The sequence below is a fragment of the Bufo bufo genome, chromosome 1 (genome assembly GCF_905171765.1).
Source record: "Bufo bufo chromosome 1, aBufBuf1.1, whole genome shotgun sequence".
Taxonomy (NCBI): Eukaryota; Metazoa; Chordata; class Amphibia; order Anura; family Bufonidae; genus Bufo; species Bufo bufo.
Window position 1 is genome coordinate 584271637 of NC_053389.1, and position 130052 is coordinate 584401688.

General features: G+C 43.4%; 1 protein-coding gene across 2 annotated transcripts; it reads left to right on the forward strand.

Annotated features, from left to right (window-relative positions):
* Nucleotides 1–57142: 57142 nt before the first annotated feature.
* Nucleotides 57143–121615, forward strand: MKLN1 (muskelin 1). Of its 2 annotated transcripts, XM_040413389.1 has the most exons (18): nucleotides 57143–57245; nucleotides 72132–72201; nucleotides 73643–73785; nucleotides 78118–78206; nucleotides 78796–78905; nucleotides 88445–88637; nucleotides 91672–91749; nucleotides 92482–92547; nucleotides 98885–98997; nucleotides 100291–100503; nucleotides 107742–107963; nucleotides 108079–108208; nucleotides 111749–111896; nucleotides 113791–113905; nucleotides 114955–115094; nucleotides 115619–115721; nucleotides 116210–116264; nucleotides 119455–121615. In XM_040413389.1, the coding sequence occupies exons 1-18, from the start codon at nucleotides 57172–57174 to the stop codon at nucleotides 119574–119576; spliced, it is 2184 nt and encodes a 727-aa protein (XP_040269323.1). In that variant the 5' UTR covers nucleotides 57143–57171; the 3' UTR covers nucleotides 119577–121615. The 2 variants fall into 2 exon arrangements, with proteins under 2 accessions (XP_040269323.1, XP_040269325.1); XM_040413391.1 differs by lacking the exons at nucleotides 57143–57245; nucleotides 72132–72201; nucleotides 73643–73785; nucleotides 78118–78206 and having other exon boundaries at nucleotides 88442–88637.
* Nucleotides 121616–130052: the final 8437 nt, after the last annotated feature.

Consider the following 130052-nt stretch of genomic DNA (forward strand, 5'->3'; position numbering starts at 1 on the left):
TATGGGATAAAAGTGCAATACCCCTGGGTCTCACCCTATTCCCCAGCCCCCTGACCCCACTTCTTGATAAATAACCCTGCTTTCCCTTTGGGCGTGGGACGTAAATCGCTTTTGGGTATTGATCGTAAAGACAACCCTACTATATCCCTAGTTATAGAGAAAGGCTCCTTGCGTCCGCTGTCTTCCTTCCCAGAGGGGTCATCTAGAGGGGCATGGCTTTGTTACGGCAGTTTAAAGACTTTCTTGACCTCTTTAGGCCCCAAGGAAAAACTTTCTAGCGACCTCACTACCTTTGAAGCGCTTTGCCTCTAATCAACCCCCCCCCCCCCCCCCCCCCCACACACACACTTAGTGTCTCTGATCTACGGGCTGCTCCAGAGGAGGGACGACTCTGTTTCGACCCTGCCCTTTGTAAGAGTATGGGAAAAGGAACTAGGGAAGTCATTTTCTTCAGAGTAATGGGAGAAGGCATTCGAGTTATCACATAAGTCGTCTGTAAGTTGCAGACTCCAGGAAAAGAATTTTAAGATCTTGTCCAGATGGTACAGGACACCAGACCTGTTACATTCTTTTCTCCCTTCATGCCCTAGCACATGTTGGCGATGTGGCCAGGAGGTGGGCAATATGACACACATCTGGTGGTACTGCAGTAGACTAACACCCTTCTGGAAGTCCCTTAACGACCTATATGCACAACTAGGTGGTCACCGGAGGCAGCGTTGCTCTCTATGTTCCCTGGTTCTACCTCCACGCTGAAAAAAGGCCTCCTGAGATTCTTTGTGCAAGCCGCTCGCCTGGTCATACCTAGATTTTGGAAATCCACTACTGCCCCTTATCTTAAGGACTGGCTCATCACCTTTGAGAAAATTCACAGAATGGAGGAGCTCCTGGCGGAGGACACGGGCAATTCCAATAAATACTTAGAAATTTGGACCCCTTGGATTTTGTTCAAGGGTTCTAGTGATTTTCAAAATTGGTTGAGCAGGGTTGATGCCAGTTCTTAAGAGGACCATACCCTCCTACAGTGTTTTTAGGACTCTCGGGAGTTTGTGTATGAGTTCTTGTGTATTCTAACCGTGAATGGGCAGGTTTGGAGTTATTTTTGTTTGGTTCTGCTCTTCACTACAATACTTGCCAGGAACCATCTGTACTCCCCCCTCCCTTCTTCCCCCTTATGTGTCTCATGTCTAACGTCTTGTAATTCTATGTCATGTTGTCCCCATCAGGGATCCATTGCACATATATGCCTGATGTTAATTTTATTGACTTGTCTTATAACTTGACAGTGTTCACCATCTACTAAATATGTGGTCCTCTGATTGTACGTTCATGTATGTACACAGCCTCGACCTGCAATCGAGGTCTGTTTTTGTTGTATCGCATCATTTCTTGGCTTTTTCTAATAAAATAAATTGAACAACAGAATGCATCAGTTTGCCTCCGATCAGTCTCCATTCCGCTCAGGAGGCGGACACCAAAATGCTGCCTGCAGCGTTTTGCTGTCCATTTGACGAAACTGACACAATCTAACACAATAGAAAACAGATCCGTCTCCCATTGACTTTTAATGGAGTTCATGACGGATCCGTCTTGGCTATGTTACAGATAATACAAACGGATCCGTTCGTTCATTTCTATGGGGCCGACGGAAATAGCCGAGTCAGCGCTCGGCTATTTTTGGCAGCTCCATAGAGATGAATGTAGGGCGGCTGCGCATGAGCAGTGCGCCCTCCTCAACTTTCTCCGCTCCGTTCTCCTTGTAGGTGCGGGTCCCAGAGGTTGGACCCGCACCTATCAGACAATGGGGGCATATCCTAGCGATATGCCCCCATTGTCTAAGATGGGATAACCACTTTAAGCTAAACCATTTAGACTGGAGCTACACCTAGACATTTTGTACCACTTTTGATTGATTTTAACTAAATGAGTGGCAGCTGTAGTCAGTAACAGTTAATTGACTTGTATGTAATCTTGTGCCTACAGCTGTCATTTGACAATTAAAATCAATCAAAAGTGCTTTTAGTTTTTGTATGCGGTTTTTGAAGCAAAAAAAAGGAGTGGATTGAAAATAGTAGAGAAGTTGTATCTGCCCTTAATACTTTCTATTTTGTTATGATCCACACCTGATTTTGGCTTCAAAAACTGCATCAACAAGCCTGAACATGTGGCAGCACCATGAGTGCAGCCCAAGCCTAATAAGTCTGCTGCCCTCTGTAGTATATTAGGTATAACTACTGCCACTTGTTTTATAGTCTGTATGTACAAAGACCTGCCTTTATTTTTAGATCTTAAACATACTTTTATTATGGGATGAAATACTTACCAGGTGTTTGTAGCTTTATTTATTATTTTTATTTTATGCACTCATATAGCGCTTTTATATTCCGCAGCGCTTTACAGACATTAGCATCAAGCTGTCCCTATCAGTATGTGTTTATGTGTGGGAGGAAACCGGAGTATCCGGAGTAAACCCACGCAAACACAGAGAGAACATACAAACTCCATGCAGATGTTGTCCTTGGTTGGATCCGAACAGTGCTAACCACTGAGTCACTGTGCTGCCCATGATTCCTGAGACAACAATTCAAACTATAAAATCAGAAACAAATCAAACAGCAACAACAGTAAAACCACTGAGTGGTAAATAACATACTTGTTATCATGGCAGCTGTCAGGGGTGGATTATATATGGGATCTTTCACACGAGTGAGTTTTCCATCTGGAAGCAATCCATGTAGAGAACGCATAGCACCCGGACTGAATACTGACCCATTTATTTCAATGAGTCTGTGTACATGAGCGTAGTTTTTCACGTATCATCTCTGCGTTCCGGAAAAACTGCAGCATTCTATATTGTGCATTTTTCAAGTAGCCCTGGCTACTTAGGCATGACAGGGGCTTGTGTGAAAAACGGAAGGTATCCGGATGGTTACTAGGAGATTTAGATAGGTATTCTTTAGTTTTTCAAGCATGTGAGAAACGCATGCAATCTGGACGGAACAAACGGAAAGACTAAACACAATCGCAGACGAAACTGATTTAAATTGTGCACAAAACCATCTTTTTTTCCTGAACAGATCCTGGTACAAACCGCATCACTCATGTGAAAGAGGCCTTAGGCAGCAAGTGAACAGTCAGTTCTAAAAGTGGAAGTGTTGGAAGCAGGGATAATGAGCTAGCCTAAGTATCTGAGCGACTTTGACAAGAGTCAAATTGTGATGACTAGACAACTGGGTCAGAACAACTCTGATATCCAAGATCCTGTGGCCTGTTACTGGTATGTAGCGGTTATCAAGGGGTAGTAAAGGCTAACCTATCTGGTCTAATCCCACACATCTACTGTAGCACAGTACACCACAGGTTGCTGCTTATGGAGCTGCATTCCTTAATACTGTCAATGCTGACCATGTCCATAACCAAAAACACCTCCAACAGGATTTTGAGCTTTAGAAATGGACAATGGAAGAAATGAGTTTTGGGATTTTGACATGGTGGTCCTGTTTGTTGGGTATAATGACACAACTGGGTTGGTACAAATTTTTAGAATCCTGATTTGTAAAAATGCATGGGATTTCTTTTAGCTGTTTTTTATGCCTATTTACTTTTCTCTATTTGAAACAGTATTGCTCCTCGCTTGGAAATATTAATTTCCTCACTTGATTGCAAGTTGTTTATTGTGTATTATATTATGTACCTTTGAGCACTATCTTGGCTCTTGGCTGTTTTTAGGTTGTAATGGCTGACTTTTCGAAAATGTTTAACCCCTTAAGGACTCAGCCCTATTTCACCTTAAGGACTTGGCCATTTTTTGCAAATCTGACCAGTGTCACTTTAAGTGCTGATAACTTTAAAACGCTTTGACTTATCCAGGCCGTTCTGAGATTGTTTTTTCATCACATATTGTACTTCATGACACTGCTAAAATTGGGTCAAAAAAGTTAATTTTTTTGCATAAAAAAATACCATATTTACCAAACATTTAGAAAAATTTGCAAATTTCAAAGTTTCAGTTTCTCTACTTCTGTAATACATAGTAATACCCCCAAAAATTGTGATGACTTTACATTCCCCATATGTCTACTTCATGTTTGTAGCATTTTGGGAATGATATTTTATTTTTTGAGGATGTTACAAGGCTTAGAAGTTTAGAAGCAAATCTTGAAATTTTTCTGAAATTTACAAAAACCCAATTTTTAGGGACCAGTACAGGTCTGAAGTCACTTTGCGAATGACCACATTCTATAAACTACACCCCTCAAGGTATTCAAAACTGATTTTACAAACTTCGTTAACCCTTTAGGTGTTGCACAAGAGTTATTGGCAAATGGGGATGAAATTTGAGAATTTCCTTTTTTTCCCTAATTTTCCATTTTAACCCATTTTTTCCACTAACAAAGCAAGGGTTAACAGCCAAACAAGACTGTATCTTTATTGCCCTTACTCTGCCGTTTACAGAAACACCCCATATGTGGCTGTAAACTACTGTACGGGCACACAGTAGGGCGTAGAGTGAAAGGTGCGCCGTATGGTTTTTGGAAGCCAGATTTTGCTGGACTGGTTTTTTGACACCATGTCCCATTTGAAGCCCCCCTGATGCACCCCTAGAGTAGAAACTCCATAAAAGTGACCCCCATCTAAGAAACTACACCCCTCAAGGTATTCAAAACTGATTTTACAAACTTTGTTAACCCTTTAGGTGTTGCACAAGACTTAATGGAAAATAGAGATACAATTTCAAAATTTCACTTTTTTGGCAGATTTTCCATTTTAATATTTTTTTTCCAGTTACAAAACAAGGGTTAACAGCCAAACAAAACTCATTATTTATGGCCCTGATTCTGTAGTTTACAGAAACACCCCATATGTGGTCGTAAACCGCTGTACGGGCACACGACAGGGCGCAGAATGAAAGGAATGCCATACGGTTTTTGGAAGGCAGGTTTTGCTGGACTGTTTTTTTTTACACCATGTCCCATTTGAAGCCCCCCTGATGCACCCCTAGAGTAGAAACTCCAAAAAAGTGGCCCCATTTTAGAAACTATGGGATAGGGTGGCAGTATTGTTGGTACTAGTTTAGGGTACATATGATTTTTGGTTGCTCTATATTACACTTTTTGTGAGGCAAGATAAAAAGAAATAGCTGTTTTGTCACCGTTTTTATTTTTTGTTATTTACAACATTCATCTGCAAAAAAAATTATGTTTTAGTGTTTCCATAATCTGAGAGCCATAATTTTTTTTTGTTTTTGGGCGATTACCTTGGGTAGGGTATGATTTTTGCGGGATGAGATGACGGTTTTATTGCCACTATTTTGGGGTGCGTGTGACTTTTTGATCGCTTGCTATTACACTTTTTGTGATGTAAGGTGACAAAAAATGGTTTATTTAGCACAGTTTTTATTTTAATTTTTTACGGTGTTCATCTGAGGGGTTAGGTCATGTGATATTTTTATAGAGCCGGTCGATACGGACGCGGCGATACCCAATATGTATACTTTTTTTTTATTTATGTAAGTTTTACACAATAATATAATTTTTGAAACAAAAAAAAAATCATGTTTTAGTGTCTCCATATTCTGAGCCATATTTTTTTTTATTTTTTGCGTGATTGTCTCAGGTAGGGGCTCATTTTTTGCAGGATGAGGTGACGGTTATATTGGTACTATTTTGGTGGGCAATCGCCTTTTTGATCGCTTGCTGTTGTACTTTTTGTGATGTAAGGTGACAAAAAGATTGTTTATTTAGCACAGTTTTTATTTTTTATTTTTTACGGTGTTCATCTGAGGGGTTAGGTCTTGTGATATGTTTATAGAGCCGGTTGATACGAACGCGGCGATACCTAATATGTATACTTTTTTTTTCCCCCTATTTTTTACCAATTTTTTTTAACTTTATTTGGTGAAAATGACGTTACTGTTTATTTTTACTTGAAACTTAAATTTTTTGGGGGGGAAAACTTTATTTTTGAAACTGTTTTTTTCACTTTATTCCTTGTCCCACTTTGGGACTTGAACTTTGGGGGGTATATTCCTTTACAATGCATTCCAATACTTCTGTATTGGAATGCATTGGCTGTATGAGTAATACTGTGTGTATTACTCATACAGCTTCCTGCCTGTGAGATCCAGGGGGCTGGATCTCACAGGCTCGTCACTGGAAGGCAGCGCGATGCCTTCCTTAGACATCGCGCTGCCTTTCATGCCATCGGGTCCCCCCCACAGCCGCATGGGGACCCGATGGTACCGCCGACACCCGCCGCAACCGCAGGTAAAAGCCGCAAACCGCAGGTCTGAATTGACCTGCGGTTTGCGGCGATCGCCGACACGGGGGGGTCACATGACCCCCCCGGGCGTTGTGACAGGATGCCCGCTGAATGATTTCAGAGGACATCCTGTTCGGATTAACCCCCGCGGCTCCTCAATCGCGATTTAAACTTAGGACGTACCGGTACGCCCTGAGTCCTTAAGGACTCAGGAAATCTTTATTTTTTCTTATTTTAGGTTAACATTTTTGGGACTTTGGAACATTTACCAGTTTTCTATAGCATTAGTTACAATGGTAGTTTCTGGAAAATTTTAGGGGTTGTCCGGTCAGACAAAAGAGTATTGCAATGCCTTTAATGTTGAAAGCGATTGTACTTAATAATATACTTTGAGCACCAGAGCTGCTCTAATGTCCTGTTACCTGTGCCAGACTCGCAGCATTTCCAGGTTGATTGCAACACAGAGAGGGAGCATGTAACCACCCTTTCCATTTTGGAACCAACCTGCAAGTGCAGCAGGTCCAGCACAGGTAGAAGGACTCAAATTACTCAAAACTGATGTTACAGACTTTGTGTAACCCTTGAGATGTTCTACAAAAATTAAAGGAAAATGGAGGTGAAATGTCAAACATTTTCTTATGTTAATTATTTTTTTCTTGCAACACAGCAAGGGTTAACAGCAAAATAAACCTTAATATGTATTACTCTGATTCTGCAGTTTACAGAAATACCCCATATGTGGTGGTAAACTGTTGTAGGGGCACATGGTAGTGGTCAGAAGAAAGGAGTGCCATATGGGTTTTGGAGGGCAGATTTTGCTAGAATGGTTTTGGGCACCATTTTCTATTTGAAGAGACCATGAGTTACCCCTCCAGTTGAAAAACCCACAAAAAGTGATCCCATTTTGGAAACTTCACCCCTGAAGGAATTTAGTAAGAGGTGTACTGAGCACTTTGACCCCACAGGTGTTTTATGGAATTTAGAAACACTTGGTTGTGAAAATGGGAAATGCTATTTCTTCCAATAAAATGTTGGTTTAGAAAAAATGTTATATAGTAGACACACCCAAATATGAATACAATTCTCAGTCACAAAAATTATTAAATAAATTGTTTACTGAACAATGACAAAATACATAAACACTAATATCGTAGCAGGGCCCTTGTTATTTTAAAATATGTTGTATCCTAGAAATAAAAATGATATAGAATAGACACAAGTCTTGTAATCCTTTATAGTAACTCTGTTGTCATAATAGATATACCAAGAGGTTAATCCAATATTGGTAGTAGATCGATAATTAGTTGTTGGTGAATCCAAATGTGTTACTCTATTTAATATATATATCCGTTACTGGTGAGCTCATAGGATATTCAAACATAAAATGTGCTCAAATATATATACTGTATATAGATTTATATATATAAATATATATATATATATCAGTTCAAATAAGTCGCTCTGCAGAGCATCTTACCACCTCCCTTGCGGTGCGCTCCCATTGCCTGTCAGTGTATTACAAGAGCAATACACTGACAGCCTGCCTGTGAGACCCAGCAAGGGTGCTGGGTCACAGGCTTCTGTAGAAGGCTAGCCCCAATGCCTATGGAAGGCATCGTGCTGCCTTCTCAGCCAATGGGTCCCCGTCACTGGAGAGCAGGGACCAGTACCCTCCACAAACCATTCCTATGCTGTGGTCAGCGGTTACCGCGGCATATAAGGGGGGTTAAATCTGCCGGCATCGGCTCTTACAGTCAGTCACAGCTCCGGTGCCTGCCCAATCAACATGACATACTATTACGTCAAATTGCGGGAAGTCACTAATCACTGTAACGTAATACTACATCATATGTTGGGAGGGGGTTAATGCTTTCTAAGTTATTGTTTTCCTTTATTGTATTGCTCTACTTCAAATGTGTTTATAAAATTATCTTTATGTAAATTTATGAAAACCCATATGTCATTTTCTGAAAGTGACATCCAATAAATTTTTTACCATCTTCATTGAAGGAAACCCGCCAGCAAAAACAACAATTCCTACAAAGGTGACCAATGGAGGCTTTCTTGAGTCATACAGCAGAATAAAGAACTTTGTGACACTTTAGATGCTATATTTTTTTTACATTGGAAAATAACTTTTATACATGGGCGATTACAAGACAGCTCAGTTCTGCCACTAGTGGAAATAAAGCCAGTGACCCTTTCTCTTTTTTCAACTTCTCATAACTTTACAGCCCATATTATAGGGTGCACTGTAACTTATATAAGGTACTCTTGCGGCCTATGCTGCTACAGTTCACTTAGCCAGGCTTTGACTGGAAACCTGTCTAACAGCTGTAATCTAAGTGTTTTGCAGCCAAAATCGTCACGTAGACATACTCTAAAAGCTACTTACAGAGCCGAAATTACAGGCCACAATTTATACTGTACATACTGAACTCAGCAAGCATGTGAGGCTGTGTCACTTAGAAGTAAAAGCAGGAAAAATATATAAAATAGAAAGTTCACTCAGGGATATATGACACATCAAAACAGCATAGAGATCTAAATTATAAAACCAACAACATGAGGGTGATTTTGTGTTCAGATGAAAAGTTTAAAGGACTGCAGTACAAACAAGTATGGATGCACCTCAGGTGAGGTTAAAGAGGTTGTCCAAGATAATAACCAGTTTTTGCAAAGACAGGCAATGCAACAAAAGCCCCCCCACCCCCAGAAAAACCAATACTCACATGTTAGATCCTCTGCTGATGTTACATGGCAGTTTGTGGCTGCCGCTGCCCCACACTCCGAGGTGCAGTTCCACTCAACCTGTGTCTGTCGCAGTTCCAATCCTCAGGCAGTGGTCCCAGGTACTGGTTTTCTGTTTATATTTTAGTGATATAATTCATTGAACCTCACCCTGCAGTATTGCAAGGGTTAATTCCCTTTTGCTCTGTGTGCAGCTGCTCGACTAATGTGCTAATCAATTTTGCTATATATGCTGTTTGTCCCACCATTTTCCTGAGCAATAGGTTTTACTAGTTCGCTAGATCCTGCAAAAGTGCTATAATCTGCTTGTTTGTCTGTGTACTGACCTCTGCCACCTGACCTGTTCACTATAGTGACCCTGTGCCACCTCTCTTAAGGGATTTGCACAAACTCTGCCTGCTTAAACCTCTGCCTGTTACTGGCTATGAGTTTTGCCTGAGCCCTCTGTGCTTCTCACTGATGTTTGTGACCGCTGTTTGTCAGCAGCCAACCACATGGAGAGTACTTCAAGAGGTAGCAGCCTGGTGCATTCCCTGCAGTAAAGACCATATTCCTGTATAGTGGTTAAAGGGTGAAAAACAGGAATCTACCAGAATAACGCACTTAGGTTTAGCCAAAAGCCAAATCTATTGGTTGCCATGGTAGTTCCACAACTACTGTCTGTAACAATTGGTCTGATGCATATTGGTTCTCTTTTGTTATTTTTTCATATTACCTGCTTTTTCCCAAATGGTTTATGATCTCAGACAAGCCTGAAAGAACTAGTAAGATGCTAAAAAATAAGTATTCATTTACACTGCCTGACAATAGCATCAAGGCAGGGATGGGCTACTCCGGGATCTAACATGACAATAAGAATTTCCATGGCCAGCAATAAAGAACAATTCAAAATGTAGGCAGTATGCACAATGATTTTATTTAGACATCTGCACTATATACTCTCCTCTATTAGTTTACAAATGCACTTCTCAAAAAATTTAGGGAACACTTAAAAGAGTTTTCCAAGATTTTTTTTTTTTTACTGATGACCTATTCACTGGATTCCAAATCATCCAAACTCATAATGCAACTTGGTAGTATGTATGGCTCCCAGGTACCTATATGTACTCCAAATATTGTCTGGGCATGCTTCTAATGAGATAGAATGATGTCCTGGTAGCGTCAGATGCACTAATAAAAAATGCTCCCAAAATTCATGTCTGAGGAATGTGAGGGCCATTAATGGCATCAATAACTTCACCAGCCAGGAACTGCCTATGCATTTTGGCCACCAGGAGTGACCCAGGGCCCACTGCACCAGGGTAAGGCTCGACAATGGCTCTGAGGATTTAATCCTCACACCTAACAGCAGTCAGGATACCACTGGTTATCAAGTAGAGGTTTATGCACACTCTCAAAGGAAATGCCTCCCTAGGCGATCACTGACCCACTACTAAACAGGTCATGCTGGATGATGTTGCAGGCAGCATAACGTTCATCATGGCATCTCCAGACTCTTTCACGTCTATCCTGTGCTCAGTTGGAAGGTGCTCTCAATTGTGAAGAGAACAGGGTGCCAGGGGCAGACCTGCCAATTCTGGTGTTCTCTGGCAAATGACAATCAAGCTACACAGTTCCGAGGTGTGAGAAAAGATCCAACTACAGGATGTCAGGCTCTCATGGAGTCTCCAGCACTGGAGGTGGTCCTGAACAACTGATTGGTGGGGGTGCGGGGTGTTGGATCCTTGACGCTCTGATGTTGATGGACTATTGTGAGGATAGGCTACCAGTATCAAAATGCAGGAAAACCCTTTAATGGTTCCCAATCATCTAAATTCAATTTAATTGATAGCTCAGTGATTGGCCTACATAGGTCTATGCTACCAGTATCAAAATGCAGGAAAACCCTTTAATGGTTCCCAATCATCTAAATTCAATTTAATTGATAGCTCAGTGATTGGCCTACATAGGTTATTAGTATAATTTTCAGTCTACATGCTTGGTAATCTCATCTTTTTATTCAGTCTCCAATACCACTGGTATGCTGGTGACATCAGATTTACCTGTCTACTTCACACTTCTCTAAATAAGACCTCTAAAGAGAAGACCAGATAGCATGGCTGGCTGCATGCCCAGCCCACCCATGGCAGCCAATGACACCATCATTTTTCAGAAAAATCATGCACCCTATGTCTGCCACGGGTTATGTGGTTTTATCTGATCTCACTCTGATTCCCTCCTAAATGTCAGAGATACTTAAAAGTTAAAGGCTACGGCACCTTTAGGGCTATTTTTTTATTATTGCATTATACCTTTTTTAGGCTAAAAATCTTTTTTGAATGGCACATCACTAGCAGTCATGTGCCATTCAAGCATGTAACCACTAAGGTCAGTGTTCTTAGAAGCACCTGGGAACAGGGCAGCAATGTTGGAATGGTAGGAGGCGTATTTTTTTAATGGGTTACACCTTCTGACCACTGGGGTTGTCAGATCCTAGGCTGGACAAGAACTTTGTCTGAGTGGCAGGGGTCCGACCACTTGGCATCCTGTCGATCATGAGAATGGGGTCCAATGTTCCCCATTTGAATGGAGCAACAGTTACTCATGCGAAATGCCCCTTCATTTAGATATATGGGCCAGCCAGAAATATCAGAGTACAAGCGCTTTGCTATCTTGAGCAGTCGCACAGAGATCAATGGAGCGACATAGTGCATGTGTGACTGCCTTTCCATTCAAACAGAAAACACTGGATCTCTGTTCTTGTTACCAGTGGGGGCCACAACCGTTGGATCCTCCCGAGCAGACACTTATTCCCTATCCTGTGAATAGGGAATAATTTACTGGTAATTGGTTTTCCTCAAGCCTTTGACAGCACCTATGGAGAGACCGTCTCCTTCTCCTCTGGACAGGAAACAGGAACCAGAATCGCTTTAGAGGGAATGTGCTCTCTACCCCCAGTCCTTTTCCAACAACTAAGAAACACTTTCCAATACATATCTATAATTACCCATCTTTTATCTCCTTTTTATATTTTAAGATTTTATTATTTATATATATATATATATACACACACACACACACACACACAGCCAGGTCCATAAATATTGGGACATTGACACAATTTTAACATTTTTGGCTCTATACGCCACCACAATGGATTAGAAATAAAACAAACAAGATGTGCTTTAACTGCAGACTGTCAGCTTTAATTTGAGGGTATTTACATACAAATCAGGTGAACGGTGTAGAAATTACAACAGTTTGCATATGTGCCTCCCACTTGTTAAGGGACCAAAAGTAATGGGATATAGAAATAATAATCATAAATCAAACTTTCACTTTTTAATACTTGGTTGCAAATGCTTTGCAGTCAATTTCAGCCTGAAGTCTGGAACCCATAGACATCACCAGACGCTGGGTTTCATCCGTGGTGGTGTTCTGCCAGGCCTCTACTGCAACTGTCTTCAGTTCCTGCTTGTTCTTGGGGCATTTTCCCTTCAGTTTTGTCTTCAGCAAGTGAAATGCATGCTCAATCGGATTCAGGTCAGGTGATTGACTTTGCATTGCATAACATTCCACTTCTTTCCCTTAAAAAAACTCTTTAGTTGCTTGTGCAGTATGCTTTGGGTCATTGTCCATCTGCACTGTGAAGCGCCGTCCAATGAGTTCTGAAGCATTTGGCTAAATATGAGCAGATAATATTGCCCAAAACACTTCAGAATTCATCCTGCTGCTTTTGTCAGCAGTCACATCATCAATAAATACAAGAGAACCAGTTCCATTGGCAGCCATACATGCCCGCGCCATGACACTACCACCACCATGCTTCACTGATGAGGTGGTATGCTTAGGATCATGAGCAGTTCCTTCCTTCTCCATACTGTCCATAGGATGTTGTTCCAGAACTGTGAAGGCTTTTTTAGATGTCGTTTGGCAAACTCTAATCTGGCCTTGCTGTTTTTGAGGATCACCAATTGTTTACATCTTGTGGTGAACCCTCTGTATTCACTCTGGTGAAGTCTTCTCTTGATTGTTGACTTTGACACACATACACCTACCTCCTGGAGAGTGTTCTTGATCTGGCCAACTGTTGTGAAGGTGTCACGGCTGAGGATGGGGGAAACCCTCAGCCATGTGCCGGAAGGAAGATGGTCGCTGCTTGACCAGGATAAACAGGATTAGGGAGCAGGTCACCTTCTACAGCGTCCCTAACTCCTACCTGCATGGGCCGACCTTGAAGGTAGAAGGACCCATGCGCAGGAACCTCGGATCCCTACTCGCCCTCCGCCGGTCCCTAGGCTAGGAGTCAGAGTAAGACATCCTGTTCCTTCTGGATACGGAGGAACAGGAGTCTCACTGGCCAAGCTGCAAGGAAGGGAAAACCAGTGCAACCTATGGCAGTGGCAGGTACTTGCCACAAACATCACACTGACCTGCCACAGACAACCAAGCCTGGAACCCATGTGGGTGTACTGCCCACAGACAGCAGGACTCAGCACACAAACACACAACACACGGGAACCCAGGACCACAGGTGCAATAAAGAAACATAAAAGCAAACAACATCTTCCAGACACCAAAGGACATAAATAATTGCTTATGACCAGAAGGTTGGCCCCCACTGGCAGTTGGTAAGTAACCAGGAGGATGTCTACAGCCAGCATGGCTGAAACACCCTCTCTGGCTACTGCCTACAACTGAGGCTATATAGGGCCAAGAGGCCACACCCAACAATCAGACACACCCTGTGACTCACACACACTGAAAGGGAGTTAACCCTTCCAAAACCACAGAAGGGAAAACATAACTAAAAGGGGAAGTGTCCAAACAATAAACACACTGTGGCTGTTGCCGCAGGCAACGACATGGGTGGCAAGCGTGTCCTGGGAGTCAGCCCGAAGGCCGGGACACTGCCACCACATGTACATCATACAACCAAACGTTGCCACGGACAGCCACAGTGCAGGGAAAATGTCAGTGCACACCAAACATAAACAAAGTGCACACAGACATACAAAAGTGCTACAAACGTGCACATAACTCCAAGGGAACCGCACACATAGCTGTTGTCCGCGGCAACCGCACCTGAGGCCAACTACATTATGCCTCAAGCTGCGGTTGACACTACAACCTAAAACCGCGGGCAACAGTATGCGGCTCCCAAGGAGTCACGGCCATAACCGTGGCCGTGACAGAAGGGTGTTTTCTTCACCAGGGAAAGAATTCTTCGGTCATCCACCACAGTTTTCCGTTCCTTCTTTTTAAGAATGTTTCAAACAGTTGTTTTGGCCACGCCTAATGTTTTTGCTACCTCTCTGATGGGTTTGTCTTGTTTCTTCAGCCTAATGATGGCTTGCTTCACTGTTAGTGATAGCTCTTTGGATCTCATCTTGAGAGTTGACAGCAACAGATTCCAAATGCAAATAGCACACTTGAAATGAACTCTGGACCTTTTATCTGCTCATTGTAATTGGGATAATGAGAGAATAACACACACCTGGCCATGGAACAGCTGAGAAGCCAATTGTCCCATTACTTTTGGTCCCTCAACAAGTGGGAGGCACATATGCAAACTGTTGTAATTCCTACACTGTTCACCTGATTTGTATGTAAATACCGTCAAATTAAAGCTGACAGTCTGCAGTTAAAGCACATCTTGTTTGTTTCATTTCAAATACATTGTGGTGGGGTATAGAGCCAAAAATGTTAGAATTGTGTCAATGTCCCAATATTTATAGACCTGGCTGTATATACATAGACACTACTCACAACAAGTTAGGGATATAGGGATATTTGGCTTTCAGGTGAAATTTATGGAAAACATAAAAAGTTTACACAACAATGATATTATATCATGAAAGTAGGGCATTTAAGGAGTAGCGTGCAATGGTGATTTCCTCATCTCAAACTATTTATTGAAACAAAAGCTGACAAAAGTGGTGGGTATAACCCACAAAAAATTTCACTGTCTCAATAACTTGTCATATGGCCTTGAAGGGTGGCCCTCAGGTCATTGAGGTTCTGAGGTACAGTTACGAGCCTCTACACAGCAACTCAGCTGATCCCATACGTTTTCAATGGGATTCAGGTCTGGAGAAAGTGCCTGCTTCTACATTTGAAGTACCCCAGTCTCCAGCAGCCATTCCCTAATGAGGCGACCTTGATTAGCTGGCGCATTGTCATTTATAAAGATGAAATTAGGCCTGTGTTGCTCATGCAGAGGCACAATGACTGGATTAATGATGTTATTCAGGTAGTATGGGCTTGTCACTGTATCATTCACAAGTAGGGCAGTTCTGTATTGACTAGACACACCTGCCCACACTGTATCACCACCACCATCAAAGGCTAGTCTAGTGACAACAGTTAGCGCTCTCCTTGATGTTGCCAACATCGTTGGCGGACATAATTCCTGATCAGCGTGAATCGACTTTCTTTAGTGAACAGCACTGAGGCCCACTGGTCCCTTGTCCTGCTGAGATGCTCCATGGCCCATGCAAAACAATGACGTGTGTGGTCAGGTACCCTTGCAGATCGTCTAGCACGCTGATGTAAACTGTTTCAAATGGTCGTACGTGACACTTGGGTGCCTCTCACCTCCCTTAAATGTGTCTGCATTTGTGTGGCATTCATCACCCGATTCCTGAGGGCATTGTTCACAATGAAGCGTTCATTAGTGTGGGATGTGGCCAAAGGACATCTACTATGCCTTTCTGTGACTCTTCCAGTTTATCTGTATCTGTGTTGCAACCTGCTGATGACACTCTGTAATACTCTAAGCTCAGTGGCCACTTCCATCTGAAAAATCCTGCTTGAAGCCTCGCAATGGCGAGGTACTGTTGATTAGTTGTTTGGTGTCGTCTTGGTCTCATGATGTCAAAATGTGAACAGCATGATGAGGAGGACTGTTTAAATACCAATTCTAATTGAACCAGGAAATTTATTGGGCGATTCATGGACCAAACATCTGTTGTGAATTTTGCTATTAAGCCCCTTGTTAGAGAACAGCAAGTTGTGCAAAAAGTACTGAAACATTGAACAGTTTAGAGACGGTTACATTAAGTTCACCTGTAAAAGTTAGCGTGCATTTTTATCCTCAAATTTCACCCACAAGCCAAATATCACTAACTGTTTTTATTTGTATATATTTTTATTTTATAAATGTACCTATTTCCCCTTATGACAGCTACCCAAGGAGATTAGGCAAGTAGAAGATAAAATTAGGGTGGGAGTACTGCCTGAAAAACTTTACTTCTGAAAGGCTAGAGCTTCATCAGAAGGAAACTGTAGTCTAGAATGCCTGCAAAAAGTTATAGGGAGAACTCCAAATAGTTTCCTTACAAACCTGCTCTATAGAAGAAGAATCCCTCTCTGTCCGTGAGGTATATACCGACCTAGTTTAATGGGCCTCAAATCCTGAGAGACACCCTCAGAAGAGTAAGGCTCCTTTCACATCACCGTTTCTCCTTTCCGTTCTCCAGCTCCTTTGAGGAGAAACGGTGATGTGAAAGGAGCCTAAGCTAAAGTAATTGCTCTCCCTTTCCTAGCCTCCGGATACTATAACAAAAGCTGAGGCGACATTGACTACTGCTGTGTGGCCTGTAAATATTGAATACGACACCTACTTACATTTAAACAGTGAAATTCTGACTCTCATTTCTTGGGAAGGAGCAAAACGGTGCTAAAACTACTTCCTGGAAACAATGAAACTTAGCTGACACCTTAGATAAAAAAAGAGGGATCGCCAAATTGGGATGGTCTATAGAAAAGACTTGCTGAAGTAACAACTAAGCGTAAAGTTAACTTAAAGGGAATGTGTCTTCAGAAAATGACCGATTATTTAAATCATGTTTTTATGTTTTACATATTTTTTAAGAATTCTTGATGAAATTTTTAATTTTTCATGTCACTATCTATATTTAAACAATCATAAAATCCTGCCACTATGCCAAATTAATGGCGCCAATTCTTGCTCTGTACAGATCACTTTACTGCAGGTACCTGCATCTCTATACAGAAAGGTGATATAATTCCAGGCATAATTAGAATGATAGATCCACCAGACAGGATCCACCATTCACAACAGGCGATTGTCAACACTTATCTATTCTTTTCTTATACAATGACCTTTGCACAGGTCACAGAGCATGGCTAGAAATCTCTTCCACAGAAGTCAATGAGGTCCCCTCCTGACCTACACTCACCTAAAGAATTATTAGGAACACCTGTTCTATTTCTCATTAATGCAATGATCTAGTCAACCAATCACATGGCAGTTGCTTCAAAGCATTTAGGGGTGTGGTCCTGGTCAAGACAATCTCCTGAACTCCAAACTGAATGTCAGAATGGGAAAGAAAGGTGATTTAAGCAATTTTGAGCGTGGCATGGTTGTTGGTGCCAGACGGGCCGGTCTGAGTATTTCACAATCTGCTCAGTTACTGGGATTTTCACGCACAACCATTTCTAGGGTTTACAAAGAATGGTGTGAAAAGGGAAAAACATCCAGTATGCGGCAGTCCTGTGGGCAAAAATGCCTTGTGGATGCTAGAGGTCAGAGGAGAATGGGCCGACTGATTCAAGCTGATAGAAGAGCAACGTTGACTGAAATAACCACTCGTTACAACCGAGGTATACAGCAAAGCATTTGTGAAGACATTCAAATGGTAGAGTCTGAATTTGGCGTAAACAGAATGAGAACTTGTATCCATCCTCTGATGGCTACTTCCAGCAGGATAATGCACCATGTCACAAAGCTCGAATCATTTCAAATTGGTTTCTTGAACATGACAATGAGTTCACTTTACTAAAATGGCCCCCACAGTCACCAGATATCAACCCAATAGAGCATCTTTCGGATGTGGTGGAACGGGAGCGTCGTACCCTGGATGTGCATCCCTTAAATCTCCATCAACTGCAAGATGCTATCCTATCAATATGGGCCAACATTTCTAAAGAATGCTATCAGCACCTTGTTGAATCAATGCCACGTAGAATTAAGGCAGTTCTGAAGGCAAAAGGGGGTCCAACACCGTATTAGTATGGTGTTCCTAATAATTCTTTAGGTGAGTGTATGTGTCTATGGACCATGGGGCTGCTGTAAAGCAATTTTTTAATGCTGTGTAAATGTTGTTAAGAACAGAATAAATAAATCTGCAATCTGAAAGTAAAAACAGATTATAAAAAAGAATAAGTGTTACTATCTGGTTTTAACTGGCAGAAAACATTTTTGGTAACACAAAGACATTTTAGCTATTCCAATTCCTCCTGTCTCCTAAGGACAGCAAACAGAACTGGGGGTAGAGAGGGCAATCCCTCTTTTAAGCGATTCTGATTCCTGTTCAGAGGAGAAGGAGGCGGTTTCTCCATGGGTGCTGTCATAAGGAGAAGAAACCAACTGTGCACTATAGGCAGCACCTTTTCAAATATAGAGTAGGCTGCCTTGCTTCCTTCACTATGAAATTGGTCTGTGACCCTTACATTTCCACAACTGACAGCTACTAAACCATCGTGGTGAATTCTTATCAAAATAATAGACATTTAGGTTAACCATTTCATTACCAGAATATTTATCCCTTCCTTACCAGGCCAAATTTTCCACTTTAGCAATGGACTTATCTAACTGCAAATAACTAATTTCTGAGCCACCCTACATGTATTTGAAATTATGTTTCCCCGGATTCATTAGATTTTTTTTTGTGCCATTAGATGATAAAAAAACCATCTTTAAAAAATATATATTAAAAGAAAAACTGAAAAGATAAAAAGTTTTCCTTGTTCCCTTTGTTACAGAAGAAGACAAAACATTCTAATACCATTACCATACATTTGTACTGTGAAAATAGATGCTACTTGTGTAATTACCTACTGGCTGCATTAACTGCAAGACCTGAAATGACTGGAGTACATTATAGATTTTGGAGGCCTATTTTTCTATTGCTTGTTTTTTTTTTTTTTTTTTTTATTCAGGAAAACATTAATTAGCAGGATACATATGAAAAAAGACACTTAGCAGATACACATGCCATTTCCAGATACACGTACAATAGAGTGTCATATATTGCATAAGATAATAATATTACCCAATTTTCCATTTTCACCCACCCACCTCATGAACTTTTATCACCCCAACTGTGTGCCCCAACCTTCGGTCAAGTAAAAGAACTCTCCATCAAAGATGTCTGCCTCACGGTCGCTTGCTGGCCCCTATATCTATAACCTAAAGGAATCATGTCTACACCTCTAGTTAGCGAAAGCTACCATCACGGGGTATCTATCTCTAGTGCACCTAACGTCCCCTTTATCTGTTCTTCCAGATACCATTTAGTGTGGCGAAAAGGCTTCAAACCTCCTAAATCTCCATAGGAGTTAGAACATGGCTGATAAATTTCCTCCACTTACTGAAGAAGGATTTAGTCGATTTATCTTTATTGTTCTCTGCCTCCAGCCTATCCATATAGAGAATACGGCTCATAATGCCCACTGTTTCATCCAAAGTGGGAATGGTGGGGAATATCCAGTGTCTCAATATCGTTTTCTTTACTGCTAGTAAAAACAGATGAATACCTTTGATATGTGTGGAGTGAGTTATTTCCCCCTTAGCATCCCAAGGTATATAGAGAAAAATACAATGTAGTGGATTCAATTGTACTTCCACTCCCCAGATCTGTTTCATGAGTTCTAGCGCACCCTTCCACAGGGGAATTAAAGACGGGCAGCTCCACAGCCCATGCAACAGATTGGCTTTCTGGAGTTGACATTTTGGGCACCATCTAAGATAGTGTGCTGGAGCATCTCTATAAGATAAGTCAAACGCATATGTTGCTTTGTGCATTTCCCTCCAAGTCTCATTTCCTGTCGCCTGCCTCACACGTTCCATGCCTTCCCTTAGCTTTGGGGTCAACTCATCTTCCCCCAGCTCAACTTCCCATTTCTGGAAAACTTTTGCTTCTATAGGAATCGAATAAGTATTTTGAATTTTCCTGTATAGATCTGAAAGAGAATTATTTTGAGTTCCCATTAGGGCATCGAACCAGACTCTCCTTTCTTGGTCACCCATGTCCAGTGACTGAGACCGGCAATAGGAATTAATTTGACTATATGGGAGAAAGTGCGAGGGAGGCAACCGGAACTGGGATCTGATATTTTGCCAAGACAATAACTCACTTCCCATAGGGTTAAGCAACTGTTTCAAGGTAATAATTCCCTTCCCTTTCCAGAGTGTAAACATTACTGATTGTCTCCCTGCTGGGAAGGCTGGGAGGGTCCATAGTGGCATGTATGGGGATAGATACATAGGTAATCTAAAAAGTTTACGAACCCCTCTCCACGTAGCTAAAGTGTCCTTCAGAAGTGTATATTTCCTCAAAGCCAGAGGAATGTCTCGGATTCTGGTGTGTAAAATAGCTCTCAAATCCCATGGAGCGGCTAATTCCTTCTCCAAGGGGGTATTAGAAAAATTTGAGGAACCAGATATCCAATCTTTAATATGTCTCCAGAGGGAAGCTAGGTTGTAATTCCTGATATTAGGCATCTGTATGCTCCCCTCCCATTTCAATAGACATAGCTTCGCGTATGCAATCCTCGGTCTCCTACCTCGCCATAAAAAGCGTGAGAAAGCCTTTTGGATCTTGGCAACATCCATATGTGTTATCAGGAGAGGAATTGTTTGCATGGGATAAAGTAGTCTAGCAAAGCTGACCATCTTCACTAGATGGGCTCTCCCGAATAAAGACAATGGCAAATTCAGCCACTTATCAAGTTCTTCCTCTATTTTTCTGATTAGTGGGTTATAGTTTAATTTATAAAGAGACAGCGGACTTCTACCTATTTTAATCCCCAGATAGGTCAAATATTGGGGGACTACTTCTACCTCCTGGAGTATAATTGGTGCGGTGCGATCTCTAGTATATCCTTTTAAATATAGCAATTTACTTTTGCTCATGTTCACCCGATAGCCTGTCACCTCCCCAAAATATTGTAGAGAATCTAATACTTTATTAAGATCTGTTTCTGGGGAGTTAAGGAAGATAAGTATGTCATCAGCGAAACATATAAGTTTAGTTTCTTTAGTTCCCACCTTAATCCCTTGATACACATCAGAATGTATCAGGAATCTAACTAAAGGTTCCAGGGCTAAGTTAAAGGGTTTCTATCACTTGGTATCACATATTTAGCTGTCAGACACTAGCGATCCGCTAGTGTCTGCTCTAACAAACCATCCTAATATGATAGCTTTTGGGGCAGCCGTTTCGCTAAAATAAGAACTTATATCTATATGCTAATGAGCCTCTAGGTGCTATGGGGGCGTCATTAGCACCTAGAGGCTCCGTCTACCTTCACAAACTGCCGCCGCCCAGCGCGTCCCTCCAGCCCGCCCATCTCCTGCTGAATGCGATCCTCCCCGTGCGCGTCTCTGTTCGGCGCATGCGCAGTGAATGTCTGACCGCTTTCCCTGCACAGACATCTCCACTGCGCCTGTTCCTCGGAGCACTATGATGTCATCGGCGCAGGCGCAGTGGAGATGTCTGAGCAGGGAAGCGGTCAGACATTCACTGCGCATGCGCCGAACAGAGACGCGCACGGGGAGGATCGCATTCAGCAGGAGATGGGCGGGCTGGAGGGACGCGCTGGGCGGCGGCAGTTTGTGAAGGTAGACGGAGCCTCTAGGTGCTAATGACGCCCCCATAGCACCTAGAGGCTCATTAGCATATAGATATAAGTTCTTATTTTAGCGAAACGGCTGCCCCAAAACCTATCATATTAGGATGGTTTGTTAGAGCAGAAACTAGCGGATCGCTAGTGTCTAACAGCTAAATATGTGATACCAAGTGATAGAAACCCTTTACGGTTCAATCATTATTTTATTAAATCGTATAATTGAATAATGTATAAATACATCCAATGAGTATACAAAACAGTAAAGTACACGGTCAAAAACTGAACATACCAATAAGTCTGAGGTAGTATTACATTCAATAATTAGTCTTATGGAACAAAATTTCAATTATTAGTGCCGTTGGGGCTTCCATAAATGAATCTAAGAGCATACACGGCATTTATTCTCTAACTTCCAGACTAATAACCACATAAGACCGGGAAGACATCACAAGACATGACAGACCAAAACCAAGACATATACACAAGGGAAGGGGAGGGGGAGAGGTGTATAGGACAGGATAGGAGATTCTACTTAGTTTAGTATTTAGGAGCTATCACCGGGTACAATACCTGTTGTCAACCAATCATGGAAAGATGTGGAGGTACGAAATTGATTCCATGGGTCCCAAGTCCCCCTAAAGGCTGTAGCAGATCCTAAATCCCTAGCGCTTAATTCTTCCATATGAACTAGTGAGTCCAGGGCGTTAGACCAGGTCACTCTCAAAAGACTCTCTGTAGACCTCCATTGACGGGGAATTATCTGTCTCATAGCTAGGATAAATACTCGGAGGGCTCCCTTCTTAATCTGTGAGATCCGCCCTGAGAACATGGATAGAAGAGCTAACGCAGGTGAGGGTGTAATAGTAGCTTTGTATAAGAAATTATATAAGTCAAAGATCTCCTGCCACAGTGGGGCTACACCCGGGCAGTCCCACCAAATATGAGTCATGGATCCCCTTGCATTAAGACATCTCCAACATGCATCAGATACCTGAGGATAAAATTGGTGTAATCGCACTGGGGTCCTATACCATCTGCTAAGAATTTTATAGTTGAGTTCCTGTAAATTACAAGACACCGTTAATTTGTGAGTGAAGAGGAGAGATCTGGACCATTGGTCTACAGAGAAGGTGGCTCCCAGTTCCGATTCCCAATCAGACATGAATTTGAGTTTAGTTCCCTGGGTATCTGTGGAAGAGTCCTCTTTCTCCCCAGAGTTCAACATGGCATATAAATGAGAAATAGCATGATCAGGAGCTGACCTTGCTGTGCACATCTTTTCAAATTCAGTTAAGGGGGGACATGACCGCGATCCAGGTATCAGGGCTTTAATGAAGCTTCGCAACTGAAAGTAGAGGAGCCAACGCCCAGGGCTTGCAGGAATAATGTGGGAAAGATCCTCCAAAGGGAGTAAGCCATTCTGTTTATATATGTCTATTAATTTGATTGGTTGTCTATTATGGTCTCCTAAAGCTGGGAGTTGACTCAAGCCTGTGGGGAGATCTGTATGACCCGTGAGTGTCGTGAGAGGACCAGGAGAATGTATAAGGCCAAGTTTACCCGCAAATTTAGCCCAGGACCTAGCCAAGGAATATAGAAGCATCGGGGATTGCGAATTAGATAATGAATTCAAGGAGGTAGGGGACAACCAAAAGATTCCAGTGGCTAAATGTGGAGCCATTTCATGCTCAATTTCTACCCATAGTTTAGTAGAGCGGTTGTGACATAGATCAAGCACACAATTCATGATTGTCGCTTTATAGTATGAGCTAAAATTTGGTAGTCCCGTACCCCCCCGGGCTTTAGAACGAGATATTAAGCTATAACTTAGTCTAGCTCTGGGTGCTTTCCATACAAAAACCGATACCATTCTCCTGATCTTAGCGAAATAGGTTAAAGGGATTTTGCATGGGATCGTCTGAAACAAGTATAAAAGACGCGGTAAAATGTCCATTTTCACCACATTAATCCTCCCAAACCAAGAAATCTGGAGTGAAGTCCATTTATGGAAACTGGATTCAATAGCTCTAAGCAAAGGTAGATAGTTAAGTTTAAAAACATGTGTCAAGTTGGCTGGGATATGTACTCCTAGATATTTAATATGTTGGGAGGTCCACTTAAAGGAGAAAGAGTCCCTTAAGGAATCTGCTTCCCGTTGGGGCATGTTTATGTTCAAAATCTCTGATTTCTGCACATTGACTTTGAAGTTACTAAGGCGCCCAAAAAGATCAAATTCGCGAAGAATCGAGGGCAGGCTAATCCTGGGAGAGGTTAAGTAGATAAGCAGGTCATCTGCGAACAGGGACAGTTTGTGCTCTTTATTGCCCAGCTTGAGACCCGCGATGGAGGGATTTGCCCGAAGAGCATTAGCCAGGGATTCCATCACAAGGGTGTATAAAAAGGGGGACAAGGGGCACCCTTGACGTGTTCCATTCCGGATCTCAAAAGGGGCAGAAAGAAGTCCATTAACACGGACACAGGCTGAAGGGGAGGAATAAAGAGCTAATATCCTATAGATCATTTTGTCTCCTAGGCCAACGTGGCGTAGGGTCTCCTCTAAGAACCGCCAGCTCACCCTATCAAACGCCTTCTCAGCGTCTACAGCGAGAAGGCATAGTGGAATTTTGGTTTGTTGTGCTCTCGCTATTAATCCTAGCGTTTTAAGTGTATTATCTCGGGCTTCTCGTCTAGGTACAAATCCCACTTGCTCTTTGTGTATGCAACCTGGAATGTGGGGATGGAGCCTCAGAGCCAAAAGCTTGGCATACATTTTGAGATCCACATTGAGCAAGGAGATAGGCCTGTAATTAGAGCATGACGCTGGGTCCCTGCCTGGTTTGGGGATGACTGTGATATGTGCCTGGAGTGCCTGTCGTGTAAATGGACAATCTGGTGCGATGGAATTAAAGGTTTCAACCAATAGGGGTGTAAGGTCTTCTCGGAGAATATTATAGAACCGTGAGGTCAATCCATCAGGGCCTGGGGATTTCCCATTCTTCAGGTTCTTGATCACTGACTCTAGCTCAGGGAGGGTGAAATCATCTTCCAACGTGGCTGTATCCTCGTCAGATATAGGTGTAGGGCCAAATTGGGTTATGTATTCACGAGTTTCATCACTAAGGGGTTCTCGTGAGAGAGCGGATGCTGGTAAATTATATAAGGATGCATAATAGGATTGAAATTCCGCTGTGATATCTACTGGGTTGTGTACAGAGCTTCCAGTACCTGTATTAATTGATGGCACGTGAGTCAGAGCAGTTCGGGGATGTAAGGCCCTAGCTAGCCAGCTTCCACATTTATTACCATACTCAAAGAACCGTGTCTAATTTTATCTCTAAAACATAATGATTTTTGGTCTAGGATCTGCAATATTTGGTGTTGAACTAGAGAAATGTCTGATTTTAGGTTGTCAGTAGGGGAATTTTTGTTTAGGTTTTCTTTTATGGCTAGGTCAGATATAAGAGATTTCAATTTGTGGGACCGTTCCTTCTTCAGTCTGGATCCATGTGAAATAAACACCCCTCTAAGCACGCATTTGAGGGCCTCCCATTTAATAGGGGGGGCGGTCAAATCCGTTAGATGATCATTAGTAAAGTTGGTAATAGCTTTCCTAATGTCTGCTAGGCAGACTACATCTGATAACAGGTTATCATTCAGTCTCCATGAGAAAGGCCGGGTGTAAGAAGGTTGGGAGGAAATAATGCCACACACCGGTGCATGATCAGACCACAGGCGAGTGTCAATAGAGCATTTAGGCCCAGAGTCCAGCAGCTGTTGAGATATAAATATGTGATCGAGTCTACCATAGCTATTATGGATTGGAGAGTGGAAGCTATAATCCCTGACACCTGGATGCAAAATGCGCCATAGGTCCACCAGGCGAAGTGCCATGAGCTCGGATTTAAAACTGCGCAGAGAACTCGGGGAGATCGAGGACTTACCAGATGAGGAATCCAGCAGTGGGTCCATCACCAGGTTGAAATCACCTCCAAGTATGATTGGGGATCCATCTGCAAATTTGGATAGTTTTTTCAGGATCTTGGATCCAAAAGTTGTTTGTCCCTGGTTAGGAAAATAGACATTAGCTATAGTTATGACAGACTGATCCACAGAGAGCTTAATGAAAACAAACCTGCCCTTTAGGTCTATCTCAGAGGATAAAACTGTATAGCTGAATGATTTGTGGAGTCCTATAGAGACTCCCCCTGATCTGTTAGTGGGATTAGGACCATGAAACCAATTCTGATAATAACGGTTGGCATATTTGGGAACGGCGCCTGCTTTAAAGTGAGTCTCCTGTATCATAGCAATCATAACTCTCTTCTTATGGAGGTTGTATAGGATCTGACTCCGTTTCTCGGGTTTATTGAAACCCCTGACATTAAAAGTGCAAAACGATATGGGTGCCATTTTGAGGAATATTAGTGAGAGGGAAGCATAATCTCCCATGTTCTGCCAGTACTATCTGAGATGTAGTAGGAGTATGGGGAAGGACACATGAGGGAAGGAAGACAACAAGGGGAACAATTAAACACAGAGCAGTGCACATATAAAGCAAATAAATCTTATTTGGAAGAACCAACATCGTCGGTTCCAAGGGTGCTAGGTGACAACTGAGGTCTTTCGCAGCGGTGTGTGCTGCGGTCCCTAAGTGGGGTGGGGAGAAAGCAAGGACCAACCGTCTCCTTACTGGACTCCAACTTATAATAACGCAGAAATAACATTTGCTGAATATATAACAGGACAGGTGTGTGTATAGGTCTAGGAGACCCATACATAAGAAAATGATATGCATATAATTTCTATAACAGTATAGAACAATAAAGGCAACAGGAGGGTGTAGATCCCCTCAGGTGGGTGAGCGAGAATGTCCCAACAGTCAGTCGTTAGGGTTAGGCTCACGTCTAGAGGTCCTCTTCTGCTTAGGTGAGGTCGTCTGCCATCTTTCCCTCTGTGGGATGGGAATGGGTTGCTTCAGACTAGGCCAATCCGGCAACTCCAGCAGCGGGATATCAAACGCTGCACAGAGGTTGGCGAGGTCATCAAGGGATCTGAATACAGCTGACCTCCCTTCTTTAGTAGCGGACAATTGAAATGGATATCCCCATCTGTAAGGAATGTCCTTGGCTTTGAGTGCTGTCAGTAACGGTTTCAGTGCTTTGCGTAGCTGCAAGGTACGCCTGGCTAGATCCTGTAGAATGATGACTTCTTTGTCAGCATGCATGATTTTGCTTGCAGATCTGGCAGCTTTCAGGATGGCCTCTTTATCTTTAAAGAAATGTATACGGCATATGACATCTCTGGGGCGATTAGGATCGCTTAGTTTAGGACCAAGGGCTCTGTGGATACGATCTATTTCAAGAGATTGTCCTGGTTCTCTGGACATCAATGTATTGAAGAAGGAAGTGGCCCATTTCTCAAGATCTTGTGGTAAAATATCTTCAGGAAGGCCTCTAATGCGTAGGTTATTCCTCCTATTTCTATTTTCAATATCGTCTAAATGTGTGATGATATCTTGGATCTGCGCAGAGTGTGTCTGGATGACTTGTTGGTGTGACTCCAGGACCCCCAGCACTTGTTCCTGCATGGATTCTGCCTCCTCTACCCTCTGACCCACCTGCTTTAAGTCATGCTGCAGGGCCTCCATATCTCTTTTATGAGAAGTTTCCAGCCTGGAAAATAAGGCATCTATTTCATGCCTGGTGGGGAGGGATTTGAGGTGAACCTTCCAGTCCCAGTCCTCATCCTCTCTCTGTGGGGTTATGGATGCCCCTGACTCCAAGATCGAGGTCTGGGAGCAGCGGCCTCTAGAAGAATGTCCCTGAGGAGCTGCTGAGAACGACCCTGTGTATGGCGGGGATGAAGCCGCCGACGAGCCGGAGCTTGCTGCCGCAGCATAGGATACCGGCGAACCGGTAGGTGTACCCCTCAGCTGTTGTGGTGACCCTGGGGCTTGTGGGCCTGCATCTTCATGGTGCGTGGGGGACGCCGCTCTGACCTGTCTCGCCGCCATCTTGGGAGAGTTGTCTTCCCCTCGGTCAGCGTCTGTCTGGCTGGAGGGGACGAAGAAGCGGGAAATCGCTCCCGTTTTGCGGCGTGTCGGAGCGGGCGTCGATGAGGGTCTTCTCCTGCGACCTGTCATGTGGTCAGCGAGGCGGATGGTGTCCTGTCAGGCTTTAAAGTTGGAGTCGGTCGGGAGCCGAGGTAAAGCACGTCTTACCCGGCCATTGGTTAGCTCCGCCCCCCCGATAGAAACCCTTTAAAGAGGAGCGGGGATAGGGGGCAACCCTGTCTCGTGCCCCTGTGGAGGCGGAAAGACATTGACAGAAAACCAGGTAGATGGACCTGGGCCATTGGGCCAGCATATAGTTTATCTAGGAACGTCCAGAAAGGCCCTGTAAAGCCAAAGGCCTCCAGCGTTTTCCCAAGCCAATTCCAATTAACATTGTCGAAGGCCTTTTCCGCGTCCACAGACAGCAGGGCAGGGCAACCAGCTGGATTCTGATTATAAAAAAGGTGATCTTGTATCGTTAAAACTGTTCTGATATTAGTGACCGCTGCTCTCTCCTTTGTGAACCCGACCTGGTGTGGTCCGATCAGGGATGGCATGAGATCCGCTAGTCTATTGGTCATTAGTTTAGTCATAATTTTTAGGTCCTGGTTAATTAGCGATATCGGGCGGTAAGATCCCATCTGAGCAATATCTTTACCTGGTTTAGGAATCAGTTTGATATGGGTCAGCTTCCCTGTAGACATAATGTCCCCCCCGTGTAAACAGGAGTCAAAAAGCTCCTGCAAAACCGGGGAGACATCCGCCGCAAGGGCCTTGAAGAACTCCGCCGGGAATACATCCGGACCCGGAGCTTTCCCGTTGCCAAGTGACTTAATGGTGCCCTGAACCTCCTCTACTGTAATTGGTTTATTGAGGCTATTTAACATATCTTCTGAAAGTTTGGGGAGAGAGACATTAGCTAGAAGTTCTTCCGCTCGTGACTGGTTAAACTCGTCTTGGGAATAGAGTGCTTCATAATATTTTCTAAAGCATTCAATTATGTCTTTCGGACTAGTGAGCTTTTTCCCCCCTTCATCTAAAATTGACCTAATGGCAGGGTTATAACGTTGTGTGTTAATTAAATTAGCTAGCATTTTACCTGCCTTATTGCCATATTTAAACAACTTGGCCGAGTGATAATCCATATGGAGTTTGACTTGTTGCTCTAACTTGTGATCATAATTGTGCTTTGCTGTCACCCACTTAATCCTGTTTATGTCCGTAGGACTCGCTAAGTAAGAAGTGTAAGCAGAACGGACCTCATCGGTGGCATGCTGGAGCCCTAGCCATATTTTCCTTTTTTTGCTGTTGTATATGAAATGATATTACCGCGAATAACTGCTTTAGCCGTATCCCACAGGAGGCAAGGATTATCACGATGGCCTGAATTATTATCCAGAAATTCCCACCACCAGCCTTTCAGTCTATCTAAAAATCATCGTCGACCATAAGGTAGCTAGGTAAACGCCAAACCCTATCAGTGCCCTTGGGGGCGTTTTCTGCAATAGTGATGCATACCGGAGCGTGGTCAGATATCACCATGTCCGTGATCTCAGCCTGAAGGACTTTTTTCGAAAGTTGTGGCGAGGTCAGGGCATAATCGATCCTGGACCACGACCGGTGGACATGTGAAAAATGGGTGAATTCCCTTTCTACTGGGTTCAGGAATCTCCAAATATCTATCAAACCCGTGGATTTAATAAGAGGTTCTAAAGACAATCTTCCACCCCTGCTAGGCTGCGTAGATTGGAGCGAAGGGTGCGTCTGTTTCCTATCTTCTTCTAGATTATACACTGCGTTAAGATCCCCCATGACTAAAATCTGGTTTCCTGCCTCCTGTAGAATTTGGCTTTCTAAGACCCTAAAAAAAGGGGCCTGACCAGTGTTAGGTCCATAAACATTGAATAGGTCTATAAGACCCGCGTCCATGGACAATTTAAGATGTATAATCCTGCCCTCTTCATCACATTCAGAAGCGATCACATTATGGCTTACTCGCTTATGTATGAGAATTATCACCCCTGCTTTCCTACCGCATGATGAGGATCCCATGACATGCCCTACCCAAAGACGCTTCATGCGCCATAGGTCATCCTCCCCCAGGTGCGTCTCCTGCAGTAATGCAATATCTGCTTTCAATTTCTTGAGATGTTTGAGGACCATCATTCTTTTCTGCGGGGCTCTAAGGCCCTTCACATTCCAAGTGACTACTTTCATAATTGATTCCGAATAAAGGGTTTGCAAGGGGTATTACCTGGGAGAGGCCGCCCCCAGCAGCTTATACTAGAAATAGACAGTGCAGAACATCCATGGAGCATGACCGTAAAAGTGGCTAAAAACATTCCCCCCAACCTGTAAACAACAGCATTAACAATAAACCATTGAGTGAGTATACCCCACATAAATCCGTCATAAGGCACTTTAGACTTCACTCTTTTTGCACTGAACTGGCGAGTACATACGGACTCTGTCCCACCAGATTCCCTCCTGTGAAAATACATTTTACCATCAACTCCACAACCCATAGATGATTAACCAACAAAACCCTCCACTCTGTTCTCCCTTCCCTCCTCCACCTTGCTTTCATTTAAAGGTATTTCTATCAATGACCATCTAGAAGGTAGTGGTATAAGAATAAACATAGTCCCGGCAATATCAGGTTAACAACTCACAAGTTATGTATATTCATGTTCCCGCCATAGCTGTTTGTTACAGCAGATATCAGTCCCAGTCTGATCGGGATACCTGGTTAAAGGCTTCACCAGGCCTATTCTGAGACATGTCACATTTGCGCAATGTCCAGCTGTAGCTGTTTCATAGTCCCAGCAATGGTGGACTCCAACGTAGCCTTAATATCTGGGGCCAGTATTTGCGCCACCGCCAAAGCGATTTCTTTGCTAGGGAGCTTCAGCTCCTGGAGCTGCAGCGACTGCTGCGATTGTGGTGGTGATTCCCCTCTAGATGATTCATCTGCATCGGGGGGTAGGGGGGGCTGTGAAGAGGAGCGGGTTGTTCTCCGCTTACCCTCCGCCATCTTGTCGGATCGCGTCAGCGCCAGTTCTCTCTGCAGGAGTGAAGAGGTCATCAGTGGGGGGCCGTTGCGGACCAGGTATCTGTCCATGAGCCACCCGGTTCAAGATAGGTAGCTGCGATCCCGCTTCTGGTCCCGGCAAACCCCCGATATATAGCAGGGTGTACGGAGCTCCTCCACCGCACGTCCTCACATGTGCGCGCCGGAACCAGAAGTTCTATTGCTTGTTTTATAGCACCATACTGCCAGAACAGATGTTCTCCAGTGCCAATACATTAGAAACAAGTTCAGAGTGGCTATTTTTTAAATGGTAACCCCAAAAGGTATTCATCTTGGGGTCATTTTGGCTTTATTTTTAAGGAAAACTGTATGTAATTGGATGGAGAAAAAAGAACATTACCTTTTCCCAGCATTTTTGGATTCAGTGGCCTTTTTCATATTTACCATGAGGCTTTGAAAAAAACACACTTTACCACACATTAATGTACTTTTGCAATTTGCAATGATAGCCTATATGTAATCTTTAGATCTTGTTTTGGCTCAGCTCAAAACTGCACAGTACTGAAGTGCATTATGGATTTCGGAGGCCAATTTTTCTATTGCTGGCTCTATGACACCATACTGCCAGAAAAAATGTTGTACAGCACCACAAAAAACAAAAAAAAATATCTAGAAACAATCACAAAGTGACTACATTTTAACATTTTAAAATGTTTATCCTCTCAACCTGGGGCAAATTTGAACATTTTTAGTTTTTGGAAAAGTGTAATTGCACTTACTGGTAATTTGGTTTTCTAGGAGTCTCCAAGACGACACCCTTGAGATGACCCCAATCTCTGCCCTGGACATGAGAAACACTTGGAGAGGTTACAGTTTTCCCCTCCCCTATCCACCTTCAGTGATATATCAGGAACCGTAATAGGAGAAACAAAAAACATTTTATTAAACTAAAAATATACAAGATAAGTAAGAAGTATATACATTAAACTCATATATATTGAAAACATCAAGTTAAATTTTAAGCTCAGAAATACAAATATCTGTTATGTATGCAAAACAAAATCATCATAAACTTTTTTTTGGGGGGGAAGTTGGGAAGAGAAACTATGGGTGCTGTTGTGGAGACTTCAAGAAACGAAATTACTGGTGAGTGCATTCTTCCCTGGTCATCTCCACAATGACATCCCTGAGATATAACAAAGAATAGAAATCTACAGTGGGACTACTGTTTGTAAGACTTTACTTCCAAAGACCATATCATTACCAGCCATGACATCTAGTCTGCAGTGCTTACTGAAAGTATGAATCCTCCTCTTCCAAGTTGCTGCTCGACAAAATTGTTCCACTGATGCCGAGGCCGTTTTTGCCTACGATAGTGCAATTTCTCTTGTAGAATGTGCTTTTACATCTTGAAGCACCTCTTTTCACAACACATTTTAAGACACAGAAATAGCTTGTGTTATCTTTCTTGCAATATAATCCATTGCTACTTTCTTTCCCTTATTAGGGCCAAAACATTGAGGAAATAAGTTATTTTCCTTTCTCCAGGACTTGGTTTTCTGTTAATATGTGAGAACCAAGTTTGAGAAACTCCTCTTTCTCATTCCTCGACTTCTGGCAGAATGAAGAAATTACACTAGTCTGGGATCTGTGAAAAAAAATGACACCACTATTGGTAGAAAAAAATGGTCTACTTTAAATAGGATTTTATCATCAAAATATTTAAAATAAGGAAATACTGTGGAAAGGGCCTGAATCCAGAACCCTCAGATCACAGCCTGAAGCCCTATAGACTGAGCTAGACAAGCTCACTTGGAAAGAGGTGGTGAAATAGCTTTCTTATTCCCAGCATACAGTACCCATAGTCGATAGATATAACATGGGAAGTAACCAGCCAGTGAGGCAGAGGGGGGTAGTGGGGCAACTGGTCACATCGGACTGGTGAACTAAGCGATGACGACTTGTGCTATTGAACTTGTTGTGGAGAATGTCCTCTACTGGACTGCATCCTTAGCAACAGGATGCAATGCTCTGTTTCTCCCTGAAGCAGGCATATGCTGGGAGAGATTAGCAGTGAGCTGATTGGTCAGCTGCTCTATTACTGTAGGCTAGTGTTTCTGACTAATGGAGCGCCGAGTCATGGACCCATCAAGTTCTGATCCAGGGATGCTCTATTTAAATCCCTTTCTGGCCATACACCAGTGCCAGTGATAGCCTTTGACTCACCAGCTGTGTTCCTGGTTCTTGCTTCTGTGCTTATTTTAATTGCTCGTGCTTCTGACCTTGGCTTGTCTTCTGACCTCTCGTCTCTTGTTTGGTACTGCGTAGCCCATCTGGTTCTGATCTCGGCTTGTCTTCTAACCACTCTTTGTCTCTCATTTGGTACTGCATAGCTTGACTGGTTTTGACCCATTTACATACTACTCTATATTGTGTTTGTCTCTCTTTGTTTTTAGTCAATTTCTGCAGTTATATAGCGTAAGGACCGTTGACCAGTTGCAGTCTTGCTACCTAGGGCTTGTATTGCAAGAAGGTAGGGAAATCAGGCTGGGTACTAGCCTTAAGGCTCACTGTCCTTGTTTGTCCCTACCTACAGTCGTTACAGTTTTCATTTGAATTTTACCATAGATAATGCCTACATAGATGAAAAATGATGTGTTGACATTTATTTTTCCAGATTTTATTTTATTTTTATTACACTGACTATAAAATACCAGGATAGGTGATGAAAATTTAATAGTAAACATAAAATTAAAAACAAGTGCTTTTTAAATTGTGATTTATTTTCGTCAAATATGAAAAATTTATTTTATTTTAAATTTTGGCATAAATTCTGCAAACGTGAAAATGAAATAGCAAATAGATATTTGAATTAAAATTAAAATTTTGGCCCTTTCAACTCCCATTTTTAAATACCACATTAATATTCCACGGTGGTACAAAAATCTGTAATCTTTGGTTTTAACCTTTTTTATGCTTTTAAAAACTAGCAATAAGGCTCCGTTCCACTACAAACAGTGCACTAAGGACTGAGAACTGCACCGCGAGAGTGCTGGGACTAAGCCTCAAGTCAAGGAGTTTTATTGCCTGATCTTTTTTTTGCATCTTTAACTGTTTGTCCCCTTTGATTAGATTTTCTATCTTTTCCTGTGGAAGAAAGGTCTTTTGAACCATTGAATCCAATATCATTTCTAAAAATCTATTTTTCTGGGATGGAACTAGACTTGACTTCTGTTAATTTACTATACAGCCCAATCTTTGAAGAGTGGACAGTACTAGCTGGGATTGTACCTGGAAATCCCTCTGCTGGGCTTCTACCAGAAGAATATCTAAATAAGGGATCATTATTATTCCTTGAAGCTTCAGAAAAGCCGAGATTTCTGCCATCACCTTTGTAAACAGATGTGGTGCTGATGAAATCCCAAATGGCAGGCAGACGAACTGATAATGAAGAATGTCTTTTCCTGCTTGGACTGCAAATCTGAGATTGAATAAGTCTCAAAGAGAAACTGTGACCGGCTTGCACCCTTACTAACAGCACAGTTTAACACTCCAATAGCACAAAAAAGGTATTGTAGCAGGACTGCAATCCATTTTTGCTGCTCCCACTAGAAAACTCCAACTCTGCAGCCAAAACTGGACCACATGTTCAATTGCACGCCTTCCTGAATGCCTTCTAGCTTCTAATATCGAGTTGCTAGAAATGACATGTCCCCCCTGCATTATCCTGTGATCTGGAAGTGAAGTAAGTGAAAGGGTCACGCCTCCTCCATGCTGCAGTACCACTTCTTTTGTACACTGCTCACCTCCAGGCCTCCAAGCGAATATGAAGAGTCCGGGAGCCATAAGCTATGCCATTTTCCTTTGCTACTATTTTTTCACCGAACAAAAAAAACTGACCTCTCCACGCACCTGTCCTTTCCATGGCAGGGACGGGGTCATGCCAGGGGTGCAGTTGAGATGATGGAAAATTCAATGGAGTTAGGTGAAGAAATTAGAAATAGTATTTTTTTTCTAAAATGCAGTGGCCTATTTTTTCTTTACATTCACCATGTGGCCTTGAAAAACACACTTTACTACATATTCATATATTCCTGCCATTTGCAATGATACCCTATTCGTGCATTTTACATCTTGCATGGGGGGTGAGCAAGACTGGATTTTGGAGGTCTGTTTTTCTTTTGCTGGTTTTATGGCATCATAATGCCACAATAGATGTTGTGAACTTCCAAAACATAAACAAAACCTTTGTATACCAAGGTATTTAGTGGTTACTTCCCCTTTAATTCCTTGTAATGTAATTGGTTAGTGGTGCTTGATACCTGGCGTTCCTGAAGACATTCATACAGCACACTGAAGACTTTTAGGAGGGGCTAGGAGACTAGAAAACATCTAGCTATATAACAAAGACTTCAGCTCCATTGAATACAGCAAGTTAAGGGCGCAACCATAATGTTTTGCGGATCCTCAAAACACGGATACTGGCCGCCACTATGATAGAAAATGCCTATTCTTGTCCGCAACTGCAGACAAGAATAGGACATGCTCTATCATTTTTGCGGGGTTGTGGAATGGAACAACGGATACAGACAGCACACGGTGACCACATGGAATCATTCCATGCTTTGAACAAACCCTGCACCACTTCTGGGGGGCATTTTTGCTTCCACTGTGAGGAATGGTGTCAGGGAAATGTCTTTTACTTAATCTACTAACAGACTTGGACCCAGAACTCATTTCCTCTTAAAAATTGAGGAAAGAACCCAGATAAAATATACAGGAATTGTATACTAACTGAAGCAGATACAGAGACATATTTTTGTATAAGAGCTTGGATTTCCATAACGCCAGGTATGGTTTCATCATTTGGTTGTTGAAAGCTACAGTACTAATTCTATTCAATCACGGAGCATGTGCGTATCTTCGACTAAAAGATACTGGGATTAAAAACAGATTAACACAGTGCAGTTATTGGGTCGATTATTATCAACAAACGTTAGTACAAACGCTTGTTTCTTATAATAGGCCAGTCTAAAGATGCCACACGTCACCTGATGAAGTAGAATGCTCGTTCTTTATCAGAAATCATTGTTTACGCAGAAACCTAAATAGTTATTTCTCGGCAGCAGATTGCGCTGTGTAAATGGCACTTTGCTGCCCAGAAAGATTTAATTTTTAGGAGGATGAGTTCGCTCATCACCATGCAGTGGAGGTGATTACTGCATAAAAAAAACCAACTCTTTACAATCACCAACAAGCGGGCAGTTATTGAGAAGGAAAAGTTCCTTACCAATAATTGCCTGATCACTTGGCATGTGTAAATGCTCCTTAAATGGGTCATCCCATGTTTAACCCTTTGAGCACCATAAGATTACCGTCATCAATATAAAAATAATTATATTTTTTTCCCTTTAAGAATGTATTTGAACAATAAATAAAGCTAGATCCATTTGTTGATAAGAACTAATATTTTGACATAAACAAAAAAAAAAAGTATTTTAAGTTCTTAATCAGATGATACAGGCAATTAAAAACATGGGACAAATACGTCCCTTGGTCGGTCCTCAAAGGGTTAATGCAAAAACTGAAAATCAGACATCATATAGTACATGACAATCTCTTTCTAATAAAGCTAAAACCAGCCCTGTACCTCACATGGAACCAGAGATCTGCCCATTCATTGCTCTGCTACATTTATTTCATGCTGGCAGCTCAGGGGGCGTTTCCAGTCTGCTGCAGCTGTTGACACTGGGCATAGAACTGGGCATGTGCGTCCACCTAAGTGTGATGAACAGAGAAATTTGAAAAAGTGCAAACTGCAGGTTGCGCTTTACAGATAGATTTTATTGAACAACTCAGTGGATATACAAAATTTTAATTACATGCAAATACAAAACTATTCAGATCCAGGTGCTGGTTTCAAAACTCTAGAATATTTTTTGTCTGACAACCACTTTAACCACTTCCAAACTGGGCTATTTTCGCCCTTCCTGACCAGGCCTAATTTTGCAAATCTGACATGTGTCACTTTATGTGGAAAAAACTTTGGAACGCTTTTACTTATCCAAGCCATTCAGAGATTGTTTTCTCGTGACACATTGTACTTCATGTTAATAGTAAATTTGAGTCAATATGTTTTAGCTTTTATTTAGAAAAAAAATCCCAAAGTTAACGAAAAATTTAAAAAAAAATTATGTTCTCTAAATTTACATCTCTCTGCTTTTAAGACAGATAGTGATGCCTCATAAAATATTCATTAACATTCCCCATATGTCTACTTTATGTTGGAATCATTTTAGTAATGTAATTACATTTTTTTAGGACGTTAGAAGGTTTAGAATTTTAGAAGCAATTTTTTAAATTTTTAAGATAATTTCAAAGTTAACTTTTTAAAGGACCAGTTTAGGGCTGCAGCTATCGATTACTAAAATAATCAAGTATTCTGTCGATTAATACAACGATTAATCAAGTACTCTAATAAGAAAAAAAAACGAATTAAAAGAACATTTTCCTTTATAAAAACTCAGCCCCCGTGCCATCAGCCCCTTCCATGCCATCAGCTCCTCCCTGTGCCATAAGTCCTCTGTGCCATCAGCTCACCCCAGTGCCATCTGCCCCTCCATGCCATCATGTCCCCCACTCCCATCAGGCCCTCCATGACATCATGTCCCCCAGTGCCATCAGCCCCTCCATGCCATGTCCCCCAGTGCCATCAGCCCCTCCATGCCATCATGTCCCCCAGTGCCATCAGTTCCTCCATGCCATGTCCCCCATTGCCATCATGTCCCCCACTCCCAACAGCCCCTCCATAACATATCCTCCAGTGCCATCAGCCCCTCCATGCCATCATGTCCCCCACTCCCCCAGTGCCAACAGCACCTCCATACCATATCCCCCAGTGCCATCAGCCCCTCCATGCCATCATGTCCCCCACTCCCCCAGTGCCATCAGCCTCTCCATGTCATGTCCCCCAGTGCCATCAGCGACTCCATGCCATGTTCCCCAGTGCCATCAGACCCTCCATGCCATCAGCCCCTCCAAGTCCCCCCCTCTCCCTTTAATACTTACCTTTCCTGGCAGGGTGCGCGACTGATATGGAGTCCTCAGGAGAAGGACCGCATCTTCTTCTTCCCAACATGCGCTGGGACCTGACGTCACACAGCATCAGACAGCGCACACTGATGATCTGTGCATGCCAGTCCCAGGATAGTGCGGCGCGGTGCCGACGGGAGACCACGGAGCGGTGAGTGATAGGCTTCACTTCACTCACACTCCGTGGTCACATGATCAAAGCGCATCCTTGATGCAGGAAAACTGAATCGAGGATTTTTTTGTGTCGATTACATCGAGTAATCGTTGCAGCCCTAGACCAGTTCAGTTCTGAAGTCACTTTGTGAGGGTTACATAATAGAACCAACCCATATATGACCCCATTTTAGAAATGACACCCCTCAAAGTATTCAAAACTGGTTTTAGAAATGTTAACCCTTTAGGTATTCCACAGGAATTAAAGCAAAATAGAGGTGAGATTTCAAAATGTCACTTTTTTTTGCAGATTTTCCATCTTAATCAATTTTTTCCTAGAACACATCAAGGGTTAACAACAAAACAAACCTTAATATTACCTTGATTCTGCAGTTTGCAGAAACACCCCATATGTAGTCGTATACTGCTGTTTGGACACACGACAGGGCACAAAAGGCAAGAAGCGCCATATGGTTTTTGGAGAGTAGATTTTGCTAGAACTGTCTTTGGGCACCATGTTGCATTTGAAGAGACCCTTAGGTATCCTCACAGTGAAACCCCCCAAAATTGACCACATTTTATAAACTACACCACCCAAGGAATTTTTAAGGGGTGTAGTGAGCACTCAACAGCTGTTTTATAGAATTTTGAATACTTGGGTGTGAAAATGAAAAATACATTTATTTATTTTTACAAGAAAATGGTGCTTTAGGCCCAAACTTTCTTTTTCACAAAAGATAACAGGAGAATATCCCCAACAATTTGCTACCCATTTTCTCCGGAATACAGTAACACCCCAATTGTGGTCATAAACTGTTGTTTGGGGATATGCCAGGGCTCAGAAGGGAAGGAGCGGCATCTGGATTTTCTAACATGGAATTTTCTGTCATGGTTTTTAAGAGTAATAACTTTTTTTTATTTTTTGTTGAATGAGCTGCGTGAGGGCTTATTTTGTGCGAGACAAGCTGTAGTTTTTATTGGCACCATTTTAAGGTACATTTGGCTTTCTGGTTGCTTTTTATCTCATTTTTTGGGAGGTGAAGTCACAAAAAGTCATTTTTCTATTTTTTGTTTTTTTTACACCGTACATTTAATGGGGTAGTTCATGTAATATTTTTATAGATCCGGTCATTACGGACGCAACAATACCAAATATGTCTTTCTTTCTTTTTTTTTCTTTAAATATATCTTTATTGCTTTTCTTAAATAAGAACAATGTAAAAAGGATATCTGGTCACAGAGAGTAAGCACGTATGATAGGTACATTTAAACAGTGTATCACTTCGGTGCTAAACAACATACAAATATATAAAGGCATCTAAATCCAAAGATACCCTAAATTAATATCAATTCTCTGTCCCACATAACAAAACCAAAACCCACCCCCCCCCCAAGGCTCCAAAGATCCCCCCCCCTCTCCATCCCCCCACCCAGCATACCTGGCCTGGTGCGGCCGCCACGAGGGGCGACAGGGTGCTCATGCCCCTCTCTTGGGTATTTCTCAAACCTTCATGATATCGGATCCTATTTGATGTGGACTGTTATAGTAGTATTTATTACTTAAAAATGCTTGACAGTTTATTTGTTTATATTAGGACATATCCGCAGAGAATGGGGTGGTCATCAGTTCCAGTCAGGGTATTTCTTCTTGCCATTTCCCCTCTCTATACGCCCATTTCTGTGGCATAACTCACCCCGCGCCGTTTCATGCCCTCAAAGTCTGTTATTCTTGCCATTAAACTTTGCCATTCATTTACTGTTGGCGATTTATCTTTCACCCATTGTCTCAAGATTATTACCTTGGCCAATAGAAATCTCTTCAACCAATAAACCTGTTCGTTTTTGGTAGTTCTTTTTTTGTACTCGGAGGGGAGGAGTCCAAGCACAACTACTTGGATAGTTAAGGGGGGGCTATTCCCACTTTGTACCGCCAACGCCTGAAATATGCTGCCCCAAAAGATCTTAATAACTGGACAATCCCACAGCATGTGTACAAACCCTGCGGCTACAAGGGAGCATTTCAAGCAGCTAAATTCTTGTCCCTTGTTACTATACATTTTGGATAGGAGACTCGGGGTAACATATAAACGGTGTATTATTTTGAATTGTGTCAACCGGTGTTGTCGTGAAGGGGAAGCCTTCTTGATGTTTTGATATATTTCCCGCCATTGTGAAGGGTTACATTCCCCTATATCCGCCTTCCATTTATCTACACTTTTAAATTCAGTGACCGTGCTTAATTCCTCAATAAATTTCCTATATATTAGTGAGAGCTTAACTTTGTTCCCTACTATATTATAGCAAAATAATAAAAACCTCTGAGTGACTGTTATCAAAGGTATTTTTTTAAGCGAGCATGCTAATGCGTGTTGTACTTGAAAATATCTATAGTGTTCTAATGCAGTTATTGGTGTCTGTTGAAACAGTTCCCCTATTAATTTAATTTTCCCTTTCGTGTATATATGTGAGAATAGCGTGATACCTCTTCGAGTCCAATAATCATTTTCGTTAAGTGTCAAGAGTTCTGTTAACGCAGGGTTATCCCATAACGGGGAGAAGTCCAGAACTTGAGGGGCCTGAATAAGTACCTTAATAAATCACATCCGCAGGTTGAGGAATTAAAAAAAAACCCTCTTATTTGCAATAAAAAGAATCCTAGTTATCGTGACAAAATAGTACAAGCAGATTTAGGTAGTACTAAAGCCATATTGAAACAGCAACGGATATCCACGGATGGGTACTTCCCCCTGCCTGCATTGTCTACAGTGCTCTCATATAATCAAAGGCCCTTCATTTCATCATCCACATACTGGGAAAAGCTTTGGAGTAAAAGGTTTTTTTACCTGTGACTCAGCAAACGTAATATACCTTATTAAATGTCCTTGTGGCCTTTTGTATGTGGGCGAGACAATGCAGGCAGTGAGGGATCGTATTAGTAAGCATAAATCCGACATAAGGACAAAAAAACTTATGTTACCAGTCCCATATCATTTTGAAAAATTTAAACACACAGTTGCACAATTGCAGTTTCAAGTGTTGGAACAAATAAAGAGACCTAGAAGAGGAGGTGATATCAAAAGACTTCTCCTTAGAAGAGAAAAAAATAACTCGGATAACCCCTTTAAGGAATTATCATGAATTGTGCTGGCTAAGAAACCAGTCTTTGTTTATCTCCATATTTCACACTACCCTGATCGCAGACATTAGCTGCGTGTCTGCTGTATGAAACATCTATAAGAACCGACATCCGCCGTACATCTACGGCGGATGTCGTGAAGGCGTTAATGGAAGCGTGTGCTGCAAATGGTGGAATGTTTGGCATATTATTTGAATAGGTGACGCTGGATTTATTATGTCAGATGAGATCATTGTGTTTGACGCCAGCTATGTAAAGCACTGGTAGTTCCATGCAAAGCATCACCACTGCTACAATTAGCACTTTGTATTACGTGGCTTATAGATGGCCTTGACACATCACTGCTGGTACTCACCATGCATTTCCTATTACTGTCATAACTAAATGCTGCTCCTTTCTCAGAATTTTTGTGGTGTGTGGGTTTCATAATCAGAGTCACCAGAGCTTGCAGTTAAAATGTTGCTGCCAAATGGTTAATACAAAGAACCTAACTCTTCCTTTTGAGTGCTGAAATATCTGTGTGCCATTTTATTTTATGCAAATGACCAAAAGTTTATTCAAAAACAGATATTTACAAAAACAGAGGTATGTATAAACTGAGCGTACAAGAGCCTTATGTCCTAATGTATTACACACATGGAATATGCATTATTGTTTAACATTTACTGTTAAATGAAATTACACCTATTTGTATATGTAAAACACACAAAATACAGCCTAATCAACACAAAATACCTGCAAAGGTTTCCTAAGCCTTTAAATGGGCCCACGATCTGGTTCAGTAGGCTACACAATCAAGGGGAAGACTGCTAACTTGACAGCTGTCCAGAAGACATTGACACCCTGTACAGAAGCCACAAAAGATCCGAAGCATATCCAAGCAGATCCATGGAAAGTTGAGTGAAAGGAAAAAGTATGGTAGAAAAAGGTGACAAGTAAGGCTACTTTCACACTTGCGTTCGGGGTTCCGCTTGTGAGATCCGTTTGAAGGCTCTCACAAGCGGCCCCGAACGGATCCGTACAGCCCCAATGCATTCTGAGTGGATGCGGATCCGCTCAGAATGCATCAGTTTGGCACCGTTTGGACTCCGTTCCGCTCAGCAGGCGGATACCCGAACGCAGCTTGCAACGTTTTGGTGTCCGCCTGGCCGTGCGGAGCCAAACGGATCCGTCCTGACTTACAATGCAAGTCAATGGGGACGGATCCGTTTGACGTTGACACAATATGGTGCAATTGCAAACGGATCCGTCCCCCATTGACTTTCTATGTAAAGTCAGGAGTCCCTATTAATATACCATCAGATCGGAGTTTTCTCCAATCCGATGGTATATTTTAACTTGAAGCGTCCCCATCACCATGGGAACGCCTCTATGTTAGAATATACCATCGGATTTGAGTTAGATCGTGAAACTCAGATCCGACAGTATATTCTAACACAGAGGCGTTCCCATGGTATTGGGGACGCTTCAAGTTAGAATATACTAAAAGAACTGTGTACATGACTGCCCCCTGCTGCCTGGCAGGGGCTGCCAGGCAGCAGGGGGCAGACCCCCCCTCCCCTGTATTTAACTCTTTGGTGGCCAGTGCGGCCCCCCTCCCTCCCCTGTATTTAACTCATTGGTGGACAGTGCGGCCGGCCCCCCCTCCCTTGTATTTAACTCATTGGTGGCCAGTGCGGCCGGCCCCCCTCCCTTGTATTTAACTCATTGGTGGCCAGTGCGGCCGGCCCCCCCTCCCTCCCCCCCCCTTAATTAAAATGACCGACCCCCCAACATTGGTGGCAGCTGAGAGTTCCGATCGGAGTCCCAGTTTAATCGCTGGGGCTCCGATCGGTTATTATGGCAGCCAAGACGCTATTGCAGTCCTGGCTGCCATGGTTACTTAGCAATAGAAGCATTATACTTACCTGCGATGTCTGTGACCGGCCGGGCGCTCCTCCTACTGGTAAGGGAAAGGTCTGTGCTATAAGCAATGCGCCGCACAGACCTTTCACTTACCAGTAGGAGGAGCACCCGGCCGGTCACAGACATCGCAGGTAAGTATAATGCTTCTATTGCTAAGTAACCATGGCAGCCAGGACTGCAATAGCGTCTAGGCTGCCATGGTAACCGATCGGAGCCCCAGCGATTAAACTGGGACTCCGATCGGAACTCTCCGCTGCCACCAATAATGGGGGGTCGGTCATTTTAATTAGGAGGGGGGAGGGAGGGGGGGCCGGCCACACTGGCCACCAATGAGTTAAATACAGGGGGGGAGGGAGGGGGGGGCCAGCTGCACTGGCCACCAATGAGTTAAATACAGGGGAGGGAGGGGGGGGGGCGGCCGCACTGGCCACCAATGAGTTAAATACAGGGGAGGGAGGGAGCGGGAGCCGCACTGGCCACCAATGAGTTAAATACAGGGGAGGGAGGGGTACCCGCACTGGCCACCAATCAGTTAAATACAGGGGAGGGAGGGAGGGGGGGCCGCACTGGCCACCAATGAGTTAAATACAGGGGAGGGGGGGGTCTGCCCCCTGCTGCCTGCCAGCACCTGCCAGGCAGCAGGGGGCAGTCAAGTACACAGTTCTTTTAGTATATTCTAACTTGAAGCGTCCCCATCACCATGGGAACGCCTCTGTGTTAGAATATACTGTCGGATCTGAGTTTTCACGAAGTGAAAAATCAGATCTGAAAAAAAACTGTTATGCAGACGGATCCGTTCTGAACGGATGCAAGCATTTGCATTATAGTAGCGGATCCGTCTGTACAGACACCAGACGGATCCGCTTCAAACGCAAGTGTGAAAGTAGCCTTACAGGGATAACCGCAGCCTTGAAAGGATTGTCAAGAAAAGACCATTCAAGAATTTAGGGGAGATTCACAAGGAGAAGACTATGGCTGGAGTCAGTGCTTCAAAAGCCACCACACAGAGGTATCCAGGACATGTGCTACAAGAAATTCCTTGTGTCAAACCACTCATGACCCAGAAACAATGTCAGAAGCGTCTTACCTGGTAAATTTTACATTTCATTTGGAAATTAAGGTCCCACAGTCTGGAGGAAGAATGGAGAGGCACACAGTCCAAGCTGCTTGAGGTCCAGTGTGAAGTTTACACATTCATTAATGGTTTGTGGAGCCATATCATAGGCTAGTGTTGGCCCACTGTGTTATATCAAGTCCAAAGTCAGCGCAGCCGTCTACCAGGAAATGTTGGACACTTCATGCTTCTCTTTTCTACAAGCTTTATGGAGATGCTGATTTCATTTTACAGCAGGACTTGGCACCTGCCCACACTGCCAAATGTACCAATACCTGGTTTAATAACCACGGTATCACTGTACTTTATTGGCTAGCAAACAAAACCCCATAGAGAATCCATGGGGTACTGTCAAGAGCAGGGATGCTCAACCTGTGGCCCTCTAGCTGTTGCAAAACTCCCAGCATGCCATAATAGCTGTAGGCTTTCTATGCATACTGGGAGTTGTAGTTTTGCAACAGCTGAAGGGCCACAGGTTGGGAATCCCAAGAGAAAGATGAGACACCAGACCCATCAATGCAGACGGGCTGAAGACCGCTATCCAACCTGGGCCTCTATAACACCTCAGCAGTGCCACATGCTGATCGCCTCCATGCCACCCCACATTGATGCAGTCATTTATGCAAAAGGAGCCCCGACCAAGTATTGAGTGCATATACTGCACATACCTTTCAGTAGGCCAACATTCCTGTATTATTTTTTTTACTTGGTATTATTAGTGTACTCTGGCCAAACACATCGGGATGCTCGGGTGCTCTACCGAGCACGCGAGTATAATGGAAGTCAATGGGAGAATCCGAGCATTGAACCATGCACCCCCTGCTCCGAAGAGGGGAGGGTGAATGGTTCATAGAAAAAGGTTAGAAATTGATGGAAACACCACTGAAATGGTTCGGGAACAGCATGGGGAAGATGTCTGAATGCATCTTAGACTCCCAGGTCGCTGCTGGGAACCATGTTGTCCGAGTAGTACGCCACTTTTACAGACTGACAATAATACGCACAAAAGGGAGATTTCCACAAGGGGGTGCTCCGTGGAACAGTTGTGGGCCTGTGTGGTGTGGCCCGCCTTTCTCCCTTTTGCCACTCCACTGCCTCTTTCAGCCTGTTGCGGTGCTGCAGATCCCTCCCCCTCTGTACTGCTGTCCTCGCTCTGTTTTCCACCTTCCCAGGTTGGGCCAGTGACCTCATCGTCCACCACCTCCTCTCTCTGATCATCCTCTTGATTTGTTGACCTAACCACAACCTCATTGATTGGCAACTGTGTCTCATCATCATCCACCTCATTAAACACTAATTGCCATTCCCCTTGTGACTCTGGATGCTCAAGAGGTTGGGAATCAGGGCACAAGATCTCATGTCCCTCTTCAAGCGTGCTTGGCGAGAGGGCTGAATCAAATAATGGCGATGAAAAGAGCTCCTCGGACTATCCGAGTGTGGGATCACTTGTTTGGCCAGACTGTCCATAGTGGGAGGAAGAAGGATCAGGGTGAGGATTCTGCTGACCAGACTCTTGGCTACTGAGACTGGACTTGGTGGAAGACGGGGTGGTGCTTAACCGACTGGAAGCATTATCTGCTGCAATCCAACCGACCACCTGGCCGCACTGGTCTGACTTTAAGAGTTTTGTCATGCGACACCCTGCAAACTGGGAAATGAAGCTAGGTATCGTGGATGATTGTTTTTCTTGTGCTCTGGCAGCAGGCACAGTTTCAACGCGCCCAGGGCCACAACCTCTGCGTGAACCATCAGCATCACGGCCACTTTCCCGTCCCTTGATGCTCGCCTTCTTCATATTAAATGTTATATGCACGGTTGACACACAAGATGTGGCACAAATGTCACAGTTCACAGCAAGCACAATATACGGAAAAAGTACACAAAAGTATGAAAAAAGGAAAATAGATTTCACTTATATTTTTTTCTATCTCTGGCCCTGACACATAGGAGGTATTGCACAGATGTCACAAGTCACTGTAGACACCTTCTATAGAAAAAGTATGGAATTTTTTTTTCTTATGGCTATATTATATTTCTGCCACCACACACAATAGTCCTTAAAAGGACTTTTGGGTCTTTGAAACATTTTGCGATCACACTCCCTACATTATCTGTCCCTTCCTAAGAGCAGCTCTCCCTGACTAATAATGAGCTGAACACGCGCCATCAGGTGCTATATAGCACCCGATCACGTGTTCCGGCCAGCCAATCACTGTAATGCCAGTAACCAACAAGGCTACGGCATTACAGTGAAGGGCAGTATTTACCTGCATTTACCAAGTACCGCTCGAGCACATGCGGTACTTGGCCGAGTACTGCCATGTGCCGAGCATAGCGATGCTCGAGCCGAACAGCAGTTCAGCCGAGCATGCTCGCTCAACACTAGGTATTTTATAACATTACTGACTTTTGGGTTTTCATTAGCTGTAAGCCATAATCATCAACTTTAAAAAAAATGAAGGCTTGAAATAGATCCCTCTGTATGTAATGAATCTATAGATAATAGGAGTTACTTTTTTAAATGAATGAAGTTTTCGATGATATTCTAATTGAGATACACCAGTACCTCTTCATAAAAACGGATTAAATTAGTTTGACATGACCGATCCCTCATGAAGCCATGCTGATACGGTGTTATACGCTTGTTTTCATTGAGGCACTTGAGGATAGCATCTCTTAGAAAACCTTCAGTTAAGGCTACTTTCACACTAGCGTTCGGGTGTCCGCTCGTGCGCACCGTTTGAAGGGGCTCACGAGCGGCCCCGAACGCATCCGTCTGGCCCCAATGCATTCTCAGTGGAGGCGGATCCACTGAGAATGCATCCGCCTGCCAGCGTTCAGCCTCCGCTCCGCTCAGTGAGCGGACACCTGAACGCTGCTTGCAGCGTTCGGGTGTCCGCCTGGCCGTGCGGAGGCGAGCGGATCCGTCCAGACTTACAATGTAAGTCAATGGGGACGGATCCGCTTGAAGATGACACAATATGGCTCAATCTTCAAACTGATCCGTTCCCCATTGACTTTCAATGTAAAGTCTGAACGGATCCGTTAAGACAACTTTCACACTTAGAAAATTTTCTAAGTTTTAATGCAGACGCATCCGTTCTGAACGGATGCGAACGTCTGCATTATCGGAGCGGATCCGTCTGATGAAACATCAGACGGATCCGCTCCGAACGCTAGTGTGAAAGTAGCCTTACCCATGACAGATGTTAGACTTATTAGCCTATAGCAAGGTTCAGCAACCTGCCGGCACTCCAGCTGTTCAAAAACTACTACTCCCAGAATCCTCCTTTTACTTCTATGGGAGTTACAAGAACGGGCAAGAAAGTATGCAAGCTGGGAGTTGTAGTTTAACAGCAGCTAAAGTTGCTGATCCCTGGCCTACAGTTTCCAGGCTCTGTTTTTGACCCCTTTTTGAATATTGGCACCACATTTGCTAAGTGACAATCCTGTTGAACTGACCTTATTATTATTATTGAGTCTTTAAAGGGGTTTTCCCATCACAGACAATGGGGGCATATCGCCAGGATATGTCCCCATTGTCTGATAGGTGCAGGTCCCACCTCTGGCTTGGCTAGTTCCGTCGGACCCATAGAAATTAAAGGGAGCAGTGGCCGTGCAAGCGCGGTGCGCTCCCATTCACTACTACAGGGAGAGTGCTAGGTGGTGGCCGGACCACGGAGATCTCCAGCCACCACCTTCCCGGCTCTGTTCTCAGTGTAGGTGCAGGTCCCAGAGGTGGTTCCTGCTCGCTGCTACTTTGCTATAGACAACAGTGGTGAACAGGAAGAGAGATGGCATGCGCGCCCGCCTTTACTTCATAGAGCTGATCGGCGGGGGTGCCGAGTGTCGGACCCCCACCAATCTGATATTGATGACCTATCCAGGATAGGTCATCAATATTAAAAGCCTGGAGAACCCATTTAAATATCAGAAATAAGGGTCTGTCTACTCTATAACATTACTTAATTCTCTTAGGATATGGGGGTGTATGCCATCTGGTCCCAGTGTTTTGTCTATTTTAACTTTTTTGTAAACACTCCTGGGTCAGACAGGCCACTTTTATTAGGAAATTTACTTTTACCTTCTCCATCTGACAGTTTATTTTCCTCAGTGAATACAGTGGAGAAAAAAATATTTAATAGATTCGCTTTCTCCTCATCTGTCTCTCCACTGATGACCTATGCTCAGGACAGGTCAATACTTGCTTGGTTGGGTCCGGCTCCTGGTACTAATGCCAATCATCCGTTTGAAGACTGTGGTGAGCACAGCGCCGTACAACGTACAGTGGCTGTTGTTGGTATTGCACCTCGGGTATATTCACTCCAATAAGACTGAGCTGCACATAGGTCATGTGCAGTGGTCCGCCCCGGGTGCCGGCTCTCAGGGGGGTGCCAGAAGCAATGAGCGCTTCCATCAATACAGCTGGAAGAGCTCATTGCTGGAGCGCTGGGAGCTGCGGTCCTGTCACTCACCTCTCAGCTCCCCGCAATCCTCCCCTCCTTCAGGCTGGTGGCGCTCTGAATGGTGAAACAGGAAGACTTCTCCCTGCTCCATCATTCAGCCTGCAGACACAGATCGCGCGGGTGGCCAGTGTGGGCGGAGCCTGCAGCCCAGAAATCTGTATAAGCTCTTTTTATACAGAGAGGGCACAGAGGACTTTATTACTATGGAGAGGGCACAGAGAGCATTACTACTATGAAGAGGGTTTTATTACTATGGAGAGGGCACAATGGGCATTATTACTGTGAAGGGGGCACAATGGGCATTATTAATATGAATGGGGGCACAGTGGGCATGATTACTATGAAGGGGGCACAATGGGGATTATTACTATGAAGGGGGCACAAAGAAGGCATTACAACTGTTGGCATAGCTACTGTGAGGGGGCACACATCTGTACAAAACTACTATGAAGGTTGTACAGGGAAGGCAATACTACTGTGAGGGGGTACAATTATAATTTTTTTAAGTATTGGGGGGCGGGTGCCAGAGAAAGGACCCGGTACTGGTGCCAAACACCCTAGGCCCGCCACTGGTCATGTGACCGCTGAACTTGACTTCATTGGCCTGGAATAAGGTGGCAGTGCTCTTGGAGACCACAGGATCTTCAAACAGCTGACCCCCAGCTATCAGATACTGACGTCCTATCCTGAGGAGAGGTTATCAGTACTAGGAACCCTAAGGCCTCTTTCACACAAACGATATGGATTGTGTCAGGACGTGTTTTGATGCGTTTTTCATGCGCGTGAAAAAAAACCTTTAGATTTACAAATATCAGTGAAAAATGCATTACGTCCGGACTGCGTTTGGATGCAATGCAGTTTTCACTGAAGCCCCATTCACTTCTATGACGGCTGTGTGAAAAACGCAGAATATAGAACATGCTGCGTTTTTCACACAACGCAGAACTGATGCATGAAAAACACAATGCAAATGAAATGAATAGGTCAGGATTCAGTGCGGGTGCTATGAGTTCACTTCACCCATTGCCAGTGGCGCACTGACAGGGGTGGTCCAGCGGGTGTGGACCCCCTAGAACAACCAGCAAATATTTTTATTTCTTTTTTTATCCCTCAGGGCCGCACCGCCGATCACCACAGGCGGCGCAGCTCTGGTTCTAGTTGCCGGTGGGGGGCAGTTGGAGATAAGCGCTTCCATTGTGGAAGTGCTCATCTCCATATTCATTTGTATCACCGTCCTCAGGACAGCGATACAGATGGCTGTGCTGCGGCGGGGCAGGGAGAGGCGTCTCCCTTCCCTGTTCTTCTGATAGACCGCAGGCATTAGTGCCTGCAACCTATCAGAGGCCGGCTTAGGCGGCGCAGTGACGTCATTATCATCGCACCGCCTGAGCCGGCCAGCACACAGCTGGGACACAGGCCGGAAGAGGCTTGCATCGCTGCTGATGGAGGTAAGTATTAGTGGTTTGGGGCTGGCACTATGGGGGCATCTGGCATTTCTAACTGGCATTTTTTTTTGGGGGGAGCACTATGGGGGCATTTCTTACTGGCATATTATGGGGGAGGGGGCACCATGGGGGAGAGGAGCACTATCTGGGGGCTCTAAAGGGGCATTTATTTTATTGGCGCATTATGGGGGCACTATAGGGGCATTTTTTGGGGGCACTATGGCATAGTGGGGGCTCTAAAGGGGCCTTTTTTTTACTGGCACATTTTGGGGGGCATTATGGCATCTGGTGGCACTAAGGGGGCATTTTTTACTGGCACATTATGGGAGGCACTATAGGGGAGAGCGGCACTATGGGGCATTATTTAGGGGCACTATGGGGAAGTGGAGCACTATTAGGACATCTGATGGCACTAAGAAGGGGCATTTTTTACTGGCACATTATGGGGGAGAGGAGCACTATAGGGGCATCTGCTGGTGGCACTAAGGGCATTTTTTTACTGGCATATTATGGGGGACACTATGAGGAAGGGGGAGAAGAGCACTATGAGGGCATTTACTGGGGCACTATATAGGGGTATTTTATACTGGCATACATTATCGGGACATTAACTCAACTGCGGGCACTAAGTGGGGGTATTTCATGTACTGTCATATTATAGAGATAATTATTACTACTAGGGGGTACTATGGGGAGCTTTACTACTACTGGGGGGCTATGAGGAACATGATTACTAGTATGGGCACTATAGGGGCATTATTACTAAGTGTGCTCTGGAAGATAATTATTTCTATTAGTGGGATATTGGGGAGCACTGTTACTTTGGGGGGCACCCTGCCACAGTATCAGCTTAGCACAATTATTTTTGGGGGACATTATCTTTATACTATTAGTGTCTGGGCGCAGTTATTTTTTAGAGCACTGTGTGCCAATAATTGTTGAAGGGGGCACTATCTGTGTGGTAGCAGTATTTCCAGGGAGACTGTTTCTGCAGTATAGTATTGGGGGTGGCAGGAAAGGGTGTTCAGAAGATGTGAAGATGATGGAAAAGTGGGAAACTAATGTCTGTTTATCAATCTCTGCAGAGGCGGGAGATGGCCGAAAAATCATCATGGCGGTCTGGTCTGAATGGAGAAGATGAGGAAAGAGAACGTCTACAACAAAGGTGACATCACTGGATGTAAGAGGTATGTGGCGCTATGTAGGAGAGGAGATGCTCCTCCCCCTGCCATTTGCAGAAGGAGGATTCAGAGTTGGGTGAGGACGGCCAAAGGGGGCAGCAGGCCACAGGCGGGTGGCAGATGGTAGGGGGAACCACAAGCCTTGAGCAGGATCTGGGGAGGGAAGAGAGCGGAGGAGCTTCCTGGCTGTAGCCTGTTGTTTATTGTATAATGTGAAGCAGGCAGTGCAGCCAGGACAGGCCTTCTCTCTCCGTATGATGTGTAGAGACAGGCTTCAACAATACAGTGTTTGTTGGGAGTGGCCTATTATATGTAGGAGGGGTTATTAAAAATGAAAAAAAAAAGACATTTTTCACTTTCAGTTGTAATTTTTTTTTAAAAAACGACATTCATATATACATTTTTCTCTAAATTTATTATTCTACATGTCTTTGATAAAAAAAAAATGTTTGGGTAAAAAAAAAACTGTTTAGGTAAAAGTTATAGCGTTTACAAACTATGGTACAAAAATGGGAATTTCCGCTTTTTGAAGCAGCTCTGACTTTCTGAGCACCTGTCATGTTTCCTGAGGTTCTACAATGCCCAGACAGTGGAAAAACCCCACAAATGACCCCATTTCGGAAAGTAGACACCCTAAGGTATTCGCTGAAGGGAATAGTGAGTTCATAGAACTTTTATTTTTTTGTCACAAGTTAGCGGAAAATTATGATTTTTTATTTCATTTATTTTTTTCCCTTACAAAGTCTCATATTCCACTAACTTGTGACAAAAAATAAAAACTTCCATGAACTCACTATGCCCATCACGAAATACCTTGGGGTGTCTTCTTTCCAAAATGGGGTCACTTGTGGGGTAGTTATACTGCCCTTGCATTCTAGGGGCCCAAATGTGTGGTAAGTAGTTTGAAATCAAAATGTGTAAAAAATGACCTGTGAAATCCTAAAGGTGCTCTTTGGAATGTGGGCCCCTTTGCCCACCTAGGCTGCAAAAAAGTGTCACACATCTGGTATCACCGTACTCAGGAGAAGTTGGGCAATGTGTTTTGGGGTGTCTTTTTACATATACCCATGCTGGGTGAGAGAAATATCTCGGCAAAAGACAACTTTTCCCATTTTTTTATACAAAGTTGGCATTGGACCGAGATATTTCTCTCACCCAGCATGGGTATATGTAAAATGACACCCCAAAACACATTGCCCAACTTCTCCTGAGTACGGCGATACCAGATGTGTGACACTTTTTTGCAGTCTAGGTGGGCAAAGGGGCCCACATTCCAAAGAGCACCTTTAGGATTTCACAGGTCATTTTTTACACATTTTGATTTCAAACTACTTCTCACACATTAGGGCCCCTAGAATGCCAGGGCAGTATAACTACCCCACAAGTGACCCCATTTTGGAAAGAAGACACCCCAAGGTATTTTGTGATGGGCATAGTGAGTTCATGGAAGTTTTTATTTTTTGTCACAAGTTAGTGGAATATGAGACTTTGTAAGAGAAAAAAAAATAAAAAAATCATCATTTTCCGCTAACTTGTGACAAAAAATAAAAAATTCTATGAACTCGCCATGCCCCTCACGGAATACCTTAGGGTGTCTTCTTTCCAAAATGGGGTCACTTGTTAGGAGTTTCTGCTATTCTCCTTATATTGAGCATACGGGTAATGAGATTTTTTTTTCCCGTTCAGCCTCTGGGCTGAAAGAAAAAATGAACGGCACAGATTTCTTCATTCGCATCGATCAATGTGGATGAAAAAATCTCTGCCAAAAAAGAAAAAGGAGGGGAAAGGCGTCTGCCAGGACATAGGAGCTCCGCCCAACATCCATACCCACTTAGCTCGTATGCCCTGGCAAACCCGATTTCTCCATTCACATCAATCGATGTGGATGAATAAATCATTGCCGGGATTTTTTTTTTTTTATATATATATACAAAGTGTTTGCCAAAGCATATGAACACCGCCGCCTCCTCAGCTCATATGCCTCGGCAAACGTATCTTTTACTGCAGAGGAGAAATCTCGTCTTGCAGCGCCGCATACACCGACTTTTGTGTAATCTGACAGCAGCGCAATGCTTCTGTCAGAATGCACATCAGTGCTGCAGCTAGTCGATCGGTTGGTCCACCTAGAAGGTAAAAAAAACAAAACAAAAAAGAAAAAACCAGGCCGCAACGCAATAAATTTTATTAACTTTATAATAACTTTTGAACAGAACATATAAACTTTATTTAACTTTTTGAACTGAACGTTAACTTTTTTGCTTACTGGTGTTTTTTTTTTTTTTTACCTTTATAGGACAAACCTCTCCTTCCCCATGGGACAATGTGCAAAGTGCAAATCGCCCAAAGATGTGGCGAAGTACATTATGCACTTTGTCCCAGGTGAAAGGAGAGGTTTGCAGCAGCTGTGTGTGTATGGGCCCTAATAGCCCTGTGTGCCTGTCCTGTGAGATGCAATCCCTATGCTAAGCGTACCTGTGTGTGGTACTTCCGGAAACACTCTCCAAAGCATAGGGCAGGGTGGTCAGGACAGTCAGGACAGAAATAGCGGGTGTCACGCCTTATTCCACTCCTGCTACAGACACGACATCTTTTTCGGGGTGGCGGGCGGTTTGAGGTACCGGCAACGACACTGGGGAAATGTCGCTCGTGTAGATGGCTAACTACACTGGTGGTTGGGGCCACGGAACCTCCTGGATACAGGAGGTTCTCGATGATCTCTTCCTGAAATTTGAGGAAGGATCGTGTTCTCCCAGCCTTACTGTAGAGAACAAAACTATTATATGCAGCCAATTGAATTAAATATACAGACACCTTCTTATACCAGCGTCTGGTGCGTCGGGAAACTAAATACGGAGACAACATCTGGTCATTGAAGTCCACCCCTCCCATGAGCAAATTATAGTCGTGGACACAGAGGGGCTTTTCAATGACACGGGTTGCTCGCTCAATTTGTATTGTGGCGGCTGCGTGAATGGAGGAGAGCATGTAAACGTCACGCTTGTCTCTCCATTTCACCGCGAGCAGTTCTTCGTTACACAAGGCAGCCCTCTCCCCCCTTGCAAGACGGGTGGTAACGAGCCGTTGGGGGAAGCCCACGCGACTAGTTCGCGCGGTGCCACAGCAGCCAATCTGTTCTAGGAACAAATGCCTGAAGAGGGGCACACTTGTGTAGAAATTGTCCACATAAAGATGGTACCCCTTGCCAAATAAGGGTGACACCAAGTCCCAGACTGTCTTCCCACTGCTCCCCAGGTAGTCAGGGCAACCGACTGGCTCCAGGGTCTGATCTTTTCCCTCATAGATCCGAAATTTGTGGGTATAGCCTGTGGCCCTTTCACAGAGCTTATACAATTTGACCCCATACCGGGCGCGCTTGCTTGGGATGTATTGTTTGAAGCCAAGGTGCCCGGTAAAATGTATTAGGGACTTGTCTACGCAGATGTTTTGCTCTGGGGTATACAAATCTGCAAATTTCTGGTTGAAGTGGTCTATGAGGGGCCGAATTTTGTGGAGCCGGTCAAAAGCTGGGTGGCCTCTGGGACGGGAGGTGGTGTTGTAGCTAAAGTGCAGGAAACGCAGGATGGCCTCAAATCGTGCCCTGGACATAGCAGCAGAGAACATGGGCATGTGATGAATCGGGTTCGTGGACCAATATGACCGCAATTCATGCTTTTTGGTTAGACCCATGTTGAAGAGAAGGCCCAGAAAAATTTTAATTTCGGAAACTTGGACTGGTTTACACCGGAAAGGCTGGGCATAAAAGCTTCCCGGGTTGGCGGATATAAATTGAGTGGCATACCGATTTGTTTCTGAAACGACTAAGTCCAAGAGCTCCGCAGTCAAGAACAGCTCAAAAAATCCCAGGGCCGAACCGATCTGAGCTGTCTCAACCCGAACTCCAGACTGGGCGGTGAAAGGGGGAACTAATGGTGCGGCTGAAGTTGGTGACTGCCAATCAGGATTTGCCAGCACCTCAGGGACTCTAGGGGGTCTACGGGCCTGTCTGTGCGGTGGCTGCGACGGGGTAACTACTGCACGTGCCACCGTACCAGCTTCAACTGCCCTTCTGGTGCTCGCCACTTCACCATGTTGTACGGCAGTGCTGGTACTAGGTCCAGGGAGGGCTGCGCTGCTGGTGTATGCCTCACCATGTGATCCGACAGCGCCAGCCCCACTCTGCTGCTCTTGAAGCTGATCCTGCGCAACCTGTGGTCTAGCGACACGGGGCCGGGTACGCCTGGTGCTATCAGGGACCTCAACCTCCTCGTCCGAACTTTGGGTCAGACTGCCACTGCTTTCTACAGGTTCATATTCTGACCCGCTAGATTCATTAGATGAGGGTTCCCATTCCTCATCCGACTGGGTCAGAATCCTGTAGGCCTCTTCAGAAGAATACCCCCTGTTTGACATTTGGACTACTAAATTTAGGGGTATTCCCTGAGACTACCCAAGAAAAAAAGCAAGCCTGTCTTACAAAGGGGCCGCTGCGATTGATAAAAAATATCAAAACTGATTTTTTTATCGCCGCAGTGCTTGGAAAGTGATTGTGCAGTGATCAAAAAAAAATTATTTTTTGTCACTGCGGCGGGGCGGGTGAGGGTGAACGCACGTGTGGGCGACCGATCAGGCCTGATCGGGCAAACACTGCGTTTTGGGTGGAGGGCGAGCTAAGGTGACACTAATACTATTATAGATCTGACCGTGATCAGTTTTGATCACTTACAGATACTATAAAAGTACAAATGCTGATTAGCGATACGCTAATCAGCAAATCGGTGACTGCGGTGCAGTGGGCACTAACTGACGCTAAACTACCTAACCAAGGGACCTAAACTATCCTAAAACCTATCAGTCAATACCAGTGAAAAAAAAAGTGACAGTTTACACTGATCACTTTTTTCCTTTCACTAGGTGATTGACAGGGGCAATCAAGGGGTTAATTGGGGTGATGGGGGGTGATCTGGGGCTAAGTGTAGTGTTTGGTGTGTACTCACAGTGATGTCTGCTCCTCTGCTGGAACCAACCGACGAAAAGGACCAGCAGAGGAGCAGACAAGCCATTTAACACATCATATTTACTAATATGATGTGTTATATGGCTTGTGATTTGATTTTTTGAAAATCGCCAGCCTGCCAGCCAATGATCATTGGCTGGCAGGCTGGTGCCGAAATACTTCTTTAACTTTTGCCGGCTCGCGATGCGCAGGCCGGCTTTGAGCGAAATCTTGCGTCTCGCGAGATGACGCATAGATGCGTGACTCTGCGCAGGGCTGCCGCCTCCGGAACGCGATCCTGCGTTAGGCGGTCCGGAGGCGGTTAATAATAGGCGGGGCTAAATACTTGCACAGCGCGCCACAATTTTTCCATGTCTACAGGGCTTTTAGAAATGGCCAGGCAAAAGAATCAGCGCATGAAGAGGGCTTTGAAAAATGGGCGGGCAAAAGAATGCACCCCGACAAAATTCCTGGGTGCTCCCCTGCCCATTGCACCCACACAGGAAAACTTGCTCGTGTGAAAGGGGCCTAAATGTTCTTGTCACCCAAAGATTTCATCAGTCACAACAGTAATTAGCATTACTTATATAGTGCAAACCTATCCCATAGCGCTGTACAAAAGCTGGGGACCCCAGAGTTACCCAAAACCATGAATGTGGTCACCTGAGGTAAACCCTAAAGCCTGTCACAGGCAGCCCTCTCTTGTGGAAGGACATGGCACGGTGTACTACCCGCTCTCAGCATGTGGACAAGGAGAGAAGATAGGAAGCCATGCAGGCGCTGCACCTCGCTAGCCAAGCAGACCCCCGTGTGTCACTGTCTCCCCCTCACAGGGGCGGGTACGAGCCGCTAATGTTTGACCTCATTTGTCAGACCCGCCCACCCGCTGTCTGGACCGTGCGTGTGTCTTTAAGAGCCTAGCCCCGCCCCCTGTCTTCCTGCTGATGCTGACAAGATGGCGGCAGAGAGCGGAGTGTTGTCTTATACCGTGAACAAGTGGAGCTCTTTCTCCTCTAGTTATCTTCCAGAGTGAGTACCCGGGGCTCCCAGCGTGTGCCCAGCGGCGTTGTGGCGGGCACGGTGTGTGGGCGGGCAGCTCAGGCCTGCTGGCTGTGGTGGGGACACAGTATGTCCTCGGCCTGACTGGAGGGTGTAGGTAGCAGACCCCTGTTCCATGTCCTGCAGTGGACGAGACCGGGCAGCACATGGGGTTGTGTTGTTGTCTGAGCAGCTCCTGATTCAGTAAGCTGTGTGATTGGGTGTCTGCTCACCTGGAGACAGTCAGCAAGCTGTTAGAGGACCTTTCATCTGCTTAACCCCAGTCTAATTAGGGTCTCACTTATAGGGCGGCCCCCACTGATGTCATTATAGGGGTTCTCTCACTTCAGCAAGTGTCATTTATTATGTAGAGAAAGTTAATACAAGGCACTTACTAATGTAATGTGATTGTCCATATTGTTTCCTTTTCTGGATGGATTCATTTTTCCATCACATTATACACTGCTCGTTTCCATGGCTACAACCACCCTGCAATCCAGCATCGGTGGCCGTGCTTGCACACTATAGGAAAATGCGCCGGCCTGTCTGGTGGCCAGGGCCACGGGAGCTCAGAGACTCTGATCAGATTGCTTGATGTCCAAGTTTATTCAGTGCAGACTCCAGCAGCACGTGGACGGGAACATTGCCTGTCTGAATGGAGCCTGAGAATGCATTATACCAAAGCACTTCCATAAAATGTCCAGGAGTACGAAAAACGGGCCACCCGCTCCAGCAACCCTGCACATGACATGGAATCTATTTTTCTCCTAGGAGTATAGCATGCTCTTTAACAAAGCTGGCAGTAGCCCAGACTTGACCTTGTCTGAAAGAACTAGAGTTAGGTGAACCGCTGGCCTCCAGGTAAATAGACTTTGCAAACAGGAAAGATTCCAAAGTTCTTGCTTTTGGCTTTATTTCCTCTCGTCACGTTTTGAGTGATCATGAAATCTGCCTACTATTGCAGCGTGCTTCCTATGTACCGCAGTGATGTGCTAGCCTAATTCACAGTTACTGTTGTCAGTTGTAGAGCGGCTCGTGATCGGGAAGCAGTTTTTTGTTACGATTACTAAAGAACCCTGGTATTATTATGTATCAGTTTTTACGATAAGTCTATTTACTGTCTAACCAGATGGAAACTGGCCACCAGACACTAGGCAGTGGGTTATCGCTCTGCTGTATGTGAAACCTTTGTGAATTATAAAATGCCTTCCGGTTTGTTCACACAGCAGAAAATACTGGTCCAAACAATCAGACTTTCAGTTTGCATGCTGAATGGGGCTATTCTGCAATGGGCATGCTTAAAGAGGACCTTTCACTAGTTTAAAAACTAACTATATCAGTGGGCAGAGTGGCGCCCAGGGGTCCCCCTGCACTTACTAGTATGTCTGGGCGCCGCTCCGTTCGCCCGGTATAGGCTCCGATGTCTCAGCTCTCTCTGTTGTACTGGGCGGAGTTTTTGTATTAGGGTTGTGTCCTTTGCTGGCCAATCGTAGCGCACAGCTCATAGCCTGGGAGTCCCTGGCTATGAGCTGTGCGCTACGATTGGCCAGCGCTGCAGCAAGGGACAACCCTAATACAAAAACTCTGCCCCGTACAACAGAGGGAGCTGAGACATCGGAGCCTATACCGGGCGAACGGAGCGGCGCCCAGACATACTAGTAAGTGCAGGGGGACCCCTGGGCGCCGCTCTGCCCACTGATATAGTTAGTTTTTAGTTTTTAAACTAGTGAAAGGTCCTCTTTAACCACCTCAGCCCCCAGTGCTTAAACACCCTTAATGACCAGACCACTTTTTACACTTCTGCACTACACTACTTTCACGGTTTATTGCTCGGTCATACAACTTACCACCCAAATTAATTTTACCTCCTTTTCTTCTCACTAGTAGAGCTTTCGCTTGGTGGTATTTCATTGCTGCTGACATTTTTACTTTTTTGTTAATCGAAATTTACAGAAATTTTTGCAAAAAAATGACATTTTTCACTTTCAGTTGTAATTTAAAAAAAAAAAAAAACTACATTTCTATATAAATTTTTCTCTAAATTTATTGTTCTACATGTCTTTGATTAAAAAAAAAATGCAATAAGTGTATATTTATTGGTTTGGGTAAAAGTTATAGCGTTTACAAACTATGGTACAAAAATGTGAATTTCCGCATTTTAAAGCAGCTCTGACTTTCTGAGCACCTGTCATGTTTCCTGATGTTCTACAATGGCCAGACAGTAGAAAAACCCCACAAATGACCCCATTTCGGAAAGTAGACACGCTAAGGTATTCGCTGATGGGCATAGTGAGCTCATAGAACTTTTTATTTTTTTTCACAAGTTAGTGGAAAATGATGATTTTTTTTTTTCCTTACAAAGTCTCATATTCCACTAACTTGTGACAAAAAATAAAAACTTCCATTAACTCACTATGCCCATCACGAAATACCTTGGGGTGTCTTCTTTCCAAAATGGGGTCACTTGTGGGGTAGTTATACTGCCCTGGCATTTTAGGGGCCCTAATGCGTGAGAAGTAGTTTGAAATTCAAATGTGTAAAAAAAAGTCCTGTGAAATCCTAAAGGTGCTCTTTAGAATTTGGGCCCCTTTGCCCACCTAGGCTGCAAAAAGTGTCACATGTCGTATCGCCGTACTCAGGAGAAGTTGGGCAATGTGTTTTGGGGTGACTTTTTACATATACCCATGCTGGGTGAGAGAAATATTTCTCTAAAAGACAACTTTTCCCACCCAGCATTGGTATATGTATTGGTATATGTAAAAAGACACCCCAAAACACATTGCCCAACTTCTCCTGGCGATACCACATGTGTGACACTTTTTTGCAGCCTAGGTGGGCAAAGGGGCCCACATTCTAAAGAGCACCTTTAGGATTTCACAGGGCATTTTTAACACATTTGGATTTCAAACTACTTCTCACGCTTTAGGGCCCCTAAAATGCCAGGGCAGTATAACTACCCCACAAGTGACCCATTTTGGAAAGAGGACACCCCAAGGTATTTAGTGAGGGGCATGGCGAGTTCCTAGAATTTTTTTTTTTTTGTCACAAGTTAGTGGAAAATGATTTTTTTTAAATCTTTTTTTTTTTTCTTACAAAGTCTTATATTCCACTAACTTGTGACAAAAAATAAAAACTTCCATGAACTCACTATGCCCATCACGAAATACCTTGGGCTCTATTCAGACGTCCGTATGTGTTTTGCGGATCCGCAAAACACATACTGACGTCTGAATGGAGCCTTACAGGGGGGTGATCAGGGAGTCTATATGGGGTGATCGCCCCCCTGTAAGGCTCCATTCAGACATCCGTATGTGTTTTGCGGATCTGTGGATCCGCAAAACACACATACGGACATCTGAATGGAGCCTTACAGGGGGGTGATCAGGGAGTCTATATGGGGTGATCACCCCCCTGTCATTGATCACCCCCCCTGTCAGGCTCCATTCAGACGTCCGTATGTGTTTTGCGGATCTGTGGATCCGCAAAACACATACGGACGTCTGAATGGAGCCTTACCGGGGGGTGATCAGGGGTTAATAAGGGGTTAATAAGTGACGGGGGGGGGGGGGGTGTAGTGTAGTGGTGTTTGGTGCTACAGAGCTGCCTGTGTCCTCTGGTGGTCGATCCAAGCAAAAGGGACCACCAAAGGACCAGGTAGCAGGTATATTAGACGCTGTTATCAGAACAGCGTCTAATATACCTTTTAAGGGGTTAAAAAAAATCGGATCTACAGCCTGCCAGCGAATGATCGCCGCTGGCAGGCTGCAGATCCACTCGATTACCTGCAGTTCCTGTGAACGCGCGTGCCTGTGTGCGCGCGTTCACAGGAAATCTCGCCTCTTGCGAGATGACGCGCCGGCGCGTGTGTGCCTGAGTCGACCGCCTCCGGACCGCAATCCTGCGTTAGGTGGTCCGGAGGCGGTTAAAGGGGTTATCCGTAACGAATTGATGACCAGAGGTCGCACAACATTTTTTCCAGAAGACTAAAAAAAATACTCCTCTTACCATTTTTGAGGAGTATTTTTATCCGAGGAGTACGAAAGTTTCTATAATTCAGATGGATAATACGTAGGCCTACACTTGTTCACATCAGCGTTGGAGGCTGCATTTGGGACCTCTGTTGCAGATTCTGTCAAAAACAGAAGCTTTAGGGCTCTTTCACACGAGCGGATGCAGTGTGGCTAATCCGCTGCGTGAAAGAGAGCCAAGCCCCGCTCTGGACAGCAGAGACACGGAGCAGTAACATGATTGTTAATGCTACGTGCATCTGTGACCTTTTTACTACAAAATCACAGTGAGATAAAGTTATTACAAGAAAATTTAGACTAGCACATTCATATTCATAGTCACAGGTGCATATCCATCAAGCAAACATGGGCTTCTGAGCAGAGTATAAATGTAGCTGGTTCCTGCACTGCCCTGAAATTTGTAGGCTTAGGTAAGTCCAAGAGAGGCGGTATATTAGTGTTAGGTACCAATCTGCGGAAGCCACCTTGCCGCCTGGTAGATGGGCCCGACACGTTTGATCAAAAATGTGCGCAAAGAGCTTCTATTTTTCCATTTATAGTAGGTATAATACCACTTTAATTTAGAATGATCCCCATTTCTAAGCTCTATTGTTTGTGAGATAAAGTTGTCACCGTGATTTTGTAGTAAAAAGATCAGAGAGGCACAGAGCATTATCAATCATGTTTCTGCTCCGTGTCTCTGCTGTCCAGTGCGGGGCTTGGCACTCTTTTACGCAGCTGATTCCGCGCACGGCATCCGCTCGTGTTAAAGAGCCCTTAATTTTAGGTTAATTAGGTATAGTTTTGCCGAGGATTTTACTACAGGAAATGACCCAAAATCTATGGCCAAAACCACTGTGTGAACACAGATGCATCTCAATAAATTAGAATATCATTGAAAAGTTAATTTATTTCAGTAATTCAGTTCAAAAAGTGAAAATCCTATATTCCATAGATTCATTACACACCTGGATCTATTTCAAGCATTTTTTTCTTTTAATGTTGATGATTATGGCTTAGAGTTAATGAAAAGCCAAAAGTCAGTATCTCAGAAAATTCGAATATCGGGAAAAAGTGAAATCTTGTAGTCTCATGGTGTCACACTCTATTCAGCTAACTAACACAAAACTCCTGCAAAGGTTTCCTAAGCCTTTAAGTGGTCCCCGGTCTGGTTCAGTAGGTTTCCCAATCATGGGAAAGACTGACTTCTGGACAACTGTCAAGTCATCAGTTGTTAACACCCTCCACTAAAGGTCATTGCTATAGAACCTGGCCATTCAGATTGCTGTGTCTAAGCATATTAATGGGAAGTTGAGTGGAAGGAAAAAGCGGTAGAAAAAGGTGCACAAGCAACAGGGCTAACTGCAGCTTTTAAAGGATTATGAAGAATAGACCATTCACAAGTAGTGACCTGCGGCTGCAGTCAGTGCTTCAAGAGCCATCACACACAGACGTATCCAGGACATGGGCTGCCACTATTGCATTCCTTGTGTCAAGCCTTTCATGACCCAGTTACAATGTTAGAAGCGTCTTACCTGGGCTAAGGAGAAAAAGGTCTGGACTGTTGCTCAGTGGTCCAAACTCCTGTTTTCAGGTGAAAGTAAATTTTGCATTTCATTTGGAAATGAAGGCCCCAGAGTCTGGAGGAAGAGTGGAGAGGCACACAGTCCAGTGTGAAGTTTCCACAGTCTGTGGTAGTTCGGGGAGCAATGCCATCTGCTGGTGTTGGCCCACTGTGCTATATCAAGTCCAAAGTCAGCGCAGTCATCTAAAAGCTCTTCATGCTTCCCTCTGCTGACAAGCTTTATGGAGATGCTGATTTCATTTTCCAGCAGGACTTGGCACCTGCCCACACTGCGAAATGTACCAACACCTGGTTTAATAACTGCAGTGTCACTGTGCTTGATTGGCCAGAAAACTCGCCTGACCTAAACCCATAGAGAATCTATGGAGTACTGGCAAGAGGAAGATGAGACACCAGACTCAACAATGCAGATGAGCTGAAGACCGCTATCAAAGCAACCTGGGCTTCCGTAACGCCTCAGCAGTGCCTCCCCTGATTGATGCAATCATTCATGCAAAAGGAGCCCTGACCAAGTATGAGTGCATATACTTTGGTGTACATACTTTTCAGTAGGCCAACATTTCTGTATGGAATATTTTTTTTGGTTTCTTTTTATTTATTTTTTATTAAGCAAGTTTTAAAATACAATAACCTAGTGATATAAGCATGAAAACATTGTGTCTCCAGCAGTAAAGCTTGATATAATGCAGTATCAAAGGCAAATGTAACTGCATAATACGATGGAATACCAAGGGCAGACATAATAGAGACAGTAATGTAACCGAAGTAGAAACATAGGTATAAGGCACTATTTGTTGTAAAGTGCAAAAGGTAAGGTATATAGAAACAATAATAGACAAAAAAGAACACAGACTTACAAGGGAGACCTGACAGATACACAAGGTTAGGATTGGGTAAGAGTATATACCCTATTAAAGACACTGACCATCTAGGTGACCTGTGAAGGAACAACGCCATTGATCAGCCAATCCAAGAAAAGCAAGGTCTTGCGGAACTGAAGCCAAGGCGCCCAAGCCCGTGAAAAGGCAGACACTAGGTCGTGATCTACTCTGAGCTCCTCCATGCGAATAAGGATATCGAGTGCAGATACCCAAGTTATGCTCTGAAGGTTCTCAGTTGATCTCCATGTATTACATAAAAAAAAAAAAATTGGCCTTGTATAATATTCTAATTTTCTGAGATACTGACTTTTGGGTTTTCATTACCTATAAGTGTACTTTTACACTTGCGGCAGAGGATTCCGGCAGGCCGTTCCGTCGCTGGAACTGCCTGCCGAATCCATCAAAACGTATGCAAACTGATGGCGTTTGTCAGACGGATCAGGTTCCTGATCTGTCTGACAAATGCATTGAAATGCTGGACCCGTCTCTCCGGTGTCATTCGGAAAAACGGATCCAGCATTTATTTATTTTAAAAAAAATTTTTTTTATCCCTTTTGCCGCAACACTCGGGGCTGGATCTGGCATGAATGCATTTCAATGGGAAAAAATGCCAGATCCGGCAAATGTTTCGAAATTTTGGACGGTATTATCTCCGTCCTGAAAAGTCAAAAAGACTGAACTGAAGACATCCTGATGCATCCTGAACGGATTGCTCTCCATTCAGAATGCATGAGGATAAAACTGATCTGTTCTTTTCCGGCATAGAGCCCCTAGGATGGAACTCGATGCCGGAAAAGAAAAACGCTAGTGTGAAAGTACCCTAAGAAATAATAATAAACATCAAAAGAAATTAATGCTTAACATTGATCGTGTGTAATGAATCTATAGAATTAGTTTCACTTTGTGAATTACTTAACTTTTTGATATTCTCATTTAAGATGCACCTTTTAGGCCCCTTGCAGATGAGCGTGTCTGGATTAGGTCCGGATGCGTCCCGGTGCATTGCGGCAAACCCGCGTGAGTAGGTACTCAATTGCAGTCAGTTTTGACTGTGATTGCGTTCCAATGTTCAGTTTTTATTGCGCGGGTGCAATGTGTTTTGCACGCGCGTGATAAAAAACTGACTGTGGTACCCAGACTCTAACTTCTTCACAGAAGTTCAGGTTTGGGTTAGTTGTAGTGTAGATTGTACTATTTCCCCTTATAACATGGTTATAAGGGAAAATAATAGCATTCTGAATACAGAATGCATAGTAGAATAGGGCTGGAGGGGTTAAAAAAATAAATAAAAATAATTTAACTCTCCTTAATCCACTTGTTCGCGCAGCCGGCATCTCTTCTGTCTTCATCTGTGAGCAATAGGACCTTTGATGACGTCACTGCGTTCATCACATGATCCATCACCATGGTGATGGATCATGTGATGAGCGTAGTGACGTCATCAAAGGTCCTATTGCTCACAGATAAAGACAGAAGAGATGCCGGCTGCGCGAACAAGTGGATTAAGGTGAGTTAAATTTTATATACACTGCTCAAAAAAATAAAGGGAACACATAAATAACACATCCTAGATCTGAATTAATTAAATATTCTTCTGAAATACTTTGTTCTTTACATAGTTGAATGTGCTGACAACAAAATCACACAAAAATAAAAAAATGGAAATCCAATTTTTTAACCCATGGAGGTCTGGATTTGGAGTCACACTCAAAATTTAAGTGGAAAAACACACTACAGGCTGATCCAACTTTGATGTAATGTCCTTAAAACAAGTCAAAATGAGGCTCAGTAGTGTGTGTGGCCTCCACGTGCCTGTATGACCTCCCTACAACGCCTGTGCATGCTCCTGATGAGGTGGCGGACGGTCTCCTGAGGGATCTCCTCCCAGACCTGGACTAAAGCATCTGCCAACTCCTGGACAGTCTGTGGTGCAACGTGACGTTGGTGGATAGAGCGAGACATGATGTCCCAGATGTACTCAATTGGATTCAGGTCTGGGGAACGGGCGGACCAGTCTATAGCATCAATGCCTTCGTCTTGCAGGAACTGCTGACACACTCCAGCCACATGAGGTCTAGCATTGTCTTGCATTAGGAGGAACCCAGGGCCAACCGCACCAGCATATGGTCTCACAAGGGATCTGAGGATCTCATCTCGGTACCTAATGGCAGTCAGGCTACCTCTGGGGACCACATGGAGGGCTGTGCGGCCCTCCAAAGAAATGCCACCCCACACCATTACTGACCCAATGCCAAACCGGTCATGCTGGAGGATGTTGCAGGCAGCAGAACGTTCTCCACGGCGTCTCCAGACTCTGTCATGTCTGTCACATGTGCTCAGTGTGAACCTGCTTTCATCTGTGAAGAGCACAGGGCGCCAGTGGCGAATTTGCCAATCTTGGTGTTCTCTGGCAAATGCCAAACATCCTGCACGGTGTTGGGCTGTAAGCACAACCCCCACCTGTGGACGTCGGACCCTCATATCACCCTCATGGAGTCTGTTTCTGACCGTTTGAGCAGACACATGCACATTTGTGGCCTGCTGGAGGTCATTTTGCAGGGCTCTGGCAGTGCTCCTCCTGTTCCTCCTTGCACAAAGGTGGAGGTAGCGGTCCTTCTGCTGGGTTGTTGCCCTCCTATGGCCTCCTCCACGTCTCCTGATGTACTGGCCTGTTTCCTGGTAGCGCCTCCATGCTCTGGACACTACGCTGACAGACACAGCAAACCTTCTTGCCACAGCTCGCATTGATGTGCCATCCTCAATAAGCTGCACTACCTGAGTCACTTGTGTGGGTTGTAGACTCCGTCTCATGCTACCACTAGAGTGAAAGCACCGCCAGCATTCAAAAGTGACCAAAACATCAGCCAGGAAGCATAGGAACTGAGAAGTGGCCTGTGGTCACCACCTGCAGAACCACTCCTTTATTGGGGGTGTCTTGCTAATTGCCTATAATTTCCACCTGTTGTCTATCCCATTTGCACAACAGCATGTGAAATTGATTGTCACTCAGTGTTGCTTCCTAAGTGGACAGTTTGATTTCACAGAAGTGTGATTGACCTGGAGTTACATTGTGTTGTTTAAGTGTTCCCTTTATTTTTTTGAGCAGTGTATATATAGATAGATAGAAAATGATGGCGGCACTGGAAAAACAAGCACTGATGAGTGCTAGGTCCAGGGATGTAGCTGCTTACCCCGTATGGATAGAGATGAAAAACGGACAGCACTCCAGATAAAAAGCAATGGTGTTTATTCACCCATGTGGAAGGCAACGTTTCAGCTCATACAAGAGCCTTTCTCAAGCTTGAGAAAGGCTCTTGTATGAGCTGAAACATTGCCTTCCACATGGGTGAATAAACACCATTGCTTTTTATCTGGAGTGCTGTCCGTTTTTCATATATATATATATTTTTTTTAACCCCTCCAGCCCTATTGTACTATGCATTCTGTATTCAGAATGCTATTATTTTCCCTTATAACCATGTTATAAGGGAAAATAATAATGATCGGGTCCCCATCCCGATCATCACCTAGCAACCGTGCGTGAAAATCGCACCGCATCCGCACTTGCTTGCGATTTTCACGCAACCCCATTCAGTTCTATGGGGCCTGCGTTACGTGAATAACGCACAAAGAGGAGCATGCGGCGATTTTCATGCTACGCACAAGTGATGCGTGAAAATCACCGCTCGTGTGCACAGCCCCATAGAAATGAATGGATCAGGGTTCAGTGCGGGTGCAATGCGTTCACCTCACGCATTTCACCCGCGCGGAATACTCGCCCGTGTGAAAGGGGCCTTAGTGTTACCTAACTGGTATCAAGTTGCTTTTGGTAGCAGAGGTAATTCCTTAGGGCTTGTTCACATCTGCATTGGAGGTGCCATTCAGGGCCTCACTGTCAGATTCTGTCAAAAAGACCTGACAAAGTCCTGCAGGATCCTGAAAGTTAATTGAACGAACTCCATTGTAGTCAATGTAGTCTGTTCACCTAGTTTAAATTTTGTGCCGAATTTGGCACTTCCGTTATTTCTGTTCTCCTTTTAATGAAGCAGAACAACAGAAATGCAGTATATAGTGGTTGTGTGAACTCACCCTTGCAAGGGTAAATAATTTTTAGGGGTGCTAGAAAGATTAGTGTTTTGCGGATCCGTGGACCGCACATCGCCGGCACTTAATAGAATATGCCTATTCTTGTCCGCATTTGCGGACAAGAATATGACATGTTCTATTTTTTTTGGGAACGGAATTGCGGACCCAGAAGTCCGGATCTGCAATTCCAGATCCGGGCAGCACATTGTGCTGCCCCATAGAAATAAATGGATCCGCAATTGCTGATGTGTGAATGGACCCTTAGGCGTAGAAAAAGGTCTAAATGTAAGACAGCAATGAAGCTGGCTTACATTTAGAACTGGCGCTGGATGCGCTAAAGTTATGTAGAGACCGGCGCCTCTTCATAACTTCGGTGGATCTACTTCTAGATATAGGGGTTATTAAGACTGGCATCTAAAACACCGGTCTTAATAAATGACCCCCTTTGTTTTTATGGTGTTCATCGTGGTGAAAATGAAACATTTCTTTTATTCTGATACTTTATATAATTTGTGTTATGGCTAGCTATTTTTATTTAAAAAAAAACACTTATTTCAGTATTTTCTGGCACCAGTAATTTTGTTTTAATTACTTTTTAATTCCTTTTTATTTTGAGGAAAACAAAATGACTGCATAAACAGCGGCGATTCGGTCATGTTTTCTCCTGTTAGGGCATTCACTGCATGGAATAAATACTTCAATAGAAAGTCTATGGGACTGTCTCCTGCAGCGAGGAGAAGAGGGTATGATATTCTAGCATGTTCTAGTGATCAGTGGGGGTCTCTGCGCTCACATTTGTGTGAATGACCCGCTGCAGAGGGAAAAAGAGCACAAATTGCTGATTGTAGAATATCGCAGCAGGACACTTGTACGGTCACCCTTGCTTTAGGATGCATCAGTGTCTGTCATGGACCTCAGCAGTGTACTGTGCTCTATGGAGGAGATGTGAGCAGTCGTAGATGGTCGTTCAGTGTGGTAATGACGTGTACGTATGTGGTAATGTCATGTCGCTGCTGCTCTGTTGTCTTATGTTAAAATGTAGGCTAGCCCAGTACAAGAACAATGTACTTTGCAGGAATGGCTGAAGTTTTCATACGTTTAAAGGGGCTTTCCGATATTTTAATACTGATGACTACAGATGTTTCATCCGAAGTTGATTCGCTCATCCCAAGTCGATTCACATAAACCTTCGTTATAATACTGTACGAAGCGAGCTCTCCGTACAAGTACCACTTGGAACCGAATCCAAGTTCGGGAAAAAGGTTTTTTACAGTAGAAATCAATTTGAAGTTCGGTTCATCGGAGCCAATACATTATAATACTGCACGGAGCGCTCGGAGCGGACTCCGAAGGGTCTGACACCCGGGATCTCCATGATCAGATGTTTGAGAAGGCACTGGCGCTAAAAGTAGCGACTCGCTTTCTCACACGTTCATCGGTCACATGACCTAGGCGCACCCCATAGAAGTGAGTGGGGCTGAGCTGGGATACTAAGCACAGATGCCATACAATGTACGGTGCTGTGATTGGTAAGCTGCGAGAAGGCACTGGCTCGCAGGAGTGTGCTGATGTCTTTTCAAAGAGCGAAGGTGTACGTGTCGGACTTCCAACGGTTAAGCGGATAGGTCATCAGTATTAAAATATCGCAGGACTCTTAAGTTTCTGCACTCTTTTCTTGCAAAAGAACTCTTCATAGTTGTCAACAGGATTGAGAACTATGCTGTTTTGGAGCTCTGTTCGCTCCTCCCCACCCGTAAACTGCACCATAGCCTTTATAATGTCATTCTACACACTGAATTCACACTGAATAGTAGAGTTGTTGCGATACCAATTTTTTGATTCGGTTTCGATACCATGAAAAAGTATTGCGATATTCGATACCACGCGAAAAAAATAAACAAAAAAAAGCCACGTGCATTCCGCATTTTAAAAAATGGCGAATCGCGCAGTTTTTATTTAGTTTTTTCTGTTCCGGCATTCACCGCATATATTTTTATTTTTATTTTTTAATAGTTTGGACTTTTCTGACGTGGCGATATGTAATATGTTTATTATTTATACATTTTATATGTGAAATTGGGAAAAGGGGGTGATTCACACTTTTTTTTACACTTTTTATTTAATAACTATTTCCCCCCTTAGGGGCTAGAACCTGGGATTTTTTTCATCCCTTGTCCTATTCACCCTGATAGCTCTACCAGGGTGAATAGGACTTCACACTATCCCTGCTGCTCTGTGCACACAGCATCAGTGATGTTACCATGGCAGCCAGGGCTTCAGTAGCGTCCTGGCTGCCATAGTAACCGATCGGAGCCCCAGGATTACACAGCTGGGGCTCCGATCAGAAGCTGCCACTGCACCACCAATGAGGGGGAGGGGTCCCTGTGGCCACTGCCACCAATGAGGGGGAGGGGTCCCTGTGGCCACTGCCACCAATGATTTTAATACTGGGGGGGTTGAGAGGGGCAAGCGCACTGTGCCACCAATGATTTTAATGGGGGGGGGGGCGCACTGCGCCACCAATGATAATTACCCCTTAATACAGGAGGCGGATACTGGCAGATCAGCGGCAGTTAACCCCTCAGGTGCCGCACCTGAGGGGTTAACTGCCGCTGATAGCAGCTCCCTGTCAGGGGCAGGGTGCCGGCAATGCGATTCTGCTGCCGGCACCCGCCTCCTGTATTATGTGTTTAAGTCTGTGTTCGGACTTAGTTAAGTATTAGGCTACACAGAGCGGCGCCCAGTGATGTCCCAGCACTTACTATTAGTCCTGGGTGCCGCTCCGTTTGCCCGCTGTGCCCCATTACTGTCTCCTCTCCAACTCCACATGCTAATTATTATCGGAGCGATGGGGAGGAGACATCAGCTTCTCTAGTGGGCGTTCCTTCTCCCTGGCTGTAGCGCTGTCCAATCGCAGCTCAGGGAGAAGGAACGACCATTAGAGAAGCTGATGTCTCCTCCCAATCGCTCTGATAGTAATTAGCATGTGGAGCAGGAGAGGAGACAGTAATGGGGCACAGCGGGAAAAGTCCTATCATTGGTAGCGCAGTGCACCCGCCCCTCTCTCCCCATTGGCAGCAGCAGCACAGGGGGGGGAGGGAGGGAGGACCGCTTCCTTCTCCCCTGTGCTGCTGAGGGAACATGAGCGCGCCGACAGCAGTGCGCTCATGTTCACAGATACTTGACTGCGCAGAAGCGCAGCCCAGTATCGAAAAAAATTGAAATCCCGGTATCATATCGATACCGGGACAAAAGTATCAATTGGGTATCGAAATTTCGATACCCGCAACAACCCTACTGAATAGAAAGACAAAAACAGCTTGAAGAATTCGGCGGTGTCAGAAAAGTAGTGTGACCTAAAGCATTTGTGCGACTGTGGGCTCTGAGGGGAAAGTCCCTGCGACCAAAAATCCAGTGTTCGATTTTGTGCAACTGTCACATCCCGTAACATGTCGTAACGCAAGATCTTGATCTTTATGTTGTATTACACGTTGCCATGTTGCTTCAGTCTAAAATAGTTCTTGAAAACTTGTCTCCATTGTTTCCATGTTGGTGCACAAAAAACGCATCCAAACCACAATTGCGCCACATGGGATCATATCTGCTCCATACAGAATATTTATTATTGTGCTTGGCACACGGTGCAGTGCCACGCAGAGCACTTCTATAGTGTACAACATCCTTATTCCTTTTCTGGTCCGGCATTGCTTTCTACAATATTAGGGCTCGTTCACACGACCGTATTGCTTTTTCAGTGTTTTGCGGGCCGTTTTTAACGGATCCGTTTTCCATTTTTTTAGTTTCTGTAGTGTTTCCGTATGGCATATACAGTAATTACATATAAAAAATTGGGCTGGGCATAACATTTTCAATAGATCCGCAAAAACGGAACGGATACAGAAGACATACGGAGTACATTCCGTATGTCTTCCTCTATTTTTGCGGACCCCTTGAATGGAGCCACGGAACGTGATTTGCGGGCAATAGAACATCTTTCAACGGAACAGAAACGGAATGCATACGGAGTACATTCAGTTTTTTTTTTCCGGAACCATTGAAATGAATAGACCGTATACGGAACGCAAAAAACGTTCGTTTGAACGAGCCCTTAACAGGAGTTTGCCACATTTGACAGTTTATGGCCCTGTTCACATAAGTTTTTAGTTTTTTTTTTGCATGTGAAATTTGCTGTGGATTTCGTGCCAAAAAGCCACCTCCAGCACCTTGCATTGGTTTCAGTGTATGTTATGACCACTGTGGTGTTTGTAGCGTTTATGCATGTTTTTGTATATTAACAGCATCTATTTATTTTCCATAGGAACATTTTAGTTGACAAACCTAATGATCAATCTTCACGGTGGTCTTCAGAGAGCAACTACCCTCCGCAGGTTAGTGTATGCACAGTAAGAAAAGCGCATAGACTGTGATGGGTTTGTCTTTGTAATGTAACGGTCTCTTCTGGGTTAGGGCCCCTTCAGCAATGGATTCAGTCTGGACTTTTGTCCTTTAGTGGGAAAGCGTAAATTGGCTTATTGCAGATTTCAGGCTGAGCCTGTGCTATTAGAATGAGCTGTGTTGGTTAGAAAACTGTAGTACAGATTAGGGTTTTTTCTATACCAAAATTTAGATTCGGTTTCGATAACATAAAAAAGTATTGCGATACTCGATACCACGCGGAAAAAATGGAACGCCAAAAAAAGCCGTGTGCATTCCGCATTTTATGGAACGTCCAGCCCATAATAGAACAGTCCGATCTTATTTTTTGGGGGGGACAAGGTGACTAAAAAAAATGGCGATTCGCGCAGTTTTTATATATATATTTTTTTCTTTAAAAAAAAATTATATTTTAATAGTTTGGACTTTCTGGACGTGGCAGTATGTTTATTTATTGTTTATTTATTGTTTATTTATTGTTTATTTATTGTTTATTTATTGTTTGTTTATTGTTTATTTATTGTTTATATGTTTTATATGTAATATTGGGAAAGGGTGATTTATACTTAGGACAAGGGATGAAAAGAACCTGGGATCTTTTCATCCCTTGTCCTATTCACCCTAATAGAGCTCTATTGGGGTGAATAGGATCTCACTCTCCCTGCTGCCCTGTGCATAAGTGCACACAGCAGCAGGGAGATTACCATGGATGGCAGCCAGGGCTTCAGTAGCGTCCTGGCTGCCATGGTAACCGATCGGAGCCCCAGGATTACACTGCTGGGGCTCAGATCAGAATCTGCCACTGCACCACCAATGAGGAGGAGGGGCAGAGACCCTGTGGCCACTGCCACCAATGATTTTAATACTGGGTGGTGCGCACTGCGCCACCAATGATTTTAATACTGGGGCGGTTGATGGGAGGGGGCACACTGTGCCACCAATGATTTTCATACTGGGGGGTTGAGGGGAGGGGGCGCACTGTGCCACTAATGATTAACATTTAATACAGTAGGTGGGTGCGGCACCTGAGGGGTCAACTGCCGCTGATCGCAGCTCCCCGCCAGCACCCGCCTCTGGGATTTGTATTAAACATTTACTTTCATTGGTGGAGCAGTGTGCCCACCCCTCTCTCCTCATTGGTGGCAGCAGCGGCACAGGGGGGAGGGACGGCTTCCTTCTCCCCTGTGCTGCTGAGGAGAACATGGAGCGTGCTGAGAGCAGCGCGCTTCATGTTCTCTGATACTGGACTGCGCAATAGCGAAGCCTAGTATCGAAAAAAGGCAAATCCCGGTATCGAGGTCGATACCAGGCAAAAGTATCGAAAATTAAAACAACCCTAGTACAGATACTGTCGTGTCTGCATTTTGTAATAGTTTCTGTTTTTTACTCACACAGTTTCTGATACTGAAAGTTGAAAGGCCAGCAATTGTACAAAGCATCACCTTTGGGAAATACGAGAAGACACATGTCTGTAACTTGAAGAAGTTTAAGGTCTTTGGTGGAATGAATGAAGAAAACATGACCGAACTTCTCTCTAGGTAAAAGAAATGCCAATATATGCCATGGATGTTAAAGGCAATGTCTCTCATATGTCATTAAGGATCCTTGGTTTTGGGTGTAAGAATGTAGACTATATATGTTTTCTTTCAATTATTTTTCAAACCTTCCCTGGGGAGTCTTTATTGGGGACCATAGGTCACACAACATTTTTTATGGAATAATACTCTTATTATTTTTGAAGAGTATTTTTAGCTGTGGAAGAATACGAAAGTTGTAGTTCAAATACATAATACGTAGGCCTAAGTAATGTTTAGGGCTTGTTCACATCTGCGTTAGAAGCTCTGTTCGGGCATCTGTCTCAGATTTTGTCAAAAAGACCGGACAAAAAACCCTTGTGTGAATGATTTATTTATTTATTTTGTTTGGTAAATAGGATCCCAAACAGAAACTAAACAGACTCCATCATAATCAATGGTGTCTGTTCAGCTCCGTTGGGGTCAGTTATGTGCCCGATCCATAACTTGCATTATTTTCGTCGTTCTGCTCCTCTAACGGAGCACAAGAACAGAAATAAATAGCACTGGTGGGAACGTGCCTTAAGAAGTGGGTATTTATGCAGGGAAACCATTACTAATCTAAATAAAATCTCTCCCCTCTGTACATCCCCTTCAACATACAGTCCCAAGTAAAAAGCATCTCTCCTATCAGCTACTACAATGTGCAATCCCATGTAAATAATCTCTTTCCGCCTGTCAGATTCTTCAACGTAAAGTCCCATGCAAATAAAAGCCCACCTTCTCTCCAGCCCCCCCAAAACATAGTCCCATGTAAATAACATTGCTCTGGACGCTCCAGCATAGGGTTAATGAGCTCCTGATAGGGGTTTGGAGTGAATGAACCGCTGGCAATTATAGACAAGTAATAAAGAACAGTCTGATATACTGTATCTTCCCGTACTTTATCACTTGGCTGCTGCACTATGGGCCGTCCCCAAGGGCTCAGCTGGAGTTAGCCACCACTCTGGAATCCACAGCCGCCATGTTCACAGGTGTGCCCAGGTAGAGCTCAACAGCCCAGAATCTGGCCCTTCCTTCAAGTACAGCTATTATTCCCACCAGCTTACCCCTCCTGCAGGGCACAATATCGCCCCCTTTCCAGCAGCCTGCCTAAACCGACCAATAACAAAGCTTCTTGCTGTATGGAGCTTTGTTATTGGCTATTTCAGACACCAGCTAAACTACCTGTTCTGTTCACAGCGCGCCCTGCGCTCATGAATAAGGTGTATTGATAATTGAGACTTTTTTTTATTTTTTTTAAATGGAGTAAAATGGTCTGAACAGGCATCTGATGCTTGTACAGGCATTATTGTGATCTCTGTTGGGGATATATGCTTGAATTCTGTTTTGACTGGGTAGCCAATACAACTGAGTGTTTTGCATCAAGCATGCTGTTTTCTAGCAGTGGCATTGTGACATCGCATGCACCAACATTAATGATACAGCACTGAATGTGCTGTAAATGTTATTTGTTAGTGCATGGATTGTACACTGCTCAAAAAAATAAAGGGAACACAAAAATAACACATCCTAGATCTGAGTTAATTAAATATTCTTCTGAAATACTTTGTTCTTTACATAGTTGAATGTGCTGACAACAAAATCACACAAAAATTAAAAAATGGAAATCAAATTTTTCAACCCATGGAGGTCTGGATTTGGAGTCACACTCAAAATTAAAGTGGAAAAACACACTACAGGCTGATCCAACTTTGATGTAATGTCCTTAAAACAAGTCAAAATGAGGCTCAGTAGTGTGTGTGGCCTCCACGTGCCTGTAGGACCTCCCTACAACGCCTGTGCATGCTCCTGATGAGGTGGCGGACGGTCTCCTGAGGGATCTCCTCCCAGACCTGGACTAAAGCATCTGCCAACTCCTGGACAGTCTGTGGTGCAACGTGACGTTGGTGGATAGAGCGAGACATGATGTCCCAGATGTGCTCAATTGGATTCAGGTCTGGGGAACGGGCGGGCCAGTCCATAGCATCAATGCCTTCGTCTTGCAGGACCTGCTGACACACTCCAGCCTCATGAGGTCTAGCATTGTCTTGCATTAGGAGAAACCCAGGGCCAACCGCACCAGCATATGGTCTCACAAGGGGTCTGAGGATCTCATCTCGGTACCTAATGGCAGTCAGGCTACCGCTGGCAAGCACATGGAGGGCTGTGCGGCCCTCCAAAGAAATGCCACCCCACACCATTACTGACCCAATGCCAAACCGGTCATGCTGGAGGATGTTGCAGGCAGCAGAACGTTCTCCACGGCGTCTCCAGACTCTGTCACGTCTGTCACGTGCTCAGTGTGAACCTGCTTTCATCTGTGAAGAGCACAGGGCGCCAGTGGCGAATTTGCTAATCTTGGTGTTCTCTGGCAAATGCCAAACGTCCTGCACGGTGTTGGGCTGTAAGCACCATCCCCACCTGTGGACGTCGGGCCCTCATATCACCCTCATGGAGTCTGTTTCTGACCGTTTGAGCAGACACATGCACATTTGTGGCCTGCTGGAGGTCATTTTGCAGGGCTCTGGCAGTGCTCCTCCTGTTCCTCCTTGCACAAAGGCGGAGGTAGCGGTCCTGCTGCTGGGTTGTTGCCCTCCTATGGCCTCCTCCACATCTCCTGATGTACTGGCCTGTCTCCTGGTAGCGCCTCCATGCTCTGGACACTACGCTGACAGACACAGCAAACCTTTTTGCCACAGCTCGCATTGATGTGCCATCCTGGATAAGCTGCACTACCTGAGCCACTTGTGTGGGTTGTAGACTCCGTCTCATGCTACCACTAGAGTGAAAGCACCGCCAGCATTCAAAAGTGACCAAAACATCAGCCAGGAAGCATAGGAACTGAGAAGTGGTCTGTGGACACCACCTGCAGAACCACTCCTTTATTGGGGGTGTCTTGCTAATTGCCTATAATTTCCACCTGTTGTCTATCCCATTTTCACAACAGCATGTGAAATTGATTGTCACTCAGTGTTGCTTCCTAAGTGGACAGTTTGATTTCACAGAAGTGTGATTGACTTGGAGTTACATTGTGTTGTTTAAGTGTTCCCTTTATTTTTTTGAGCAGTGTATTTCTTAAAGGGGTTTCCTGGGAATGTATCAACATGGCTAGTTTCAACCCGTCCTAGATTGTGACTAGGGCAGTTTGCCGCCTTTACTGCAACTGCTTGAGGCGGGGGGCTCACTATTCTGGTCTCTGGTGCTGGAGTCACTTCACACTGCTTAGATGTGCTGTCAGGCTGCTCAGCCTGATGGCATATCTGATGTACAATTGTTCCAGGGTTACCTACTGTAGAGCAAGAACGGAGAGGAGATATGGGGGGGGGGGGGGGGGGGGGGGTTATAGAGCAGCATTTCTGCTGTACAGTAGATAGTAGTGGAGCGATCGTACATGAGATGTGCTTAGCCTGACAGTGAAGTGACTTCAGTGCTTTTGCTGGAGCGCGAAGCAGCAAGGTCCTCTCATCATCCTTAGCAGCTGTAGAAATGGTTTCAACCCTAACCTATGCCAGTCACATTCTAGGATGGATTTCCAGAGGCCATGTTGATACAGTCCCAGAGAACCCTTGATACATATGCAAATTAACCTGAGATGAGTCCTGTACGTGAGATGAGTCAGGGACAGGATTCCTCTCAGGGTAATTTGCATATGTACCAATTTTATATATTTTTTTTACACAATAAAAGCACACAGAGCTATGGGGACTGGGTATTGTGGATGTGCTAGCGGCCATCTAGCAACCCATGTCCTCAGCTCTATACACAAAATCCTGGTGACAGGTTACATTGCTATGAATTGTAATGGACTTGGTCTTATTTCGATAGGTGGCCTCTTTGTTAAGAAATCAGCTTTTTATGCTAGTTAGCATCTAGGCAGTGTTGTTGCAACTGAAGCTCTGCTCCTTTTCATTCCTGGCTGCACACCTTAGGTCGTGAAGACATCCTCACACCTGGCCCCGAAGTCTAGTGGCAGCACGTTCGGCGCTCAGCCATGTACATTGCGTGACTTCAGGGCAAGCTGCCTGGCCCTGACAGTAAAAGTGGTGGGGGCATGCCTGGGAATGAAAAGGAGCGGAGCCGGTGGTGCAATGGCACCACCCTTGTTGAACCCAGGGGTTAATTAGCAAAGAGGCCACCTATCGAAATAGGACCTAGACCATGACCATGTTCCGACAAGCGCACATGTAAGATGGATTTGTGACTATGTCTCTGGTGATAGATTCCCTTTACATTTCTACCCTTCCTTCAATGATTTTCCTGAAAGTCACTCAATACTCTCACCAACCCAGTATATGTAATCATGTCCCATTTCAGTGGCCTGAAAAACGATTACAACAAGGAGACCTTCACATTGAAGCATAAAATTGACGAACAGATGTTCCCCTGTCGTTTCATTAAAATAGGTATGTTTAAACTTTTGCATTACTTTCTTGGTAGGCATGGGAATGGTGTGCTTGCAGTGATTTATTTTTTATTCATTTTTTTTCAATTACAACTATCTATTTTAGAGATCTATAGTATGTAAAAGGATTAATATTCTGAGGTGGACAAATCATGGGTGCCGGGTCACTATGGCAGCTGGGAAATGCTGTCACTGTGGGGAGACCTGCTGCATTTGTATTTATATTATACCCTATTATTTCAGTGGACACTGTATAAGGGTCCATTCACACGTCCGTTGTTTCTTTCCTGATCTGTTCCGTTTTTTGCTGAACAGATCTGGACCCATTCATTTTCAATGGGTCCTGAAAAAAAATCAGACATTGAGCTGTCCGTTTTTTTTCAGGACCCATTGAAAATGAATTGGTCCAGATCTGTTCAGCAAAAAACGGAACAGATCAGGAAAGAAACAACGGACGTGTGAATAAGGCCTAATTATGTACGCTCTATATGGGGAAGCAGTGTTACATGGCTTTTCATTTGTAGCTTTTATGATGGATATGTCATTTTTTTTTAAATCCTATTGTAATATATATATATTTTTTGTTCTAGTGCCTCTATTGTCATGGGGTCCGAGTTTTAATTTTAGTATTTGGTATGTTGAAATCAACGGCATTGACGATCCTGAGGTTGTACAGCCTTGTCTTCATTGGTACAGCAAGGTGGGTGTGCACATTTGACTTTGATAGTATATCACAATATACTTTACTATAATGCAATATTTTATACTGGCTCAGTTTCATCTGTATGTTTTGAACCCTAATGTATATAGTCTAGTGTACACATGATGTATTTTTTATGATGTGTTTTATCATTTTAATATTTTTTTTTTTTTCTGTGGTGTGGTTTTGCACCACAAGGATTGAAGTTATTATTATTTTTTTTTTTTTTACTGATGATCTATCCTCTGGCTAGATCTTCAGCATCTGATCAGCTTGGGTCCAACACCCGGGACCCCTGCTGATCAGCTGTTTTCCGCAGGCCCAGTGACGTCACGACTATTATTACTGGCATGGTTGTGGCTTAGCCCCGTTGACGTGAATGGTGTTAAGGCGTGCCCAGTCCAGTTATGCTGGTCGAGACGTCACTGACCTGGGGGGACATCATTTTCTTATCCTGTTATATTCTGTTTTCACCGTAAATTTGCTCAAAAAGGTACATGTTCATCAGGATGCATAAAGGTGATTTGAACAGGCCATCAGACTGTGTAGGGACACATTCTGTTGACAAGGGTAATAATAATGCGTAGTTAATTTATTTGTGCATTTCCAGGAGGAATAACAGTGGAACACCGAGCTCTACAAAATTGATACAGGCATGTTGTAAAACAGGCAGACAGGATTGGAAATGGTTATTTTGACTATCTGTGAATTTTTTTTCCAAAAGGCAGCATGCATTGGTTTCTGCTTTTTAGGGTTTTATTTTCAATGTACACTATCAAAATTTTAAAACTAGCTCCAAGAATACATTTTGTGAGTTAATTTTGGGTGGGAAAATTATATTTTTCATGTATGGAACCCATAGAATCTAATAGATTGTATTTAGTAAGGCATTTTAGGATTATCCTTAACCTCTTGGAGACACATAACGTACCGGTACCTCATGATGTCCTGGTACTTAAGGACACATGACGTACCGGTACGTCATGTGTAGTTTCGATCACCGGCAGGCGGTGATCGGAACTTGGGTGCCTGCTGAAATCAATCAGCAGGCACCCTGGGACAATGCACAAAAATTGGTAAAAAATAGGGGGCGAAAAAAAGAAAAAAGGTGACATATTAGGTATTGCTGCGTCCGTATCGACCGGCTCTATAAACATATCACATGACCTAACCCCTCAGATGAACACCGTAAAAAATAAACTGTGCTAAATAAACAAATTTTTTTGTCACCTTACATCACTAAAAGTACAACAGCAAGCGATCAAAAAGGCGTATGCCCACCAAAATACTACCAATATAACCGTCACCTCATCCTGCAAAAAAATCATACCCTACCCAAGATAATAGCCCAAAAACTGAAAAAACTATGGCTCTCAGACTATGGAGACACTAAAACATGATTTTTGTTTTGTTTCAAAAGTGAAATCATTGTGTAAAACTTACATAAGTAAAAAAAAAAAAAAGTATACATATAAGGTATCGCCGCGTCCGTAATAACCTGCTCTATAAAAATATCACATGACCTAACCACCACATGACCTAAAAAATTAAAATAAAAACGATGTAAAAAAAAAGCAATTTTTTTGTCACATCACAAAAAGCGTAATAGCAAGCCATCAAAAAGTCATACGCACCCCAAAATAGTGCCAATCAAACTGTCCTCTTATCCCGAAAAAAATGAGCCCCAACACAAGACAGTCGCCCAAAAAAATAAATAAAACTATGGCTTTCAGAATGTGGAGACACTAAAGAATCATAAAAAAATAAAAATGCTTTGTTATGTAAAACTGAAACAAGCAACCAAAAAAAGTTGTCATATTTGGTAATGTCGCGTCCGTGACAACCTGCTCTATAAAAATACCACATGATCTAACCTGTCAGACGAATGTTGTAAATAACAAAAAATAAAAACTGTGCCAAAACAGCCATTTCTTGTTACCTTGCCTCACAAAAAGTGTAAGATAGAGCAACCAAAAATCACATGTACCCTAAAATAGTACTAACAAAACTGCCACCCTATCCCGTAGTTTCTAAAATGGGGTCACTTTTTTGGAGTTTCTACTCTAGGGGTGCTTCAAATCGGACATGGTGTCAAAAATCCAGTCAAGCAAAATCTGCCTTCCAAAAACCGTATGGCATTCCTTTCCTTCTGCGCCCTGCGGTGTGCCCGTACAGCAGTTTACGACCACATATGGGGTGTTTCTGTAAACTTTAGAATCAGAGCCATATATATTGAGTTTTGTATGGCTTTTAACCCTTGCTTTGTAACTGGAAAAAAATTATTAAAATGGGAAATCTACCAAAAAAGTGAAATTTTGAAATTTTTTCCATTAATTCTTGTGGAACACCTAAAGGGTTAACAAAGTTTGTAAAATCAGTTTTGAATACCTTGAGGGGTGTAGTTTCTAGAATGGGGTCATTTTTGGGTGGTTTCTATTATGTAAGCCTCACAAAGTGACTTCAGACCTGAACTGGTCCTTAAAAAGTGGGTTTTTGAAAATTTCTGAAAAATTTCAAGATTTGCTTCTAAACTTATAAGCCTTGTAACATCCCCAAAAAATAAAATGTCATTCCCAAAATGATCCAAACATGAAGTAGACATATGGGGAATGTAAAGTAATAACACTTTTTTTTAGGTATTACTATGTATTATAGAAGTAGAGAAATTGAAACTTGTAAATTTGAAATTTTTTGGCAAATTTGGTATTTTTTTATAAATAAAAATGAATTTTTTTGACTCCATTTTACCAGTGTCATTAAGTACAATATGTGACGAAAAAATAATGAATGGCCTGGATAAGTCAACGCGTTTTAAAGTTATCACCACAAAGTGACACTGGTCAGATTTGCAAAAAAAATGAGCCTGGTCCCTAAGGGGGTGTCTCACTTCAGTAAGTGGCATTTATTATGTAGAGAAAGTTAATACAAGGCACTTACTAATATATTGTTATCTATATTGCTTCATTTGCTGGCTGGATTCATTTTTCCATCACATTATATACTGCTCATTTCCATGGTTACGGCCACCCTGCAATCCAGCAACAGTGGTCGTGCTTGTACACTATAGAAAAATGCACCGGCCTCTCTGGTGTCTGGGACCGCGTGAGTGCGTATAGGCTGACACTCTTTCTACGCTGCTGGGTTAGGTGGTTGAAACCATGGAAACGAGCAGTGAATAATGTGATGGAAAGATTAATCTAGCCAGCAAAGGAGGCAATATGTACAAACGCAATACATTGTAGTAAGTGCCTTGTATTCACTTTCTCTACATGATAAATGTCGTTTACTGAAATGAGACAATCCCTTTAAGAGCCATAGAAATACAAGAAAAGCATAAGTCACAATTCAAAATTTCCGCTACTGAAATTGCAAAATAATTTTAAAGCTAAATTATGAGCATAACTTTTTTTTTTCCATTTTTGGGAGTGTGTTAAAATACTCCCCAAAAAAATGTGTTAAATCACATGAACAGAGACATGTATAACTAATGATGACTGAACATGGAGTAGCGGAAAATTACATGTCAGTGACATACCCTTTAGGGTCCATTCACACGTCCGCAATTTCGTTCCGCAAAATCGGACTCATTCATTTCTATGGGATCCGCACTTCCAGGTCTGCAATTCCATTCCCGAAAATATAGAACATGCTCTATTCTTGTCCGCAATTGCGGACAAGAATAGGCATTTTCTATTAAGTGCCGGCGATGTGCGGTCCGCAAAATGCAGAACGCACATTGCCGCTGTCCGTGTTTTGTGGATCCGCAAAACACATACGGACGTGTGAATGGACCTTTACTCCTAGTCACTGTGGGTCATTGTAATCCCTTTACCTGTATTAAACTTGGGCCCATGTTTCTACCAACGCTTATCAATGTCATTGACTATTATAGCTGTTGTTCTTGTTCTGGGACCCACTACTGTATCCAACATAAACAGAATACACCTTATAATGGGCTGATTCATTTTCATATATCTTTATAGGGTTTGGAACGCCGTTTGCCTGATATAAATCGCCAAAACCCCTGCTTTCTTACACACTTCTATAGTTAAAATTCTGGGAGCCGTTACTCAAAGTGATCTACATATCAAAGTCAATGGGAGCTCCCCCTTAAAGGGAATCTGTCACCTGCTATTACCATTTTAAGCTGGCACCATCACTATGTTGACTAAAGTACCTTATTTCCAGCAGTCTTCTTTTTACTTTATTTTGTTTTGTAGTTTTGATATAAAAGCGCTTTTTATGTTATGCTAATTAGGGTCCAAGGAGCCCAGAGGGGCGTTTTTTTCACTCTCCGGAGCCCAGTGACGCCCCCCGGCAGTGCCCAGCCCGCCTTAATTTGAATTCCAAGGACTCCTCCTTATCATCAAATAACCTCCCACAGCCCCGGTGTGATATATTATCACAAGAGAAGAGATTATTACAATCAGTACATGAAGATGATCAAACTTAGAAAAGTCCCGTGTTACTTACTGTTGCCAGCAAGTCTGTGGGTTCTAGACCTGTACCGTGGGTCAGCGGTTGTAATCTGGTGTTGGGCAGAGACTGCAGCTTTGGTGACTTAGAGTATCCAGGTCTGTTTCGGTAATATCAGGCTTCCGGTCAGGGTGCTCTCTTGGCCCATCATAGACTTGACATCTCATGAAAGACATGGAGTCGGTAATTGACCTTTTTGGGAAAGCCTGTGATCCTGCCATTCTGCAGGCAGGATATTAGATGGTCTCATCGCGTTGTGCTGGAAGATCGCCGTGGGTTCACAGTCATCTGCCAGAAACTCAATGGCAAATGCTATGGCGAACACCCCACAGTCATTGATGTTTATCTGCTCATCCATTTTGAGAAAGTTTAGCTGTTTCAGGGGCTCATGGACCACTGCACTGTAGATGTTATTAATCTGCTTGCAAACAGATAGAGGCAAATTGCTGGTCTTGATGCTGTTGGACACTAGGATGTCACCATTTTTGAAGTAGGTGGTCATCCAGTGCACACTGTCCTTGTCGTAGTGGATTTGTACAGCCTTCTTTAGCACACTGTACCCTGGAAAGAGAATAGCGGTGACAGGCTACACGCCATCAAAGTCCCCAAACTGGAGATCCTGGGCCTTGTTAATGATGTTATCATCCATCATGCCTTCCTGGCTGCTGCTCTTCAGGATGGATAAGTGCTCTGGATACAAGTTGTTCTGTGCTCTCCAAGTATAGGCCATCTCCACTTGTGGTGTTCCCAGCTCCGGGCTTCCTACATCTTTGGTAGATGGAGCGGACATTTTTTCTACCGCAGATCTTTTGGCTGGTGGAAATGTCCCAGACTGACTGTCATTGGAGGTTGGTGCTTTCCTCTTAAGACTGGCTTTGGAAGCTTCACAAGATGCCTTCAAAAGGTCTTCATCAGACCAATGTTTTAAGGGTCTCAAAATTTAGAGAGACATAATCCTTTGTTCCTGTCTTGTTTTTAACGAGTCTTTCTATTACATCGTCACTTACAGTTCTTTGGTGTTTTTTTAAATTTATTTTTATCAGGTGGTGCTTTGTGGACAAGCAATGGCTCCACAGCATCAGCGTCCTGGGGGCTTTTTTTGTGGGGGTTCCCCACTTATTTTTTTTTCTCCCAGGAACATGCCTTGTGGTATTAGGGGCCCCTCATGTGCAACTTTTGGATCGGCAATAAAATTGGGTGGTGTCTTCTCAGCTTTCTCATGGCGGATGACGTGGTTTTTACGTCTTGGGGCAACTGACCTGAAGAAGCTCCTGGCCTGTGTCATGATGGTTGATTTCTTGGCAGGAGGCTGGAGTTCATCAGAGTTCTCCATTTTTGATTCAATATCCTGAATTGGGTCAGAAGGAATGAGCCAATAGACATGCAGGATGAGAGAGAAAGAGTTGACCAGCAGCCACCGACCAACATAATGCCTATGAATCCTCATGATGGCATCCAATCTTCTTTCTGAAGTTGTGTGCGTCCAACATGCATTCACACCTTCACAAGTTCATCATTATAGCATCGGTGTCGGACTGGGGTTGCCTAGGGCGGATACATTCAAATATCTGCTCACAAAGCAGCAAAATGCTACATGAAGATTGAATATGGGGGTCCCTGCAGTGACTTTGAGAAGGTAGGTCCTAGGGAGAAGAGGACACTGGTAGCTTTACTTTATACCTAGAAGTCATCTCAGCTCTGATCGTGTCCATAATAATAAACTGGGGAGTTTCTTAAATATACTTTATATATACACACTATATTATCCATCACGTTTTTTTAAATAAACATAGGCTGGTTGAGGTGCTGTACACTGAATATATGTATGTAGTGTAGTAAGTTTTGTGTTTGGTCGGGTTTTGTGTTTGATTCTAGAAGCATTGCCTGCTTTTTAAGGCCCCTTACACACGGGCGAGAATTCAGTGCGGGTGCAATGTGTGAGGTGAACGCATTGCACCCGCCCTGAATTCAGACCCATTCACTCCAATGGGGCTGGTGATTTTTCATGCTTCACTTGTGCGTTGCGTGAAAATCGCAGCATGCTCTATATTGTGCGTTTTTTCACGCAGCGCAGGCCCCATAGAAGTGAATATGGCTGCGTGAAAATCGCAAGCATCCGCAAGCAAGTGCGGATGCGATGAGATTTTCACACATGGTTGCTAGGAGACGATCGGGATGGGGACCCGATCATTATTATTTTCCCTTCTAACATGGTTATAAGGGAAAATAATGGCATTCTTAATACAGAATGCTAAGTAAATTAGGAATGGAGGGGTTAAAAAAAAGAATAAAATTAAACTCTCCTCATCCACTTGTTTGCGCAGCCCGGCTCGTCGTCTTTCTTCTTCTTTAAGGACCTGGGAGAAAAAGGACCTTTGGTGATGTCACTGCGCTTTTCCTCCCAGGTCCTCAAAAAAGAAGAAAGAAGACGAGCTGGGCTGCGCGAACAAGTGAGTGAGGTGACTTTAATAATTTTTTTTAACCCCTCCAGCCCTAATTTACTTCGCATTCTGTATTAAGAATGCTATTATTTTCCCTTATAACCATGTTAGAAGGGAAAATGATAAAATCTACACAGCACCGATCCCAAACTTCTGTGAAGAGGTTCGGGTCTGGGTACCAAACATGCCTATTTTTCTCATGCGCGGTCAAAATGCATTAAAACGCTTTGCACTTGGGCGGAAAAATCGCGCATTTTCCCCGCAACGCCCGTGTGAACCCAGCCCAACTCTGTTATGACCAGGGGTGATTTGGGGCCTCATGACTAGAGTAAAAATTTACTTTTTGGAATGCTACATTCTAAACGTGATTTTGTTTAATTTAATTTATTTTCGCTTTTTAGTCTGCCCCAAAATGTTTTTGGTAGAATCATGGGAAAAAGAATTCCCTTCGTCTACCGTGCAAGGCAATGTTTGGTATGTGTACATTCCGTAATGTATGATGATGCCATATCATGAAAAAGCAAAACCCCTAGATTTAAGTTACATGTATATTGCTACCATCCAGACCCCCAACAGTGTCTGGCTAAAATGCAGATGTGGTTGTATCCCGAGTTTTTATGTTTCTTACTTTTCTTTATATATATTTTTTTTTTACTTTTTTCCTAGTGTGTAACTGTCAAAGTAGCATGCACTTAAAGGGTTTCTATCACTTCGTTTCACCTATTTAGCTTTCAGACACTAGCGATCCGCTAGTGTCTGCTCTATCTAACCATCCTAATATAAGAGCTTATTGTCCTGCCGTTTAGCTAAAAAAATAACTTATATAGATATGCAAATGAGCCTCTAGGTGCTATGGGGGCGTCATTAGCACCTAGAGGCTCCGTCTACCTTAACAAACTGCCGCCGCCCAGCGCGTCCCTCCAGCCCGCCCATCTCCTCCGGAATGCGATGCTCCTCGTATTCGGCGCATGCGCAGTGAATGTCTGATCGCTTCCCTGCTCAGACATCTCCACTGCGCCTGTTCCTCGGAGCACTATGACGTCATCGGCGCAGGCGCAGTGGAGATGTCTGAGCAGGGAAGCGATCAGACATTCACTGCGCATGCGCAGAACAGAGACGCGCACGGAGAGGATCGCTTCAGCTGGAGATGGGCGGGCTGGAGGGACGCGCTGGGCGGCGGCAGTTTGTTAAGGTAGACGGAGCCTCTAGGTGCTAATCACGCCCCCATAGCACCTAGAGGCTCATTTGCATTTCTATATAAGTTATTTTTTTAGCTAAACGGCAGGACAATAAGCTCTTATATTAGGATGGTTAGATAGAGCAGACACTAGCGGATCGCTAGTGTCTGAAAGCTAAATAGGTGAAACGAAGTGATAGAAACCCTTTAATAAGAACAAAAATGTGTCAGGAAGGGGGTTGTAAATGGTCTTGAACTGGGTAATACAGTTTTATTATATATTTACAGAACACTGTAAAATAAATTGGACTTGTTCCTCACTAGGGTACTCCCGGGAAGTATGTTGAGCCTGTCTCCAGTTATGTTTAATCCACACTTTGGTCTTGCATTGCTATCATTCCTGACCGATCAAAGGGTCATTCTGTGACACATTGTTTTCCAAAGTCACATGCCATGCGTAGCTGGCAGCACACAGATATCATCTACTTGTTTACTTCGCAACAACCTTTCTATTTTTAACATTCAGTGTACTAGTAATACCAGGCTGCTAGGTCTTTGTACCCACTAGTGTCTTGGCTTCCCTTTGTAATGGGGCTATGATAGCTATGCCTGGTTTCACATGCATACTCAACTCTACAAATCCCCTTCATTTTAATAGGCTGGTCTTAATAGGCTGGCCTTGCCATAAAATATACTGTGAAGACTGACTGAAGCCCAGGAGGAAGTAATAGTACTAAGAAGGAACCTGGCTGCGCATTCGCCCCAAGAGTGAGCAAGGATTACCAGATACATGAAGAATTTGCTGTCTTTTTATTCTGTAAAATGTATAATGAGTTTGAGTACAAGTGTTAGAGAAGAAGACAGTAAATTCTTCTGGCTTATTCATCTGGCTAACCTTGCCAACTCTTTGAGTGACAGCGCAGCCGGGTTCCTTTTTGGTACCATCGCTACCTTCGTCACTGGATGCCTTTCCAGTTCTTCTTGGCCATAGCAGACCCAGGAAGGATTTTGTTCTATCGGCACAACCAAAGTGAGCATTTAGGCTACCTCTACTTTAAAAAATAAATACATTTTGTAACATATTTTTTTTCCTGAAAAGCATAGATATGGTTACAAATATAACCGTTGGTCAACATGACCTAACAAAGATATGTTCTAGTAGGAGGGGGCATTCCTCTCCTAAAGCATAAAAAAGTCAAGTACAATTCGGTTAAGGTAACTTAAATAGTAAGAGTGAGATAACCAAATACCTGTATGTTTTTTTACTCAGTACAAACATACTATTCATTGAGGCACTTTTTCTCCTGCATTTTTGTAATGTATTGTAACCCAGGAGGAGGCTGTGAATGACAATGTGAACAGAACCTAATATTATGTTTGTTTTGCTGCATCCTGCAGCCTTTGTGTTTTAGTAAATCTGCTCATTCTTGTCCTTGCTCCAGTAGTACCGTGAACAGGAAGCCATTCGCCTTTGTCTGAAGCATTTCCGGCAGCACAACTATACAGAAGCTTTTGAGTCCTTACAGAAGAAAACCAAAATAGCTTTAGAGCACCCGATGCTAACGGAGCTGCATGACAAGCTAGTACTGAAAGGAGACTTTGACGCCAGCGAGGAGCTCATTGAAAAAGCTGTAAATGGTAGTACCACGTTTTGTCAGTTTGTTACCCTTTACTAGGCATTTTGTTTTAACTCCTGCGTATTCCTAAGTAGTCATGCCTGTGCTTCACCTGTATAAACCTCTAGGGCAGGGGTGGGGTACCTGTGGCCTGCGGGCCACATAAAGCCCACTGGATCACTTCATGTGAGCGCCGTCTCCCTGTCCCCCTGCCAGAGCATATAGTGCAAATGCTAATGACCGTTTCCATTATGGAAGTGGTCCTTAGCATGCGGGAGGCACAGGAAGGTGAGCACTGCGCTGGCCTTACTCTCCTTCCCTGGTCTTCTTCCAGGCCCCGCACTGTGTCCTGACATGTACAGTGTCAGGACATAGTACACATAAGAGCACCCTGTCTGATTGGGTCTGATCTAAAGAAGTGCAAGCAGGGGGTTCTGATTGGATGCTGGGGGAGGGGGCCAATCTGAGGCTGGGAGAGTCTGATGGGATGCTGGGGGAGGGGGCCAATCTGAGGCTGGGAGAGTCTGATGGGGGTGTGATCTGAGGCTTTTGTAGGCTGGGAAGTCTGTGAGAATGATCTCAGGCTAATGGAGGCTGGGGAGGGTTTAATGGAGGTCTGATCTGAGGCTGGGGAGGGTCTGATGGGAGGTGGATTTGAGGCAGATGGAGGTGGGGGGGCAGCTCTGAGGCTGAGAAAGGGACAAAGGCAGGGAGAGTGAAAGCTGGATGAACCCCTATCTGGACCCCTCTGGGATGAGCTTGGCTGCCATTAATGCCAAATAAAGAACTAAATATACAACATTCTCAACTTGAAAATTAGGCTACTTTCACACTGGGGTTTTGGCTTTCCGTTTCTGAGATCCGTTCAGGGCTCTCACAAGCGGTCCAAAACGGATCAGTTTTGCCCTAATGCATTCTGAATGGAAAAGGATCCGCTCAGAATGCATCAGTTTTGTCTCCGATCAGTCTCCATTCCGCTTTGGAGATGGACACCAAAACGGATACGCACCAAACGAGAGTGTGAAAGTAGCCTTAGACTATGTTTGGCCAAAATGACGCCTGTACTAATATAAATAAATAAATAAGGTTCAGCCGCCACTTTGTGCTGCAAGGATACAGCTGTCTTAATTAAAAAAATAAATCCAAACGCAATTTTCTGTAACTTACCCCTAAGGCTACTTTCACACCTGCGTTAGGTGCGGATCCGTCTGGTATCTGCACAGACGGATCCGCACCTATAATGCAAACGCTTGTATCTGTTCAGAACGGATTCGTTTGCATAACGATGAACAAAAAAAAAATATATATATATATATTTTTTTTTTTTTTCATGATAATGCAAACGGATCCGTTTTGACTTTACATTGAAAGTCAATGGGGACGGATCCGTTTGAAAATTGAGCCATATTGTGTCAACTTCAAACGGATCCGTCCCCATTGACTTACATTGTAAGTCTGGACGAATCCGTTTGCCTCCGCACGGCCAGGCGGACACCCGAACGCTGCAAGCTGCGTTCAGGGGTCCGCCTGCTGAGCGGAGGACAAACGGTGCCAAACTGATGCATTCTGAGCGGATCCGCATCCACTCAGAATGCATTAGGGCTGGACGGATCCGTTCGGGGCCGCTTGTGAGAGCCTTCAAACGGAACTCACAAGCGGACACCCGAACGCTAGTGTGAAAGTAGCCTAAGTCATTTATGTTTGACAAAATATAGCAGTCAAAGTTTTAAGTTAAGAATTTAGTATGGCCCGCGAACAATGTTACAAATATCCAAATGGCCCTCTGCAGCAAAAAGGGCAAGAAAATGTAGCCTTTCTTGGTAAACAGGCATTTGTTTTACTCACTGTAAGGCCGAATGCACACAGCCGTGTTCCGCGGCCGAGAGCAGTCCGTGGTATGCCGGGCTGGATTCCTGTTCAGAGCAGGAGCGCACAGTGTCATTGGTTGCTGTGACGCCGTGCGCTTCATGCCGCCGCTGCACTACAGTAATACACTATACGAGTGTATTACTGTACAGCAGCGGCGACATGAAGCGCACGGCGTCATAGCAACCAATGACGCCGTGCGCTCCTGCTCTGAACAGGAATCCAGCCCGGCATACCACGGACTGCTCTTGGCCGCGGAACACGGCCGTATGCATTCGGCTTAAGGGGGTAGTTTTGCTGCGTTGTAAGGTGACAAGTGATTCTGACAATTTGAGTACAACAGAAGAAGCTAGAAAAATGGCCTTTCTCCTGGTTTGGGAAATGACGCTTCTTTCTTTGAGATGCTCAACAGGCAGGTATACTGGTAACGATACATGTTAGAAGGACCGTAGTCTTTGGCTGCCCTATGTTTGGTACAGAAATCGAATAAGCAACACACTATGACCTATTAAGGCAGCCTTTATGAAAAATGTTGCCGATGAGACAAGGAGCCGATGCCAAGAATGTTCCTTTTCCTGACCTAGTTTTTCCACAGTCATCTGTCTACGGCACTGAATGTTAGAGGATATTTGACCTTATTTAGTTTAGAGCAAAAACATCCCTTACATAATTTTACCTAGGAAACGGACACCAGTAATGTCGGGGTCTTGAATGCAGTAAATTTGGATACACATTAATCCGGTCTATGGAAAGCTACTTAAAGGATCAGTGATAACTAACTGGTCAGTGGGGTTACATCCACGAAGACCCCAGCCAATCCCAAGAATCAGGTTCCATACCCCCATCCTGATAGAGGAGCAGGTCGGCCTTGCATGCTGTCACTCAATTTATTCTCTCTGGGAATGCCATAGATGGAGTACAGCGGTTGCCAGCAGTCCCATAGTGAATGAATGGAGTTGCAAGGTCTCAGTCTGCGTTTCCTTCAGGATGGGACCCCTGTTCTCTCAATTCAAGTCTTCTACTGAGTCCTTGATTCCTGTGAAGAGAAGACACTGCCAAAGCTTTTTGTCAGTGACTTCTTTCTATGCACATATAGCAGTAGTATTGTACGTGTGTGGGCAGCTATAGGCCATTCTTATCTACTTCATCCTTTTTGGTCTATACTGATGCAGTACTTTATTTCCCCTCAGATGGGCTATTCAGCCAGTACATCAGTCAGCAAGAATACAAACCACAATGGAACCAAATAATTCCTAAATGCATTAAAGGTAACAATAACGTGTTTGTATAGAGGTGATGTTAACTGTGAGTATTGAACTGTCCTTGTGCATCAAGGATACCCTACTGTCCAGGGGTACAGCACCTGCTGTAGGTGAGTTTTAAGAAATGGGCATGCTCATTGTCTTGGGTTGTTTTTTTCTTCCTTTGTCACATTATACAGTGCTGTATTTAACCCTTTGAGTCTTAGGTGTTTGGCAATTTTCATTTTTGACATGTACAAATAAAACAAGTTCCGGGAAAAAAATAAAAATCATACTAACTACCATATATTTTCTGAAATACATCTGTCACATTGTCAAAATGCCACTCACCACTTTATACCCACAGGTACAGTCATACAATGTTTTGTCAAATTGTATTATTTTTTTCATAAAAATTGAAAAATAATATATATCTATATCAATCTTCTCAGCTTCTCCATGTGAGTTGGATTGTGCGGTCTGGACTTAGAAAGCGCACGGCACTATCATGATGATTGATACTGCTGTGTGTCTCTGCATGACCTTTCTGTAACAGAATCCTACTGACATAAAGCTGTGTACTTTCTCTGCTTAGTGTTCTTATGGACATGAGCATAGTCTAAAATATTCTGATATTCATCAAATAGTATGATGATGATCTTGAGTAAATAATTGTAATATTTATCTTTGTTTTAAAATTATCTTCTGAAATTTCTTTAAAAAAATGTTTTATGCTGTACTCTTTGCACTCCAATTTAGGTGATAGCGAAGACAGCCGTCCAGGAATGAGAGGAGGACATCAGATGGTCATAGATGTTCAGTCTGGTAAGTAGCTTTTAACCCGTTTTTTACATTTAATTGATCACTGGTACGAGGGTTCTCAGAGTGTGAATGGAGCCGTACTTTGCCTCCATTATCAGTGCTCCGTTTACTACTTTGGGACTACTGAATATAGCACTCAACTATCTCCAGCAATCCCATGGAAGTAAGTCTTGTGGTAATCATGCATGCATTCCCATGTAGCTGCTCATAGTGCAGGTGAGTTTTACATGGATAAGTTGGGATAAAATGAAAATTCAATTTATCATCTTCCCTGTGCCTGAAAAGTGGCGTTAAAAAGTTGCAAACAGTGTGTTTGCAACTTTTTAACTGTGACTTTTTGAAAAATTGTCGCATCTCTTGGTTTTGTCCATCATCCCCACCAGTTTTCCTTAAGGGGTGGGAAGGGGCATGGCCTGCCACCCTAACAAATTTATCTTCATTTACACCAGTTTTCTGGGTAAATGAAGACAGAAATCTACGGTAGTTCTGAACTGTTATCTTCTGTTTAGGACCACGGACTGCATGAGGTTGTGCCTTATGATGAGGCCTGTACCTGCAGTGTATTAAAGCTTATCAATCAATGCATCATGGCGAAAAATTACAAGCACTGGCCACCAATGAGTTAAATACAGGGGGCAGTCATGTACACAGTTCTTTTAGTATATTCTACCTTGAAGCGTCCCCATCACCATGGGAACGCCTCTGTGTTAGAATATACTGTCGGATCTGAGTTTTCACGAAGCGAAAAATCAGATCTGAAAAAAACAGTTATGCAGACGGATCCGTTCTGAACGGATGCAAGCATTTGCATTATAGAAGCCGATCCGTCTGTGCAGACACCAGACGCATCCGCTCCGAACGCAAGTGTGAAAGTAGCCTATACTTGCACTCAAATTAATAGTCTTTGAGACAACTGGAGAAAATAAAAGAAAAACCTTTATCAAGATGGTGTATTAGCAGGCATTTACTGATTAAAGAGGACCTGTCGCCACTCCTGACATGCCTGTTTTTATAGCTTCATACATCCCCCATGTAATAACAATTCTAAAACATCTATTCTTATGGCTCCTTTTGTTTTTTCTACTAGAAGTTATGAATACATTTTCCAGCAGTTTGCAGTAAGGGCACAGAGGGGCGGTAATCAGTTGGGGGTGTACCTGCACAGTCTGACAATGGCATATACCGTGTCTGACAATACTGATTGGATAGAGTGAGTCTGTGCAGGGACACACCCCTAACTGGTTACACCCCTCTGTACCCTTACTGCAGACTGCTAGCAATTCATTCTTAACTTCTAGCAGGAATAATAAAGGAATGGCACAACATAGAACAAATAGTTGTTACATGGGGAATGCTTGATGCTATTAAAACAGGCACGTCGGGAGCGGTAAAAGGTCCTCTTTTAAGTCCTGAAAGACGGCCCCCGATAAATATTCTCAACCCAACTTTTGTTTGAAAAGACCCTTGCGAAGGTACCTTGAACAAATGTTGATGAAACTATTAAACACGTAATTATGAGATGATGTAATTCTATCACCGTAATAAAAATGTCCCACATATTTGATTTTAAGAACTCTGGTGCATTTCTAGTTGGAAGTAGTTTCTGGCTCATGTTACATTTGGCTTTAGTAGCTAGTAGTTTTCCTGCTGTACAACAATGTATTATGTATGAAATGGATGACCACTTTATCCCATTTAACGTCATTTGTTTGCTGAAAAATCTGGCATTTATGCCCTTTCCGCTATTGTTGAATTGTAGTGGAACAAAACCCTTGGCACAACTGCTGCTGGTGTTTTGGCTGCCAGCCCATCGGAAGAGCTTTCTGTTCTAGATTTCCCTCATTTGAATGAAGCTGTTGTGGTGGTCAGAGGGTATGAGCTGTGAGAATTATGTACACAATGGGACCTTTTCACTGTGAAGAAAACTGCTCGAGTTGAGGCCATTAGAAAGTGTAATTAGTTACCGAGGCAGAGTGATCATGTTAATGCAGAACATATCTATCCCTTTCTGTCATGCACTCCCTTGAAATTTATTAAGCACTGCACTGGAGAAATCTGTCTTTAAAACGCAGCGAAAATAGGGCTTTGTGACTTCTTTCATGCAAAACTTATGTGCAACGATTGGTAGATTTGGCACAAATTACAGCAGTGCAGTCTGGAGCGAAACTGACTTTGCTTTTTGGCTGTCTGAAGTTAAAAGGCTGTGAAACCCTTCTCCATATAATAGAATATGAAGATTTATTGTGCATATTTCTCGAAGCCGTAATATAGTTAGGCCTTATTTTGATGGCCGCAATGTGAATGTATTTTAGTGTCTGTATTAAGACTGCAATTCCTGACCTGAACTTCATAGATATATACAGGTGAAACTCGAAAAATTTGAATATCGTGCAAAAGTCCATTTATTTCAGTAATGCAAATTAAAAGGAACTGCATTAATGCAGCTTAAAATTAGAATTTTGTGAAAAGGTTCAATATTCTAGGATCAAAGTGTGACACTCTATTCAGCTAATTAATCCATATCCCCTGAGCAAAGGGTACCTCAAAATTGTGACTTTGGGGTTTTCATAAGCTATAAGCCATAATCATCCAAATTATAACAAATAAAGGCTTGAAATATCTTGCTTTGCATGTAATGAGTCTATCTCGTATATTGTATGAATGGTAGGGTATACAGCCATCTGAGTTAGCCTTTACTCTCACTCTTTATTTAGAAGGCATTTGGTTTCTTAGTCCAAGATCATGACTAATGGTTATAAGTTCATTTCACTTACTGCTACCAACCAGGATGGTGTGTTTTAAAACCTCTTAACGACCCATCATGAAAATGTACCTCATGGATAGCTGTCAGTTGTCATTGTGATCTCAACAGTACTGTCAATGTACGTATGAGATCAGCTGCTCCGTGCTGCTACTACTGGAAGAATTGGAGAGAGAGCTGATAAAGGCAGGTAATCCTCAAACATGATCACAGCATTGTACAGGGAGGGAACACCATCGTAAGGCTACATGCACACGACTGTATGTGTTTTGCGGTGCGCAAATTGCCATCCGTATGCCATGTGTTTTTTTTTTTTTTGCATGTCCATTGTAACAATGCCTAAAACGGACAAGAATAGGACATGTTCTATTTTTTTGGGCGGAGCTACGGAACGGACATACTGATGCAGACAGCACACAGTGTGCTGTCCACATTTTTTGCGGACCCATTGAAATGAATGGGTCCACATCCTATCCTTGAAAAAAACGGAACGGACACGGAAACAAACAACGTTCGTGTGGATGTAGCCTAAAAGTGATCATAAGTCTCATAATCACCAGGGCTGGCAACACCATGGACCAAACAAGGGTTCCCAGGCCTGTCCAAAATATTTGCCTATTAAAGCATACTTGTCGTATTCTTTAATAGGCACCTGCACAGTTATAGCCCCTTTATCGACCCCCAAAAAATTAATAAAAATGGTTTTGTAAAAAAAAAAAAAAGTAACTAAATAAAAAAATACACTGAAAACATGCTAGTCTATGCATATCCCAGAATGGTAAAAGCAGGAAGTGCTACATGCCCTGCAAAAAAAGGCCTGATTTTACTCATGTAATTGCAAAATTAAGTTTTACCATCCAGAAATGCTCATTTTAATATCAGGTGGAAAAATTTTGAAAAATAATTATACAAAGGGTTAGGAGGAGCAGGTAGGTGGCTGGGTTAATGTAGTCAGAGGGAGTAGAAAGGGGTCTTAGAAAAAGGCCACTTCTGTTACTGTGCTCTCAAGCAAAATTGCCAAGTTGGGTGATGATGCATGTCGTAGAAATGGCAGTCCTAGCGGATACTCCTCTCCCTAACAGCTGGGAGGATGGTAGTGCCGGTAGGCTTAGATAGTTAGTTAGTAGTTATAGGGGATTCCATGAACTGGTAGAATAATTTGTCGCCAAGGTCGCCTGAACCGAATGGTTTGCCCCCTCCCTGGTGCCAGGGTTTGACATGTGGTGGAATGAGTAGATAAAGTACTGGGAGGGGCTGGTGATGACACAGTTGTCGTGGTCCATGTTGGAAGCCATGACAGAATACATGGTAGGTGGAGGGTCCTTATGAAGTATTTTAAAGAACTAGGTTGCAAGCTTAAGGGAAGGACCTCCAAGGTAGTAGTCTTTAGAGTACTGCCTGTGTCATGTGCAACACAGGAAAGGCAGCAGGAGCTTAGGGAGTTAAATGCATGGTTTAAGTCCTGGTGTAGGGCAGAATAGTTTGGGTTCCTAAAGCACTGGGCCAACTTTTCATTGGGGGTATAAACTGTACAGTATTCTAAGGATTGTTTGCTGCTGAATAAAAGGGTGTCTGCTGGGTCTATAATACTAGCAGGAGTGGCTGAGTATTTCAACTAGTTATGAGAGGGGAGGGCAAGGCAAAAATGAAGTGGTAGATAGGTCGGAGAGGGGCCAGAATATATTGGAGGGTGGAGAAATGGATTATCGGGGAGTTATTAGGTCAGTGGATAGGGAGTTCTACGTGTAACAAAACAACAATAAAAACCTAGGTGCCCACAAAATCTCAAGAATTCACCTTCTAGAAACTTAAAGGGGTTGTCTCACATCAGTAAGTTGCATTAATCCACCACTGATGGATTGCAGGGTGGTCTGTAACCATGGAATCTATACCAAAAAACAAAGGCAAAATACCTCAAGAGAATAAATATTGTATGTAATCAATTATGCACATGCCTCTGGTCCAAAATCAGATACAAACACCTATAAAACACTACCAGACCGCATGATATAAATATTGCATTTTATTAAACACATTGAAGCAAATGACCATAAAAACAGGTGCAGGGAAAAGGCGACATCACAAAGAAAGGCACAATGGTATTAATACATACTGCTCCAACAATAAATACAAAATTATAAAGTGCAAGTGCTATTGGAAACCATCTCAAAAGTTTCAAGCAGAGTCAGTTACCCATAGTGTGCCTCCCCCGAGATGGCGCCAACCCCAACGCGCGTTTTGGTGAACCTTCGTCTGGGGGAAAGAGATTCTGATATTGGTGGTGCCAGGGCTGCTAATATATCCAGTAATATACTATATTGGCACAAGCTAAGTTCAAGTAAATGTAAACAGGGCTTCAGGTCCAGATGGATTAGACAAACTCAGTTCAGTTATTGTTGTGCCCGTGGTCATCATTTTTAGAGATTCTCTGGCAAATGGTTCAGTGCCAAGCAACTGGTGCAAGGCATATGTGGTGACATATTCAAAAAGGCCTCTAGGTCTTTCCACAGGTAATTAGAGACCAGTAAACCTAACTTCCATTGTGGGAAAAAAATGGAGGACTCTGAAGGGACTATATACAGGTATATGCGACTGTTAGATATGGTCATGTGACTGCTCCGTTTTGTGACCCAAAAATCGTGGATGCGTACATGTAGCTTAATGTCAATGGGTCCACAATTTGTGGCAAAGTATAGGATATACTCTATCTTTAGGGGAAAGGACTTATAGATGCGAACAGCACACAGATGCCGTCGACATCCATTTGTCCATTCCGCAAATTAAAGAATGTGTCCTAAAAATGTGGACGTCACACAGACTATATCTTTGCAGGTCCCCATTTTTAGGACTGCAAAATACATAGTCGTGTGAATATACCCTTAATAGCATATGTGATGGGCAGCATGGGTTTTCCAAGGACAGAAGTTATCATACTCACCTGATCAGTTGATGAGGAGGTGAGTAGAAGCCTGGGAGTTGTAGTTTTGCAACAGCTGGAGGACCACAGATTGGGCATCCCTGGCTTAGATGAATTAGAATAGTTCAATCCCTTGGTTGAACTTGATGAATTTGTCTTTTTTTTTTTTTTTACAAAATATTATGAGGTATCACCTTCTGTTTTAAAAGCAGATAAATAAAAATTTTGAAAATTGCAAATGTTAAATTTTTTTTTGTAAATTTTGGATTATTTTATAAATAAAGATGAAATATATTGACTCAAATTTACCACTGTCATAAAGTACAATGTGTCATGAGAAAATAGTCTCAGAATGGCTTGAATAAGTAAAAGCGTTCCAAAGTTATTACCACATGAAGTGACACATGTCAGATTAGCAAAATTAGGCCTGGTCAGGAAGGGGGTAAATGGCTCGGATGTGAAGTGGTTAATATACATAAATAACATTTGCCACAGTGGATACTCGTGTTTGCATCTAGTAACACTTGCCTGACGTTCTCTGTATTATTTTGACTGTTTCATGATTAGTATACGGTCTACATTTGTGCTGGGGATTTTCATAATATATTTTTGTGGCTTTTTGTCAACTTTACATTTTAACTTTTTTTTTTCTCATTGGACAGAAACTGTATATTTATTCGGAGGCTGGGATGGCACGCAGGATCTTGCTGACTTCTGGGCATACAGTGTGAGAGAAAATCAATGGATTTGTATTTCTAGAGACACAGAGAAAGAGGCAAGTGACAGTAATTTCATAATGAGGTTCTCTTGTTCATGGTACCAAAATACAGAGACTCCTAGATCTCCTATAGACTTGTTAAGTGTAGCAACACGTGCAAAGCTAGCTTTGTGCTGGTTTCAGGTAAACTGGGCACCCCCCATTCTCTGGATTGGAGTGGATTTGAGGGGTCAGATCCATCCAATAATGGATCTTCAATTTTGAAAACCTACATTTAAAAGCCTATTCTAGTGTGTGCCATAAAGGTCTCAATTTTTGTTTGCCAAGACCACCTTGACTGATGGCATGCTTTTAGGCCATGTTTAAGACTGCACCACAAATTACTGAAAACCAAAGCCAAAAAAGCGTGACAACCACAATTTAGTATCTGGTTTGGTTTGGCCAGTCCAGAAGAAACACAGCAGGATCCCAACAGACATTTTTTAGATGATTTTAAAGGCTATTATTATTAGTATTAGTATTAGTATTATTATTATTATTATTTATTATTATTTTTTTTTTATATTTGAACATTTACTGCAATTACGTTCATTTTGTAAACTCTATGATAACTCTCTACCTTTCCTTCTCTATGTAGACTGCATGTTTACAGGATTAAGCTATAGCTGTCCCAAAAAGCCCAAAACTGACCAATTGATTCCGCATGGAGCTTGCCCCTGTGCAGCTGCACTTCATGAGGACACAAGAGAGGAAATCTGTTCCTGGCATAAACTGGTGACCGATCCCCTTAGCAAAATGCTGGGTCACTTACTTTAATTGACCCAGCCGTTTTTCTCAAATCTTGTATTGAACAGCTCCAGCTTGAACTGCTGAGTCCTGATATTCATGAGCCCCCGGCTCTCTCCGGCACAGATTGACATATTTTTCGTAGAGTCATCAATGGGAGAAGAGGAGGTGAAGAAAGCTTGGTAGCTCATGAATATAAAGACTCAAGAGCCTGCGCTGTACACTACACAGCACAACACAAGATTTTAGCAAAACTGCTGGTTCAGTTCAGGTAAATGTCACCATAAAACTGGTGACAGATTCAGTTTAAGACCACAGTTGCATTGGTAAATGAAAGTACTACACATGCTCAGCTTTTCAAGCACTCTGGGTGTAATCCTGCAGCATCCTCTATAGATGAGACTGTATTAAATGTGTTTTGAAAGAGTAGGATTGCTTAGACCGAGAGTTGTATGTGAGGTGAGACATGTGGAACCATGCGAGTTTGGTGGGAGAATTATCTAGAAATAAATGTGAAATTTTCCTGTATGACTTATTAAATACTCCAATTGTGATTTCCCTCAGAATGGTCCCAGTGCCAGATCTTGTCACAAGATGTGCATTGACTCTCAGCGGAGGCAGATCTACACTTTAGGCAGATACCTGGACTCATCTGTGCGAAACAGCAAGTCCTTGAAAAGTGACTTCTATCGATACGACATTGACACCAACACCTGGTCTTTATTAAGTGACGACACTGCGGCTGATGGAGGGCCAAAGCTGGTATTTGATCACCAGGTACGTATGTGTCAAAGTTGCTTTGTATCTACTGACATGTGCACTTGTTTAACCCCGTAGCGCAAAATGCCGTAAATATACGGCATAGCAATCTGCTCATTTGTGCAAAAAGATGTATATTTACGGCATATCGATGACAGCAACTAAGGAACTGTGCCTCGTGTGTCAGCTGTAAAATACAGCTGGACACCCTGTTGCAACAGCAGAGATCTGTGCTAGTGCCGGCCTTAGAAGCATCAGTCCATAGCTACCACTGCATTTAAGGGGTTCACAGGGGGAAGAAGCTCCCTCTATTCCCCATCGGGCCCCTGTGATGCGATTGCAGGGTCTCGCTGTTGCGATGGCAGCCGGAGGGCCTGCAATGTACAGAAGCCTTCCAGAGCCAGGGGTTAGTCGACTAAGTGTCAGTAAAACTGACAGGTTGAATAAACTGCAATAGATAACTGTTGCAGTTTATTGTACCAGCAAAAAGTCACCACTTGGGACTTAAAGGGAATCTGTCATTGTTACTTCTATATGTAAGCAATGCAAATGCAGTGTGCATCTGTCTAACATCATTTCAACCATGCCTTTGTTAGCTTTACCTGTACTTTCAAACTCCAGAAAATGTACTTTATTTAGTATGCAAATGAGTCCTATTTCCCCCCTCACATATACTAATGTGCCACAAATAGGAAGTTAATATCACCAACCATTCCCATTTTATTAAGGTGTATCCATATAAATGGCCCACCCTGTAGATGCAAGCATTATATATGGACAAAGTCCTCACTCTGATATGATAATATCTGAGACACTTAGCCAATATATTTTGATCAAAACACATCTGAGCCCGCCTACCAAGTGCCAAGGTGGACTTGGGTCAGGCGGGTCCTACGCTAAACCTACCTAAGCCATTGGTCTTCTATTTTCAGGAGCGCAGACGCCGCACATATGGTGTGCTGCTCTTAGTCACCTCCATGTGCATCAAGCAACCAATGGGAGGAGCAAGCACACCCATATGTACCACCTAATCAAGGCGCTCTATTGGATAGGAAGGGCAAAAGTGCAGAGGAATGCTACTCCCAAGATAAAATAGGTGCGCATTCACACTTGAAGGTGCCACTCCCTCAAGCAAATTCTACATAGACAAAAAACATCACAGAAATAACTAAGATAAAAACATCCTGCACGTACGATATACAAATGTGCGGATGTCCCTGGCCATATTATTGAAGAAAATCACAGAAATAAGATAATAATGTGCGGCGTCTGCGCTCCTGAACATAGAAGCCCAATGGCTTAGGTAGGTTTAGCGTAGGACCCGCCTGACCTGAGACCACCTTGGCGCTTGGTAGGCGGGCTCAGATGTGTTTTGATCAAAATATATTGGCTAAGTGTCTCAGATATTATCATATCAGAGTGAGGACTTTGTCCATATATAATGCTTGCATCTACTTTACTAAGTGCATTATTATCTTATTTCTGTGGTTTTCTTCAATAATATGGCCAGGGACATCCGCAGATTTTTATATCATATCGTGCAGGATGTTTTTATCTTAGTTTTTTCTGTGATTTGTTTTTTCCACTTTAGTAATAAGGCAAAAAACTCAAAGTTGCAAATTATGGCACAAATATACAGTGTCATAATCTGACTTTTTACTCCATAGTAGTGGCATAATACCTTTTGATAAATCTCTCCCAATGTGTCACGAAAAATAATCTCCGAACTGAAGTAAAAGTATTCCAAAGTTATCACCATATGGTGACTAGCCTGATTTAAAAAAAGAGGACCTTTCACTAGATTAAAAAATCTAAACTAAGTATACAGACATGGAGAGCAGCGCCCAGGGATCTCCCTGCACTTACTATTATACCTGGGCGCCGCTCCGTTCTCCCGGTATAGCCTCCGGTATCTTCACATGTTAGGCTCCACCCAGTGGAACCTGCCGACGTCTTTCTCCCATGCTGTAGCGCTGGCCAATCGCTGCGCTCAGCTCATAGCCTGAGAGAAAAAAAAAACTCTCAGGCTATGAGCTGAGCGCAGCGATTGGCCAGCGCTACAGCATGGGAGATACCGGAGCCTATACCGGGAGAACGGAGCGGCGCCCAGGGATAATAGTAAGTGCAGGGAGATCCCTGGGTGCCGCTCTCCATGTCTGTATAGTTAGTTTAGATTTTTTAACCTAGTGACACAACCTTATTTCACCTTAAGGACCAGACCATTTTTTGCAAATCTGACCAGTGTCACTTTAAGTGGTGATAACTTTAAAACACTTTGACTTATCCAGGCCATTCTAATACCTCCAAAAATAGTTATTACTTTACATTCCCCATATGTCTACTTCATGTTTGGACCATTTTGGGAATGATATTTTATATTTTGGGGATGTTACAAGGCTTAGAAGTTTAGAAGCAAATCTTGAAATCTTTCAGAAATTTTCAAAAACCCAATTTTTAGGGACCAGTTCAGGTCTGAAGTCACTTTGTGAGGCTTACATAATAGAAACCACCCACAAATGACCCCATTCTAGAAACTACACCCCTCAAGGTATTCTAAACTGATTTTACAAACGTCGTTAACCCTTTAGGTGTTGCACAAAAGTTATTGGCAAATGGAGATGAAATTTTAGAATTTCAATTTTTTGGCAAATTTTCAATTTTTTTCCAGTAACAAATCAAGGGTTAACAGCCAAACAAAACTCAATATTTATTGCCCCGATTCTGTAGTTTGCAGAAACACCCCATATGTGGCCGTAAACTACTGTACGGGCACACAGTAGGGCGTAGAGGGAAAGGTGTCCTGTGTGGTTTTTGGAAGGCAGATTTTACTGGACTGGTTTATTTACACCATGTCCCATTTGAAGCCCCCCTGATGCATCCCTAGAGTAGAAACTCCATAAAAGTGACCCTATTTTGGAAATTACGGGATAAGGTGGCAGTTTTGTTGGGACTATTTTTTAGGGTACATATTATTTTTGGTTTATCTATATTACATTTTTGTGAAGCAAGGTTACCAGAAATAGAAATTCTGAAATTTCATCTCCATTTGCCAATGACTCTTGTGGAACACCTAAAGGGTTAACAACGTTTGTAAAATCAGTTTTGGATACCTTGAGGGGTGTAGTTTCTTAGATGGGGTCGCTTTTATGGAGTTTTTACTCTAGAGGTGCATCAGGGGGGCTTCAAATGGGACATGGTGCCCAAAAATAAAAGGCCATCAAAATCTGCCTTCCAGAAACTATACAGCGTTCCTTTCCTTCTGCGGCCTGCCATTTGGTCATACAGCAATTTACGACCACATATGGGGTGTTTCTGTAAACTGCGGTATGAGGGTAATAAATATTAAGTTTTGTTTGGCTGTTAACCCTTGCTTTGTTAGTGGAAAAAAACAGATTAACATGGAAAATTTGCCCAAAAATTGCTTTTTTGTCTTTTTTTTTTTTTTTTTACCGTGTTCATCTGAGGGTTTAGGGAGGTATTTTTATTGAGGAGATTCTTACGGACGCGGCGATACCTAATAGGTCTACTTTTTATTTATTTGTTTTACACTATTATCTTTTTACAAAGAAAAAAAAAAAAACATTTTAGTATCTCCATAGTCTGAGTCATTTTTTTTTTTTTTTAGCCGATTATCTTATGTAGCGGCTCATATTTTTTGCGCGAGGAGAGGACTGTTTTATTAGCGCTATTTTGGGGGGCATATGACTTTTTGATCGCTTGCTATTACAATTTAGGGGGGTATTTTTATAGAGCAGATTACGGATGCGGCGATACCTAATAGGTCTACTTTTTTTTAAATTTATTTTAGTTTTAGTGTCTTAAGTCTGAGTTTTTTTTTTATCAGATTGTCAGTGGCTAAATTGGGATATAAATCTAGTACTCCATGGAAGTGTGGTACTCCCTGAAGCAACCATCAATGCAGAGGCCCGGATGATCGGGGCATGTGTCGCACTGAGTAGTGGTGTCCTTCCGTATCCCCCTCCTGCCACACACTCTGCACTTTTTTTGGGGTCCGTCCCTTCTTTCCAGTATGGTGGACCACACCTGGAAAGTGTTGGCCAGGGACGATCCGTGCGCCTCCAGTTCCAGAGGTACTCCTGCCTGCTCTTTCCTGGTCAGAAAAGATCAGGGCCTTGAGGACTGCCTCATAGAACTGAAGGAATGTCCCTGTGTTGCCAGTGCTCCGGGACAGCACAAAAGAGTTGTACAAGGCAACCTGCTCCAAGTAGACCGCAACTTTTTTGTACCATGCCCGGGTTTTGCGCATGGCGTTCTATGGCTTGAGGACTTGATCAGAGAGATCAACTCCTCCCATATACCGATTGTAGTCGACGATACAATCGGGCTTGAGGACCATTGCCACGGTACCTCGCACAGGGACAGGGGTAATGCCGTTACCATGAATTGTAGACAGTACAAGGACATCCCTCTTGTTCTTATATCTGACCCGCAACAGGTTTTCACTGGTAAGGGCACGGGTCTCACCCCTGGGGATAGGTACCTGGAGGGGGTGGGCAGGGAGGCCGAGTTGATTTTTCGCACAGTCCCACAAGCGGACGTGGATCTGGCGGCGAGGGACTGGAACAAGGGGATACTAGTATAAAAGTTATCCACGTACAGGCGATAACCTTTATCTAGCAGTGGGTGCATAAGGTCCCACACAAGTTTCCCGCTAACACCCAGAGTGGGGGGACATTCTGGGTGTTGAATACGGGAATCTCACCCCTTGTACACACGAAACTTGTAAGTGTACCCTGAGGTACTCTCACAAAGTTTGTACAGCTTCACGCCATACCTCGTCCGCTTTGAGAGAACATACTGGCGGAAAATGAGTCTCCCCTTGAACGCAATGAGACTCATCAACCACGACCTCCCTTCCAGGTACATAGGCCTGTACAAATTTGGCCCCAAAGTGATCGATGACCGGCCTGATTTTGTAAAGGCGGTCATAGGCAGGATCACCTTGGGGGGGGTCATGCTGCATTATCTGAATAATGCAGGCATTTCCGGATGGCCTAAAACCGGGTACGTGTCATGGCCGTACTGTAAAGTGGGGTCTGATAGAGGACGTCCCCACTCCAGTAATGCCTGACACTAGGTTTCTTGACTAGGCCCATGTGCAGCACGAGGCCCCAAAATGTCCTCATCTTGGCTGCACTGACCGGGGTCCAGCCACCGGGCCTAGCAAAAAAGGAGCCCGGGTGTTGAGCAACAAACTGTTGGGCGTACAGGTTTGTTTGCTCCACCATTAGATTTACCAGTTGGTCACTAAAAAAAAAGAGAGATAAAGTTGTCACTGTGATTTCGTAGTAAAGAGGTCACAGAGAGGCACGGAGCGTTATCAGTCATGTTAATGCTCCGTGCCTCTGCAGTCTGCATCGGGTCTTGGCACTCTTTCACGGAGCGGATGCCACGCACGGCATCCGCTCGTGTGAACCCAGCCTAAAAAAGTCATATTCAGTGAAGCCCACTGTGGAAATCTGGATTCCTGGTTGGCCTACAAAATCAGGAATCACAGGCTCAAATCGCTCTGCGGTACACCAGACAAGTTCACCGGCAGGGGGCTTCGGTGGATTTAACTGGTGGGCCGGAAAACTAGTACGAGCCCCAGAGCTGCTCGTACTAGGGTGGGCCACAGGGTCCCTAGCATGGCGGTCCCCTTGCTCCGCCTGGCGGCGTCTCCGCAGCCTTGGGGGCTCATCATCGCTAGATGATGAGGAGGACGCGGATGACAACAGGAAAGTGGGGTCATCCTCGTCCTCACTAGGACTCTCGGACTCAGTGGCAAGCTGGGCGTATGCCTCCTCGGCCGAGAACATCTGGCGGGCCATAGGGTAGTGTGTCTGCGCGTGTGTGTATGTGCGTGTAAATCTTTATTCAGTGTGTGTGGGGGCACGGGTGTTCGCGTACTTAAAACTAACAGAAAAAAAAAAAGACTAAAAAAAGTTTTAAAAAGTCTAAAAATTTTAAAACCCGCTGATCAACCGTCCGAAGTTGATCAGCGGTAGGGTGTGTGATGCGCTAACAGTGGCCAGACGCTAAGAGTGCCGGCCACAGTCACCGTACGCAAAAAAAAAAAAAAATCTGTAGGGGGGCAAGCGGCAGCACCCCTGGGGGGTCTGGGGTCCACAGCACAGTTGTGTGACCCTAGACACCCTACTTAAAGTGATGCAATCAAACTTTTTTTCCCCACTAACTTTCCCTTTTATATCCCTGCCTAGCCCACCCTTTCCCTAATTACTTGGCTGATCAGATGAGGGGTGCTGGGGCATGGATGGGTGCTGGGACACAGATGGGGTGATGCTGGCTGAGATCCATACGTGCAGCGGCAGCGCTCCTCTCTCCTCTGCTCCCCGGACACAAAAGGGGGAGGAGAGGAGCGGTGCCAAGATTTGAACGTCCCACCGCCCGCCCACCTACCAATCAGAGGCGATCCTGAGAGGTGATGTCGCAATCACTTCTCAGGATTGCAGGATGGTGATTGGTGGTGTATTATCACACCACCTATCACCATCCTGTTCCGGGTTATCAGGTCCTCAGAGACCCGAATAACCCGGAAACGCAGAAAACCGCAGGTTTGACCTGCTGTTTGCTGCGATCGCCTACACGGGGCGGGGCGCATTGGCCCCAGGTGCCTGCTCAATGATTTGAGCAGGCACCGGGTTCCGATCACCGCGTGGCGGTGATCGGAAATACACAGGGCGTACAGGTACGCCCTGTGTCCTTAAATACCAGGACATCAGGGCGTACCTGTACGCCCTGTGTCCTAAAGAGGTTAAAGGGGTAGTCCCACAAAAAAATATTCTACAGTTTTCAAACCAGCACCTGGATCTGAATACTTTTGTAATTGCATGTAATTAAAAATTTCACTGAGTTATTCAATAAAATGTGTCTGTATAGCGCCACCTGCTGTTTGGTCTTTTTCTAATTTCTTTGACCTGCTCACTGAGAAGGCTGCACATGCTTAGTTTCATCCATCAGCTACCTCCTGAGCTGTGATGGGGAGAGGATGGACACGCCCCATGAGCTGTGATCTCTGAATCCATGTGAGGTACAGGGCTGGTTCTAGCTTTGTTAGAAAGAGATTGGCATGTACTATATGATATCTGATTTTCATTTTTTTACATTAATCATGGGATAACCCCTTTAAGGTCAAAATAGGCTCCATCCTTAAGGTGGTTAATAAACTTACCTTCAGTATAGGGGTACATCTTCCTCGTCAATAACTGTAACCTCTGCATCTTGTATGTTTGTAGATGTGTATGGATTCAGAAAAGCACATGATCTACACCTTTGGAGGCCGAATCCTTACTTGCAATGGCAATGTGGATGACAGCAGAGCCAATGAACCCCAGTTTAGTGGACTTTTTGCTTTTGACTGCCATACTCGAACCTGGAAACTTCTGCGAGAAGACTCTTGCAATGCTGGACCTGAAGATATACAGTCCAGGATAGGGCACTGCATGCTTTTCCACTCTGTAAGTGTGCTTGTACTTTATGTGCACAGCTAGAATAGAATTGTTGAATAGAATTTTGGGCATAAGGCGCCTTCAGCTACTGAAAAATAACTGATACAGAATTTTTTTTTTCTAGAAAAACCGCTGCTTATATGTGTTTGGTGGACAAAGATCAAAGACCTATTTGAATGACTTCTTCAGCTATGATGTAGACAATGACCATGTGGAAATTATATCTGATGGCACCAAGAAGGATTCTGGTATGGGTAAGTGAATCCACTGTAAATTACACTGCCTGGCCATAAAGTGCAGATGTAATCCCAGCAGGCGTGGTACTTTCAACACTGTATATTCTTTATTGCATTTTCCAAATCCTAGGTTTTTCAGGAGGAGTTTCAGCCCGTCCAGCCTTCCTCAACTGATAACTTATACTGACATAAAGTAACTTTTTATAGGTGGGGTATTTGAATTACACGGTAGTGACATCATCAATTCATTATGCAAACAGGAAGTGATGTATATCAAAATTTATATACAAAGTGACGAAACCATAAAGAAAATTATAAAGAAAACGACAGGGATTCAATATAATAATCAATCTCAGATCAAATCAATCTCTTTCATGAGGATACAAAGATTCTTCACACTATTATCGCTGCATAGCGGTCTGTAAAGGAAAACATATATCATTTAATCAGTTGCCCAGATTCATGACGTCCTAATCCCCTGGGTTGTAGGGTATCCAGTGTGTGAATCCAAAATGCTTCTCTTTTTTGAGTAATAATTTTTTAATTTGACCCCCTCTCCTTGGTTGATGGATTTGTTCTATTATTTGATATTTTAACTGTGAAATTGAGTGTTTGCATTTATGGAAAGGGAATGGTAATGGCAGCAACAGATTTTTCATCCGTATGGTGGACTTATGTTTACTAATACGGTCTTTAATGGTCTACATGGTCTCCCCTACGCAGGGGCACTTTATTAAATATATCACATTTGCAGTGTCACACGTGTAGTACCCTTTAATTTAATGCTCTTCCAGTATGTGGATGATAGAAAAATGTACCTTTTAATACGTTCGAACACTGCGTGCAATGCAGGCAGGGGAATGTTCCAGTTTTTTTTATTCATAAGGGTCTTCTGTATCAGAACACCTCTCATGCCTCCAATGTCCGCTTGGTCTCGGAGATTGGGTTTTTGCTTATTACAAATAAGTGGTGGATTATTAAAATCCTCAATTGATGGGTATGACCTCCCCAAAATGTGGCAGTGTTTGTGAATGTTTGGAGTAATTGGTAACTTCTTGTCACTTTGTCTCTCCACTAATACCTTTTGAGGATAGCCTCTATCCAAAAATCTAGACGTCATCTCATCAATCCTTTTCTGGTGGATTTCTGAATCTTACTATTTTCTTGACCCTAGTATATTGGGATTTTGGTATGGCTTTTTTTTAGGGCCGGTGGGTGGACACTTTGGTAATGTAAGATGCTATTTTTATCAGTTTTTCTATACAGATCAGTGTGGAGATGTCCATTCACATCCTTGGTCACTGTGGTATCCAAGAAATTAACTGAATATTGATCATATGTCAGTGTAAATTTCAGCTCCTCCCAAATATTCAAGTGGTCAAAGAAAAGTAAGAGGTACTCGAGTGGCCCCGCCCACACGTAAAAGATGTCATCTTTAAATCTTTTCCAAGACGGAGCGTATTATTGAAATAATGTATGTGTATAACCATGGGCTCTTTCAAAAGATGACATGAATGCATTTGCGTAGGGCGGGGCCACCTTAGAGTCCATCGCGGTACCCTGTCGCTGCAAATAAAAAGTATTTCCAAATAAAAAATAATTTTCATGCAGTATTAACCGTAACGTTTCCAAGAAAAATTCTTGCTGTTTTGTTGAGTAGCTGCTTGATCGTAAAAGGGCAGGTAAGAGCACCCCATTGGATACTTACTGCATGGGTGATTGTTTTAGCTGGTAACAAGTTATTTAACCCTAACTGATTCAGTGAGGAGCTTCTCATTTGTTAAGCAACCATGTCGAAAGACATATCCTGTGGTCGCGGAAAAGATATTAGTCTGTTTCTGAAGGGTCAAATTATTGGCATGCATCAAGCAGAGAATACATCAAAGCAGATTGCAGAAACTACTAAAATCGGGTGAAGAACTGTCCAACGCATTATTAAAAAGTGGAAAGAATGTAGTCGGGGAAAAAAATCTTGAATGATCGGTGATCACTTAAACATATCCCTGATTTCTACTGTTTTTCTACGATTTGATTTCACCAAATGTTTAATAGTGAAAGTAAGAGCATTTCCACACGCACAATGTAAAGGGAACTTAAGAGATTGGGACTAAACAGCTGTGTAGCCTTAAGAAAAACAGTAGTAGTCAATCAGGCTAACTGGCAAAAACGGCTTCAATTTTCTAGGGAGCATAAAGATTGCACTCTGGAGCAATGGAAGAAGGTCATGTGGTCTGGTAAGTCCAGATTGACCCTGTTCCATTGTGATGGGCGCATCAGGGTAAGAAGAGAGGCAGATGAAGTGATAGTGCCTACTCTACAAGCCTGTCGGGGCAGTGCTATGATCTGGGGTTGCTGCAGTTGGTCAGGTCTAGGTTCAGCAACAGTATGTGCTCCAAGAATGAGGTCAGCTTACTACCGGAACATACTGAATGACCAGGTTATTCCATCAATGGATTTGTTCTTCCCTGATGGCACGGGCATATTCCAAGATGACAATTCCAGGATTCATCGGGCTCAAGTTGTGAAAGAGTGGTTCAGGGAGCATGAGACATCATTGATTGGCCAGACCTAAACCCCATTGGGGAAAAAAATGAATGCACAGAAATAAATGTTGTGACATAGCAGAAGCTTGTGGAAACTATGCCAGAGCAAAGGGGTGCCATAATCCAAGCTAAAGGCTGTCCAACTAAATATTAGAGTTTGTGTGGGGCATATTTACTAATCCTGTCGATGGTGTAAACTTAAGATGTCTAGACCTGCACCCGGGCGCTCAGCCTGGATGATAAATCTGGTGCAGGGATACACTTTTCTCTAACTCTATACCAACTGTTGGTTGGCTTACTTTGTGACACCGTTTTAAGCTTTAATTGTCATGCAATTTTTTTGTTAAATGGCGCATCTTATGTCACGCACCTTGGCACAGTGAATTTTATTAAAACTAAATGCTGCAAACTGGCAGTTTTGAGCGATTTACATTTAACTTGTAGGTGCACTCAAATATGGGCCAGTGTGTTACAAGCATGTACAAGTATCTTCTGCCACCTGCGTTTTGATAAGAAGAAACATTTGTTTCAGAGAAGACCTATTATTATTATTATTATTATTATTATAATAATATTACAAAGTAATAAATGGTTTCTTAAATGATGGAAAGTGGTTTTCCACCTGTGTTCCCCGGCTCTCAAGAGCAGAGCTGACATGTTACTGTCTCTGTTGATCACTTTCTAAAGATGCTAATGCATGTGAAATAAGCGCTCCTTTTTTCAGCCCCCCGTTGTCTGAAAAATTTGCATGAATGATGGTCGATAAAGTGATCAACCAGGTCAGAAAATGGGCCACGGTTAATCGAACTTGTATATGTATGACATGATGGGTCGAATTCATTTATTTCCATTTGGCTCTGTTCTGTCCTATCCATGGACTGATTCAGTCCACAACCAGCCTTGGGAATTAAAGAATATAGAGCTCATTAATGTGAATAGGGTTCAGCTTTAAACACAGTTCTTTTGCTTTAGTCCATTAAACGTGTTGACACATTGTTCATCTTGCTACTAACAGTGCCAATGACGGGCTTCACTCAGAGAGCTACCATTGACCCAGAGTTAAATGAAATCCACGTTTTGTCAGGCCTGAGTAAAGATAAAGAAAAGCGTGAAGAGAATGTCAGAAATTCCTTCTGGATTTATGATATTGTTCGAAATAGCTGGTAAGCAGCAATTCTTTCTCATTTTCACTATTGTACTTACTCTTAGATTGCACAGCTAGTTAGATTAGAGAGGTTTACAGGGGTTGATCGGTTTCAAGAAGAAACCAGACAATTCGTGATCGACCTGTTTTAAAGCACTGGAGCTGCGGCACAGAATCTGTCAGGTAAGGCTACTTTCACACTTGCGGCAGTGTGATCCGGCGGGCAGTTCCGTTGTCGGAACTGCCCGCAGGATCCGCCGATTTGGATGTGACTAAAAGAATTTGTGAGACGGTTACAGATGCGGATCCGTCTCACAAATGCATTGCAAGAAAGGATCCGTCTCTCCGCTTGTCATGCGGACAGACGGATCAGTCTTGTAATTTCTTTTTCACATTTTTACCGGTCTGCGCAGGCCTGAAGGACGGATCCGGTATTTTGAATGCCGGATCTGGCACCAATACATTCCTATGGGGAAAAATGCTGGATCCGGCACTAATACATTCCTATGGGGAAAAATGCTGGATCCGGCATTCAGGCAAGTCTTCAGTTTTTTTCGCCGGAGATAAAACCGTAGCATGCTACGGTTTTATCTTTTGCCTGATCAGTCAAAACGACTGAACTGAAGACATCCTGATGCATCCTGAATGGATTACTCTCCAGTCAGAATGCATGGGGATAATCCTGATCAGTTCTTTTCCGGTATTGAGCCCCTGTGACGGAACTCTATGCCGGAAAAGAAAAAAACGCTAGTGTGAAAGTACCTTAAGCATCTATTCTTTATTACAGGTTATTGTTGTCAGGTTTTCTCTTGAGACAGGACAACCCCATTAAACGTTTTTCTGATTCATATAGTGTTGACTCGGGAGAGGTCATCAACTTCTGATCTGTGACGGTCTGACTTCCTGCATCGGCGAGTGCTGTGGTTTCTTCCTCGGCCATTGACCTCACATTCATCAGTCACGTGGCCTAGTTGCAGCTCAGTCCCTTTCAAGTGAATGGGCCTGAGCTGCAGTACCAAGCACATCCACTCTGCAGTGTACGGCACTGTGCTTGATTAGCTGTGAGGAGGCTCTTCAGACAGCTGATCGGCTGTGGATAGGTCATGACTATAGGATCTCCTAGAAAACCTGTTTAAGACTACTTTCACACTTGCGTTCGGAGTGGATCCGTCTGGTGTCTGCACAGACGTATCCGCTCCTATAATGCAAACGATGGTATCCGTTCAGAACGGATCCGTCTGCATTATATTTCACCCAAAAAATCTAAGTGTGAAAGTTAGTCAGACGGATCCGTCCAGACTTTGCATTGAAAGTCAATGGGGGACGTAGCCGTCAAACGGACCTGTCCCCATTGACTTGCATTGTAAGTCTGAACGGATCCGTTTGGCTCCGCACGGCCACGGCAAGCTGCGTTCGGGTGTCCGCCTGCTGAGCGGAACGGAGGCCAAGCGGAGCCAGACTGAGGCATTCTGAGCGGATCCGCATCCACTCAGAATGCATTGGGGCTGGACGGATGCGTTCGGGGCCGCTTGTGAGAGCCTTCAAACGGAGCTCACAAGCGGAACACCGAATGCAAGTGTGAAAATAGCCTAATGCCAGTGATTTTTTTTTTTATTGCCTTTGATTTACAGCCCATTAATAGGCTATTAGTTTTGGTAATTTGTTTTTATTTTTTTATTCCTTAAGCACTGTGAGGTGGTTTGTGACATATCAAAGTGCAGCATATGCTGGGTATGGTATTATTTTGGGCATTTTCTCTGTAGGTTTCTCATTAGAATATCTGAAATTGCTTTATCAATACATCTCTGTGGTCATGCCACCTGCCACAAACTAAACCTTAGGCTTGAAGAGGCCAGTCCCTTTATCAGATATTACTCTAGTAATATTTCTACTTACTGCTCTGCTTTTTATAGGTCGTGTGTGTATAAGAATGATCAAGCGTCAAAAGAAAATCCAAACAAAAGCCTTCAAGAGGAGGAGCCCTGTCCTAGATTTGCACACCAGTTGGTTTATGATGAGCTGCACAAGGTACAACTCCTTATGATAACCAGTATGACAAGTTGTTTCTTGTTTAGGTTGTAGTAACGGCTTCCCAATGATTAACCTTTTCATGAGTGGCAGTCATGCTGACCGCCTGGGTACTGCTACTTCGCCTATGTAATCTAGGAGGGGCCAGTGGCTGTAATAAAGGGCCACAACCATGCTGTAATGGCAATGAGAAGCTGTTTAATCCTTTGAAGATCAGTTGTCACGTACAAGGTTATTAGTACTCAGGCTAATATACTGTCATATGGATATCCTGTCACATTATTGTTCAAATAGAAAAAATAAAAAATCCAGGTTTAGGATAAATGTCATGTAAAAAAACATACTATTTGACAGTTAATAGACATAATTAGTTTTGAGTCCTAGTACATAAAATTAATGTAATATGCACTTAGTATGGCCACAAGCATAACAATCTGTACACTAAATCTATAGCCTCATTAATGATCGGTGTATGCCATAGTAAAATTGTAAAAACTACAACAGAATGGCTTTAAAAAAAAAAAAAAAAAAAAAAATATAGAGATTTGTACCGTGTTAGCCAGTAAATAGAAGATGAAAAAAGATTGCGATTCATCAGTGGTTGATACTTTTTGATGGCTAACTGAAAAAATGAGGACAAAATTGCAAGCTTTCTAGGCTTACTTTGGCCTCTCTTAAGAGACGTTTGAAGAGGCCCAAGTAAACCTAGGAAGCTTGCAATTTAGCATCCAAATCTTTTATTCAACATTTTTTTAAATACATATTAACTCATAATGCAAAAAACAATGTGTCCTGATGAGACTACTAAAAATGACAATTACCTTTTCTACTTTTTTGTTAGTATTCATATTGGATTGTTTTACAGTTACTGTATTAACTATGATGCATTTGTTTCACGTTGTAGTCTAGTCTATGGTTGTATTCATAGCTATGAATGTTCTTTTAGGTCTGGTTTCTGCTGCAGCGTAGCCTACTGTCCTCCTGCTTTTGGATATGTCCCTACTGCAAACAGCAGTTTATTATTTGATGTTTATTCTTTGATATCGTAGGTTCATTACCTCTTTGGAGGAAATCCAGGAAAATCCTGCTCTCCAAAAATGCGATTAGATGACTTCTGGTCACTGAAGTTGTGTCGGCCTTCCAAAGAGTACTTGTTGAGACACTGTAAATACCTCATTAGAAAACACAGGTACAGAAAAAAAAGCTTTTAAGAGTCTTTTCTGACACGTCTTGTGCCATATTGTACTATTTGTCAGCACAAAATCATCTTATTGTGCATGAAGTAATCGGCAAGTAATGTCATCATGAATTAATCTACCTGTAAACCTCACAGAAGGTGTTCCTAATGTAAATGTGGTCAATTTAACAACTTATAGAGATAAGAGATGAGTCTCATAGTGGCCATTCCGACTTTGGAACCCCCACCAATCACATGGGGAGTACTTTGTCTTCCCATATGAATGGAGTGGCAGTCGAGCATGTGCTCTGCCATTGCATTTATTCTCTGTGGGACTGCAAAAGATAGCGGACTAAATCGCTTGGCTATCTTCAGCAACCTCAGAGATTAATGGAATGGTAGTTTGTACACCTACCCACGGCCCCATTTATATGGGCAGTTGGACCCCAACTGATCAGACCAGTTTAAATAAGATTATATTTTTGGAGTAACCCTTTTAATGTATGCTCTAATTCTCATTGATTACATTCTTACAGGTTTGAAGAAAGAGCTCAGACAGAGCCTCTCAGTGCATTAAAGTACCTGCAGAATGATTTATTTGTCACTGTGGATCATTCAGACCCTGAAGAGACGAAAGAGGTGGGGAAATGTCTGTTTACCTACTTGTAAATTTTCAGACTTTAGAACAAACCAAAATCTGTCAGTTATTAAGAGGTGTATACTTTTAATACATTAGGCACTTTCTTCAGGAAGCTTTTGCCCTGGCATCAGCGCATGCTGGCATCCTCTGCGTCCATAGGACCCGGGATGGTGGCTAATCCTTGACTAGGCATATGACTGCTTCCTTATGCTGTTCACGGTTTCCTCTACTACAGCGCAAGCATCCAGTGCATGCACAGACGCAAGGGATTATGCTTCTTGTATGTGCATTGGATGCCTCCCATTACTCTTCACATCTCTGCCACAGTGGAGGAAGCAAGGAACAACCAGAGGAAGCATTCATATGACTGCTAACAAGCAAATCATGGTATTTTAACTTTAAAATGTGGACTGATGTAAATGTGTATATATCCTGGGTGTGGTCAATCTGTGCTAACAATGAATAATACCTTTATTTTTGTGTACAGTTTCAGCTTCTTCCATCTGCACTATTTAAGGCTAACAAAGATTTCACCCCTTTGGGTAAGTTAAATCAAGACATTGTAAAATTCCATTTACATAGTGTATGTGGAAGCCACATAGTTTTGAAGACCTGCTCGGTTTTGCAGTGGATATAGCCCTATGTGCCACAAAGGGTGAAGTCCATTATAAATAGTCTATGGCTTTTCTGCAGTATAATGAACATGCTATGGATATCTGCAGTATTCTCGTATTTCTATGCAGATCTCTTGCGCTACATGTTGATAGGGTTTTGAAAACCAAATCCTTGTGTATTTTACTATAACTTCCCACAGTGTGGAATACACAGTAATTCTGCTATATCTGCAGTCCAAAGCTGCCTTCATATGGTGCAATTGTCTTTTTTTCTTATTATGCTTTGTGGTCCGTTATGTTGAACCACAACACACTGACTCTCCAAATCATATAGAATCAGATTTGGACTGGTAGTCAATTTCTCAATGTATTCCTACGAGATGTTCCTTGAACATTTCATGGGAATGCAGAGAGAGACTGATTTCTGGTCCACACTGACAATGCTGTATAGTTCAGAGGGTCAAGGTGTGGGTCACATGTTGCCACCGGTTTGATATAGCGAATAGTTCAAGAAAAAGTCACAGGTAAGGGTACTTTCACACTTGCGGCAGAGGAATCCGGCAGGCAGTTCTGTTGCCGGAACTGCCTGCCGAATCCGTCAAAACGCATGTAAACTGATGGCATTTTTTAAGACTGATCAGGATCGGTATGACAAATGCATTGAAATGCCCGATCTGTCTCTCCGGTGTCATCTGGAAAAACAGATCCGCAATTTATTTTTTTCACATTTTTTGCGGTCTGATCATGCGCAGATCGCAATGCCGGAACACTCTGGGCTGGATCCGGCATTAATGTATGTCAATGGGAAAAAATGCCAGCAAGTGTTCCGGGATTTTGGACGGAGATAAAACCGCAGCATGCTGCGGTATTATCTCCGTCCTGAAAAGTCAAAAAGACTGAACTGACGACATCCTGATACATACTGAACGGATTGCTCTCAATTCAGAATGCATTAGGATAAAACTGATCAGTTCTTTTCCGGTATAGAGCCCCTAGGACGGAACTCAATGACTGAAAAGAATAACGCTAGTGTGAAAGTACCCTAAGAAATAAAATTAACAGCACAAGTAGTTACCAGATTTAATTTCCGAACACATCAAATGATAAAAAAATGTTCCCGTAGTTCCTCTTTTTAAACAAAAATTAGAGATTAGATTACAAAATGGAGGCATTTATCTTTGAGGCATTTTTTTACACCTAGTTTTTCTTAAGCCAAATTCAGGGGTGGATGCAAGAAATGGAGTATAAATGTTTCCATTAATCTAGGGCAGGCATCCTCAAACTGCGGCCCTCCAGCTGTTGTAAAACTACAACTCTCACAATGCCCTGCTGTAGGCTGTTCGGGCATGCTGGGAGTTGTAGTTTTGCAACAGCTGGAGGGCCGCAGTTTTTTAGGATGCCTAATCTAGGGCTACATGGCGACACTGGTCGCAGGCAAGATCAGAGTAGCGGTGAACCCATAGAAATGGATCCAAGAAAGATACAGGCGGCACTCCGCTGTCAGCGATGCGGTGCGCGTGTCCAGGAAAGGTCCGCAGATACTGGTATAGAAAGGACCGGCACTCGCTTTAGTTGTAAATTTCAAGTGATTTTAATGATCACATACATGTGGTAAGTGACGCGTTTCGGCTACTATGAGCCTTTGTCAAACATGTTTGACAAAGGCTCATAGTAGCCGCAACGCGTCACTTACCACATGTATGTGACCATTAAAATCACTTGAAATTTACAATTAAAGCGAGTGCCGGTCCTTTCTATACCCATAGAAATGGAGTCAGATTTTTTTGTGACTCGTGCTGCGATCCCAATAATTTTTGTGGTATTACCACCAGTGTAGCCTAACCTTTTTTGTGTTTCGAATCTACTCCTGGCTTTGGCTTAAAGGGGTTGTTTTACTTCAGCAGGCTATACAAGGCACTTACTAATGTATTGTGATTGTCCATATTGCCTCATTTTTTTATCACATTATAGACTCCTTGTTTCCATGGTTATGACCACCCTGCAATTCAGTAGTGGCCATGCTTGCATACTATAGCTAAAAGCACCAGCCTTCGGTGGCCATATTAAAAGTTTATTAAAAAGGTGTTTTTAACTTTAGATTATTTTATATATGAAATGTAAAGCTGAGGTTCTGAGGGGTTTTCTATACCAATGATATATTGGTTGGATAGGTCATCAGCATCTGATCAGGGGCGGTCCAACACCCGGGACACCCGCTGATCAGCTGTTTGAGAAGGCAGAGGGGCTCGCAGGCCATTGATGTCCTAACATAGTCGTGATATCACTGGCCTGCGGGAATCTCAGAGCGCAACGGTCGTCTTAACCAGCTGATCGGCAGGTGTCCTAGGTGTCAGACCACCGTCAATCAGATGCTGATGACCTATCCAAAGGATAAATAATCAGTAAGAAAAAGGTAAAGAGCCCCATTAAGGAGAGTTTGTCATCATGAAATGCAGTGCACTCTGCAGGTAGCGTTCTAGAGCAGAAAGAGCTGAGCAATTGAAATTCAGCCATACTTGTAATTTATACATTTAAATCTCTTCTTTTTCTGAGTTCAGTTGTCCATGGGGTCATCTTTATCAGTAATTGATAGCTGCCTTTAAGATGGATTTACATGGCTTGATTGTCGGGCAGGTTATCGAGGATGAACACTCATCCCTGATAATCTGCCCACGTAAATGTGCTGCAGATTACTTGTTCATTGGGTGACATAATCTTTCATGTGGACACGATTGCTCATCCCCATATAGTGAAAAGGATTGCTGCACCTCCACTGACGAGCAGGCAGTTGTCGGGAAGGAAAACATTGTTCCTGACAATCGCCTGCTCCATTGGTCCTGTGTAAACCGGTCTTTACACAGAGCGTGTCATCAGTCACAGATGAGATGCTTTCGTTTACGGAATCTTTTCCCACAAAACTATATATCAATCTGCTCTATAACATGCTGCCTGCAGATTGTGCTGCATTTTATGGTGACAGGTCTCTAAAATCATCCTTTTCCTATTTTTTCCTGGAGGAATACATCTGATCAACATGTCTTATGATACATTTTGTGCAATGATAAAATTCTTCTAATTTGTTTGAGTACGCTGATTTTTTATTTTTTTTTATGCGCAGGCTTCTCGGATGTTGACCACACATACGCTCGGAGAACACAACTTTTTGATACACTTGTCAACTTCTTCCCAGACAGTATGACACCACCTAAAGGCAATTTGGTTGATCTTATTACACTGTGAAGAACTCGCTAAAAAGGAGCTGAACAAAAACTGTTAATTGCTATATGTATAATTGGAACTGAAGTTGAAATACAACATGTGCACATCAGAGTGAACATTATGTAATGAAAAAAATCCTATTTCTATAACGTTAGGGTCTCCTTGCTGCTTGAGGATTTATTTCCAGCGATTGTTTCCATTTGATTTCATCTCCCTGTTTTTGAGATGCCTAAATATAAGGTAGCCGCTTATTTTCCTTCCCTTATTTAAATACTTTTCCTCTCCCTAAAAGATTTCTATTTAGGGGTGACGTGTTAGCCTTTGTTATTTTCGTTAACAATAAGAGGATTGCCCCCTGTGTTATAATTTTTCTTGGTGAATGAGGGGGCTTTGGTGTATGTTACAATAACATGGAAATGAAGCATAAGCGCAAAGAGGATTACAAGAAGGAAGACCTCCTGTACAGCTACTGTATCTTCTGTATAAAGATTGTGAATATAAATATAATTTTCTTTTTTAGTTTTTGAGTTTTCACAGCCTTTACTTTGAATATAAGATAGTAGCTTGTAAGAAACTGAGTTATAAGCCAAATGTAACAGCAGTCATTGTGTTATACTTTGAGTTGCAGAACACAGGGGAAGATTTGAGATTTGTTTTTTCCCCATAGCAAGCAGTCACGGCGCAGCGTTCATTTCATTTTCTGCTCTCGAAAATGAAAACTGTGCTGTGATTGGTGGCTATGGGCAACCAAGACAGTTTTCATAACTCTGCCCCATAGTGCTTATTTATTCATAGTCTATGTATATTGAGCACATAACCTTCCAGTTCTTGTTTTGGGATAGAAAGTGGAAGGGCAAGCTGTTGAAATAGTCTGAACAAGGCTTGTAGTCTGCACCATTTACTTAGAATTCATGCATGAAAAGTATTAAAGCCACATGCTTCGATGAAACGTGACGTTATGGCCTGTAGATGAGTAATGACACTTAGAGGTTCTTTACCAATGGTCTATGATCACTGAAGGAAATGAAATATTGTGAGGCGGCTCCCCAGAACACCCTGATCAAATGGAAATGCTAGGACATTTTTGTACACCTGTCCTAAAGCATAGCTCTAGACTTGCCATGTGAAATCCTGTCACTTGTTCCTTAGCAGTAGTCGAATGTGTAGTTTGTTGCTAAGAAGCAAGTGAGAATTTAAGGTAGAGTATGGGAAATCTCAAGACCACCCTATACTCAAATACTAATGTATCAGAACAGAAGTGTTTCATAGATAATTGCTTTGCTGCCGACGTGAAGACCACGTTTTGTAGGAGCCTTTTTCATACATTGTGGGATGCATCTTGTAATTGTTTTCTACGAGTCTTGGATATTCTGGACTGCTACTTAAGAGAAGAGCATTTCTGTCATAGAGGGGACGCTGTGTCACCCACTGAAGGAAGAGAGAGGCTGGCCATTAGATTGTGAGCTTTCTGCAGGGTCAGCTAACCATCTAATGTGTACATAGGCTCCTCTGACAGGGCTATAGGCGTGTTGGTTTCGATATGCCCGATCATTTGTTCTGAGGGAGCCAGCCTCTCTTCCCATGGAAAACATATGCCTACCTGGCCCAGCATGCATGTGCAAGTGTACGGACAGCTTTAGATTTTGTAGTGTACTACTTAGACCTTTATATGTTTAAAAATCTACAAGGCCAAAACAATCCAGACTGGCTTTCATTTTGCTACCAACTTTTCCAATTACAGTTTGAATTGTCCGGGGGGGCCATTGCATTCCCTTGTTAATGAGTGTCATGTAATGTGGACATAAAACCATGGCAAAACAAGTAATGACGTTCTGGTCTAGTCCTTATTCACACCACTGTGTATCTCCTCCATATTAACACTAAATACAAAAATGGACCAAATCACACACGGTCCATGTTTCAGAGTATGCAGATGTAATAGAAGTCATATTCTCCTTCTCGATCTATATTTTTAGGGTCATTAATCTGTTCTTGATGTGTATTTGGACCTGAAAGATAGTGTTTTGATGGGGGTGCGCTACATATTGATAAAGACCCAGTGCATACAGCAAAAACAGGACTACATACAGAAAAAAAATCCACATTCAAGTATTGGGTAAATACCAAAATCTGCATTTCAGGGCAGCATGGGCCATGACTGACACCTTTTCGTCTGTTCTCTTGTTCATTATACCTCAGTTTCACCTTGTGTGCAGGTCATGACTTTAGTTTATGTTTTGATGTGCAGTGATGAAGGTTATCCAGGTGGAATACAGTATTTAAATGTTTCCATGCATTCGCCATATTTCTAATCCATTTAGCTTCTAGCCAATTGAGACTATTACAAACTGAATGCAGTACATGAATAGAACAGGCTTGCACTGCCAGACAGTAGATTTGGTGCACAAGTTGCTGAGTGAAAACACATGCACATTGTGAGGTTAGAAATGGTATGGAGCTGTGAGCATGTTTAGATGTAGCAGAGCTGTATTTGGCTTTCTGCTGTTACTTTTGTGCACTGTGATAAACACTAGGATAAATTGTAGAGTTTCTGAAGGCACAACATACTGTGAGTGCATAATATTCTAAAATATGCTAGAAAAGATATTTTCCATATTTAGAGCAACTGCAAACTCTGACAACATTTGAGTGCAGATAAATACATATATGGATGGTAGCGCCATTCTGTCAAATTTGGGGGTACATCACCATTTCATTTTCTGTTCTCATTTGTCATAAAAAAAAAAGAAGGAACGAAAATTCAGTGGTGGTGTGTACCCATCCTTATTAATGGAAAGCAAAAAGTCATCTGTGTTTGATGCCTGGAAATAGGAAACTTTCAGGAATGGTGCTGAGCATTTCGGAAACGCATTTAAGGCTACTTTTACACTAGCGTTTTTGCTGGATCTGGCAGGGATAAGCAAAAACGCTTCCTTTACTGAACATAAGACCATCTGCATCCGTTATGAACAGATCCGGTTGTATTATCTTTAACATAGCCAAGACGATACGTCATGAACACCATTCAAAGTCAATGGGGGACGGATCCGTTTTCTATTGACTTGCATTGTGGGTTATGCTGGTTTTGCTCTGCATCTCGTGACTGAAAGAAAACTGCATCTTTCTGCGGTTTTCTGTCCGGTACGGGAACCGAATGCATTTTGGAGCATTCCGTTCTGTTCAGTTCTGTTTTGTCCCCAATGACAATGAATGGGGACAAGACAGAAGCATTTTCCTCCGGTATTGAGATCCTGTGACGGATCTCAATACCGGAAAATAGAAAAGCTAGTGTGAAAGTAGCCTAAAATGCAAAAATAATGTTGGTGAAACATTGTGTTCTAGAACTCTGCAATAGGGAGCTGTATAAAATTAGGGATCCCAGCAAATGTAGAAAGAGAAATGATGCAATACTAAAGTACGTTTGTGTAAACCACCATGTAATGGTCTTATTTCCAGACATCTCTAGCATTCCTTACTAATCACTCCCTGGATTTAGCAATGTTTGGTCCACAACAAATCCTGATAAATAGAGAACACACAATACTGGTATGTTGCTGGGGGAATTCAGTGTAGAACACTTAGGTATAGGGGCTTCCAGTGACCACCAGAAGATTTGTGCATTCTATACTACAGACTGCATAGCTTATCTAGCACTGATCCATGATCACAATGTATTTTGAACTATTTATATGGATTATATATATAAACTGTAAAACTCTGCTGACAGAGGACATAACCCTTTAAGTAATGTATGGAAACATTTACATATGCTAATTTTCAACCAGCCTTAAAGTGCGTGAGTTTTCAGTTGAGGCGAACTTTGTGGGTTGTTCTGTTCATGAACTTCACGGTGATGTAGTTGGTTTCTGCAAATGATATAAATCATGCTCATTATTACTGAATCTGGCTGCCTGAGGACAGTACACTTTATAAATATAGCTGAGTTGAAATTATAGAGGTCGAGAGGCTTGTAAGAAAGTAAAGTGCCAGTTGAAGTCTGTTCTGATCCTGTAAGATGGTGCTGACTGACGATTATATAAATCATGCTGTTCCATCTTCCGTGAATCTTGAGGTTCTTGCGCTTAATTCATATGGATCTACTGTGTTTCATCACTTAGTCATAATTAGAGATGAGCGAATTTCATGTTATGAAAGTTGTTCAATCTTCGTTTGGTGGTAAAAGCAGAATTGTGTTATGGATTCCGTTACCACGGACCAAAACGCAATTCTACGACGGAATGCTTTTAGAGGCATTCAGTTATTCATTCCGTCATAATAGAAGTCTATGGCCTGCATGACGAATAGGTCCTGGTTCCGTTATGCAGGAGAGTCCTCTCCTGCATACCGGAAACGGGACAGATACGTTTTGTAGCCCATAGACTTCTATTATGACAGAATGAATAACGGAATGCCTCTAAAGACATTCCGTTGTAGAATTGCGTTATGGTCCGTGGTAACGGAACCCAGAACGCAATTCTGCTATTACCATCAAATGAAGCGTGAACGAATTGCAAAATATAAAATTCACTCATCTCTAGTCATAATGCTTGGTATTGTACTTTGAACAAATTCATAAATCACTATTATTTCGTTCCAGCTTGTACCAAACCTGTGTGCAAAATAAACTATGTACATAATTTTCAGAATTTCTCCAGTGCTTTCCTGATTTATAAAGAAATTGACTCCTCTGTTTGATTTGTACAAATCTCTTTTGCTTAACTGGCATCATTAGAAAATTACTATTAAAGTACCTTAGATGGTACTCAATAAAGTAAAGGTAGCTGAGATATTAGCCCTTGTGTTATATGGGCTTTCAGTTCCTGCAATTTGTCATCTATGAGGTTTTCATTAAACAGTGTTCCTGTTGCTGAAACAACCCAAATCAGATGGTTCTGCAACAAATCTGTCATATGTGCGTTCACTTTTATTCATGCCGATCAGTAATATGCCCATAATATACTGCTCTAGTGACCTTAAAGGGGTTCTGCAGTTTTTAAACTGATCTATCCTCTGGATAGATCATCAGCATCTGATCGGCGGGGGTCCGACACTAAAGGACCCCTGCTGATCAGCTGTTTGAGAAGGTAGCGGTGCTGGCAGTAGTGCTGCAGCCTTCTCACTGTTTACCGCAGGCCCAGTGATGTCACCACTAGTATCAATGGCCTGGGCGCGGCTAAGCTCTGTTCACTTCAATGGAGCTTAGCCGAGCGAAGGCCAGTGATACTAGTCGTGGAGTCACTGGGCCTGCGGTAAACAACGAGAAGGCCACGGCGCTACTGCCAGCACCGCTGCCTTCTCAAACAGCTGATCGGCAGGGGTCCTGGGTGTCGAATCAGATGCTGATCAGATGATAGATCATCAGTTTAAAAAAACTGCAGAATCCCCTTAAAGATGGCACCCACTCCCGCACCCATAAAATTTGTGGAATTTTTTATTTTTTTTCCCAATATCACCCCAGTTTTTATTTTTCTCCAGCTCCCCAATACATCCTATGCAATATTAAATGGAAAAAAAAGCCCTCAAACTTCTATGTGAAAAAAAAATAAGTTATGGCCCCTGAAAAGCAGGAAGTAAAAAACTTCTGGGGCTTAAAAGGTTTAAAGTTGCCCATACACCTTGGGTAAATGTCATCTGAACCCTACTCAGACACCTGCCATTGGATTCCAGCTGTGTGATCCCCATGTTTTTGGGGGAGACAGGAGAAATAGCTGTTAGCAGAACAAGCATTGATCTGACGGCTAGGTGTATTGTCAAGCTAAGGCCTTATTCACACAGTCAGTGTTTGGTCAGTGTTTTCCATCCGTTACTTTGAGCCTAAACCAGGTGTGCATCTAAACATGGGCGGATCTTTCCATTATACCTTATCTGTGTCGCCTCTACTGGTTTTGGCTCACAATCACTGATGGAAATCACCGACTTGTGAATAAGATCTTACATGATTTTTAAGTTCTCCAGGCTGCCGATTAGAACACAGCCCAAATTCTGTTATCCATATGTTATGTGGCTTGTGCTACATGTTATCGACCACTGGGTCATGGCATGTCTTTACAATGGTCTTTTTTTTTTTTTGTCTTTTAGTAAAAGCAAAAGAATACAACCTTGTGGATCAGAAGTTTATTGTACATATTCATAGCTTTCAAAATATAAATTTAGAAGAAACTAGTATAACAATCCAGTTATTTCCAGTGTGTAACAGACCCCTGTTCCTATCATAGAACATTCATTATCTAACAGACATACATGAAAAACAAAATTACCATCGTTCTTCCCTTTGACCGTATATCTTATTGGTAATGTTGACAGTGCAAGGTACGTTTCTTTCACGCAGATATTACTATGCCTTTTTAGAGATATGATTTTCAGCATTCTATTAAAATACAAAAAAAGGAATGTGCCGTGAGGAAGATCCTGCCACTTCTCATGTACATATAAAAAGCATTCTTTCCCTGAAAGCGAAGGGAATGCCTCTAAATTTACTATTACCCAAGTATATCCTCCATACTATTTCTGATGGTCATAAAAAAAATATTTCAGTGCATTTTCATCCTAATGCCGCCATCCTTTTTTCTTAAAAATGTGGTCCTGTATGGCATTCTGCTGGCACAAAAGGGAGTGCAATTAATCTCCAATGTGTTCTCACCAACAGAATCGCCCCTCTAGTAAGTAGTAATGGGAAGCCACAGAACGCGAGGTGTGGAGAAATCAAATTCTTTATGCTTGCCCTTGGCACTATAGTTCATCTATGGGGTCCAGTAGGGAATTGGATTTCTCTCTGGCTCTCTTCCAGTCACTTCTGCGGAATAGTAGATAACCGCTTTAACTGCTCCTCTATTCTCCTTGGAAATGTTTTCTAGTAAAAAGTCATTATTTACAGTGCTCATCAGGTCAGTTGGGTCTTCTTAACCATTACCCCTCACTCTCCTTGGTAAAGGTAAAATATCCTATAACAAACAGGTTGCTAAAAAAAAAAATTAACCCCCAGAAGCTGAGCTCTGAGAGGTTGTACTTGTGTATCATTCCTTAGCGGATATAGTCTACATATATCGTTGTCGCCCCAGTGTCAAGTTTCAGAGATGAAGTAGAAGTTTTACAGTGGAACTTTTACATCAAGCTCTCACTACTTTCAATGGATTTAATGTTGTCATTCTCTAAGGCATTGTCTGTGCAGGCAATCATGTGCTAGCTACAGCTAAAAAGAACTGTCACCATGACAGACATTCAGTTTTACTAGTGACAACGAAACACAGGAGTTTGGCCCATAGTAACAATCCTGGGGAACTAAACTCGCTAGGAGTCTCGGCCGATGCTATAACGGAGGAGATAAATCTCTGTAGTACATGAAGAAATGTGACACAGAAAATGAATGCACATAGTCGTCATCCTTCATCAGTTATGCTACTAGTGTAGCATGCAGCAAACTTTTCAGAATATCTGTAACTATATTCTAGACATGGTCAAGTAACGATAATCATTTCATTGATTTAGAACACAGTTACAAAGTAAAGAGTCATAAGCCATATAAAAAAGGAGATTTTTGTGAAACTCACCTGTAAAATCTTTTTCTCGTCTTTTCCATTGGGGGACACAGACCATGGGTATAGCTTAGAGATATTACTAGGAGGGACACTATGCAAAAAAAGAAGCTCCTCCTCCTCGGGCTATACCCCCAGGCACCTCCAGGAGAACTTCAGTCGTTGCAAAAGCAGTAGGAGAAGGAGAACGGAAATAAAACACAATGGAAACCATCACACCGCACACCATAAGGCGAAAACCATAAAAAAAGGGGCGGGAGCTGTGTCCCCCAATGGAAAAGACGAGAAAAAGATTTTACAGGTGAGTTTCACAAAAATCTCCTTTTCTCGTTCATTCCATTGGGGGACACAGACCATGGGACGTCCCAAAGCAGTCCATGGGGTGGGAACAAGAAACAAACCCAACACCGCCTGGAATAAGTGTACCGCAGTTAAACAGGAACCACAGCCTGCAATACCCTGCGCCCAAAAATAGCATCAGCCGAGGCTAGAGAGTGTAGCTGATAAAACTTTGTGAAAGTATGTAAGGACGACCAAGTGGCCGCCTTACACAACTGGGAAACGGATGCGCGATTGCGTCTAGCCCAGGAAGCTCCCACTGCCCTTGTGGAGTGAGCAGTAATCCGTGACGGCGGAACCTGGCCACGAGCGCGATAGGCCGCAGCAATAGCGGAACGGATCCACCGCGCCACGGTGACCTTGGAAGCCGCCAGGCCCTTACGAGACCCTTCAGGAATCACAAAGAGAGAGTCTGAACGCCGGAAGGAGGCAGTAGCCCCCAGGTACACCTTCAGAGCCCTGACGACGTCCAGAGAGTGGAGAGCGCATTCCTTGGGGTTCGCCGGAGAAGGACAAAAAGAGGGCAGGACAAGATCTTCGTTAAGGTGGAAGGGAGAAACCACCTTGGGCAAAAAAGAAGGCACCGGTCTGAGCACCACCTTATCCTGGTGAAAGACCAGGAAAGTGCGGCCAGCTCCGAAACTCGCCTGATGGAGGTTATGGCCACCAGAAAAACCACCTTCCAGGTAAGTAAAACCAGAGAGATCTCCCTCAGAGGCTCAAAAGGCGCCGACTGAAGGGCGCGCAGAACCAAGTTGAGATCCCAGGGGGGCAAGGGAGGCACATACGGGGGAACAGAATGCGCCACCCCCTGCAGGAAGGTTTTCACAGGTCTCAAAAAGGCAATGGACTTCTGAAAAAAGATAGCCAAAGCAGAAACCTGACCCTTCAAAGAACTGAGCGACAGACCCATGTCAAGGCCGGATTGGAGAAAGGACAGCACCACTGGGACAGAAAAACGTAGGGGCGGGTAGCCCGACTTCTCACAAAAAACCAGGAAGGCCTTCCAGGTGCGATAATAGATCCGTGAAGAAGCCGGCTTCCGAGCCCTGATCATGGTTCTCACCACCGCCTCAGAGAAGCCTCTCTTCCTTAGGATGGAGGTCTCAACAGCCACGCCGTTAAACGCAGCTGCCGTGAATTCTGGTGGAAGAGTGGCCCCTGAGACAGGAGATCCTCTCTGTCGGGTAGCGGCCAAGGAACGTCGACCAACATACGAGCGACGCTGGAGAACCAGGCGCGGCGAGGCCAATCCGGGGCGACGAGAATGGTTGGTATCCCCTCCGCCTCTATCTTGCGCAGCACCTTCGGCAACAGAGGAATCGGAGGGAAGACGTAAAGGAGGCCGAACCGCTGCCATGGAGCTACCAGCGCGTCTACCCCGTCCGCCCGCGGGTCTCGAGCGCGGGCTAGATACACCGGCACCTTGTGGTTGAGCCGGGAAGCCATCAAATCTACGTCCGGACGGCCCCATCGGTTGCAGATGTCCTCGAAAACCTCCGGATGGAGAGACCATTCTCCCGGATCCACCCTGGTGCGACTCAGAAAATCCGCCGTCCAATTGTCGACTCCCGGGATATACACTGCCGACAATACTGGAACATGCGACTCCGCCCATAAGAGGATCCTCGCTACTTCCTGCATTACTGCCCGACTGCGGGTCCCGCCCTGATGGTTGACATAAGCCACAGCCGTGGCATTGTCCGACTGAACACGCACCGGGCGAGTTGCAAGGAGAGGAGTCCAGTGGGAGAGGGAGTGGAAAATCGCCCTTAGTTCCAAGACGTTTATCGGGAGACGGGACTCCTCCGTCGACCAGATACCCTGAACTGTGAGGTTCCGGAGAACACCTCCCCAACCGATGAGGCTGGCGTCGGTGGTGACTACCGTCCAGGAGAACGGAAGGAAGGACTTTCCTGACGATAGGTTGAGGGAAGACTGCCACCAAGGGAGAGAAGCTCGAACTTGCCGGGACAGAAGAACAGGAGTGTCTAGACCCCGAGGGCTCTTGTTCCAGAGGGCAAGGATCATTTGCTGTAGCGGACGAGTGTGAAATTGGGCGTACGGAATCGCCTCGAAAGAGGAGACCATAAGGCCCAGCACCCGCATGCACTCCCGAATGGTGGGACGTGGAGAGCGTAGAAGAAACACCACTGCCAGTCGAATCTGGGAAACCTTGGAATCCGGAAGAAACACCCGAGAAATCGAGGTGTCCAAGATCATCCCCAGGAACGAGAGTCTCTGGGAGGGGTGAAGAGAGGACTTGGGAAGATTGATCAGCCACCCGAACCGTTCCAGGGCTTGAACGGTGATTCGGACGCTGTCCTCGGCCTGTGGAAGAGACGGAGCTTTTATCAAGATGTCGTCTAGATATGGTAACAAAGAGATGCCCCTGGTGCGAAGAAGCGCCATGAGAGGCGCCAGAATCTTCGTAAAAACCCGAGGGGCGGTCGCCAACCCAAAAGGTAGGGCGACGAACTGGTAATGACGCCCCCCTATGGCAAAGCGCAGAAAACGATGGTGGGACTCTGCAATAGGGACGTGCAAGTAGGCGTCTTGAATGTCCACAGACGCGAGGAATTCTCCTGGACTCAGAGAAGCAATAACGGAGCGAAGGGACTCCATG

Excerpts from the sequence above, each read along its gene's own strand:
- MKLN1 (XM_040413389.1), top strand. The coding sequence starts at position 57,172 with ATGGCGGCAGAGAGCGGAGTGTTGTCTTATACCGTGAACAAGTGGAGC. Across the intron at positions 57,246-72,131 it reads TCCTCTAGTTATCTTCCAGA|GAACATTTTAGTTGACAAAC; the intron begins GTGAGTACCCGG and ends TATTTTCCATAG. Across the intron at positions 91,750-92,481 it reads AATTCCTAAATGCATTAAAG|GTGATAGCGAAGACAGCCGT; the intron begins GTAACAATAACG and ends ACTCCAATTTAG.